This window comes from Bombus bifarius, unplaced genomic scaffold (genome assembly GCF_011952205.1).
Source record: "Bombus bifarius isolate JDL3187 unplaced genomic scaffold, Bbif_JDL3187 scf7180000008047, whole genome shotgun sequence".
NCBI lineage: Eukaryota > Metazoa > Arthropoda > Insecta > Hymenoptera > Apidae > Bombus > Bombus bifarius.
The window spans coordinates 1,676,834-1,797,645 of NW_022884413.1; the positions used below are offsets into that span (position 1 = coordinate 1,676,834).

The 120,812-nt window shown below is 35.3% G+C and overlaps 11 protein-coding genes and 2 long non-coding RNA genes across 25 annotated transcripts; 7 read left to right on the plus strand and 6 right to left on the minus strand.

The window, feature by feature from the left end:
• Positions 1–3,899: 3,899 nt before the first annotated feature.
• LOC117207979 lies at positions 3,900–8,808 on the plus strand. Its single transcript, XM_033448731.1, has 3 exons — positions 3,900–4,059; positions 6,999–7,361; positions 8,077–8,808. The coding sequence occupies exons 1-3, from the start codon at positions 3,999–4,001 to the stop codon at positions 8,379–8,381; spliced, it is 729 nt and encodes a 242-aa protein (XP_033304622.1). The 5' UTR covers positions 3,900–3,998; the 3' UTR covers positions 8,382–8,808.
• Positions 8,809–9,280: 472 nt separating this feature from the next.
• Positions 9,281–15,946, minus strand: LOC117207978 (circadian clock-controlled protein-like). The gene is made up of 3 exons (XM_033448730.1): positions 15,637–15,946; positions 13,617–13,848; positions 9,281–10,070 (listed from the first exon to the last, which is right to left on the minus strand). The coding sequence occupies exons 1-3, from the start codon at positions 15,701–15,703 to the stop codon at positions 9,629–9,631; spliced, it is 741 nt and encodes a 246-aa protein (XP_033304621.1). The 5' UTR covers positions 15,704–15,946; the 3' UTR covers positions 9,281–9,628.
• A 5,291-nt stretch (positions 15,947–21,237) lies between these two features.
• On the minus strand, positions 21,238–28,712 carry LOC117207983 (protein takeout-like). The gene is made up of 4 exons (XM_033448737.1): positions 28,411–28,712; positions 26,568–26,855; positions 23,888–24,037; positions 21,238–23,129 (listed from the first exon to the last, which is right to left on the minus strand). The coding sequence occupies exons 1-4, from the start codon at positions 28,574–28,576 to the stop codon at positions 22,978–22,980; spliced, it is 756 nt and encodes a 251-aa protein (XP_033304628.1). The 5' UTR covers positions 28,577–28,712; the 3' UTR covers positions 21,238–22,977.
• Positions 28,713–30,820: 2,108 nt separating this feature from the next.
• On the minus strand, positions 30,821–36,158 carry LOC117207885. The gene is made up of 4 exons (XM_033448558.1): positions 35,640–36,158; positions 33,356–33,618; positions 32,849–32,960; positions 30,821–32,747 (listed from the first exon to the last, which is right to left on the minus strand). Exons 1-4 carry the CDS (start codon positions 35,710–35,712, stop codon positions 32,455–32,457), a joined length of 741 nt encoding a protein of 246 aa, XP_033304449.1. The 5' UTR covers positions 35,713–36,158; the 3' UTR covers positions 30,821–32,454.
• Positions 36,159–38,836: 2,678 nt separating this feature from the next.
• On the plus strand, positions 38,837–42,489 carry LOC117207883 (protein takeout). Its single transcript, XM_033448556.1, has 5 exons — positions 38,837–38,936; positions 39,958–40,091; positions 41,131–41,303; positions 41,542–41,750; positions 42,038–42,489. The coding sequence occupies exons 1-5, from the start codon at positions 38,858–38,860 to the stop codon at positions 42,187–42,189; spliced, it is 747 nt and encodes a 248-aa protein (XP_033304447.1). The 5' UTR covers positions 38,837–38,857; the 3' UTR covers positions 42,190–42,489.
• A 672-nt stretch (positions 42,490–43,161) lies between these two features.
• LOC117207884 (circadian clock-controlled protein-like) lies at positions 43,162–50,103 on the minus strand. Its single transcript, XM_033448557.1, has 5 exons — positions 49,949–50,103; positions 48,492–48,584; positions 47,893–48,159; positions 47,568–47,726; positions 43,162–43,686 (listed from the first exon to the last, which is right to left on the minus strand). The coding sequence occupies exons 1-5, from the start codon at positions 50,022–50,024 to the stop codon at positions 43,538–43,540; spliced, it is 744 nt and encodes a 247-aa protein (XP_033304448.1). The 5' UTR covers positions 50,025–50,103; the 3' UTR covers positions 43,162–43,537.
• Positions 50,104–53,851: 3,748 nt separating this feature from the next.
• Positions 53,852–55,605, plus strand: LOC117207899 (protein archease-like). The gene is made up of 4 exons (XM_033448605.1): positions 53,852–54,002; positions 54,235–54,259; positions 54,454–54,658; positions 54,907–55,605. Exons 1-4 carry the CDS (start codon positions 53,951–53,953, stop codon positions 55,090–55,092), a joined length of 468 nt encoding a protein of 155 aa, XP_033304496.1. The 5' UTR covers positions 53,852–53,950; the 3' UTR covers positions 55,093–55,605.
• A 177-nt stretch (positions 55,606–55,782) lies between these two features.
• LOC117207894 (transcription factor E2F2) lies at positions 55,783–65,628 on the plus strand. Of its 3 annotated transcripts, none has more exons than XM_033448590.1 (8): positions 55,783–56,069; positions 61,822–61,919; positions 61,999–62,156; positions 62,336–62,477; positions 62,553–62,766; positions 62,847–63,120; positions 63,211–63,571; positions 65,394–65,518. In XM_033448590.1, the coding sequence occupies exons 2-8, from the start codon at positions 61,841–61,843 to the stop codon at positions 65,516–65,518; spliced, it is 1,353 nt and encodes a 450-aa protein (XP_033304481.1). In that variant the 5' UTR covers positions 55,783–56,069; positions 61,822–61,840. The 3 variants fall into 3 exon arrangements, with proteins under 3 accessions (XP_033304481.1, XP_033304479.1, XP_033304480.1); XM_033448588.1 differs by having other exon boundaries at positions 55,789–57,770; positions 65,394–65,628; XM_033448589.1 differs by lacking the exon at positions 55,783–56,069 and adding an exon at positions 60,384–60,777.
• A 5,057-nt stretch (positions 65,629–70,685) lies between these two features.
• LOC117207897 (mortality factor 4-like protein 1) lies at positions 70,686–72,463 on the plus strand. Its single transcript, XM_033448601.1, has 6 exons — positions 70,686–70,903; positions 71,041–71,158; positions 71,228–71,536; positions 71,621–71,833; positions 71,920–72,089; positions 72,174–72,463. The coding sequence occupies exons 1-6, from the start codon at positions 70,876–70,878 to the stop codon at positions 72,344–72,346; spliced, it is 1,011 nt and encodes a 336-aa protein (XP_033304492.1). The 5' UTR covers positions 70,686–70,875; the 3' UTR covers positions 72,347–72,463.
• On the plus strand, positions 72,175–81,644 carry LOC117207895 (serine/threonine-protein phosphatase PP1-beta catalytic subunit). Of its 9 annotated transcripts, none has more exons than XM_033448595.1 (7): positions 72,175–72,346; positions 73,364–73,548; positions 74,076–74,147; positions 76,749–77,236; positions 78,984–79,085; positions 79,181–79,420; positions 79,782–80,104. In XM_033448595.1, exons 2-7 carry the CDS (start codon positions 73,497–73,499, stop codon positions 79,887–79,889), a joined length of 1,062 nt encoding a protein of 353 aa, XP_033304486.1. In that variant the 5' UTR covers positions 72,175–72,346; positions 73,364–73,496; the 3' UTR covers positions 79,890–80,104. The 9 variants fall into 9 exon arrangements, with proteins under 9 accessions (XP_033304486.1, XP_033304487.1, XP_033304489.1 ...); XM_033448596.1 differs by having other exon boundaries at positions 78,987–79,085; XM_033448594.1 differs by lacking the exon at positions 72,175–72,346 and adding an exon at positions 73,725–73,828 and having other exon boundaries at positions 73,532–73,647.
• On the minus strand, positions 73,470–76,007 carry LOC117207900. The gene is made up of 2 exons (XR_004487604.1): positions 75,675–76,007; positions 73,470–75,571 (listed from the first exon to the last, which is right to left on the minus strand). It is a non-coding gene; the product is annotated as an uncharacterized LOC117207900 (long non-coding RNA).
• A 974-nt stretch (positions 81,645–82,618) lies between the features above and the next one.
• LOC117207898 lies at positions 82,619–105,846 on the minus strand. 3 transcript variants are annotated; one of them, XM_033448602.1, is made up of 8 exons: positions 105,626–105,843; positions 96,455–96,591; positions 95,953–96,106; positions 95,406–95,494; positions 87,452–87,595; positions 86,535–86,789; positions 83,945–84,035; positions 82,620–82,908 (listed from the first exon to the last, which is right to left on the minus strand). In XM_033448602.1, exons 2-7 carry the CDS (start codon positions 96,552–96,554, stop codon positions 83,953–83,955), a joined length of 825 nt encoding a protein of 274 aa, XP_033304493.1. In that variant the 5' UTR covers positions 96,555–96,591; positions 105,626–105,843; the 3' UTR covers positions 82,620–82,908; positions 83,945–83,952. The 3 variants fall into 3 exon arrangements, with proteins under 3 accessions (XP_033304495.1, XP_033304493.1, XP_033304494.1); XM_033448603.1 differs by lacking the exon at positions 105,626–105,843 and adding an exon at positions 105,355–105,619; XM_033448604.1 differs by lacking the exon at positions 83,945–84,035 and having other exon boundaries at positions 82,619–82,908; positions 105,626–105,846.
• LOC117207901 lies at positions 88,536–90,058 on the plus strand. Its single transcript, XR_004487605.1, has 2 exons — positions 88,536–88,685; positions 88,837–90,058. It is a non-coding gene; the product is annotated as an uncharacterized LOC117207901 (long non-coding RNA).
• Positions 105,847–120,812: the final 14,966 nt, after the last annotated feature.

Sequence of the window (120,812 nt, forward strand, 5' to 3'; positions counted from 1 at the left end):
TTCTCCATTCAGGAGAACGGAGTTTTTAAGTGTAGATAGTTTGGAGCGTTTGAGAGACGAAAAAATTGAAACGTTTTGGGAGATTTGAAGTAAAAGAACATCGAGGAAAGATATTAAATTAAGAAACGTAGAAATTAGCAGCTCGAAACCTTCGTAGAAGGAGAAGTTGAAATTGAGAGAATTTACGGAATTCTTAAGGTTCTGTGATCGTAGTTTGTTTGTCTCCTCTTGGAAAGGGTTGTTCATGCTTGTAATTGAAAATGGTACTAAAAACACGTGTAAATAAAAAAAAATTATATTCCATATGGGGTACGTTAATCAAAGAAGAAGTTATTACTGAATGGGGAAGAAATACTATCAAAATAAGAATAACAAATTTGCGATACAAATGATTCTGAACGCAGAGAGACGTATGAAACGTTTAACTTTACCTTAAGAATTCATTGTGTAATAACAGACACGAGAATTATAACGTGAAGAATGTACAGTTGCAAGTGTATACGCATTTATTGCAAGAACTAGGAATGTTGTGCGAGAGAAATTGACGAACCGAGTAAAAACTTGTAAACAGTTGTAAATCACGGTAAACGTTACGTCACGCTTTCATTTAGGTTACTTGATTATGTAGTTTTTTGTAGCTCCTTGCTACATCCAGGGATCTAATAAATTAATAAAGAAATGGAAGAGTAAACGGGTGAAAGGAGGAACGGGCATGGCTGATTTACGGGGACGCGAGATTTGAATAATTCTATGGCCCACGTTAGAGATAGAAAATTTATAATAAACATAAAGATACTTGAAGATAATTGTAATTGCAAAACGCGCGATGATTAACTCGTCACATGTTGAATTGTAGATAATACTCGAACTATTAGTACCACGTACATTAATTTTTTAGTCTTTGGCGGAAGAGGAAATACCATATTAATAAAAGTATTCTGAAAAAATGACTCATTTTACGCTTTTCATAAAATAAAAACAATCTTTATTTATTAACACCATTACCATGCCATTAACTATCAAAAATCCCTTAAGAGGGACGGATTAACTTGTCTTCTGTGTCATTGGAAGAAACACAATTGCAAATTTCCAATTATTGTATATTATTAATTATTATATTAAATGAATTTCTTGTGCATATTATCAGATTATTTAAATTGATATCACGTTTTTTAAATTGCACGGGGTTGCAATAACAGTAATACATAGTACCAAGGGCATAACAATTAACAATCGTTACAACAGCCTGTTACTTTTTGCATAACAAATCGAACAATGTCCAAAATTGTTACGTGAACCAGAAAGCCCTACCGTTGTCGTCCACAGATATTGCCATTGATTTAGGATATATTTTGCCACATATCGCTCGGTTAATAACAATTTTTGCGTGTAGGACAATAAGAGTTATGCGGGTAGTTAGTTCGTAGTATTTTAGCTCTTTTTCTCCTCTTAAAAGGAATTCGCCGTTCGATTTCATCTAATTTTAGCTTCTGATTTATCAAAAATCCCGAAACCAAAAAAAAAAAATTCAATTTAACTTCAGCAAAACCCGTAAGCCTAGTTTCCCGAACAAAAAATCGAACGATTCTCATAATTTTTAATACATTTCTTCTTTTCTTATTGTCAGAACCAACGATCAGCTTTAATCGAACGTTTCCATCAATGACGTACACATTTAACTTCAGCAAAACCCGTAAGCCTAGTTTCCCGAACAAAAAATCGAAGGATTCTCATAATTTTTAATACATTTTTTTTTTTTATTGTCAGAACCAACGATCAGCTTTAATCGAACCAGACACGTTTCCATCAATGACGTACACATGCAATTATCTTCGAGTTGTCGACGTTTGAATACTAATCGCGATTCCAAGTAAGTATTCAGTACCACCAACCAAGTAAATATTCAGTTTTACTACCAACCAATCGTTAATAGCTATGCTAATCGATCGAAACGACAAAGTGGTCATGTAAAAAAACGATTGTTCCAAGAGAACGATCCACTGAGATCGTGTGAGTTCGATGTTCTTCCACCATTGCAAATTAGTGTATTCGTGCAGCGGCGAAGGAAGGGGATGAAAGAAGGGAGGAACAGTCGGTCCTGGCGATTTCTGCGGTTTTTACGAGGATCGTTAAGCGACGGCGAAAGTTGCAAAAGCGATCGCCGCGGTACTGGCCCTAAATTCCGCGATCCGTGACAAAATATGCGAGTAAACCCGGTCACTTACCTCGAAGCGTGATCTTAATCATCGTACCACGTTCGTGGAATAATGTTGCAACCCGATCAGGGATTTTATTAGCTGTTTCTCTACCTTTCTCGTTTTCCTCCCTTCTTTCCCTTTTCTTTTTGTTCTTAAGTTGATGAATTTAAGAAACAAGTTTGAGTTTCTCATCGAGTATCCTCTTCGCGATGTTTTCGTGTTTTTACTAGAGGAAGAATCAACTCTTGAGATTTATTAAGAGATTACAACAAATCATCGATTTATGACGGGAATTAGTTATGCGCATAGTTTACTCAGTTTGAATATAATTTGTATGTACGTGAATTTAACTATAGTACCAGATATAGTATCTTATTTACAATTACAACACAATTTACAAAACAAAATCCGCGATCATTTAGTTGCCAATCAAATACTATTTAGATTTTCAAGCGATCTCTTTGTTCCTTATCGTATCGTCTGCGACGATTATGCCCAGCTTCGCGGCTATTTTCATGGTTTCAAAAAGTTCCTTCTGTTCCTCTTCCTTCCCTCTCCACTGTATAAATAATACAAAGAAGTGATTAACGTATTAAAGTAGAATTATAGTAAAAGAATAATTGGGAAATTGTCTCGTGGATCAATGGAGAAGAAAATGTTGTTTCTTTGCTTATACGCGAATGTATGATAAATATCATACATTTCATAAAATATCGTATCTCCCGTATCTTGCGAAATGTCTGAAAATAAACATGTTTGTTCAGCATGAATAAAACATATTAATAATAAGTTTCAAAGAAATAAATTTAGAAAATGAATATGAAACTCGAGGTGTAAAATTAGGATAATGATTAAATCAAGAGACGTTATTTCTTAAAATAAAATATTATATTGCAAAAGATCTGAGGATCGTCCGACAACTACCAATCCATTTCACCCTACTCGCTTGTAGTTTTTCACTTTTTTATCGCGAGAATAACGATAAGAAACTTTTCTTACAAAAAAAGTAGGAAAGAAAGAGTACTAAATACAGTACTTAAAGTACTTAGAAAATAATTATGCTTTCTGTACTAGTGTACGATTAAAAAAACAAGTCATAATTCTTGGTCTGTGAATCGAGAAGTACTTCTGGCTACAAACCATACGCTTTCTCACGTTCTTTTATATTTCCTCCCCTCTTATAATAACCATAACCATATCATAGTTCAATGAAAGATAAGTTCAATAACAATGATAATTTAATTCCTTGTTCTTCTTTGTAAAAATGATATACCTAAAAATCTGTCAAATATTTCCTATTCCGTCGTCTCGGAACAAAAATATTGTAATGTTACGATAACAACAAAATAAATCTAGCACTTACACGCGAACAGATGGAACAAAGAAGAGAAACAAGATGGAAAAAAGAAAGGAATAACGTGAGTCGAAATATCAATTATATAAATATTATATTAAATAGTACTTACACGTAAACACATGGAACAAAGAAGAAAAACAAGATGGAAAAAAGAGGAATAGCGTGAAATATCAATTACATAAATATTTATTATACTCATTAAAATTCTAAATTGAAACGGACTAATTGATAAAACAAACTCAGTGGGGGAAGACTCTTCCTATGTTTTTTTGTAATCACGACTGTCGTGGACTTTGATGATTCAGAACCGTTGTCGATTCAGCATACCCTGAGAGTATATATAAGAGGTTGGCAGACGGCCGAAGATCAGTTCCGATTTCTGCAGAAAAACGGAGATCTGTGATTATTTCCGCTCTTAATATTGAATCTGACAGAACGAAAGAATGTTGTCCAGGTCGCTTCTCTTTCTGACGATTGTTGTTGGATTTATGGCAGCTGAAGTTCGTAAGTAAATTTCAAGTTCGATATGATTTTTTCGTTTTTTTTTTTAAATAAAACAATATATCTCACTTAAACTTCTTATACACTTGAAAGCTTGTTAAATAATATTTTAGATTTCTTTAAAATAAAAATGTATACTTATAAATAAGATTCTAGATTTTTAGACATAAGATTTAGAAAATTATGGTGGTCAGAAAGTTGAAAGAAGGGGAAAGAATAGGATAGCTGAAAGTTGAAAATAAAACGTCAGTTACTTACATATGTGGTGTGTTAATTAATTTACATATATAAATTATATTGTGTATTATATTGTTATATTACTAAATATTAATTGTATAGAATATTCGTATAGATCAAGCAGAATTCATGTATTCCGAGAAGGCAAACGTTAATTTAAATAAACAGACAAATATAGATTGTATAAATATTATTGTAAAAATCATAGCAGTTAATTAAACTACAGTTTACCAATTAATATCGGTGAAAAATTCGCTTATTTGTTATTTTAGAGTTAGTTAGTTTGGGAGTTGTTTCAGATCTCTTCTCGGCTTTCATTTTCCGGTAAACCAGTTAGTAGGAAAAACAGTAAAACTTGAGAAAGCCTTTAATATTTAATTTACTCTTTGATATTGTGATTAATCTTTGATAAAATCTATAATCCTGCATTAGTGTTTATCGAATATTCGATAAATGTGTAATAAGACGTAATGCAGAATAAAGTATCAAATGTCACAATATATAGAAATATATATACGTACACTAAGTATAATTTTACGTTAAATATTGACACTGAAAACTCGCACTGCAACGCGAAACAGACACTTTGAAGCGTTGCTAAAATAATAGACAAACACGTTGTAACTTCCTCTAAATTTAATATTCTTTACTGTGAATTATTTTAGTCAATTCAACGGTAAAACAAATATAATTCCACTGTAACAAATACAACCATGAATCCAACGAAAATACAAGCAACGTTTATCAAAATACAATTTCAAGTGCATAATACGGATAGATACGATTTAGAAGAAATCATTTTATCGTGACTTAAACGCATCGTATCGATAGAGCTAATGAATCAGAATCATGTAACAGGACATAAAATGAAGATAAATAAAAAAATGAGGAAAAGGCTTTTTCATACTGATATTTTAATTAAGCGGTTATAGATGATTAATACACGGATATGTCGAGGATATCCATAAATGAATAAATATCATGGACGACATGAAGGCTGTGCATCGTAACACAGAAGAAAACTTTGCATGCCATACAATTACTATCAATGCTGTCGAAAACCAGGAAGCTCGCAAATCCGATTGCGCATAGAATTTAAAGAATTACAGTTTACAACAGATTGGTAAAATATGTTAAACGTTGAGTGTTGAATATTTATTTGCGTAGGTGAAAACATTTTACGAAATTGTATGTTAACTTAACTTATCTAAGATGATCTAGTCGACTGAAAAGTAGCATTAAAGTGAGAATATTTTACGCAATTTGTACATTACGTTATACACTGTATATTAAATGATGTATTTCACAATTAAATTCATTGCATGAAAATAGAACACCGACATATGTAAGTAGATGTAATAACTTAAATATAAGATATAAATATAAAGAAAAAGGAATGCATCAAACGTATCGGTCTAGAATTTGAAATATCTACATCTCTTTTATCTCCTTTCATCTCTTTACGAAGAATAAAATTTTCCTTATTGAATTGAATATATAACATAAATAAGCTATTACACGTAGCTATCGTCTTAGTCGTAAATGTGAAAATAAAAACTAAAAATCTGAAAAACAGGAAATAAAGTAATCGTTCGTGCCAGCAGAAACATACCCTAGAGGGATCGTTATTTAATCGGTCAGTAACACCTATAAACGAATAACAATTTTATATATGATGTGTTGAATTTTTAAGAAGAACGGTAGTCTATTGAAAAATATTCTTAAGAAAAAGTAAAGAATGAGGAATATCTATCCAAATAGACTAATTATCAGAGTACTTTACGTAATCGACTTGGAATTGCTAATCATTCTGCATTTGTACAACATTTAAAATTAATTTCCTTGCAAAAAAAAAAAAGTAAACGCGTGTGTTCCTGGAAATCTATGTTTCTCCTCCTTCCTGTCCTGCATAAAGTATTTTGATTTTTCTATTCGTCTTTATGATAAAATATTAGGGAAAATGAATTAGGAGAAAACAAAGAAGATTAGAAATAAAAAATATCAAATTGCCAAAAAATTGCGAACGAACTCGTATACTTTAAACTTCAGAGAAATGAAAATACGTAATAAGTAATTTCAAGTAGCAGGATGATAAATTTTTAATTATCGACCCAACCACTTTCTTCACAGAAATAAATATATAATTCTACGGAAAATATACCTTACAAGAAAAGGATTAAGAATAATAATTTTCTTTTACTGCTCTTTCCCCTTAACGGATTTGAGGGATTTCCGTGTCCTTAACAAAATGCCTTACAGTATCCTTAAGTTACCTTATCAACTAACTTATTTTCTTATTATTGAGTTGGCAACTAAGTAATTGCGGATTTTATCAATACCACCTAATGACAAAATCCGCAATCACTTAGTTACCAGCCCAATATTTACCTGGCCAACTATCTTGCTTCCAATCGCTCAGGTTCTACGGACATCGAGTGTTCCCAGGATTTCCATTTCCTCTTACGCTCTAATATCTCGTGCCAACGGTGACTCTGATTATTTCCTTTTCCTTTTGTCACTTCTCATTTTTCGTTTCTTCTTTCTTCTCTGTTTAACAGTATAAAAGAATATAAAATCTTGCAAAGATCGAAATAAGAAGATTCAGGGCCCGATATTACAAAAACGCTAGAATATAATCGTAACTGATGTTTCGAAGAATAAGATTGAAAGATAAATATTGATAAATCTGATAACCATCTTTGCAGCTCCTTACATACATATTTGCGGCATTAAAAATCCGAATCTCGATGACTGCGTCATCAAGAGCGTGGCTGGTATAGCCAAGAAACTGGCCGCTGGTATACCAGAGTTGGATGTTCCACGAACAGACCCAATGGCAATCGGGGACATGACACTTATTGACGTCGAAAACTTTAAGGCCATTGGATCCGACGTAACACTCACTGGCTTATTGACGTATCATATAAATAGTCTGCACTTAGATCTCGAGAAGCGCCAAGTAGACATCGATCTGAATTTGGATGAAGCTAAAATAGATGGCAATTACAATATTAGCGCTAAGATCTTGATCCCTATAAATGGAAGAGGACCTCTCACCTTTACCACAAGTAAGTTAAAGAATTATACGTACGTTTCATCGTATCGTTATGTAATTTTTTTATATTTAGAAAATATTAATTCGTTCGGTCCTTGACTCCTGGCGATGCGCACGAGTCATAAGGCATATTATTATACGAGTATAATTCAAGTAAACTGTAGAATACGTACGAACTTTGTATATACGTCATTTTCAAAATAACAATATCCGCGCGTTAAAAGAAGTATTTCTGGATTCTATTCGTAAAAACTTGTAACGTGTTGTAAGAAACAGCTACAAATTTGGTGTAAGCCAAAGTGAAGTTGAACTTATAAAATTATGGATACGGGTACATTGGCTCGAGAAACTACATATTTGGATACTTGTCATAGAACAATTCTGTACGCATATTGTATGCGCTATATAAATTTCAAGAGGGTTGCTCCATGCCAAACGGGCCACTTAGAGATGAAATATGCTACAGTCCATGTGAAATTAGCCAGAGTTTGAATCTATATTTTATTGATTTCGAATTTGTTTAAGAAATACGAACCTTCGAATTTCGCAACGCTCGCCCATTTTTACAAAGTCGGTTTATAATTGCTTAGATACGATTCTTTCGAGAAAAGATCGGAAGAAATCGACTGTTATCGATCCGCTCTAGCCATTCCCCTCGCCTCACGTTCACCGTCAAAACCGCAACTGAAACATTTTTCCGTAACGATAATTACAAACTCGCTTTACAGATGACGTAAACGTAAAGATAAAATTGTTGTACAACCTGGTCGAACACGCTGGAAAACAGTATGTCTACTTCTCGTCGATGACCACGCACTTGAACGTCAAGGATTATACCATCAAATACGAGCCGGAAAATTTCGACAAAACTCTGCAAGATGCGTTCAAACAGGCGGTTGGCCACAATAATCGGGAAATATTGGAAATGACCAGACCTCATTTGGAGAAAGCCATTTCCCAGAGATGCCTAGAAATATCTAACAAGATCTGCAAGCATTTCTCTTACGACGAACTTTTCCCCGATCGGGAGTAAACGAGATCGTTAAGAGATCGCTGCGAAAATCCCTGTGAAATAAAAGGAAATAGCTGTTGGAACGAAATAAGCGGTTGAGTTACGTTTCCCATGAAATAAACCGTTCGTTATTCGAATATTTTTTTAACCATATATTAGTCACGGCGTTTATCGATGACAAATTTGTCAACATCTTTAGAGCGACTGAAATAACATAAATTTCGCGCATTAAAAAATTGTCAACTATGTGAGTGATTTAAATCACATCTTCGTTATGCTTGTAATTAATTTTCTTTTTATGTATTTTATTGAAATTATCTCCTTGTTAAACGTTCTACGATATTCTGTAAAAAATGTACCCTACACGCTTATTAGTAAAAAATACGCATTTCTGAAGATATTTGATACAATTGTTTATTGTGATAATAAATTGCATAAAATCATTTTATACTTTTGTTTATTATCTTACCAATTTCTTGTATTAATATCGTTCTATGTAATTAACCAAAAACAGATGTAACTGTAAACGTGATGTAAAATTAATTTCTTTATTTGACTCACGCATTGCCCCCTTAAGCATTATACAGATAACTATTTTTTTTTTTTCAAAATTCATCGCAAAGTATTGCAATAATCACAAAACATCGAAGATGGCAACTGAAGAATTACAATATTACAAATGTATTTTTAAATTAATTAAGAAAGAAAATACAAACGATTCCGCAATAATAATTGCAAACGGAAGATAGAAAACTCAATGAAAGAAACTAACATATTAACGCGATTATTACGAACGGTAGCGAAAAAGTATAAGTTCGTCTTATATATTTCGTCACCAGACTGCGAGTATTGATGCATTTACACTAAAAAAACAAAACAAAAAAAAATAGAATTTATGCAGAAATTTGTTCCATCCACACGTTATAAACTACTTATGTACATATACTATTTGGATATTTCATATATTTGCCGTATTACATGTATTCTATGCATATTTTTACATTTTTCAATTTCCCATAAAATGCACAAAAATCCGTAATGTACCCGACACTCGCATTTTTTCATCTTTCAAACGAATAAGTACAATAATCTCCTGCAATCTCGCCAACATAATTCGAAAGCAAAATCATAATTCCAGATTTAAGAATACTAAGAAATCTTCTTTGTCGTTTACTAACATACTTCAATGAATTTCTTTAAAAATGACATAGATCATCTCACTGTGGTCAGTGCTCGATCATTGATTTACGATATTTTTTGGTACGTTTTTACGATTCTGGGAAAAGCATCTCGTAAGTAAACTCTTCCAGGATACCGTTTGTAATCCCTGTGAACGTGTTGGAAATAGCGCTCTCGATAGATGGCTTTATCTCTTTCATAAAGGAGTCGAAGTTGCTGTTGATGGCGGTGTTAACAGCTTCGCCAAGAACTGGATCACCGCCGAACAGATTTCGCAGATTCAGTTTACCACCTCCTACCGAGATTCTGGTCTTAAGTTCGGTCAGTTTCAGATAATTTTCACCGTCGCTTCTCTTTGACACCTGCATCTGCAGTTTCACCAGCGCCTTGCAATTTGTAAAATCGCCAGTCATCGGTCCGCTTCCTCGAATCTGAAGAAGGATTACTCGTCCATCCACGTCGTAATTTCCTTCGATAGAAAGATTTGGAAGGTCTAGCTCGACTACGAAGTTTAGGGTGTCCAAATTGGCTCTGCGGAAAATTGAGTGTATGAAGGATTGAAAGAATACAAGAATTTCTTAAAATTTTAAAGCGTTGAACGTCAACGTGGACTCCGATGAGCCAGGTTGAAAAAGATGCGCGGATACGGTATATACAGGGTGGTTGGTAACTGGTGGTACAAGCGGAAAGGGGGCGATTCTACGCGAAAAAAGAAGTCGAAAATATAGAATAACAATTTTTCGTTCGAGGCTTTGTTTTCGAGAAAATCGACTTTGAATTTTCGGTCGGTACGCGTCCACTTTATCGCGTCTCGTTATAACGGATCTCACTGTAGATCGTTGTCTCGATTGACGTTATTTTTTCAATTTTTTAAATTTTTATTCTATATTTTCGACTTCTTTTTTCGCGTAGAATCCCCCCCCCCCTTTCCGCTTGTACCACCAGTTACTAACCACCCTGTATATTTTGCGAAAATATACGTTACGGTGCAGTATATCTCGATCTATTCCGATATTCTCAGGATAAAATGTATAAAAATCTCGTGGCGATCGAAGAATATTTCCTTTTATAATTTTATATAATTTCCTATGCTCGTAAAGAACTTTTAGTTAAAATAGAAACGATTCTGATTGATAGAAACAAGAAGAATCGTTTGATTAATAAATTACACGTCACTGACATTCATCGTTTCCAAACATACGGTTTCCATCCCTTTTTGCAATTCACCTGTCACGTTCGCCATACAAATTATTTCCAACTAGAGTCACAGCAGTTCGTGTCACGGTCACTCGCGCATATGCGGAATACAAAGAGAGGATCTCTTACTGTTGTTTTATTTATTCGTTTATGAGTCACCCCGTCGGGAATCAATCATCACCAATGAATTGCATCTGATTTTCAAGACTTAAGGACGATAAATAACGAAGTATGAGACGAAACGTCGAAAAAGATATAAACCAGAAAAAGGGGAAATATAAAAAATGTGAAAGATGATTAATACTAGAACTACCATACCAGTCAAATTGATCGGTTTTACAATTTTATTTGAAAATTCCTACTTTATGTTATATCTTTTTTCCGCAATGATGTAACGACTCTCGCAACGATAACTAAAAGAATAATATAATGAATTTTATTTTGTTTTTTATGTATTCAAACTGAAACTAATTTTGTATCAAGACTACTTATACCAATACCAGTGAAAATTACTGGTACTTGTCAAAGTGTAAAAGGTTCCTATAATGTGTTTATCGAACCTCATTTAATCAGTTTCCTCGTTTTCAACAACTTGCCACGCGTTTTTCAAATTTTTACCGCCTATCATTCGATATGATGATATCGGTTATCGGGAAAATTCCGGATCGATCGCTAGATGCTAACACTAAAAATACCACACCAGTCAAATTGGCTGATTTTACAGTTTTATTTGAAAATTCCTACTTTATGTTATATCTTTTTTCCGCAATGATATAACGACTTTCGCGAAGATAACCAAAAGAATAATATAATGAGTTTACCAGTGAAAATTACTGGTACTTGTCAAAGTGTAAAAGGGTCCTGCAATCTGTTCATCGAATCCCAATTAACCAGTTTCCTCGGTTTGTACAATTTGCCACGCGTTTTTCGAATTTTTACTGCGTATAATTCATTATAATTCATTCTTCTATATTTTTAAAAAATTACGATAAATTAGATAATCCCGATACTAAAGAATGGAATTTTTTAGGTTTCCGATTATCCGAATTCTCTGGAACATTTGAAATTAATTCGTTTCTCCTCGAGTCCAAGTTCGTCTTCGCGAACATACTTAACTGCTACGCTATACGACGTCGTCATTTCCGAATGTCATTTCAAGGCAGGTCGTTCATCGCCGAGTTCATAACATGTGTCATTACCCGGTTAATTTGACATAATGACGGAAGCCAAGTTTGTTTTATGAAACCTGCTACGCAATCTTCCTTCATATTCACTGAAACTCGTCTCGAATAATTAACTTACAGTACTGACAGTAGGTAAATCGAATTTTGCAACAACATCATTATTTTCGTAATAAACAAACTTTGTACAGTCTATTGTAAAGGGAAACATAGCAAGTTTCTAGCAATTTTAATTCACAGTCAAAATTCTATTATATACGATACTTGATACTTGTGAAATTTACTGAATACTTGAAATATTAATAACTTCATCTTTACGACGCAGAGGTACAAAAGCTAAAGTGAATTATTTTAATTATTTAAAATTTTAAATAATCGTGATCTTGTCACTTCTCGAACATGAATGCCATGCTATGATAAAAATTGATGATTGATGAATCAACGACACGTTATGGCGTCTAGACACAACGATTCTTTCACTGTTATATAGACACATAGTTCGTAATCAAGATTACAACTCAGACACAACAATGATGCTCGAATCTGACATTTTCCCTGATCCTATCGACTTTCTATTACGCAAACATAATCATATCATAAATCAGTCGCATTTACATAATTCGTAGCGCATTAAATTTTATAATAAACGACGTAACGCGTTACAACTGTAAAAGTGGAAAATTCGTCGATAAAAATTCGCTAGTAATATCTTTACTTATGGAATTTTCTTTAATTCTAATTTTTTTAAAATACGTGTATCAACAATGCCTATACTGTGAATATTTTTATATTTTTACAAACACAGGGAAAGAACCGAAGCTTAAATAGAAAGTCTTCTCGTACAAAACTTATACAGGGTGGTTGGTAATTGGTGGTAGAAGCGGAAAGAGGGTGATTCTACGCGAAAAAAGAAGTCGAAAATATAGAATAAAAATTTTTCCATCGAGACAACGATCTACAGTGAGATCCGTTATAACGAGACGCGATAAAGTGGACGCGTACCGAGCGAAAATTCAAAGTCGATTTTCTCGAAAACAAAGCCTCGAACGAAAAATTGTTATTCTATATTTTCGACTTCTTTTTTCGCGTAGAATCACCCCCTTTCCGCTTGTACCACCAGTTACCAACCACCCTGTATATTTGCGTATTTAAATGTATATCATACGATCTAGTTGTTAAAAGTATTTAAAAATATCACAGCAAAATATAATGTATCTCTCTTTAAGCGTAAAATATCAGACTTGTTAGGACGTATCATCGTATTCTTACAACAATTTAGAATCTAATGACCATTGTATATTGACTGGAAACATAAATAGTTTACGATCGGATATATTCTCAGCCGCTTCGGTTTATCGAAACATCTTGTAATTGCGGGATTCAGTGAGATCGAGAATGAAGCAACAAAGATATTATCAAGATGGGAAATGTTGCAATTATGGCAATTGATAGATCTTTGAACGATATAATATAATCTTGAATTTCCAGAAAAGTTATCGCGTGAACATTCATACCACGCGAACTGCAAACAACACGAAGAACTTCACTATTTAATCTCGTCGAAATAATTCTAACTTCAAATATGTAACTGGTTGGATTAAGAGGAATAAATCGTAATTTTTCAATTTTCTTCCACTTTGAATCTTTCAGATATTACAAATTATGAAAAGTTTCTTTTCTTATTGATTTTGCTACTTACTTCATCTTCAATAACGTGAAGTTACTGGCGCCATGAACGGTGACATTCTTCAGCATCAATTTGATGTTCCCTCCTGACGTGCCTACCAATTCGTCCAATTCCAATGGTTCCAAAGATGGTATTTTATATTCTGGTACTCCAGTCTTCAATTTGGGTTTAAGGCTATTCACACTTGCTTTTATGCAATCGGCCAAGTTCGGATCGTTCTTCTTGCAAACGTGAATGAAATCGGCTGCATGCAATTTAACAAACAAGTATTAATTATTATTTAATCACGAAATCAATATCAATGACGAAACATCTAAATCGATGATTAAATCTAAATGTCGACTGTAATTTTTCATTTTAAAATGTTTCTTCTTCTTCTTCTTGCTACAAAATGGTAGAATGGAAATTAAAATTTAAATGATTTTTATTTAATCGAAGATAAATTCAATAGTAACGTTTTTCCATAAATATGTAAATTACATCGAACATGGGGCGTGAAATGCGACAGTAAGTAGAATATGTTAACAAACAAATGTCAGCTGAAAGAATAAAACGAAAAGATAAAAAAGAAGACTACGAAGAAATATAATCATTTAAAATCTCAGTAATCCCGAAAACATAGCTAGCAATAAATAATTTTTATTTTACGTTTAATTTACAATTGTGAACGATAAATCGGAGAAAAAGCAATTTTACGAAAAATTTCAAAAATGTCTTTAATATTCTTCTAAATCGATAAAAATTGCTGGAATACAATTTCTTTGGATTCAATTACTAGAAAGTTAATTAATATTCAATATTTATATCGTTTTCATAGAATTAAATCATACATCTAGTTATATGCCCATACGTCCAGTTGCTTTTTCTGTAATGCAAATACAAACTCGAGATAAGTTATTATTTATCTTCTGAAATTTTCAAAAGCAACATGACGATGCTAATTACAACTTACAAATGTATGAATTCTTGTCAGGTTTACCTTGTGGTACTTTGTAACAAATTAATGACTAAACACAATCAATGTAAATTACCTGTGACAAAGATTAATAGAAACTTTTCGTTTTAGAAAACTGATTATTCTCAACGCGAGAATTGATTGTAATTTTAATAAATAAATAAAAAAAAAAAAAGAAGAAAACTGATTGATCATAAGTAACTTATGTGATTTAACGTGTTGCATGTATTAAAAATTGTAGAAAATATAGAATAGATAAAAAACAAATATGTTTTCAAATATGAAAATATACAATTAAAAAGACTTGAAAATCAATAATACAATTTTTTTTGTAAATACGGTTCCTATGCATCTCACTTTCGAGAAAAATGCAGCTATTTCTTGTATTATATTGCTCACATACTCGACTAAATTATTAAGATTAGAATGTCCATTGAAATGCGTACGTAGTAGGTGTACATACATACATTAAAATTAATTATGTGATTCATCGACTACGTGCACCCAATGACTAATTACGATTTAAAATAATCTTCCCTATCTGACTTATAATTTGAAAACTACACTGAATCTAAAAGTAAGGTAGCTTCTTAAATAGGAAATGAGATTTGATAATACCACCACGTTAATTTTTAAATGACAGCTTTGTCGTTTTATAAAATTATCGCAAACACATATCTATAATTTGGCAAATCAAATTAAACGTCAAAATTACGCGCGTGTTTCAATTCGTTGCTCCAGACGATACGACACATTTTCGTTTAACAGTTTTCTACAAAACTACAATAGTCACGTAAACGAATTTTCTTGTAGAATAAAATTTCAGACTCGTTCTAAAAACTTATCGATCGCACGTTAAAATATCACGTATGAAAATATTCCAAAATCCACGGTGTATTCCAAAAATATCGTAAATCGATAAATCATCGAAGATCATAAACCTTCGACTATAAATCACCAAAATTCGTGCTACGTTGCACGTAAAATTCGACCAGTAGCCGAACTATAAATGAAAACCTAAGCGATAAAATTAAAAGAGATTGATCGAAAGAATAAAAATTGCAAAGTGTCACTTACGTAGTTCGTGCGCGAAAGTAACGCCAAAAATCGCCACGATCAATCCGGCTAGCACGATTGTCTTCATTTCTTCTTCTTAAAGATTAATTTCTTGGGTCGAAGAAAATTTTGTTAAAGAGTTAAAATAAATATAAAAGTATATCTCGATCGTTGTAACGGAGAATCTCGAATGAGAACGATCGCGAATGAAAGAGCAGGGCTGTTTAGTCACCCACGAATGATCAGATCGTCGGTCTACAAGTGAATAACGCGGAGGTCAGCCTCAAGTCCTTATAGTTCTACCTTTCTCCCCTCTCTGCTGTTATTCGTCGATGATACTTGCTCTAGAGCATCCAGATCAACGTGCTGGAGGACATTACGAATTCTCAACATGTGATCTTGACAAGGCGTGTGTTGCGATATTTTTTATCTTATACACGTTAAAATGTGCATATTCATGCGAGCTATACATTCTACAACTCAATTTATCTTTCCATTAATTACTCGGACGAACTTTAATCCGTTAAAGGTCAGTGTCGTATTAACGCGATTTATTTGCAATTTTTGTTAGTTTATCTACGTTATTTATTACATATGAAATAACACACGCGTATTGTAATAATATACACGTGATATAACTATAATAATATTATATAATAACGACGAAAGAAAAAATTCATAAAATTCTTGAAATTTCCAATTATAATTCGTTCTCGACCAAACTATTTCAATGTTTATCGGAGATTTACGAATTACGAAACATTTACCCTACATTATGCAAGTATGACAGACTAGCTTTATTTTTTTAATCACGGAAATCTATTCTGTTTTTATAGTTTGTAAATTATTTCATTTCCGTTTCCCAATGATGTTGCGTTTCCACGTTATTATGTCTTGTACCTACTACGCCACTACGTGATCGATAATGAACTTCCTGTTGAGCGAATTCGCTTATCCGAACATGAAATTGTATTATTTCAGCGAGAAACGATAGATTGCGGGGGAAGTCAGTGAACCTTAGTTACATAAATTATTTGTCCTTCGTTGACTTTTAAGTAAATGGAATTCTATTACACTGATGTATTAGAAGATTCGTTCGAGATGTACAAGCAGTGTCTAAGAGGAAATTCCAAGATCTAATGGATCCTAGAGTGCTCTAATGCTTGAATTTCTAATACATACGTTTTTAAATTTGACTTTTTCATTTTACTTTGGCGTGTCGAGTACAAGAATTTTATTTCGAGTATCGTACAAATTACAAGAAACATTTAATCGAATGGATCAGTCGTTGAAATTAATGCAGAATATGGTTTAAACGATTATAAAAAAATCTACAACCTTTCAAAATCTGAGCATAATAATGATAATACTTTACTTTGCTTCCATCTCGTTGTTAATTTCATCTATAGTTGTTCACCTTCGTGTTCGCCAACGAACATTTAAAATTTCTGTTTTATTCATAAGATTTTCAATTCACATTTTCATTCGTATAATGATGTTTCCATAGATCTTCCTTACAACGAGTTAACCATACATCTTCATATTTTTTCGATTAATTTCCATCATTATGCAATACAAAAAGAAACAAAACTGTTGGCTCGTGTTGACTCATTCCTGAAAAATGCAACGACACCTAAGGAAAACTTTTTCTCCTATCCAAGATTTTTTCTGTCTTGTCATCATCACCTACAATGTTTTTCAATTTCCATCATAAAAACTGATAAACTATCTCGCCTGCGACGCAATTCGCTACTATTTCAATAAAAACATTGAATAAGTAGGTGGTTAATCGTCATCTTGCACTGTTTAATTACTTAATACCAATATCCATATGCAGTAGGATGATCATATTGTTGTTAAAGCCACTTGCATTAAATGATGATTTCACACTAATTTTCAAATGAAAATCTAGTCGTGCCTAGTTTTTGTTGTTTTTGCAGATTGTAAACATACGTTTGGTAAGATCGTTAGAAAAATGATCTTTTACATGCGCGTTATTTTCTTATCATCACGCTGTGGCTCTAATAATTTGGTGGTTCCCTTATTTTTTTTACAATTACAACAAAAGCTGCTATCACAGACTAAAACCATACTACCATTTCGTGTGTTTCATTCGATATTTTTATAATTTTACTTTCTGATCACGGTGCTATGTTACGTTGTATCCTTTTACGATTTCACCACGTGCGACTGTATTAAGGAAATTTAAGAAAACCGTTTATCAAAATTAAAGGTTTACGAAGATACGATACCGAAGAGAAGAAGAGAATGAAATTATGTATCAATTTCTATAAAAATACGATCAATTACGCTTTCTTGTTCCTACGCGAAAAACGTTATTATTAGCTCAAGTATACAATGCCTGATGTATACCGAATAATTGCACATGCTTATTCATACGTCTTTTTACATTTATAAAAGTTACATTTCCGATCATTAGACTGCGGTCGTTTATGCAAATGCATATTTTTACGAACAAGGATATTTCCGCAGATATATTTCTTTTTTAACTACTGAATATATTACAAGGACGACTGTGTTTTGAATATTTTTTACATTTTTATTTATTTTGTACATCAGATATCTATATATTGCCCATAAATGTTGTAGCATTACATTTCCCATAAATATACATAAAGATACACGATCTACCGATCACCGTGCATTATGCCGACATCAGAAAATCCACTTACGATATAACCATTATCAATTCTTGCATAAATGTAGGATTACAATACAAAACTATATATTTACTCATATCTCGTATCTATCCTACAAGATAATTTGATATTTTCGTAAATAATTTTTAATTATATATTCGTGCATTTTATTCTACATAGGAACAAAATTCTGATTATGCGGAAATACGAAATGACCTCGTAAAGAAAAGTAAAAAGAGAAAGAGAGAGAGAGAGGATAGGATAAAAATAGCCATCCTTCGCCACGGAAAGAAACCTCGCAAATTTACTGTATCGCGTATAATTGGAATGATTTTTACGAAAAACGTGCGTACACGTGGAGTGAACGTGCTCGAAAAGAAGCAAATGTTCGCAGGGAAGCATATGCACGTGATGTATCAAGGTAGAAATAGTATTTTGACCCTGTCCTTCGACGACGTCGTCGAGTATCACGAGCCGGTTGGCCGGTTTTTCGTTTGTCCGCGTCCCTTTCTTGGAAAACAGGCAACGACCAGCAGTCGTTGCTAGAGGAAAGACAATACGCATTTAGAATATTAGTAGATCGAGGTAGCGTAGTCGTGCTTTTTAGCGCGTCCGCCACATTGAAACGCGTCATAGAGATGATTTGTCCATTTTGATTCTTCGAGAGCGTATCTGTTCGATGAAATCAACGCTATGGAGCGACGAAAGGGAAACAATGCTCCGTTATTAGGATCTCTTCATCACGCTGCATATAAACGACCGACAGAGATTTAAATAAGAAGAGAATATCTTCGTATTTAGATTTGCTTGATTTAGGAATTTTTAATGAAATTTTGCTTGAACGTAAAAACATACTGTCCCCTATAGATAAGCAATCATTTAAAAAACATTTCATTTACCAAATTAAAATTTAATCCCGAAAACCTATTTAGAAGTAAAATTTCACTTGAGACTCTTCGCCAAATTAAATATGAATAACAAGATAGGTTGCCAGCTTGCTTGAATTCGTATTTGTGAATAATTAGCAAAAACAGGTTTCTCTCAGAAGTGAATAGCGATTTTTAAAAGAAAAAGAGATTGTAAAAAAAAATAAATCCATTGCTTTAAACATGCCATTAGTGGAGTAGAAGAGTTAAAGAAGAAAACAAATAAATCTAATACATCTTAATTGGACTATTTATGAGTAAACGGTTTAACGTTGAAAGAATTAATTGACAATTTGAAAAATAGAATCGAAATGGAGTTTGTCAAATTTCATTAAAATTTCTTGCCGAATTCTATAAACGTTTGTGAAATATAATTAAATGTAATACAGTTTTGGCAAGGACGCCTATTTTTAACTATTTACTATAACGAGTTATAAAATTTCAGCAAAGATAAACGATTCTCCATTAGTTGTAATCTAACGTTATTTACTCCAAAGAACAAAACTCTCAAAAACGGTATTTTATGTAACGATAATTTATTTCAATTATATTATAATTTAGATTATTAAAAATAACGAACTTATTTCTCTGGATATGTTTTAACGCTTCTTATGTAATATTACACATAAATAATAACAAGCTTACGTATAAATATGAATCAATGTATCGAGCATTCCTTCAGAAAAAATTTCAGCAAAATGTCATGGAAATATCAAAATGATCATAAAGAAAATTACTGTTGAAAAATAAGAAATAAATGGTCGATATTGAGAGAAAAAAAGTTTCGTGTCCCCTACTGTTTAATTTCATTCGTGTTTCTTTCCATTATCATATCCAAAAGCAAATGCCGAAAACGAATACTTTCTCGTTAATTGTAGGATTGCGTTATAAAAATTGCCACCTTCGAATCGTGTTGTTCGAGTTAAACCACAATAAGAACATAAACTCAAGGAGTACCAGTGTCTTTATCTGCTTCTTTAAAAACATGAATTATTGATTACCTTTTTTATAAACGTTGGCAGAAATATTATTTACATGTATTTGTGTGTGTATTAATTTACACGTGAAAATATTCTTACAACTATAGTACTTTTATGCATGTAAATAATTATTTTATGATTAATCGAGGAATACTACAACATCTTAGATTAAGAATACAAATTTTCCTGCATCTTATCTGTTATAACCTGAATAATTCTTGCGTGCGATATATATACCTATGTATATTTTATATATATTTTATGTCGTGTAATTAACAATCACATCCGGTTTGGTACTTTCTCTGTTTACTACATTGGAACGAGTTAAAAAAATCGGAAGTTTAATTTTTCTTCTGGACAAGACCGAAAAAATGATCTGAAGGTAACGAGTTGTTTCAGCGACGAACAATGTCATTTACGATTAAAAATTAACAAATATTATTTTTCACCTTTCTCCGTTCTTTGCAGACGTGATACGTTGCAAAAGTGATACGGTCTTTATTACAAGAAGAGAATATCTTCTATCCTTGTACAACGTACAAATATTATATTTCATATTATAAGAGAAGACATGGAAAGGAAAAACAGTGAAATTAAGTCATCTTCAAACGATCAACCGATCGCATTGTAAGTTTATTTTGTCATTTCGTGCGCATGATTCGATATTAATTAGATCATGTGACCAATCATATTGGTAATTTCATTAATTTTTCTCGTCTGCCATCCGAGGAACAATGACGGGCGTGCATAATCATCTTCACGAAAGGCTCCGGAACTTCGGAACGTCGCAAACGTCGAAATCATTAATTATTCTTCTCGTTTCTTCTATTTTGTATAGTTTCCACGAACTCTATTAAAAGTCACGACACTCGTTCATTGAAATTGATAAATTGCAAGATGACAAATAGACACGCTTGTAACGAGACGTTTCATTGAAGAAATTATTAAATTTAGTGAAGCAAGCAGCGTAATAGTTGTCATTTATCTTTTACCGTGTGTTGCATTAAATTTCTATTCAAATATCATGAATTGTTAATACAATATAATTAGCTTAGTTAAATGGATTGTAAATATTACAAATGCGTGAAATATCATGTAAATGGAAATAGCACGAGTTAAATATCGACTATATACAATTTTAGAATTTAAAACGTTAACTTGGAAAACATTTTCCCATTCTATATTTAAGGCTATTAAATTTTGTACGTATAGTAGCTACGAAAAATAATTACGCGCACCTTTGCTTCTCAATGATGCACTTTTCATCGGGTTTTACATTTCGTTTTCGTAATATTACATTTTTGCACTCGTATGAAAGTTTTACCAAATAATACGAAATTCCATATACCTGGACATAATTAATTAGTACGTAAATATCATAATAAACACAACGACGCGCAAATACCTTTCGCAGACGCTGTGGATTCATCCGTTTGAGTTTGAAAAATGATGACTTTTCGCTTATTTCGTTAACAAACGTGTGTGACAAAAGTGAACGATGCCTTCTCGTATTAAATGTGTAAGTTTGCCGTAATGTTACAAACGATTATTTCTTCAAACTGCCTTCTTCTCTCTAATATTCTATTCGTCGACGTACTGAGAGGATTTTAAGATTGTATACGTTCTAAATACGAAACGTGTACACGTATAGTGAATAATTCATAAATCATAGGATTTTCCTTCGTGGAAATTCCTATTTTAATATGTAATTAGCGATTGCAATTTCGATTCATTTTACACGTGTTATTTGCAATCATACATACATATGTAACGACCATTGCATCATAATTCTTAAATACCAGAAAATAAACTGTTTCTAGCTTCGTATTAATAACATCGTTCGATCTGTTTTTCAGTCTAAAATAGATTTGAAAGCTCATTATAGAATTCGGTAGAAACGAAATAGTTAAAACACATGGGAGAATATAAAACGAATGATAACGCGAAACGTATAACATGAAGCAAGGTATACAAAAATATATTGTGTGAAGCACACGTTATAAACTAAAAAATGAAAACGGAGAAAGCTGCGATCGTTACGAATGCCAATTTACTGGCACGATAAGAATATTAAACGATAATTCAGCTTCCGTCATTCTCATTCTTCAGTTAGTCATAAATAATCGTAACAATGCAATCGATGAACACGCGAATACATAACATAACGTGATTAGTCCAATTCGATGGCATTTAAATTGTTATTGCAAATCATCCATTCCTTAGAACTATCATACATACACTTACATAATGTCTACAACATTTTACATTCGTATAAGTGACATAAATAATGCGAAAGTAAGCTTATCAGGTTGAAATACCTTAAGTTCGAATTACTTCAAGATTCGAAATTATCGCAGCTCGACTAATTTAATCTTATGTTTAATAAAAAACTGTAAAAATTAACTGTATAACTTTAATCTCAGCCACGGTACGTTTTACACCACAATACAGCTGCTTTATAATAATAAATGCAGGACACTATCTTATGAAAATTAGCAATAGACTGGCTTTCAACATTGTGATTCTCAGTCGTCGATTTTAACAAAATACAAATTTAAATACAAATTATATACAAATTAATAAATATTTATAAAACTCAATTTTGCTGCCCATTTCATCCGTTTCCTAGTGGACAAAAAAATCTTCTAAAAAAGAAAAGAACATAAAGATAACATTTTCGTCGTTGTATCTTTCGTATGCATAAACTTCTTATTTTTTAATCGATGCGTCGCAAGATATTTGGTGATCCTTTTTCCTTAAGTGACTATCGACAGATATGATGCAATTTTAATCGATTCAATCGATGATCCACGCATCGTACGGTACCTGAGCAAAGATCCTCTCAACGAAGCTTGTCATTACCTGAACTAATTTCCTCCTTAGATCAGGTTTCATCTCTTTTAACAATTCTTGGCTGTTGGTGTTAATGAAGAGATTTAATGCTGCCACTGAAATAACATAGAGAAAGAAAAACTCTTATTAAACATGATTAAACACGGTAATTAAGATTGTTTGAGATCGACTTTAACGCTCACATCCGATAGAACCAAGATTTTATGTAAGCTTATACGCATAATACCACGATTTTCATGAATGTTTACATGTACATACAGCATGTTATACATACAGCAATTTACTCGTTGATTTCCATCAAAAACTGATTGCTTAGATAGATATTCAGTTGATTTGTAGAAGAAGAACACACCATTAGAAAGACTAAGATAAACTTAAAGTAAATTACTAATAATTATATCATTTGGTGGTGAAGAAGATTCTCCGCTTTTGCCGTTTACGTAACAGTCTCGCTTAGTAGTAGTCGCAAAGAAATAAAATAATGTTTTACTTCTAACGTTTTTCTTATTTTAAATATCATAATTCTATCAAGTAAGACGACTCTGTTGTTGGAAGAGTTCGCTCTTAGAATGAATTTTTGAGAAAATCAAGAATCTTTTAAATATACATAGATATGTACGCTTAATACGCGTATGTCGTTCTTCTAGCAAACTGACTGTAAAGATCTTTATCGATATATTCGTCACCCTTTTTACAAAATTGGCAACGCTATAATCTATTCGATCAAAGGTCGATCAAATTTGAAACGTAGTTTTTACCGAATTAAATTACATTTTGAACAGTTAAATCTTAGTTAAGATTAGTGCATACATTTGCGTGATTTAATCCATTAATTCTGTAGAAAAAAACTTACGAATAATGGCGTTGCTGTCACGAACATTTTCGACGCCCATCTTAATATTCTGCACGCTAAAGTCCATTTTAAGTTGCTGCAACCTTAAATAATTGCGACCTTGAGCAGCGAATGGCTTCGCCCGGATGAATACTTTTGCCTTTACACCTTCTGTAATCATAAAAAGATTTGCTTTTAAATCTAAGTAGATCTTTTTTTTATATACTTGACAGGTAGAATTCTAAGCAATTTTTTTTCCATTAATCACAGAATTTATACGCTTATAAATCCTGCAAAAATTATACTATTTCCCTACCAATAGCAAAAATTTATGTTTGAAGATCTGCACATTGACCAAGAGGTTTGCGCTCTGCGTTGCAAACAGCAAAGTGCAATTATACCAAACTGGTTGCATTCTACAAGGCGAATTAATTAGAGGTCAACGTTACCATTCGCGCGAAGATAAGCTCAGTGTCTCTCACGATGCACACATTGTCCATATCTTTTTACGTTTCTTTAGGTAAACATTTTGTGTCGCATTAAACGAAAAGAACTTATATTTTTCACACTTTTTCAACAATTTATTACCATATTTTCATTGAAAACTATCTCTCAATACTTTGAAATGAACGAATGTATGATAAATTAAAAATGTATATACAGAGTGGTTGGTAATTGGTGGTACAAGCGGAGAGGGGGTGATTCTACGCGAAAAAAGAAGTCGAAAATATAGAATAAAAATTTAAAAAATTAAAAAAATAACGTTAATCGGGACAACGATCTACAGTGAGATCCGTTATAACGAGACGCGATAAAGTGGACGCGTACCGAGCGAAAATTCAAAGTCGATTTTCTCGAAAACAAAGCCTCGAACGAAAAATTTTTATTCTATATTTTCGACTTCTTTTTTCGCGTAGAATCACCCCCTTTCCGCTTGTATCACCAGTTACCAACCACCCTGTATATGTATACAATTCTGAATAATTTTGTTGTATAAATAAATAAATCGACTATAGGATTATTGTATTATTCATATTTGTATCTTACGTATGCCGAATTTTTGAAAGAATTTTTAAATTCTTATGTGAATTAATTTTTCCGAGTAAAAGAATACCAGCCTTTTGTTTTCTCTTCTAAAAACGGGTGTTGTATTACGCAAATGAAGAATCTTTAACATCAGTGTTTATGTACTTTTCCAATTCATTACAGATACTTCATTGCTACTCAATCTTCCGGCACTGGAAGATAATTTTTAGCAAAAGAAAATCTTTTCTAAAAATTTTGTCTGTTAATATGGAACAATGTTATCGTTAAAATTATCGTTTCTATAATTAAATAGACATTGTTGCGAATTCGGCACAGTATTGCCTACGGTACGGAACATAAAAATCAGCTGAAAACAAATTTCCATTACGTCGATGGTGAAAGTTGAGAACGCTAGTGACTTTTACCTTTTCACTTAGCCCACGATGTTCCACCATCGCTGTTTATTTATCTCTTCAATTATAATTGCTCACCGTCACAACCCGCTTCTACTCGCAGCCATCTAATTGATACTTTATCTCATGAGTAACCCATTTGAACTCGAATCATTTCACTCGAAGTATCTATTCTACGGTTCATCGTAGTATTCTACGGCTCTTGCAATTGTAACGTTCGATAGTTTACCAATGTTGGTACGATAGGCAAATTTAACATTTCGATAATTAGATTAACGTTATTTAACCCAGCAATCGAAATTCAATCTTACGTAGAATACAGGAAAATTTACCATCTATACGGTTGCAAATTTCTGATATTGCAATTCTTTACGATAATTCGACTATCGGCAAAGCAAAAGTGTTGGCAATCTTTACGATTCGTCTTAACTACAGCGATCAGGGCCGGCGCAAGGCAGGTTCAACGCGTTTGCCGGAACCCGGCCCCGCGTTTTGAGAGGCAGCGCAATTAAAAAACACCGATTTTGATTAACTTTTTACAGGATAACGATACCATTAACAGATGCAAGACATTTTTTTAGTAGCGACGATTCAGTTTAAAGGAGTGACAAAAATCATGACAGTTTAGTGTAACTCCATAAAGTCCTCGTATCCTGGATTCTACTTTAGATAAAAAGATCCAGGCATTTTCAGAGAAATGTACTATTTTGGGGAAATTAAACTACATCAATGGTTTTTTGCAAAAGTCATACACGATTACAAATTGTCTACTTTCATTGAAGTTTTTGTCCCTTGAAAGCGAATTAAGCATGCGAGAAAATATTATTCGGATTTGTTTAAAAAACTGCTTATAAAAAATATATAATACGTAACAGCATTCGTAAAGAAATAATTGCTCGTTGTAAAATTTAAGTGTAGGATTTGAATGTGTATTCAGGCCCCGCAAACGGGGCCTTTTTTTTTTAATTTTTCCATCGAGACAACGATCTACAGTGAGATCCGTTATAACGAGACGCGATAAAATGCACGCGTACCGAGCGCAAATTCAAAGTCGATTTTCTCGAAAACAAAGTCTCGAACGAAAAATTGTTATTCTATATTTTCGACTTCTTTTTTCGCGTAGAATCACCCCCTTTTCGATTGTACCACCAGTTACCAACCATCCTGTACACTTTATTACCACGTTAATAATCAGTAAATATCACAGATTACCACTACATTCTCCATTGACAATTACGTTAAAAATAATTATCGTTCCTTACCATATTCACCCCAATAGTCACCAGCACCGCTGGCTTTCACCAACAGCAAGGTACCGCTAGACCTGTACTTGGCAGCAGCTCTGATTTTCGGAATGCTGAGGGCTAATTGCAGCTGCACCTCGTCTTCCGATAATCTGGCCCTCAAACCAGTCACTCGTAACGTAGAAACTCCTCTTGCTGTAATGTTCTTAAACTGAGCCCTGTAGCCATCCGGTCCCCCACCAAGTGCGATATGGAGTTCGTCAAGGATAATGGGTTCCACCTCTGGATAGCCCAATTGCGGTAAACCTGAGGTTCGATAATCGCTAAATTAACACGTTCGATCTGTATCAGGCAGTTTGAAGTTAATTTCGTATTTTCTTTGGTTATCGTCGAAATTAGGAAATTTAAATATCGAACGATGCGAAAGAAAATTTTGGGATGGTTGAAAATACTCGAGAAAATTGATGTGTTTCGATTTATATTTAGAGAGATATAAAAGATATCTTTTTTCCATTTCACGTGTTGCAGATGTGAATGAACGTGAATTTTGTGCTTATAATTAAAAGGAACAGCGAAAGGAGGAAAAAGATTAATCGATCGATTGCAGCTCTGTCTACGTTTGTTTATTGTTATATCATTTATCAAGAATAGCGAGAAAAAAATTCTTATAAATGTCAGATAAAGATGAACGCTTCGATGTTAAAAATTCCTGCCATGTTTTATTCAATGTTCTCGAGTAAACCGAGCCTATTCCATCGTACTGCAACGCGTAGTTCTAGTGGAATGTAGGACACTGGGTGACCATTCGAATACACCGTTATAACCTGCTTCTTTGGCGCTCGATGTTTCTTTTTTTCACTCGTTCTCAACGATACCACGTGCTCCCGCAATCTGTAATTCCCGACTTTCGACTTCCGTATTTTTCACCGCATGACACGCGAATCCTACTTTTAGAAAATGGGTCTACGGATCTCGGGCAAGTGTGTAATGCAACTTGGTCACTGCGATCTATCAGGTGTCTTGCGGCGAATGATCGAGAGAAAAGTCACAGATTCCAGATACGAACGAAATTTAGAATTGAATGAAACGATCGAAATAAAATTTTATCGGAGAACGTGTTCTTTCATATTTTCAGAAAAGAGTTTGTTAAGGGTAGGAGAGAACAATTGTTTATTTGCAAATATATTTATAAATATCGGAGAAATTATTTTGATACATTTGGAAAAAGTAAGATACCTTTACGTAAGCGATCATTGTACCTTTTAAAGTCTTATACGTATTAAGCAAGAACTCGACGTATACGAGATTAGTGTATGTTTAAGTAACAATAAATAAAACGGAATAAATCGAAATAAATCGTAAAACGTGTAGACGATTATCGACTTATCAAATAACAGGTAAAATGTCTGAAGATAATTAAACTAAATATTTGTTTAACGATTAAACTTTACAGTTTAGTTCTAGAGTTACGTTAATTCCGCAATTACGTAATTATGCGTAGTAGAATATCGATATTCCCATGAGAGTTTCTACAAGATAGGTACCGTTAGAAGAGGATTTTGATCCCGGCACTCATCCCGAGGTAGTCTCTGTAGCAACACTAAAAAGTGTAAAACACGCGTAACTTTTTCAAAATCCTGCTTTCGCTAAAAATTTACAATCCGAAGGATACTCAACAAGTATAATTTTCCTATCTATTTTAAGATTTCTGCTAACAAACGTTTAATCGATATATTCCGTTAAAAACCTACATACACGCGGATGATAAATATTAACAATATTAAAAATCAGACGTTAATCTAGGTTAAATTAATTATTCCACTAAACTTGGCCAAAAAGTTTAACGCAAATAATTTCTTACCATGCCGGAAGTGTTCGGTGAGAGCATTGGCTGACCTAGCGAGGCAACTCTCGATATTGTAGTCCCTGCTGGAGCAAGGTTCTAAAAACTCTAATCCTCTGTATCTACCGATGGCCTGTACGCCGATCAGCAACGAACACGCGCACACCAACAAGATGCTCTTCATCGTTGTCTTCGGTTTCAGATCGTTGGCTCCTGTATGTCGACGTTCCCCGAACCTTCTCCGTGTCGATCGAATTTCTCCGCGTGGAATGACCGACGGTCAGGGATGCGCCAAGCCTTATAGCACCTTGACATTGCCCCCGCTTTGCCTTCGACGCTTGTACACGAAGAACAAAACAGAATCCAACGATGGATCGAGCACCTCCCTTTTGAAGGACTTTCTTCGATGTCGAAATTAAGCACTGACGAGTTGTTTGTGAATTAAGTTCCGAAAACATTGCGTTACACGGGCTTCGTAGTAGCATAGTTATAGATAAGCAAATCGATTAACTCGACGAAACGAAAGCTAAAGAAAATCGACGAAGCAAAAGATAAAGAAAATCGACGAAATTATATTAGGACAAGCATAGGTCAAGTGCTTTAGCATTGCATATCGTAACATGTTATTTTCTATTAGTATGTAACAGAATATTCTTGTATTTAACGTGGTGTTCGTTTATTTTACTATATTGATATTTGTATACCGATATTGATACCGATACAATAATGTATTTTTCAATGCGCGTAAAACAACGAACGGACTTAACGCAATGGTATAGAAGTTTTTGAAAGAGTTCAGAAATGACACAGTCGAAAGTCGACGTCGGTAAAACAGCGCCGCCGGTAAACGATAGCACCGCTGGGGACTTCAACGCGCGTATAAAGAAGCAACCGTTAGGCTTCGACGATTAGATCGCGGACTAGAATTTTTAAACCTACAATTTTTTTAATTTGTACAATGCTTTTTCTAAACTATTTACGGTTATTTAGAAATTAATTGTAATACGAAAAATTATCCGTTAGAGAAATTAAATTAGCATAGATATAGCGTTTTCTTCTGCAAAGCAAAGTATCCAAATGCATTACAATATTAAGCGTATATTATAAATTAGTATCGTATTAATATATTTATTCCGTTCGAATTTATTTCGATGTTATTTAAAAAGAAAAATTGTAATTGCAAACGATCCTTATTTTACAAAATTATTATAGCCGCGAATGTCGTATATCGATACATGGAAAATAAAAGCTGGTAAAAAGATTTCGTCTTCTTCAGGATTAATTTCGTTCAGGATCGTTACGTTGTATAGAGGTCGATGTTTACAGCGTTTCTCGTGATGGCGTTAGAAAGCGCAAGCTGGTCTCCGAAGAAACAATTCTCATAAATTCGTACTTTCCTCTTTCTTTCTTCTCTGAAAGCATTGCATCGACGCGATCGATACAGAGCACGATACGTGTTAATTATTTTAGTGGCTAACTTTCTCACAGTTTCCATAGTCGCGACTTTCTTCTACGCGTGGAAAACGATAGAGACGAACTGATATACGAAAAGTGGCGCTAATCACCGACATTGTCGAGATTCTTACGAATTTCTAGTTACAACTAGGTATATGGCTTAACAAAATAGATAACAAAGTATCTTGGAAACACGGTTTGTCAATGAACTAATCTTCCCTTGAGAAGCTTGCTGATCTTCGAAGTAAATGGCAATTTTCTACAGAAAGAAATTAATTTACAGAAATTAATTCTCTGGAAGATTGTTATCGTTTCGAGAACTATGATAATAAAGTTTCTGATCCTCTGCGAAGGAATAATTCGTTTTAAAAATAGCTTCAACTTGAAAAATATAACATAACTTTATTAAAATACAATATAACCAACAATATTTGTTTAACATACGTTAAAACACCGAACACATTTATATATTACTAATATATACGGAACACATTTATTATAACGAACGATAAAAGTTTGATCAAGGTACGATGAAAGTAAGCGGATGTGAATGGTAGACGTCAGAGAAGTTGGCGCGTTTAGCGAAGAATGTTAAGCACCGTTAATAAGCACCGTAACTCGTGCTCACGATAGGAATCGATCATGATCGAGCGTTATTAACCGTAATGCTTTCGTACGGTGTTACATTATACGCAAACGCACGAATCTAAAATATTTGAAATCTTAAGGTTAACGATTCGTAATAAAATCGTATTAGAAACATCGATATCTTTTAGAAGCGATACTTTAGCAGCGATATTTTTCAGAAGTTTAATCGCGTTTCCCTGACTATCGTACCTTCTACCCCTATAAGAATCGAAAATTTGAGAGTAGAGTAAAATTACTCGTAATTAATTCTACAAGTAGATAACCAGTGAGATTTCTATGGCTGGAAATAAGAGGAGAACGAAGAATAACAAAATTACATCGAATGTTTCGTTTTTTAAAAAATCAAGTTTTTCCAATTCCAAACATATCGTCGAATTAAAGAACGATTCAACTTTAATCCACGAAGATCGTTCGATAGAAACCGTACAAGATGGTCCATTTATTTTTCGTTACAAAAAAAGACAACGACGTTTCGCAGGGGCATTTTCAAAGTCGGTACCTCTGTTACCTAATGTCTTCCTTTTAACGCAAATTATCGACAGTGTCCGATGAGAGTCGACGCACCATGAGAATGCGAGGTCAGAGACCGTCAGCCTCTCAAGGCGAACAGCTATCCTGACAGAGGAAGAAAGTCTCGTATTCGCTTCGTTACGTTCGTTAGTACGAACGGAAGAAGAGAAGATTCGCGATTTCCGAGAAGCTCTTGAATAATCCTTGAATCGTAATTTGCTATCGTAAAAAGCCAATTGTGTGGTCTTACTCAATGGACATGTCGATAGATACGATCGAAGAATAGAAGTTACGAGTAGAATAGATGTATCGACCGATGGGATTTTTCATTCGATGAATAGCCAATAAAGAGATGAAAATTCAGTTTCTCGTTCGTATGAAACTAACAGGTCTGAATATTTGCATTAGACCGCGAAGAAAATAAAAACACTTGAAAAAGAGGAATAACTAGAATTAATTGCATTATCTGTTGCAAAATTGTCTGACAAAAGATCAGCAGGTGGAGTAACTAAAAATACGTAAGAGACAACCAGGAAATAACTATAAATTTGTGTTTGCTTTTAAAAATTCAATCAGCCCTTTCTACTTCTCTTAAAATCGCTATTTTCTACGTATCAAACGTTTACGGAAACCTATAATTTCCGTATCCTGGTTTTTTATCGGAACGTATAAGTATGTCATTCGTGATTCATTTTGTATGAAGACTTTCTTCAAGAAAATGAAAAAATGTCTCTCCACGTTTAGTTTAGTCCAGAGAATTTGCAGTCTTCTAATTAGAATCTCGCTTTTTACATAATAAACGCATCTCTTCTTATCGATCTCACTTGTATAAGTAATCGATATTCTCCGAATTAAAAAGAATCTAGCTGATTTGTAATTATCTTTCTTTTGCCTCACACATGAGATTCGTATCCTTCTTTTTCACTTATGTTTTATCATTTTCCCCCTTTCCAATTTCTTACAAAACGTGTATAAAATAAAATCAAACGATAAAGAAATATTTCTGGCAAATACCAAAGTGTCGACCAAAAATACAAAATATCCAAAAATACGAAGTACCAAGTGATGCCCAAAAGTATTCACCAGCTTCTTCAATAAAATTATATCGAAATCTGTAAACACGTATGATTCTTTATAAAAGTCTCGTGTAAAATATAATTTTTTCGATCTAAAGTTCAAATGCGTCATAAGTCGCGAAGTAGTTTTGAAATAAAAATAGATAACGTAAACTGCATAATGAACTATTTTTACCAACACATAGAACAGTATAGAGCACATATAGAACAGAAAGAAAATAATTTGGAAGCTACTTAGATAAATTTCTATTCTTCGTATTAAACGAGCCAAAATTAAAAAGTTACAACTTCGATATCACAATCGTCTTTATCTCTCGAAAGTTACATTTTACAAAAGAATTAAACAAAGAATCGTGACACAACCCTCGCAGAGTTATCTCGTAGGTCTCGGTTTGATGATTTTGTCGAAAGGAAAATTACGAAAAGAGCCGTCAAAAATCTCCGTGTACCCTTTCGAAACGAGTTCGTTGATTATACGTCTGGTAAGCACAAATCCAGGCTGCCACGAGCCATTTATTATTTTATCGAGAATATTCTCGAGTATTTTATGACCGGATAGCAAATTTGTGATATGAAGCTTCAAATCCCCGATCTGTTGTACATCCACATCGACTCGAATCTTTTGTCCTGGTTTTCTGGTAACGACGGTCGTTTGAAAGTAATCATCTAAGAACAAGACAGACGAGATAATTTTATATTTTTCGTGCATGTTAAATTACTCTGAAATCGTTCGCAGATAAAAAGGTAATATCGAAACTCTGTCTTACAAAGATCCAACGTGAATTTTCCCTTATTGTTTATACTGGAGCCTAGTGCTGTCCCTTTAAACTCATACCAACCTGACAGGAATTTTGCTGGGAAACTCTGAGTGTACACTATCTAAAAATTAATAGCATTTTTTAATTAATAGTTACTAGTAACTAGTATCGCAGTAAATCTTCGTCTTTCTCTTTGCGATTGTTACGTTAGTATCTATCGTTTGTATTACGAAAGAGATAGACAGTTTCGACGCTGTAAGAGAGGAATCGCGTTGAGACGCACTTTGAACCGATTTTCAGAAACTTTGAAATTTCGTTGCAACGATTTACAGACGGCCAGTGTGTATTTTTATTAGTTCGCAGCTGTAGCAGCGCTGATAGATTGCCTTCGAGTCTTTAAAGACCATTGCAATAAGAAAGATAAAGATCTTATGTTGGAAACATTTCGAAAAAGGGAAAGTTGGAACTACTATGCTTTCTACTACTTGACTTTAGTGCTTAGGCATCTTTGCTTACCTTGTAATTCGGTATGTCACTGACGAATTTCGTCACTTTACTGTTAGTCCATCCACTCTCGGTAACGTTCCTTAGCGTTAAGGTAAAGCCTAATTTGTCATTTCCGCGTGACGCTGATACTTCTTTGGCGAAAAGTGGATCAAAGGTGACTACATTGTATTGGGGAAGGCCAGTTTTGAAGTAAGGTCGAACCGCATTTAACGCTTCTCGTATGCATCCATCGAATCCTGGCACATTTGGATGACAATTCTTGAAATAGTCCTCTAAAAGAAGAAAGTACTGTTAGGACGCTGTAATTGAAGAAATCCATTAAAACTTGCACAGCTGAAATAAACCTCGCGTAGGATTTCGAATTCTTAATAGAAAAAAAAAAAAGAAAAAAATATGAAGCTAGATACGGCGTTTTAGATTACCTGAACTAAAAAGGAGAAGATAAATTGGAAACATGAAAACCATAGAATTATGTTACCATTTTAAGTATACAGTAATCTAGTTCGTAATAGTTTCAACGTGTTTGAACGTGTTTGATGCAACATGCAATTATGAAAATTAGAAGAAAAAAAAGCAGATATAAAGTGTTATCGTGGTATCAATATCGTGCAATATTCTAATTATTATTTCAATAAAAAACAGTAACGCAACAAGATGGGGGGAGGGGGCATTACTGTTGAGAGAATACGAAATTACCATTTAGAAATATGTTAGTGACAGATGTAAATAATTAGTATTATAATTGTAAAATAGGTATTAATCGGCTGTACTCTCCGATACTTTTCTATTTCTTCTGAAAAATAGCAATTCTCTTCTAAACAACGTGAAAATAGATCGAAACACTCCGTACGCTTTATTATTCTTCGAATACCACAAGGAAATTATAATATATATCAAATGCTGTTTTCCTCTTTCGCAACAGACCGTCCGTTCACCCCAATTTCCTTACAATTGTTCCGAATCATTTGAGAAAATTTCACTCGCATCGCCTACGCTTCATTGCATTCCTTAGGGCCCTATCAATATACAGGGTGGTTGGTAACTGGTGGTACAAGCGGAAAGGGGGTGATTCTACGCGAAAAAAGAAGTCGGAAATATAGAATAACAATTTTTCGTTCGAGGCTTTGTTTTCGAAAAAATCGACTTTGAATTTTCGTTCGGTACGCGTGCGGTACGTTATAACGGATCTCACTGTAGATCGTTGTCTCGATAGAAAAATTAGAAAAAAAAATTAAAAAAAAATGTTATTATACTTATCTATAATAAGTATTAACTTATTATAAATAATCAGCCATGTCACCGCGCCACGCCAGAAAAATTACTGAAAATTCTCAACGCGAGAATTGATTGTAATTTTGATAAATAAATTAAAAAAAAAATGTTTACCAACCACTCTGTATATTGTCATTATTTCGAGATTGTCGGCTAAAAGGATCAATATGTATTGTCAATATTTATTGATAAACCACATTTTCATCGAGAACCTTGAAATATCGAGGATATTATCGATCGCCTGAGGACGCCTTAGTTTTCGTCCATAAAACTCGCACTGTTATTAGTTTAATCAATTACTCATTGTTTAATCGCAATAAACTTTCTTATCGATTCGCTAAATACACTAATATTTTGTTCTTATTATCTTTACTTTATAATCTTGTTATTACTTTAATGGAAGCATTGATGATAATAATAGGTTGGCCCATGGTGAAAGTCGTGTTATTCAATATCGTGGTAATATTTTAACGAGGCATTTTTCGAAACCTTCTCTCGCGTAACTCGTCAAGATGTTACGTGAAAACCCGTAAAGAGAAACAACGAACATCGCGAGCAAATAACAATGAAGAATTGCGAAAACTGCATTTACGATTTTACACTTTGCCTGTACGATCTTGGCCAACGTAATTTTACTCGCACTGGCAGAAACATGAATATCATTTCCTTTTCTTTTCTCTACTCATAAGAGAAAAACCAGCAAAATACTACTCAGCCAAATAAGCAACAATATTCCATATATAAAGAACCATCGTGCAAGAAACGAAGCTCTTGTAATCCCAAAAGGAAGACGATAAACTACCGAAAAAAATTAAAGCTACTGCTACTATCGAACCAATCTGCAATTAATTCTTCCAATTATTCCTAGCGATACGATCGATTCTAATCACCAATCGATCCTTCGGTCCATCGAATCCGCGTATCATATCAATACCAATAACAGCACTGTTTCGATTCCAGCTTCGAGAAAACGAAAATGTCTGGATGGAAGAAATTCAACTTTGAAATGCCATTCGCTTACCAAAGTCTGCACTTATCGATGATGCACAAAACAAGGAGATGAATATGACGAAAATCTGGATCGGCGATGACATCTCAACGATCGATAACGTGTTGCTGGTGCAACGCGTTCGCGACCAAACGCACGAAAAATGTAATTCCGAGCAACGCGAACGATGCTTACGCTTTCACTCTCGACCATACATCTGAGAGAAAGGTTAACTGTATTGGGTTTTTGTACTAAGATTTTCGGTCGATCCTACACAATCCAGCGTCGAGAACTGGCACAGTTCGCATTTATCAACGACACCAAGTAATAAAAAATTGAACGATCTTCCACGGTGGAATATTTTACACTGTACTTTCTGCTGCTCTATTTTCTCGCAATCTAGCGAACGTGTATTTTTTTGTTCGTGGATGGTGACATGACTGGTACAATCACAATTTTCTGAAGGATTTTCAACATCCTTGAACGATGGCGTAAATGGAGAGAATTAGATCTAGCGACGAAGAAGGAGTTGTTTTGTAAACAGGCTGCTAGCTAACGTAAGACATCTTTGATATTTAAGACTAAAATTGTCTTCTTATTAAACTTCTAGTGGCGAAGTCGTCGATTTATGCAACGTTTCACGAACTATGCTTCATTTTGAAAGAAGTTCGATTTGAAAGTGAAAAGAACATAGATAAATATATATAGGGACACTTGATCGAAACAAGATTCAATGGAGCTCGTGGTAAATGTTAAGTGCTGTTAACGTGTGACACGCAAGAGTAACAATTTGTGGCAAAACATCTGCGCGAAATGAAAATTTTCTAAATAAAGTTTGAACGTTTCTGGACTGCCCGTTAAGTATTGTAAAAATTTTCTCCGAGATTTCAAATCTGTTTTGCATTCATAATAAAACGTTACTAACACGACTCCAGGGAAACTAGTCACTTTCCTTTATCGATAGTTGTTAATAACGCGCGAATGATCTTTACGTTATTTTCAATTTTCGTTAAGAAAATATTTTATTTAAGGTAACGTTATAAAATGTAAAATATAACGTTAAATACCGTTACTCCTACAAACGATAAACGATATTATCGAAGTAACCGGTATTAGCATTGTGAAATATTCGGTATGTATAAATAGAAAGCGAGAGATTAGAACGAATAAGTATTAATGAGAGATTAGAACGAAGAAATAGGTGCGAGAAACGGCGGATAAATAGTGAGAACGGAATCAAATAGAAAGAACGGATAGACGCGAATAATATTGAGTCTACTAACGCGTGAATGTACGGATGATGTAGAGATTGCAAACTAACTTGATTTTTAATTAATCGCGACTCCTTTTGTATCATACGTGAGAAAATACGTAAGCTCTTTAGTAAGCGAAAGTTCCTTACATAATGTATCCGCGTTATACGAGATGTAGCAACAAAATTTCGAAAATAACCGACTTAAAAAGGATCCTATTTTCGAAATTAAATAAATGTGAGACTATCGCCTTCGAAGTATAACTCTAAAGACTGAATATACGCACCGCAGCGTTAGGTATATTATTTGTAGCATTTGTTGCAACTTACTTTGCGATATCCATTATAATTTTCAATTTTATTTGTATCAGTTTGATACAAATTCGGATTTCGTAAATTCAAAAAGAAAAAGAAAGTTTCTTTTATTAGACGTGATGGAACAGTCTCAAGAGCGAATATGAAGATACTGCAATGATATGGACGATTTTGAACTTGAGAATTCTTTTACAGAAAACGAAATAGTTCTTTTTTATTTAAAGAAGTGTTTTCTTTAAAAAAAAATCGCCTTTAATCGAATTATTTAATGTTAAACGATTTTGAATTTTCCTTGCACCTTCCTGAAGACCACCATGCATACAATCGAGTAAAACCTGACCACGAACGTTCACGGATAATTCGACGTCGTACGTGTGAAAAATTGTTCAAACTTTATAAGACAAAGTATATGACTTTGGACTTGCGATAAAAATAATTTGAATAACAATTTCTAGCTTTCGCTAAAACGTTACTTTTCGTTCGTTCAACATGTACATCTCTTCGCATTCATTGCACATCAAAACAGGAGCGAAATCGAAGGTAAATATACGTTCTTATATGAATCCATACCGAGCGTTCAGTCTACCGAGAATCTGATTACAAAATACAACAAGCATGATTACAAATTAATGCAAATTGTCTGCCAGCATTATCAGGAACGTCATATTATAACAATCAATCTTTCATTCCGTTGTATCATCTTCTATATCAGATACCTGCATTGCATTTAGAAATCCGCGATTTCCATTAATAACTAATTGTAAAGTGAGTTCGTTATGTTAGCTTCTCTTTTCTTGTTACCTTAAGACAAAAGCTTATACAATGGTAAAATCATGCAAAGAAATAATTTTGATAATACGAGGATCGACCACGATCGATTTTAAATTTGAAAATTAAGTACTCGTCCGTAGAAAAGGCACGCGAGACAAAACTAAATTAAACTACTAAACTAAGTAACTAAATTGAGGATAAAACAAAAGTAAATTGGCCGATAATCGAATGTTTCTGTTTTAACCTTAATATCAGCTACGTCCGAATCGATAATAAAAATAACGCCTAAAGAGTTTCGTTCTTCTCACATTTGTAAAATAAATAAAAATTTCGCGAAACTCTGCAAACAACAAACATCGTCAAACAATAATTTAATATTGCAAGAAATCCCAGAGTATCCTCCTACGTAAACGAGTTGAGACGAGGGAAAGCTTAAAAAAAGGGGAAAAAATCAATATCAAGCGCCATTGGTATAAAAATAGAGACGCGTGAACAGGACGCAGTTGGAACATTTCGCGAAGCAACTTTCCAGTCCTGCTGAGAGCGCGGCAAGATTGGAAAAGATCGAAGAGTATCTGGGGTATATACTTTCGACTAGGTCTAACATGGCCTAGCCTAGAGACTCGTCTCTCTTCCCAGACGAAGAAGGCGCAGGTGCATGTTGCACAGCAGTGAAAGTATCCGAGTGCAGTTACGATCTGTCAATGCCCTCTTGCATAGTCGGTAGAAGTCTAGCGGTGCCGTTTGACCAGGACCCGGGATTTTCAGTTCGCTCGTCGAAAGTGTCGGTGTCTGTCAGCAGCTTCTATACCTGGTGAATCCTCTTTGCCGAACGACCGAGCCCACGAAAGCTCTTTAACGACGTTGAAAACCTTTTTCCTCTTTGAAACTCGCGTTGAAAGAAGCTGTCAGGATGAGCACAATGAACATCGTGACGTTGTGTTTTCTACTAGTCGTAACTGGTGTCACCACTCTCTCCATCGACTCGAATCGTGAGTAATTGAGGTTTTTCGACTGCTAGACCTCTTGCACGACAATGGGTTTGCTTGCCGATTCAAGCGAGCTGAAGGTTTAGAGCCAAATTTGTAGAAAACCGAGTGAAAGTCCGATAAGGTAGATGCGATACGGTGCATCGGAGATTTCTTTCAATTACATTCTTGATCAATTTTGGTCGGTTTTGCTAATCGTATCGGCGACGAATCGACGGCAGGTTGATCACTTTCAGGAACTTTAGTTTTTTTAATTTAGGACATCGACGAGGATGGAGCTGATTCTCTGTTCTTTCCTTAAGGTAGAAAACGAATAGGTCGATTTTTGTTTGGCTCTAGAATGGTGGAAGTAATGTATATGTTGCATAAATGCAGTTAAATTGTCGACGAGGATGGACCTTTTCCCTTGTTTTTCTTTTTTACGTAGAAATTCCTATTTTTTAATTTTTTTTTTCTTTTTACATAAAGGTAGGTGGATACTGATGTTTTATTCATAATAGTGGAGTTAAATGTTACAGAAATGCGTGCATGATCGATAACTGTGACGACGGTGGCCTTACCGTTTTAGATAGGAATTTCTACTTTTCTAGCTACGAGTAGGTGGTTGTAGATTTTTGCCGAGGCTAGAGCGATAGAAGTAAACGTTACATAAATGCACTACGCGAAGTAAAGAGGTCACTCGTGCGAATATCCCTCAGAAATTTCATTTGAATTTCACAATGTGCGGTTGAAACTAACAAGTTGCCTGGCAACTATCTTTTCGTGTAAAAGACACGGCGTTTCCGCTTGTTACCGTCTTTGATCGCGAATTGTTAATTTCCCTTTCATTCTCTGATTATAATTATCGATTCAACGAGTTTTTCTAATTTTTTCGTTTTAATCCTCTTTCTTTTTGCGTTCGTTCAATTGCCACAACTCGTTAAAACTTTCTATCAGCAATTTCAAGAAAACTATTTATTCGCACATAAAATATTTCTTATAACTCGTCGATTTAATGGTTTAATGAATTTCTCTTTATTTACAGCCGAATACGTGAAACAGTGTTCGAGAAGCGATCCAAAACTGAAAACATGTTTGATCGATGCGTTACACCATTTGAGACCGTATTTGAGTGTCGGAATACCGGAAATCGAGCTGCCTTCCGTCGAACCATTTCGCGTAAGTTCTCACCGCTTTCAATAGTCTCCTGATACATTAAAAGTTAATGTTTCCTGTTTCGTTAACAGAATCGCGCACAGTGATCCTTCGTTCGGTTCCAATAAGTATTTCAAATTTTATTAGCAACGTCACGTCCAGCCAAATTTCCATGCAAATGTGTCATTAGAATAGTCGTTTTTCGTTAAATTATACCACTTGTAATTTTGATCGCTGTTTGCAATTCAAGTAACAGGTTAAAATCGTGAATTTTGCAGTTTGAAAGAACCTACGAACGAAAAGTATAATACAATTGGGAAACCTTTTAATTAAAAATCTCTCGTATGCTTGGGATTATAATAGTATAGTAAAAAATAACGAATTTTCGATCTTTATACTAATATTATCGATGCATTAGGAAACATTGAAACCTAACGCAAGAGAACTATGCAGCACCGTCTAACGATCAATATTAGAAAATTTTGATATTTTGTTATCAATTGCGTATCGATTAATTCTCTCTGGACATTTTTCAAATCTTTTTTCCATACATTTCTGATGTAAATATTAGGTTGCCCCAAAAGTTTCTAAGGAGGTAGTCCATACACAACATTTTTTGTTTTTTGTTATTTTATTGAATTATGTTTGATCCATTTTATTCTATTGCCACAAAAGGGATCGTACATAAATCCATAAAATGATATAAAATAAAAAATATTGTACATCTATTATTTCGCTTATGAAACGAAAGAAACTATTGGGGCGACCTAATATTTACATCAGACATGCAAATTTTCTCATTTTAGTCAATTACGTTAAGATACTTAGAAATGTATGGAAAAAAGATGTTAAAAATGTCCAGGGACAATTGATCTACAGACTTTTCATGCCAATCTAATACAACTGGAATCAGAGATCAAAGGGATATAAATTCTCATGGTCATGGCTTTCGACTTACAGCAATGAAAATTAAAATATGACAGGGAATTTAGTAAATTTTAATATTCACCCGTTTACTACTGGTTATCCCACGTATCTGCTACGACTCCGCGTATTCTGACAGATGGACGAGCTGACTCTCTCCCTGACAGGTGGTACAAACGGTTACAAGGTTCAACTGCGTGAACTGTTCGTAAAGGGAGCGAGCAACTATACCGTGGAAGACATCAAACTCGGCTCACCCTTCGAAGCCATTGTACGAATGCCAGCCCTCATTTTGGACGCGCATTATTCCAGGTTCACGATCTGCAAACGCTTCTGCTCTATTTAGATTCTGCTCTCTAACCGTTTACTTTATTAACTTCTTCTTACGTTCATACATAAAACATGGTATGGCAATTGTACGTAAGAAAAGACGAAATGGAATATTAACAATTTACATTAAAATGTTCAACGAAATAGAAACAAAAAAAAAAATTTCTTTTAACTTTCAACTTTCAGCGATATTGTCATTCATTTTGGTTTAATATGTCAGTTCAGGAGTGTTAATTATCTTACCAGCCAGTGGCAATGGAACGTTCCACGCTCGGTTTGACGATGTCAGAGCTCTGGTCAAAGGCACCGTTTCGACGAAAGAAAAGGATGGAAAAACGTACCTTAACGTGGATAACCTTGACGTTGTTCTGGAAGTGAAGAATGTGAATATGAGGGTCCGAAAGATTTTTAATAACAATCGAATCCTTAGTAAGTGTCTCGTTGAAAATAGAATGGTTTTATAAATATAGATATTTATATTTTTGTTCCTCTTATATCGTTAGCTCTTAGTCTTCCGTACTACTTAATCATATCCATTTCCCTGAGTTTCTTAAATAACTTGAATTAAATTTTGATACAACGATTTCTAAGAACATCTCCTAGACGGATAACAATTGTAAAACTTTACCTAGAACACTACTAGCAGAATGCTACGTCATGTCGCTAACAACCGATGACTAAAAGTATAATTTGTACAAATTTGACTATGATTACAGCCGAGGCAACCAACCTGTTCCTCCGTGAAAACGGACAGGAAGTTTTAAAAGTGATGGAGCCGCAGTTGAAAAGGAAGCTGTCCGTACTCTTCGCTGGAATCGTTAATCAATTGTTACGTCACGTGCCAGTCGAAGTTTTCCTACTGCCTTGAATTTCGCATTTTTTCTCGGAAAAAGGAAAGATACGATTAAGAAACAAAAAAAAAAAAAAAAAATCTAAGAAAACGACAAATAGTCCAGATTAGTGCGTTTCACCGAGGGTTACGATACAGTAACGAGTAACTTAATAATAACTTCGGGTTAATAACTTCGAGTAGAACAAGATAAACAAGGAACAGTATTGTTACGACGTTTAGTGTAATTCGTTTCAGTGCAACTGATAGTATAAGGTTGAATTTATTGTAGAGAAGGCAACAAAATATATGTATATTGTATATATTTATAAAAGCGTAGGTTTGTTTTTTTATCAACTATTTACCCTTGACCCGATAATATTGTACGCAATGATCACTCATGCAATAAAAATGACAGGAGGAGAATCGTTTTGCAAAGTACAATCGTTTTGTATTACAAGATTTCTATGCTTACAACATTGTGAATACGTTTCTCTATAATTTACATGTACTTTGCATTTTAAAAATACGTAGACGGATGTTTACAAGAATCTGTGCAAATATATCGACTCGAACGTACCTATGCTCTTCGCTTTTTTTTTCTAATTAATTTTGTGATTACGGTATCTTGCACCTGTATTTGAATTTTGATCGCTTAATCCAACGATGAGTGATTAAATAATTCATTATACGAGAGATGTCGAAAAAACAAAAGAATTAACGGTTTGCCATGCTCGACAAATTGAATAAATAAAAATTGTTTAACATAGGTCTGTGAAGTATTGTAACAATTCCAGAATAGCAAACAACTTTTGTAAAGATATTTTTGTGTATTTTTTTAATTTACTCTTAACTTTTTACGAACGTGTACGATCAGCCTTGACACTCTGTAATCTGTTTATAACTTTCTACCAGGCATCTGCCTACTTATCCTGATTGATTAAATTAGTCGAATTAAATTAATTCATCAAACCGAAATGATGAGGAATTATCGAATTAAAGTTACCTCGATTAACACTCGACATCGCGTTTATTTATATCTTACATGATGCTTCATCCAATAACAACACTAGTTAACAATCCATGTGTATAATCACCGCTTTGTTAGCAGCTGTGTCTTCGGTAATTAAAAAAGGATCCTCGAAACCCATACAATTTGTGTATCAAATAAATCTTACAAAATGTCCATAAAATTATTCGTCTTACGTCGTTTATATAATTCAATCAGTTCTGCGTCCCTTTCTCCCATTTCAATCCACGTTTAACTCCATCGAAAAATCTATCCAGGTTCCATTCTTCAATTTTCTTCAAATTTCTTTCTTCCTTCTTAGATCTATGCTTTTTCCTTTTTTTTACAATTATTTTATTGCTATAGTTCTGACGTGACTCAAGGAAACACAGTTGAGAAAGGTATCTTCGAGAAGAAACGATTGGTGAATTCGGTCAGATACGTGTCCCAAGATTCTGTCAATTTTGGCAATATTGCTCGGTATATTAGAGGCCAGTATTCGTTGATGAAGACGAGAGCAGCTCGGTCTGAAAACAGAATTGTTTATTTTGTTATTCGTAATCAAAATAATAACTAAGAAAAATTCGGAATCAAAAAAGTGCACAGAAAGATATTAGGTTAAGTAAAAAGTTCTGAGCGTTTTTCGCTAGATGTCTTTAGTGAGCCATATCTCACGATGTGCACATCGCATCGAGTCATAGTATACACCGATTTCAAGGTGATATTACGCATCAAAAAGGTTCTTTGTCAGTTTTGTGTTCGGTGAAGCCAGTTGTGTGTTACAGCGTTCGAAAATGGAGATAAAAAAAGAGAAAATTCGATACATTCTTCAGTACCACTACGACCAAGGTGAAAAGGCGGAGCAGGCGGCCAAAAAAATTTGTGCTGTTTATGGACCCAGTACAGTATCGAATGCAACAGCAAAGCGGTGGTTCCAACGATTCCGTTCTGGTAATATGGACGTCGAAGATGAGGCACGCTCTGGTAGGCCAATCGTCGAAAATGTGGATAAAATCATGGAAATCGTCGAGTCGGACCGGCATGTGAGCACTTATTCCATTGCCCAGGAACTGAAGATTAGCCAGAAAACCGTTTGGAACCATTTGCATAAGGCTGGTCTCAAGAAGAAGCTCGACGTATGGGTGCCACATGAATTGACGCAAAAGAACCTTTTGGACCGAATTGATGCCTGCGATTCTTTGTTGAGACGTAACGAAATCGACCCATTTTTGAAGCGGATGGTGACTGGCGATGAAAAATGGGTCACATACGAGAACAACAGCCGAAAAAGATCGTGGTCCAATCGCGGTGGGCCGGCCCAAACGATCGCCAAGCGTGGATTAACGGCCAAGAAGGTTTTATTGTGTGTTTGGTGGGATTGGAAGGGAATCATCCATTATGAGCTGCTCCCATCGGGGCAAACACTTAATTCGGACCTCTATTGTCAACAACTGACCAGACTGAAGCAGGCGATCGACCAGAAGCGGCCAGAATTGGCCAATAGGAAAGGTGTTGTGTTCCATCAAGACAACGCCAGGCCGCACACATCTTTAACGACGCGTCAGAAGCTCCGAGAGCTTGGCTGGGAGGTTCTATCGCATCCGCCGTACAGTCCAGACCTGGCACCAAGCGATTATCACCTTTTTAAGTTTTTGCAAAATTTTCTTGATGGTACAAAACTGGCCTCAAGAGAGGCTTGTGAAAATGAGCTGGTCAAGTTTTTTACCAATAGGGACGAGGACTTCTTCAACCGCGGAATTATGAAATTGCCTTCAAAATGGACAAAAGTAATCGAACAAAACGGCGCATATTTAATCTAAATCGAATAATCTTGACTATGTTAATTTCATCGTCGAAATAAAGCGAAAAAGCGCTCAGAACTTTTTACTTCACCTAATATGCTTTGTAATGTATCTTCTTTGTCGAACTTATAAAAATCGTATTATTGCAGCCTTGTTAAAGTTCTTATAGGAATTGTTCTAAATGCCTTATTTTATTTAGCGATTGCTTAAATAGAAACTGAAGATAGTCAAATCTTGTCATGACTCTTTTAGCTGTCTGGACCTACGGAATCCAACTATGGGGAACAGCAAGTAATTCCAACATTAAAATACTTCAATGCTTCCAATCGAAAACGCTAAGATCCATTATAAATGCACCCTGGTATGTCACCAACGAACTAATACATCGCGACCTCGAGATACCAACAGTCAAAGAGGAAATAGCAAACTATAGCGACAGATATAGCAAAAGAGTCGACAAACATCGAAACCCCCTAATCACTGGACTACTCGATACGTCGGACCAGATCCGCTGGCTGAAGAGGCACTACCCGCTAGACCTAAACGCTAGATTCAATTAGTTATCTAAATTAAGTAATATTTACTTATTTATAATACTTACTTATAAATTATACTTATCTATAATAAGTTATTATAAATAATTATAACTTATTATAAATAATTAGCCATGTCACTGCGCCACGCCAGAAAAAATTACTGAAAATTCTCAATGCGAGAATTGATTGTAAATTTTAATAAATAAAAAAAAAATGACTCTTTTGAAGAATAGAATATTGTATCGATTTATACATTATAATCATTTTATAAGAAGCAATTAGAAGCTAACTTTCATGCTGATAAATCTACAACAATTACATAGACAAAGAGGCTAAAGGCTATTCTCTGAAGAAGAAAATTAATCAACAGTCATTGTCAAACGACAAATGTTAAATATAAATGTAGTTACTTGACACAGCCATTAACATGCCATTGTGACATCAATCACATCTCAATCTACATCAGTGATAAGACATTGACCGCCGACCTTCGGACACTTTTGGACACATCACCACCTTATCATCATAGCATACACCAAGGCTGTGACCCACCTTAGTCCACATCAGAGATAGGATATGGACCCCCGACCTTCGGACACTTTTCCACATCATAACCTACACCCAGCCCCTCAACATTCTAAAACCAAAACGTATATAAACCGAGACTTCACCCAGCTCGAGCAGTTCTTGTTCCTCTTCTAGTTACAAATATCCCCTATTCTCCGGTTCGGTGTTATTTTGTAAGTGTTAACATTTATAATAAAGTTTTATAAAGGAAAATAAGTAGTTGGGTTACGACTCAGCCTTCTTACTACCACCCAAGTACCAACTTTACGTGACATCATCATCGGATGAATAAATCGCACTAAACTGCCGCATAAATTCCATTCGCTACCAAAACAAGAATCTCATTGTTTTGAGAAAATACAAAATTATTTAAACAATTACATCGTAATCCAATACACTGTAGCGGCTCGTGGCCGTAGAGAAAGATCCAGAATTGAAGTACATGTGTTGGCCACATGGCCCGTGAAACAACGTCCGACGACAGGACGTCGTAAAAGTATAAATCCTGGGATTTACTAAAAAACCCATGGGCCTTCGAAAAGAAAATTTATCGTTTTATTGCTTTCCATTCCCACCTCGGAAAAAACTCTCTCTTCCGAGGAGACCTTATAAAAGGGAAAACGAGGGAAAGCTAGGGACAATCCATCATAGTCGTTCATTGTCGTTGACGGTAGCTGACGGTAGTCGTTGGTAGTCAATCAGTACGGTTAGTCAATCGGACAGATAGTCACAGCTAATTCGTACCGAGTTTCTATCGATTCTGTATCAAGTCTGTGTCAATTCTGTATCATTCTACCAAATGTCCAAATCGGACAAATTGTGAATGTAAACAACTAAATAAACAAAAAAAATTCTGTATCCTCATCGCTCGAGCTCGATGTGCGTCATGTTACGATCTAAAATGACGCGCATTCGAAATCGAAATAAACATCGTCGAAGTTAAACACCGGAGTACTTTAATAACACCCAACACGCCCTTACTACCTCGACATAAAAGATTAAACAACGATGTAATAACGTAAATATGTGCGCTACAGCGAGACACAAAGCTGTACATTCGATGCTCATCCAAAGTCGATGGTCACGTAACAATCCGACGATATCGTAAGAAAAAGCGAATGAAGTCCGCAGAGGCAAAAGTACTAGAATAAGCAGTAAATAACAGCAAGATATAGCGATTCTATGCTAATTAAGCGGCACAGGATTCTCTTGAAACTCGAGTCCCGGTGTACATGTACTTATGGCAACGTAACATTATGCAATGATGGAATGTCGAGACAACGTCGTTCAACTAATGAAAGTTCCTGTCGATTTAAGGCAGTTACCTTAAGTAAACAGCAAATTGTACCTACCATGGTACTTAGTTCTATTAGTAATCGTGCTTTTTTGTCGCAATCGTATAATGATCGTGTCATCCACATTATTTTCCACAGTATTTTTATTTAACGTAACAAATCAATTTATTCGCTATAATTATTAATAACGATGGTCTAATATACTTACTCAGTTCGTTGTTTCCATTGAAGAGATCACTGAACCAGATCTTCATATCTCCAACTGTAGGCGATAGTTTGAAGTGTTCCACAACCCATATGTCGTTTACTACGTGACCGGAGATGTCCCATGTGACTCTGAGGTCCTCCATGCTAATGTTGAAGAAACCTGTTAGATGCAAATATGAGAAACGTGGTACGAATTATTTTAAATCCTATTGTCTTGTTACGCTGTAAGAAATAGTAACGAAATAGTCGCGTGAAACAGCGTAATTCTGCCTTTATATCGTAAAATCCAAAGAAGATATTAAAGTCTGTTGTATTAATTAGTATACCTTTTCCACCCACTCTAAAAGATGCCAGGTAACCTTCGGCTTTGTAGTTGCCATCGATTAAAATCTTTGGTATCTCAACGTCGATTTCCAAGCGGAAGAGATCGTCTACCATCTCCGGTTTCACAGATAAGAAACGTGCTTTGGCAAGACCGTATGTTCGAATGTCCGTGGCAAGCATTTTTCCACCCTGCTGGCCATTTTCGAATTCCATGGAATGAGACTCGGTGTAATAAGGATCCAAAACGGGTATGTCGAACTCTGGCAATCCTGTTGCGAAGTTTGCAAAAATTAATCGTAACTCGTGAATAAAAAATTAAACGAATCAACCTCTATTATCTTAATGGTATTATATTCGGTAAAAAGCCTAACGTAGTCTTTGAAATTACGCAGCGTTATGTAATCCTTCTCGCTTTAATGCGATCCAAGAGAGAAATGGAAAAATCAATCGTTGCAAGGACGAATTCGAGATAAGTTTAAGCAAAAAAGTACTCGTAATTATTGGATTGTGACGCGTATGAAAACAACTCGATGAATAAATTTATCAATTGATCTACCTTCGTGAAAATGACAGAGATGTAAGCTAGAGATAATTATATTACCTGAAACGAACGTGGGCCATGCTTCTTGTATGGCTAGCCTCAAACAAGATGAAAAGTCATCGGAATCTCTTTTGCAGGTTTTCACGGTTGCAGCTGAGGAATAAAATAAATACAAATTACTCATTGATAGAAAAGACTTGAAATTAAATTAAACGCAATAATGAGAAACAATTTTCGACATATGTAATTTCCAAATAATTGAGATACGTTCTGTTATATTATTGGAAATACGCACTGCCCATCTCCTAATATATTTCAAATTAACTTTAAAATAAAAAAGAATCGCTCGTGTTTAATTTGTTAAATATTATGCCAGAGATTTTTGTAACTATCGAAACATTCTTTTAATGAGACGTAAAACGTTCGACCATTTATCAAATTTTTATTACTAATTTATTATTCCAAGTGTTTAAGCAAAAAGATAAAATTATTTTGCAATCGTCTTTCTGGAAAAATAACATTTACACTAGGGATATCTTGAGAGAGAAAATTTCAACGATTATAAGCAAATATTTAAAGCATCTCCTCCTTAGTACAATGCTCTATAATAAAATTTTATTTCATGAGTTAAACTTACGTATCATGGTCATTTGTAACCATAGTTGCCTAATTAATATGACATTAGTACTCGTTAAACGAAAAACCATTCGTGTTATTCCGCGATTCATAAGGGAAAACGAATAAACACAGTGAACGGCAGTTTTCAGATATCGCTAAAATTCAACTAACTAACACGCTGAAACGACCCACGTTAACTTTCTAACTCACTAGTTCTACGGAACAAACAAAGGAAACTTTTACTTGTAATTCGAGGTAAAAACAAACCTATTTCGCGCGTCGATTATCGCGAATAATTACGATTTTACATCCAATTTATGTAAATTTATATTGCAATGATACATTACACCGAGATATTACACCGTCCAATCCCAAAATTATAACAATTTTCCTATGATAATTTCTTCCTACGTAAATTTTGGACTGGGAAATTTTGTCCACTCGAATGAAGTTTATTTTAATTAGCTCTTAATTAGCGTTAGAAAGAACTATAGTAATAATTGCGAATACGATTTAACTAGCAAGGAAACTTTACGGTATAATCAAGGAATACGGTATAATCAAATAGAATAAAAGCTTTCGGAGAAGGAAAACTTACCCCTACAACCCATCATTACCACTCTCGCGCTTTTACTAGGGCCGTCATCAATCTTCCGAAGAGGAAGCTCGAAACTCTAACTTACCACCCCAACGGAAAAAGAACTAACAGAGAAAATAAAGCGTCTTGAAGCCCAACTTACTTCGGTGTCTTTCACTCGCGCTTCCGCAGAAATCCTGACTACCTCAAACAACCATAATACGCAAACAACCGAATACGAAAATAAACAATGAACCAGAAGTGAGTGAGAATTCTGAATATGATCAGAAGATTAATAGAACGATCCTAAACGTGAACTTACGGAGCTGATAATCCCCAGCGACGATAGCGATAGCGCATAACGCGATGACAACTGCACGAACGGTGTGGAACGACATGGCGTACTTTGGTTAAAAATCTCCCAGCTAGCCTAGCCAATTATAAGCGGTCCGTTTATATAGTTTCCAGCGCCAAGGACTCCAGGCAGAGAGCTACGTTGCAAAATTGCATGTCATTAAAACGCGCCAACACGTGAGAGGCGAGAAGCAGCGCGCTACGCCTGGCCTATGATACACACAAGTGCAACGAAGTAACGATCGGTGTCGCGAATTCCGGAGAACGCGTAAATCCGCTCTTCTTTTGTTGAACACCAGCTACACAGGTAACGTTGTTCTATCGGAGGAGGCTGATCTAGCTTCGACTTTTCTGTCACTACATCGGCATCTCTGGCGTGCCGGCTGGCTTTCGCGATCGATGGTCTGCATAGGCATTCTCAGAACCGCTATCGGAATAATTTCTACGCTTGTTTACCTTCTAGCACTTTTGCTTTGCTGCGATATACTTCTCGAACCACGATGACGAATTATACGGGTACATGCCGATTTTGATGACAGTAGATCTGGGATGTTGGACCATGAAGATGAACGAATTTTTTTTTTATTTATTTACATTTTACAATTTGTCCAGTAGGACATTTGGTAAAATATTATAGAAAGATGAACGAATGATTCGATTAGAAAGTCTATGGAGGGTGAATGGCGGAGAAGTTACGGAGGAAGATTTTAGTATTTTTGGTTTTGCAAGGACTAAATACGATTATTACGGTAGAATTAGATCGCTTTCGACTTTTTATAGAACACTGCAATTATATTGGTAATGAGTCGATAAGCATGGTGTAAGAGATATATTGTATCGCTTATAAGCCAAAGTGTCGAGTTGTTTGCGAAACGAAGTAATACATTTTTGTTAAAAAAAAAAAATAAAGGTACAAAATTTTCACCTCTGTTTTGAGAAGTAAGATATTTATAGGATGACTCCTTAAAACGAAATAGTCATGGAATTCGAACACTTTTATTCGTAAAAATGTAAATGAGATTCATACTATATTCAAAATTGCAGAAACACGAAAACAACTCCTGCTGCATAGTTAAAGTCTGCAAACAGGTATTTGTTTTATCAATGGAAATTAGAAGTTTATGCAACGGTCTAATATTAACCAGATGATAAATATGAAATGAAATCCTACGATATTTTTAATAGAACTTTCTCATGAGCCGTTGAGTGTTATTTATTATAACTTATATAAATAAAAATAAATTATATAAATATTTTTATAAATACGCTTGAAAAAATCTAGGCAGAAATTCGTTTCACTCACTAAATGTTATAACGAGTGTCACGTTTCAAAATTTAGAAAAAATGTATATCTTTTATATACGGATAGTGTATATTTTACATACCTTTGCACTATTTTGTGTAAATATACAAATATCCACAAACCAACGATCAATGGATATAATCTTGTAATTATCACGAGCTGTTTGTTTAATGATAGAACATTATCAAATTTCTTGTTATTACTGCTCTACTATACTTATTCGCTTCCGCATCGAGCAATATCTAGCTCCTTCTATTTCTGATTACTGTCTTAATGCATCGCGTGTGTAACGAATGGACTCTGATGCCACCAATCATTTAATTATCAGATGATGCGACACTGCGTGCAAAATTATAGTGCGATTTCAGGATACCGAGAATCGTAAAAAAAAACGACGAACGCTGACAAAACGGACTTGAACGAGGGTCTATTGCGCTGTCATTGTTTTCTTCAAATTTAAAAGACAATACCTGATTTATCCAATTTTAATTCATATTTTATACCACTGTTAATTGCGTATATACTACTATTATAGTAATATTAATATTATAATATTATGGTATTGTTAATTTCAAATCGATCAAATCATGGATTGTATTTATTAACTGAAGAGTTTCTAATATTGCAGTACGATTGTTATGCATACATTGTTTTTAAACTCTTTTCTTTATTAAGGAACTACTTATACAAGAATTACTGGGAAAATTAATGGCTTTCATCCAATGCGTACCACCCGGTATAATAAAGCAATTGTAAATTAAGCCATAAAGAGAAGAAAGCAACTTTTCGAGCTTTATCGTAGTGCAGAGACTCGTTAAAGTCGCTAGTTTGCACCTGGTACCGTTCCCCGTTAAACGTGAAACTTTATTTCGAGCTATGACCATTAGAGTGCAAGATACATTAATGGCCTACGTCTTAACATGATAAACAGGGTGTTATTAACGGAGCTTGTAATTTATTATTAAAATATATGTACTTGCAGATCGTTTCTTTGAAAACTCGTCTCTCTAGGAAAAGAGATAAACGCTTAAATAGAAGCATCTAATTACATGAATTCTATTTATAAAAATTCTGAGATGCATTAAGCTCGTCCAACATCATCCAACAGAAAATTACCAATAAGAGAGTATACAAGACAATCGATCAAAAAAAGCAGATAACGATAGAGACATGGCCTGTGGTACCAAGATCGCGTATAAATCACATGCGAGCAAATATAGGCACCCATGACCTTGTGACCTTGCAAGTACATACCTGCCACTGGCGGTAGCTAATTGAAAACGATACTGTAAACAAATGACGATAAGATGTTCATATGGAACTGCTATGGTACCGTCTACGCAGTTTTATGTAACAGGGGATTACGAAGAGCTCGAACCAGACGCCCTTGGATCACGTCGCACCGATATGAGAAACTAGTTTTCATCGGGGAGGCGACTGACAAGGAAAAATGCCCAACGAAACTGTACCACATACTTACATGCCCGATCAGCCTATCCGACTCTCATTCGTTTGATCGATAGGATCAATCGACACAGTTAATCGTCGAAGCGGCCCGATGATCGTCGATGAAATCGTTCGATAATTTGTTCGAACATCGGGAAAGCCATCAAATAGATATTTCTGTTGGAATGATTAGATCGATGAATTTATCGGTAGTTTTTAATATATAACGATAATAGTAGACTGCGGACATCTATGCAAAATCATATTTTTGTGAGTACAACTGAAGAAATGGAATCTGTGCGGAAGTTCATCTCATCCAGCAAATATTATAACAAGTACTATACTTTGAATATCTTCGTATGTTCTTGTGTATTATATACTTCCATTTCAGTGCAGTATCGTAAATTTTCGTTACATTGTCTATTTACAATAAAAAAAATCTGAACAAACAAAGTTATATATTATTAGGACAAAATAATTTCAGTTAATATGGAAATAAAAATATAAGAATAGAACAATTTAATTAAAACTTAAGATGCCGCTCCTTTTACATCTTCTCGAAAAATGAGTCAATTGCATCTCGTATTTATTCAGAAGAAAAATATGTAGGTCTGTTGGTTGGCATTTAAAGGCTGGTTATGCGGTTCACCATTCACTGATCGGTGATTGCCGCTATCATGAAAACTAATGCGCACAAATGACACAAATTCGAAATCTACGCTCGATCGCGCGTAGCGTAGTGATTAGTAAATGCTTCGATAAACCCGGCAAGAGAGCAACCGTAAGTGTACTGAAACTAATCTGGAGATATGTAAGCTACTTTTCCATTGAAATTGCAAAAATAAAGATTGGAAAAAGTACACAAAGCTAAACAAACATACTGCGCCTTTAAAAAGATTACACGAACGTTTCAAGATATCATGATTAACTGGAAATACCAATGAAAAAATTGTAATTAATCTTTTCTTTATCCTACTTTGAATGTTGATAAATTTTTATTAATTCAAATTATGTATATACATACGTATGTATATGTACTTTTTCTATGATTGCGTTTACCATTTTTGCTCCATCGGTAATCAAGATCGTGAGCATCCTTTTACGTAACGCCATCTACGTAGTATTATCTCGTACACGCACAACCGGGACTGCCATTGATTAAACCTGTCAGAGAATCAGCTGATCGGTTATTCACGTACGTGAGATCAGCTGTGCGCAATCATGGACACGTTAAGCGAAGAAGATTTTGCGATACCTCCGGCTAAATACGAATGTAAGTACCCAGTATCATACTTTGAGCGTAATAACGCATTAAATTCACGAAGTAAACACTTTCATCGTACTAGAATGATATAACCGGCAGCCGGCGCGCCATTATACCGGCGTCCATTTTGCCACATGTGAACAAGTCGGAATCAAAATTTAGAACATTATTTCACACCTAATTGTACAAGAAATTACATAACAAGACAATTGCAATTATATGCGCGCGTTTTCTGTTTCAGATTTGGACCACACGGCTGATGTGCAGTAAGTATTAAGTTTGTAAATCCTTCGCAATTAAAGCAGATATTTTGTAGAGGTTACTTGCAAAGATAACCTAAAACGAAAAATAGGACAATAATTACTGTTGATACAGAGACAAGTTATATATCGCTACATTGCTTTAACAATATTATATCATTAAAATAAATATATATCGTAATACTCATGACGTATTATAGACTGCACGCATGGGGCAATACCATGGAAGAGGCTTTCGAGCAATGTGCGGTGGCCATGTTTGGGTACATGACGGATTTAGAGCGAGTTCAAATGACACAGTTACATTACGTAGAAGCGGAAGGACACGATATGGAAAGTCTTCTTTTTCATTTCCTCGACGAATTGTTATTCATGTTTAGCGCCGAACCGTTTATCGTTGCGAAGGTATATTGCATTCATTAAACTTTGATTACATCATTATTATAATTAAAATCCCTCCTCGATTACGAAAACGCTTTACTTTGCATTTTTACGTCTCTTTTTACCTTTTATATGATATCATTTATTCGATAGACCATTCCGTTTAATATGTTGTTTAACTATTTATTCAGAGATCGAAATAAAGTACCTTGTTCTTTAAAACGCTGTTTTTTGTGATTTTTTAAAAAAGAAGTATCGCTTTGTGTTGTCAGAAAGTGAAGATTACTAATTTCGACCGCGAGAACTTCAAGATCTCTGCGACGGCGTTAGGAGAAGAGTTCACGATCGGCAAACATACGCAAAACGCCGAGGTGAAAGCGATTACGTACTCAGCGATGCAGATCCTCGATCGTCCTGAATCAGAACGTCCCGAACTTTTCGTGATCGTAGACATATAGCCGTTTCGGGTTCAGTTTGGTGTCTTGTTTGATTTCTTGGCGCCCCCGTATAATTTGGCTCGGGTTAAGGCTTGAGACAGAACAGTATGTAGGAACGTATGAATACAGAAGCAAGAAGGGAGGGTATATACCCTCTCTTACGTCCTACGTAGGGTACGATCCTTTTGTACTTGCGTAGGGTTCAAATAAATACGTTATGAAGAAAACACCGGGCTCCCTTCTTGGCGACCCATAAGTACGTAGTAACATACCATGGAACCCTGCGTTTTGTGGAGGATACCGCTCAAGAACTTTATACCACCAATGTATAACCGTACACAATTTATTTAAATAACGTAAACATTTTGGTTGTTAATTCTTTATATATTGTATCTATATCAACAAATGTTTGATTGTTGTCGAAAGCTGTTAATAGTAACTTATAAATGCCAGACACGTATAACAAGTATTATATAAGAATGTTTATATATTTTTATAAACATATAATAAAGATGTTTTTTATGTTTCGCGTCAGTGAAAATTTTCGTTACTAAAAAATAGAAAGATCGATGCTTGTATTATTACGATAAAATTGTTAGAAGAAAATATGAATTAGAATGTAAGTCATCGACTAACGTTGAGATTCGCCATACGATAGAATAGAATAGAAAATCATAGTTAAGCGTACTTTCGCACGTGCAAAGTGGTACGGCCCTGGCATCCAACACCCCTCCATCGTGAAGGAAGCGACGACCGCCCGCTTAGTTTCGGGCAAGAAACGATAGGCAGTGGGATCCTCCCAATCTTCGGAAGCGCGTGTACTCGAGGGAAGAGAATCAAAAAGCTTCGAAAATTACATAATAGGAGACTGTGTTAATTATTCGTTTGATTCTTGCCCCCTTTCCTTCGCGATAAGGCCCACTGTTAAAGGGACTCACTGCCAACATCAAGCGTGGCCGTTTGTTTCGAAAGCGTACACCCCTAACCATGGCGGACTGGTACGGTAATAATCTATCAAAACGATATATCGTGACGTTTTAAACTGTCAAATACGAATAACCGATACATCAAGCTTGAACGTGTCTCGGGAAAGTCGTGATATAGGGATTTTTCACCTACATGCCGGAGCTTGCGTGGCAGTTTCGAGGAAAACGAGAGGGACAGTTTTGGCGCGTGTGTCTTTTATCTTCATGAAAAGTTCGTGTAACTGGTGTGTCTCTAATTTTCAATCTTCCATTTTTCAATCAACATAAACGACATGCTGTAACGGAAAAGCGTGACATCCTGTACCCATCGTGGGACATCTAACCCTAACGGATATAAACAAACGTTATCACGAATGCTTGAAAGATCATAGCCGTTTAAACAACATCGAGAGGCAAGTAAAAACAAGTGAACCTGTGAATAATTTTCATGAAAAACTGAGGAAAGGTGACACGATCTAGGAACTTTTTTGGATATCTGCTATCGCTGGCGGCGCGGTGGTTACGGACGGAGAAAAGCGAAGTGACGGTTTTGGCGCGCGTACTCGACTCCTGTGTACGACCGGCAGATGGCCGGTGCGCCGGTACGTTATACGCGCGCGTCCACGAACGCACCGACACATGACAGGCGCCTAAGCACGTACTACCACCATGACAGAGACGCGTTCAAGAGCATATCGAGTCAGTGGTAGAAGGCCACTACCACATTGACACTGAGCGTTGGTGAGAGCGCAGTAGAGCGCACGGACACGCGGTTCGGTGTTACTACTACCGGTACAGACGGGTCTATCTGCCTCGTAGCCCGAGCCAGTTGCCAGCGCGCCAGCTAGCCCCGTCCATCCAATCGCCCAGCTCACGAGCCGGCCTCGTGTGCGCGCGCGACACCCCGACAGAAAAGGTTCGTTTTCCTCGCCGGTGGCTCGACCGATCATGTCGAGGCGGGGCTTATCGTGAACTTTAGAGCCTATACATTCCTTGGAAGCTGAAAACACGGCAAACGCACGTACAGTTTCGGCCCTTTACGCACGATTATTTCGGGTCCTCAGTCTACTGCTGCTGCTGCTGCTGCTGGTGCTGGTGCTGGTGCTTGGTTGTCGTTCCTATTGCTGAGATCGGCCCTGCAGAAAATGGATACCGCACCAGTGCGGTAGAGAGACAGAACGAAGCAGATATATAGAAAAACGAGCGTGAAAGAGAAAGAAAGAGAGAGAAAGTGTGTGTGTGAGAAATAAAGGCCACGCAGCTACTACGACTACGACTACGACGAGGACAACGACAACCGTTTACAAGTTGAGAAAGAAGGACAGAGGGAGAGAAAACGAGCGAGGGCGAGAGAATAGTAAATCATATGTACGAAGTCTGTATATAATATACCAAAGCGAAAAAGCAAGAGAAACATTTCGTGCACGGGCTAGCCTCGGAAGACCGGGTTAGGAGAAGCCTCGTCGTCTGGTCGTTTCCCCAGACGAACACGTTTCCTTGTCCTGTCATCGACAGGCCTACAGTGAAAATTGCATCTAGAAATATCGGCAACGCGACGACAACGATCACGACCACGACGGCGACGTATTTGCCTCTATCGAGGAGGCACGGATATGCCTCGCTCGTCGGCGCTGTGACACGCGCCGCGCCGTGTGCTGGCTGAACCTCCCGGAAGAGAGCGTGGGCCTCCGTCTCAAAATACTGTGCAGTTTCTACCGCACGCTCGAGAGCCAAGTAAGTGGAAATAAACACGCGTACAATCAGTTTTTCGATATCCATTTGTTCCGATCGGATGGAAAAAAAGAAATATTCTCTGCCTAGAGGAAATAGTAACAGAGTTGTTTCGAAACATTCATACTCCAAGTCCCCATCCGAAAAGTCGAGCGCGTTTTTCCGTGCGCGTTTCTTTTCTCTATCGCAATTTATCGTGTACGAAAGATGTGCTTACTGGAGCGCATAAACAGAAAGGAAAGAATTAAAAGAAAAAAAGAGAAAAAGGAAAAAAAGAAAAGGAAAGAATGGCCCGTTATTTCGAGCGCAACCGATTTGGTGCGTCGAAAGTCGCTGGCATCTCTCGCGATCAATCGCGAAAGCGTGCACTGATTCTAGGTTTCCTCATGACCGTGCCGGTAGCACGCCTAACTAGGGATACTCTAGTCCCGGCTTGGCTCTTTAAACGGCTCTACGTATTGCGTGCGAATCGTGGCGTTTCTATGTATGTGTATTGAGCAGGAGTAGTGTGTGTGCGCGCGCTCGCATAACCGCGCTCCCTCGTTGTCCGCCCGCTTGCGCTCACTCGCTCGCTCTCGTATGCATGGCCGCTTCGGTGCGTGGCGTGTGGATTTATATCGCGAGTACGCATTACCCGAGTTCAATAAAATCGGTATAAGTTCGTTGCTTTGGTCGTGATCGAACATTTTACGTGGTATCGCAAATACACGAGAATAAGTCGAGCAAAAATGAAAAGAAAACAACCTCTGAACCTTCAATCAACGTTAACAGCTGATCGTGGTCACTCTGTAACGAACGATCTGTAAGACCAGATCCACTGTGATGGATGCACGTTTTTTTCTTTTTGTAAAATGATAAGAGATAGGGAGCGATTATTCGGGTCTCACTGATAGACCCTGCGACCTGTGCGGTTTCCACGAGCGGAAGGACGGAAAAAAAGGAGGACAGTAAGGTTCGTCGCTAACATCTGGGGCCTGAAGCCTCATGCACACAAGGCATGCTTGTACGATTATCCATTTGAAGCTTTTACCATATTTCCCGTCTGTGGTGCATTGCACGTTTTTCATATACAGGACGTTCTATGAATTTGAAAAAAAGAAAGAAAATAGAAAAGAAAAAGTTGAAAAAGAAACTGTTGCATCAAACGAGAGCATTGGATTTATTGCATACCTCCTTAAAGGTCGTTCGTGTGGAACGTTTGTGAACAGACGTTATATCTCGTATTTTAAAGACCTCACTCCTACCAATCGATGGGCTCTAGGCTAGTTCTACATCCAATGCCGTTGACGCAAGTTACACCAGTCTGGTTTTATCTTCGAGATAACATCCTACCAATCAATGCCTCAGCATCGTGCATTGCTCCCAACCTTCGAATGCGCTTTACCATGCTATTGGCCTCACGATCGCTCGTTCTATACGGTGTGGTACGGTGTGTACTTGGCCAAACAGGCGAAAACGAGACAACCACGCAGTTCGACCGGGAGTTTGCTTCTAAAACTGCTTACAACGCAAGGCTGCTGTAACACGACGATCCTGCGGCGCGGCGTGCCTCTTTAAACCACACCCGGAACGCTGCCTCGTGTTCTCGGGACGCTTGCTCTTTTTTTCGAAAATTCTCGTACGCGTCCGCACCGTGGGTCTCTCATTCCGCTCAGGCGCGTAACGAGACTTTTGAAAACGGGGGCCTTAGGAACGATTTTCTCCTGTTTCTCGCGGCTATTTTGTTTTCCTGTGATCTTTGCTTCTAAACGACGAAAAAACGTTGTACCATGTACGATCGGAACAAATGGATAACAAAAGGAAATGACTCTAGGGAATTTTTTCTGAGGCGACGCGTTGGAAATTAGCTTAGAATTCTAATCGACTTTGAAATACTTGCCACAGTTGATAACGCTGAATCACTTGTTTTTAGAAATAGTAATTCGAATGTCACTATTCTAAAAGTAAAATTTATATTATATTATCTTAATTATATTATTATTTTATTAGTTAATCTTTGGAATTAATAATATATACACTATCTGCTTATAGTTGAAACTATTTTAATAGTGATTTTAAACAATAATAGAAAATTATATTGCATATATTTATAATATATAGTTATTTTCTTAATTTGTTTATGAAGTAATTGATCGTCGAAGTTGCTACATCGTCTAACCTTATCGTCTTTATAAACATTACAGGAAGTGGTTCTTAAAAATCTAGGAAAATCAAATACATACAAAAGTCATATAACGAACAATGCCTGTTTTAATTTCTTTTTGTTTTTCCATTCATTTGGTCTCGACCTTTGCAGCTGCTGTACACGTTTAACTTAAAGTACAATACAGAAATTGATCTGTAGGTTTCACCAGATGTTCAGTACTTACAAAATTGTCACCTTGTCGTTTGGTCAACCACTTCCGTTTCGTTGTTCCATGCAACTACTATTTTTATATACTATTATACTATAGATATCTAAACCATTTTATTTCTAAAACATCGTTAATATTTTCTCAAAAAAAGATATTTAGATATAATTCAAATATAATAAATAAAAATATTTTATTTTAAAAGTATCCAAAACAAATAGAAAATGTAGAAATACATTTTAAATATTCTATTAATAGTATAATGATAGAATTCTTTTTATTTGTCTATTTCTTGTTTATCTTTTTGTTTTATTGTAGCATGAAAGTTTGTCATTTCCTTCGCGAAGACAAATGCGAAGTTCTTTGGAATACGAGTTCTATTATTAGGATTTACCAATGTTGCTTGATTCAAGAACAAAAACCTTCTCCCCTATGCTGTCTGTTCTTTGATATGCATCTAAAAAGTCGCTTCTCCTTAAATGTGCTATCGCGACCGAATAAAATACACTCACAAATGGGTGGCACTGACAAAAACTCGAGAATGAAGGGACGACGATCGATAGAAATTTTTATCGGATCCGCACACCTCGCTGTCAATAATTTTCACATATAAATGGTATATTTTTGATAAAGCATATACTGCTGGCAAGGTTAACAAGGTACTAATATCAAGTTATAATGTTACATTTCATATTTTCCTACCAATTTTTCTTCTACTCTTGCAATCATTGTTAACGAACATTCAGTAACAGATACATTCAAAATACACAATACACAATTTTTTTACGACAAACGATATGAAATAAAAAATACATATCCGCCAAAATAGTATACACTTATTAACCTTCATGGACGGTGTGTAGTGTATGACACGTTTTCTAAAAACTTCGACAGTTCGATTTAACCAATCAAAAGTAGGAAAAAATACTTATGAACATTATTGTTAATTATTATTATTGTTAACATTCGTTTCATCATTGATAGATTTGATAAATATATATAATGATATTAAAAAAAATTTTATCAATATTGAATGTAATTAATTTTTTAAACGTACAAAATAAATAGTATTGTTTTTTTAAGCAATATAAGAATATTTCTTAATATTTTGTATTTGCTAATAAATTTATTGTAGTATTTCATATATTCTAGAAGCAAAATGAAACACTTACAATATGTATCTTTCATTGTATTCTCTTAAAAATATACATTATGTTTAGGAATATTTGTATTTTCTTGATAATATCTTTATTGGTATGAATTCAATAACATTATTTCTATGTATTTCTATCGTATGTAGTAATATTTATATATGATGACAGAAATTTCTAAGTAATTACTTTTCCCTATAATTGTCACTGAGATCTAATTTTAATATAAAATAAAAATAGTATTTCATATCAGACGGAGAAAATTTTATTTACGATTTGTTATTACAAACGTACACATCTAATAGGACCAATGTAATACGATATAAAACTTTCTAACATATTATGATATAATCTTGATATGTCTTTTTGTACCCGATTCCTATGAAATATTTGTCTAATATTTGAAATTCTTGACTAAAAGTGTTTAAAGAAGTTATTATTTATTATAACTTTGATATTATCTTTCCCGATCTTACTTATCTTCAATCTTATATAATGAACTTTGTATTCCATAAGCTTATTATTTTATATTTTTATAAATGGCTGTTATAGGTTCTCCTAAACAATAAAGATGCCTCGAGTAAGGAGACAAGTGGTCTTGGAAGATCCTGCCAGGCCTGTCACACCAGACATGGTGGAAACTAAATTATGTATGTATCAATTACTAGTCATTTCATAATTTTCATTTAATTTAGCTACATACTTGGTATACGCATGAATTACTTTTAGTGAAACAAGAGTTTTTGGACGATGGCTCTTTGGACGAAGTTCAAGCACAAAAAGTGGCTGAAGAAACACCAAGTCCTCATCTTCAAGACCATCAATATGGACAAACACCTTGTTATCAAGTAACAAGGAAACCCACACAACCACCACCACGAACTGAAGTAAATAAGGCTATATTTACATACACATAATTTTTAGATCAATCAACATTTCCTGGTAAACATATTAATCAAATATGATATTTTCAATCAACATTGTTTAAAAAAATAATTAAATTCTATGATAGTAAAATCAGTATTGCAACATATTAATATTACTTTGTTTTGTTATGTTTTTATAGCAAATATCAGTTCAAGCAGTGAAACGAAGACTGAATCTGGAAATGGGAACTACCGGTCCTAGCCAATCTGCCTTCAAAGCCCCTAGAGGCAAACGTAGGAGATCTGGATCGAGTTCTCTGGCTGGCCACACTCCTACAAAAAGTAAATTTCCCTTCTTTCACCTAAAATAATATCCTTCACATCTTCGAGGAAAAGAAATGTTATCTTCGTTTGCAGGTAAAACGGTAGAAAGAACGCGGTACGATACATCACTGAGCTTACTTACAAAAAAGTTCATACATTTAGTCGAGAGCAGTCAAGACGGCGTTGTAGATTTGAACGTAGCGTCTGAAAAGTTAGAAGTACAGAAACGTCGTATATACGACATTACGAATGTATTGGAAGGCATAGGTATTTTGGAGAAGAAAAGTAAAAACAATATACAATGGAAGTACGTTATTCATCGTTTATCAAGAATTAAATACCGAATTCTTCTACTCGAATGGTAAATGTAATTATTTTATTTTATAGAGGTGGTCAGTTACCAAACGATAGGAATGATATCGCTGATCTCAGAAGGGAAGTGGCAGATTTAGAAGCTAAGGAAAACACCCTGGATCGATTGATTCACGGCGCAGACAAAAATCTTAGGGAGCTCTGTGCAGACAGACAATACGCTTATGTAACGTATCACGATTTACGTTCTGTCCCAATGTACAAAGACCAGGCTATAATGGCAGTAAAAGCTCCGCCAGAAGCCACACTTCATGTTCCACAACCCATCAATAACCTTGGTCAGCAAAAGGTAGCTATTTTTCTTCATAAAAATCAATCAAAATTAGAACCATCCATATTTTTTTATCACTTATTTATTGTGTTATTTCTACGCTTACAGCTTCAAATGCATATGAGGTCATCTCATGGCGAGATAGAGGTGTTCCTCTGCCCTGATGATCCTACAGTCAAAACGTCCCCCAATCCGGGTTACACGACGACGCAACCTGTGCCTTCGTCAAAAGAATCCGAAATACCTTGTCTGCCTCCTGAACTTCTAACCAATGAAGAAAGCGGAGTTCGGGTTGAACCAGTACCTTCTGTCGAGAGTTCGTTGAATACTCGTTTGTCCACACCGGTTATATCTGCAGTTACCAATTTAGCAGGCATGAGGGACGCACTTTTGTGTGAATCTGATGATTATGGACCAATGGGTGGAGGCAAATTCCAACTCCAAACGGAGGATCAAATTAGCACTTCAGGTAGGATGGCGTATATCTTCAAAACCAGGATTTATTAAGATTTACTTATTATTCTTTATTTTGCCTTCTTTTCTATTTTTCCTAATTTTTTTTTTTTTTTTTTTTTTTAATAAAATTTGTGAATGGTTTTAGATAAACGGAGCTTAAGATTTAATAAAGTAAGGCCAATGCATTCGCATGAATATTAATTTTTATTCTTTTTTATGAAGTTGTATCATGATTATTTATTTTTTTATGCTGCCCTTCTTTGTACACACGCTTTTAAATGTATCGCATATTTTATCACGAATGTTGGGTACAGGGTACTAATAATTGCAAGAAGGTGAATACAACCTTTTTAATGTAAATATGTAAATAAAAATAGTATATATATATATATATATATATCTTGAATACAAGTATTACGCTTGTTTTTATCTTCTTGCAATTACTTTTGAGTTCTTTAAGTTTGTTATCAATGTATATTAACACATTAATTTATAACAATGCTTTAACAATTTAGTGCAAGATTCTAATTAATCTTTTATTAGGCTTTAATTAATTAATATTTCTCTCGTACATTTTTTCAACATTGTTCCCACTCCAGTTCTTATTTCTCTTTCTTTTGTCTTTTTTCTTTCTTTCTTGTTAACACAAATATACTTTTATTTTACTTTATTTTTTAATAAATGCTTTTTACACTGTACTTTTTTGTTTGTATACTTCCGAGATATTTCAAATACGTCTCTTTCTTGCATAAAAGAAATATTTATCATCTTAATATTCAAATTTTATTTAAATGCTTGAAAGAAACGTTATGCATGTCACTGATGAATTTTAGAACATCTCTAATAAAAAAATCTCTTAAAAAAAAAAAGATAGTAAGAGTTGATTTTTCATTATTTATCGAGTTCCATTAACTCGAGCTATCTTTTTTTCCTTGGTCTTCTACCTTTTCAACAATGGAGGATAGCCGTACCCTGATGGAGCTCTGGCTGTGACTTGTGTGTTAACCAAATAAAAGTCACATCACAGGCAGAGTTCTAGTTAGGTAACGGTTTCAAACAGCAAAGCTCGTGTCGCACGAAGGTACGTTTCATGGATAAAATAATTATTGGCTTGTTTGTATTTCAATGCAATTATATATGTGTTCTTTTTCTTCTGGCATTCGCCTCATTATTGAAACAAATTGCTTTTAATCCTTCCACTCTATTTCACAGAATATCTTGCTATTTATCTTGATATTATATTAATACCCAGTACATTGGTAGTTTATTAATAATAATAATCTAAGCAAAAGTAGGCAACCTTTTAAACGACATTAAAAACTAATCACTTTTAATTTTATAATTTTGTAGAAATTTGATTATAGCATGTTTCTGCTTGTAATAAATTAGTCAATAGCAATATATTTATTTATTACTAGGCTGTATAAATAACTCGCGAAATTTTAATATTATTAAAAATAAATAACAAAACCAATCGTAATCACGTAATTTACTTATTACGTGACTATACGTATAAGCGTGATAAAAATATGTACATGAATCTTTGAATATCATCGCGAAACAATTAAATGGACAATAAATTAACATAACGATTTTAACAGTTTAACTGTCGCTAATTAATATTTAATTTAAATAATAAATATTCTTGCTTATTGTGTTCCAAAAATAAATCAAATAAGTTTTAATGTTCAAATGTAACTGGACGTTTTCTCGAGAACGTTCTATGAAACTAAAAGAGATAGAAGTCTTAGGAGAAAGAAAAGAAATGAAAAACGCGAAAATGTTCGATGAGACGGGACAAACCCAGCATTCGCTCTCTCTCTCTTTTGTTGCAGATCTAAGTATTCTTGATTTCGGTGAGCACCTGCTGTCTCTGGAACCGCCTCTTTCCGAAAACGACTATTCGTTCGCGTTAGGCACGGAGGAGGGACTTTCGGATCTCTTTGATTTCAAATTCTAAAGGATATCGTCCTAATCGTCGTCGTCGTGACACGCAATACAAGCAAAGACCCCTGTCTTTTTTGGACTACCACTCTGAGTTCGCCTCCTTAGTATTCGAACGGATAGAGATCACTTGGTTAATCCAATAATACTAGCGCTTTCGTATCGATTGATAATTTTTGTTTTATTAACTTCAAAGGGAACGATCGAACAGAAAACGTAGTAACGTACGAATCATCCATCGGCCCATTATACAAATTGGGATAAAAATAAGGAAAATATAGGAACAGGGATACTCCGACAATTATGTTTCAAACGCGATCAAATTCACGTTACAATGGAAATCGACACGTTGCTCTGACAATTTTTTTTATCAATAATAAATAATTCTGCTTCTTATATAGTTTTTGTAAAGACAAAGAAAGATGGACACGTGTGTAAATATATTAAAAAGTATACAGATAGAACGTGTTATTCGAGTACCGGATAGTATTTTATCAAAGGTGTGTTTCACGGGCGGTGATTCTTCTTTTCTTTTTTTTTTTTTTTAAGCAGTTTCCGCGAGAGATCGACTGCACATAGTTGTTATCACGGTCGGCCCGTAAGTTTCGAAATTCGGCCTGTGCGTGGATAAGAGAAGTATCGAATAAACGGAGATTTGGGTGGGGGAGGGGTGGGGGGAGAAACATATCACGATAATGTTGAACGCGCGCGGTGAACACTTCCAGCTTGATACGGTCGCAGCCGATTGAGTTTATGGGATTAATAAGTTCGTAAAATAGCCCTGGTGGAGTTGAAGCGCCGCTTTCTTGTGCAATGTGTGTACTAATATTGTAAATGATGTAAGAGTATGAAGACTAGTTGTGAAAAAGAACGGTTGATATAGGAGGAAGAAGATATATTTGAAGTTTCAAAGAGAGGAGAGACTGGTACGAACAACTACGATGTTTCCCTTTTTCTTTCGTTTCTTTCTATGGTTAATTAATCGAATTGTATAAAATGAAAAATTATTATTATTAGAATCGATAGCGTATGAAAAGAAGAAGAAGGAAATAGTTTCGATGAAAAAAGATCCCTCCTAGAATAATGTTTCTATCGATATATATATATATATAATTGAAAAGATAAGAGCAACGGATAAAACGTTTTCCGGGCGGTCGCCTTTCTCTTGTCACTTGGACTGACTGATTGTTCTCTTTTTTCTAAATCGTGCGCTTTTACCGCCGAGAGACCGCCGTCCGGAATGGTCGAATTGTAATTATTAAAATATTTGTCGAGGCGATCGATGCGTACAGTAGGCTTTATCGACGAAGAAATCGTTTGTAAAAAGAGAAAATGATGATAAAAAAACGGAGTGTGAGGGAGAGAGAGAAAGAGACGAAGAAGATGAAAAGCGCGAGCGGCTGAAGGCATAGTTTTTATTCTATATACTTTTGTAATCGGTCGAATTTTCCGAATAGAGAGCGACAATTTGTACAGTTTGATGCATGAAGAAAAAAAAAGAAAAGTATATCTATAATAATTGAATTTATCTATCGGTGCGGATGAAGAACATTTTGTGACATGTAAAAAAAAAAAAAAGAAAAAATACACACATAACGAACACGTACATATACGAAACATTATCATCTTACAGTACGATCTCCTAGCGAAAAAAATATTATTCAGTCTGGCTAATAGATCATGATCATCGTGTCGAATCATCGTCGTGTTGGATTAGCTTCTTTGACGATGTCGTAGCGAACACGGAGACGAACTCGAGCGTACGATGGGAAAGAAGGAGCATAGGAAGCAGAGGAAAAATCGTGTAAAAGCAGAAAACCTTAGGGCGTATCGTTGTATGCAAACGCACGTATATTTAATTCGAGTCGTAACGATGAAGAACGTTTAAGATTCTTTTTCAGGATACAGTGTTATTCTGAACCTGATTTATAAGAAAAAAGGGATTTTTCGAAGAGAATTTTGCACCAGTGTCAGCCTTGACTTCTGCCGCGTGAAACGGCGTGGAAAAAAAGAAAGAAAGTTTGAAAGAGTCGGTGTTTCAGTGAAAAATTTGATCAAGTACGAGGGAGGATCAAGATGACGAATATTTGTTCCTTGAGGAAGTCGAGAGCGCATTGGAGGGAATTATCTCAACTGGAAATCTCTTAAGGATGTACCCTAAACGTACAACTTACAATTAGTGTACGTCCAAAGCCATAGTGCCTACACAATAATGATCACACCCTTCTGCAAAAGAACTGTAAATAATTTACATACTATACAAAAATATATGAATATATATATATATTATATATATATACATACACACAGACAGGCAAAATGTAAGAACGTGACGACCCCGATGGACAAAAACGGAAATAATAGAGAAAGAAAAACCGGATGCTGCGGACACCTCATTGCGATTATCACGATATATCGATTAGTTAGTTTTAATTACGATTAATAATTAATTATTGATACATTACACGAGGAAAATGTTAGTTTATAAATTCACTTATTATATATATATTATATATATATATATATGTACGATGTATATGTATATGTAATAAGTACATATGTTTTATAGTCAAGCGAATATTGTGCAGAATAATCGCTGGATTCTGATTACTTGCAAAACTAGGAAACTTATTTTCTCCCTTTTTCCAAAAGCATAGAAACGCGAAATGTTTCTTCTAGCTGTACGTGTATTTATTTCAACGAATAACTCGTAACGAATAGCTCGTTTTTCAGAGCAAAAGAGAAACTATTAAATATAACTTTGCCTCTTGTCGTTTTACCGTCGAATGAAATAAATAAGATGAAAATCCTTGGATAACGTTATTTTGCACAATGTTCGTAGCGCGCAATACCTGTCTGCAACAGAGAGGGTTGTATTAGTTTCGTTTCTCGTTTCTTTTTCTTTCTTTTTTCTTTCTATTCAATTGATGGTATCATGCTTTTCTCATACGCATCGTGCAACAAGAGGGCAAGCAAAAGGGAAAAAAAGAAAAACAAAGGAAAGAAGAAGAAAAAGAAGAAGAAGAAGAAAACGCGAATCAAGAGAGTGCGTGAGCATGTGTGAATGGACGTGATGATCGAATGATGATAATTGATACGAATGTTCGATGGTCGACGGTTCGATTAACGATCCCGACACGCCAGTGAGAAGTTGCGATATTTTCTACCTGAATGTTTGCGGGGATCTCGGCGAAGTCTGAGCGCGTCCGGGATTTTAAGAAGTATAATAATAATGGTTTATTCATATTGTATTTTTTATTCTGTTCGAAGAAGGGCTACGTTGTAAAAAACACATCGATTATAAGAAAAAAAGAAAAAAGAAAAAGGACGAAGCTACGAATAACGTTGTGACGTTTTCAGACTTACCGGGATCTGTTTACAATAACTTATCGCGAAGATGGCAGTCCATCAGTTTTCATTTTTTAAACTCGATTATCCGCGAAAAAAGAAATTTCTGGCTCGCTTCTGGCAGTCTGTCGAATAAGACGCTTCTCGTATTTTACAATCGACAACAGAGCCTTTCCTCAATTCTTTTTTCTTCTCTATTTTCGTTTAGTGGCAGTTTTATGATCTTCACTTAACGCGATCTAACTCGGCCCTAAGCATCGAGAATAAATTATTATTGTTGTTAGCGGCGAGCAACAACGACGATTCGATTATTTAAATTATCAAAGAAAACGTAAAAAAGGGAGTATAATAGAAACGCGTTGCTTTAGATATTCTTGTATAGATATTCTTTTGGAATTCGTTCGATTCTAATTCGTCGATGATTTTTTTCATCGCTATTCGCGTGCACGCATTATATACACGCGAACAAATACACTTTTCTACGAATGTATTTGAGAGACTGTTCAGAAATATTGCTGAAAAAAGTACAGAAATTAATTCTGATCGATTGTCTTAGAAAGAAAAAAAAAAAAAAAAAAAATTGAGCGATGTACGTACCAATACGACGAATGAGAATTTTGTCACATTTTACGGGCATGACCCGTCGAACAGTAAAAACAAGACGAAAAAATGAAGAAGAAGTTACAAAATATAACCTTGTGTAACGTCATAGGGAGATGTGATGTTTTTAATTTTCCACAACCTTTGTGTTTTGCTTATCACGCCTTATTAAACGAAAAATTATGGTTTTCGTTTACCTTGTTATATACATATACAAAGCAGTAAGAGGATGTATTTATTTTTTCGAATCGGCATTTCCGTTGTTCGACGTTAAACACTCGTTGCTCGACTCGATTTTAATTGCTACTCTGTATATAATTTTGCACCGGAAAATTCGTTCGTGAAAGTTGTGTACAAGTTCTAAATGTCTATATCAAAATAACGAATAATGTAGCAGAAGAAATATTTTTATGTACGTTTAATACGTATAACGGTATGAGAAAATAAAGTATCAAAACTTGATTTTGATCATTATCAACGTATTTACGCTTGTTGTACATGCACCATTATGAATCCGCATAAGTAAAGCGATTTATAATTTTACCGCTTAGATCTATGATCTTGATATTTTATTTCGATTATAACTTTGTCAAGGGATAAGAGAAAGAAATTAAAAAGTATATATAAAAACATTAATCGGTGCTTTAATTAAAGAAGAAGTTTACGCATTCACCTTGTTTCAAATGAAGAGCGCATGCGCAATGTTTGCATATTACTACTTATCTTCGCGCTACGGTAAATCGTTCGCCATTCCCGCGTCAGCGCTCGAGGTGTGAACATCGATTGTTTCTTATATATGTTGACGTTTTTTTACATGTATCTTACAATCTTATCTAAGAAAAAAGGAACGAAACTATGAATATAGAGATAAAATTTAGACACAATGTAAATATGCTACTAACATTATTGATTATTTTCATACTTTGTATCGATACATCATAGGTTAGGGTTAAGATAAGCAATACATAGATAACTGTCGTACATTTCACAGATTCTACATTTGGCTTAAAAAAAATATATATAACTGTTGTTATGTCAATTGTTTGTAGCCGATATGCAATACTTATTTTAATATAAAGAAATATATCTAATGTTTTGATGTTTACCTTTATTCATGTTGCACATATCTGAGTCTTGAATTAAATTTAAAACAAATCCGCGTTTCAGGCATGACAAATGCGCAAACGAAATATCACTATCATTGGAACTTTTATCACTGGCATAATCGCTGGTATTGTGAATCAGCCTTTTCATAGGAACATGTAACACAAAGCAAAAGACGCTTTATTCAAAGTTCTGCTTTAAATTGATCAGTGGGAATCAATTGTTTTCCATTGGCGCGAATTATCGGGCAAATTTCGGCGATATTTAAAACTATCGGCTCAAAAACTAACAGTCAAAATAAGCAATTCAAAAGACACGAGCATGCCGCCTAAGTGTAAATTTCAAGAAGGTACTTCACGTTTAATTTTTAATGTATCGAAGGTCCTAACGTATATTTAATGAATTTTTATCAATGAATAATAAATATTTTTTTTATTCAGCTATAATTCTTCACCTTATTTTCAATAAATATCTTCTAATTTGTAGGGGAGAAGGTTCTGTGCTTTCATGGGCCATTAATATATGAAGCAAAATGTCTAAAGTCCTCCATTACTAAAGAAAAGCAAATTAAATATTTCATACATTATGCAGGATGGAATAAGAAGTAAGATTTCGTTTTACATTGTATATTTCTAATAAGATTGAATCATAAATACATTTGTAATATAAACAGTTGGGATGAGTGGGTTCCTGAAAGCCGAGTACTTAAATACAACGAAGCAAATGTACAAAGACAAAGAGAGGTTCAAAGAGCACATTCGAATCAACAATCTGCACAGAAAAATAAAAAGGGTAGTACCTCATCCAAAACTCAAGGACGTAGGAGTGAAGGTGGTCGTGAGAAGGATACTGATAGTAGAGCTAGCACTCCTGTTGCAACAGTTGATAAAGGTGTCAGTCGGTTCAGTAAAAGTACTGGTAGTAGTGTTACGCCATCGTCGTCGCATGATTCCACATCAGATGCACCACGCAAGAAGCGCAGGTTTGTCTCAAAAAGATTTCACCAATTTTTACAAGAAGCTTAACTTTATGTGCCAGATGTATAAAACGAAATACTTTATTGTAGCCGATTAGAGCCATCTGGTGAAACGGAAGAATATCTCACTAAAGTGGAAGTTAAAATTAAGATACCAGAGGAACTAAAGTTTGTACTTATAGATGAATCAGAAGTAATATTGAAATATCATAAATTACCTGCTTTACCTGTGAAAAATACAGTTGACAAAATTTTAGATGATTATGTAGATTCAAAGTCGGTAGGAAAAAATGACTCTGTTAGGTACTTGCATCAGTAGTTTTCATATAAATATCTGTCAGTTTTCTTCGTTTGAAGATAAATAACCTTAAATTCTGAATTATTTTCAGGGAAAGCACATTAGAAATAACTAAAGGTATTCGCGAATATTTCAATATTTCTCTAGGATTGCAATTGTTATATAAGTGGGAACGTCCACAATTTATACAAATTATGAATGATAATCCTGAAACACTGCCCAGTCAACTATATGGTGCATTTCATTTACTACGACTATTTGGTACTATTTTTAAGTATACTTTGTAATAACACTCTTATGTATTTATCATCGAAAATATTGCTATTATGTCAATTATTTTTGCAGTGAGACTTGGAGGAATGTTGTCGTATACTACATTGGATGAAAGAAGCATACAATTGTTACTGTCTCACTTTCATGATTTTTTACAATACTTACAGAAAAATAATGCTGAACTTTTTAATCTTCAACAAGACTATGCAGACTCACCACCTGATTATCACAGGAAATATGCCTAAGTTAGTATAAATGTTTGGATACTTTTAATTAAACCCAGCAATACTACAATATTTTATCTGAGATTATTAATAAGGCAGCTACAATACTTCTTCAAGAAATATATATATGTACATTTACGCGTTGTTAGAAATTATTCAATATAGAAGATAGAATAATATAAGAAAAATTTTAAGGATTGTAAAAGTTGTGTTGAAATATTCTCGAAAATTTTCCGTTGTGTGAATATAGCATTTCGGTTTATTAAGTGCACAAAAAATGTAACATATTTTATAGTACATGAATTAGTTTAGGCTGAAATATTAATATGAATAACATGAATATATATATATATATATATATACATATATGCATATATACATGTATATATACATGTATACACATATATATATATCTCTTTTATTTATTGTAAATATAATGTATTACGATTTTACTATCTAATTACAATTTTATACATGTTTGAAAATACTCAACTCACGAGCGTAGCTTGTGTTTGATTAATACCATTCTAAATGCACGTTTTATCTCTTCTTGCTTTTTTAACAGTCTTCAGGTAAAATTATGTTTAATTACCGAGATTAAAAAATTACGTTATGTATATTTATTATGAATTAAATGTACATAGTAGAAATTTATGTTGTTATGTATAAATATATGATTTTATTTATATGATATGAAATTATGATTTTATCGTATTTTCCAAACAAGATATCAATCATTGACTGCCTATGTAAATTGTAAATTTCAATGATACGATCAAATCATAAACATTCTTACAATATGCAAATTGTTACAATGCATTACATTGCATTCATTTATATAAGAATAGACATTTCGCGTTACATAAGACGTATTATTGTTTGATATACGCATATATAGATATATGTATGCATATATAGATAAACCAAATGCAGTACAGTTGCATTCATCTAAATCCATGTTCATTTTTTCTGGGAAATAATATTTAATGACGATAAAATTAGGTTTTTGCGATGATCATCTTTCTTGTATTTATATAGGACTAAGCAGTCGATAACAGCACATGTATATACACAATGAAAGTCGACGAGAGTAATATATACAGTTAAGTGCGTACACAAACGTATCATCTAGTCTACAAACATCGGGTCAGTCAGTCAGTGGCAAGAAAAAATGGCGGATGTCGAGTTGAACGTCGACAACCTGATACAAAGATTGTTGGAAGGTACGTGATAAAAAGGGAGCCTATGTGAAAATAAAGTGTGAAATTGTTTTCGGTAATATCATCTTCAGTTTGGTGTACAGTTGATTGAAAGTTTTCTCGGTAATACCCAGTGAAAATCGCTCAATGCGAAGTCGCGCCGCGTACATCGAGTATATATGTATACGATTTCTTTCCAGCCAAAGGAAGATTAAATCGTGCGCGATCTACTTTATGACATCCAATATCTGTGTATATTACGAGTCGACGAATGGTTTTCCTCGAGTCTCCTCGTTTGTCGAAAGTTCGTTTCTAATTCGTGGTTTGTAGGATATTAGAGAGAAAAGCACATATATATATATATACATAAAAAAAAAAGAAAAAGATATCGATCTCTTCCAGTTGTTGCAGTCCGTCGTAATTCTTTAGACACGTCAGAGGTCTTTGGATTTATTCCGCACTTTTTCTTTACTTTCTCAGAAGGCAAAACTATTTCCTTTTGTTTGTTCTCTTTTCTCATGCTACATGTCGGAACACTCTTTGCGGTAAAGTATACCACACGCAGAAAGACCAGGTTCAGAAGAAAGCCAGGCTAAAAGATATTTTCTCTCCGGATTTTGCCGGTATGCAACAAGGAAACCACCCCATGTAGATCTTTTTTCCGTTCTTTAGTTGCGCTTTTACCTGCCTCAACGTCGTGCGTGAACGCTCGCCATCGTTTGCTTATGATTTACGATGTAAAATAAAGTAGAAAGCTAGATATACAGCATTGTGGTACCTGCAACATCAAAATTTTCCCAAGATATCATCTTCATTCTCAGTCAACTCAATCATCATATTGATAATGTCCCATTAGCTTCTTTATGGCAAGAAACTATGTGTGAATATGTATGAATTTTCTATTAAAGTAAAGTACGTAAGTAAAATATAACTATATCGTAATGTATCTAATACCTGTTAGAACGCAAAGCTTTTGGGATTGTCTATATAATGAATAAATGCATTAAACTCAAATCACTTTCTTCAAATAATAAGCCATATTTATATAAAGGGTATAATTTGTAATGATCCAATTTGCACGTAAATTATTGCTTGAATGCAGGTTAATTTAAATGCATGTTTCATACGATACTTGTCAGTGTTGTTTTTAGCTTTCATACGAATAGTATGTGTACAATTATTTTCCATCTTCTTTTAGCGAATCGATTACTTTTTTAAGAAAATAGTATCACAATCTTCTTCAAGAACTTACGGCACAATTTGATGTATATTCATGAGTATGTTTTAGTATCAATGTTTATACTACCCTGGCATATGTTTCTTTCAATGTGTTCAGTTAATAAATATACATTACAACACTGACTTTCTTAAGCATATTTGTTGCGAGCCTATTATTTGACGTACATATATTATAAGAAGGCCAAATTGTTTGTTATGTACCAGAAAGATTAATGTATATAACATATGTGTACCATTGCTTAATAAGGAAATTTATTCTTCTGAGAGTTGCAAAAGGAAACTTATTTAATTTGAATGAAGATGTTAATGCTTGGCGAAGAAAAATCATTTTGATCTTTCCTGCGTGCCTACAGTACTATCTTTGTATTTTATCGCGAACAACATTTCCATGAAACGTTTATTACAATATACGAATTGATAACGCTGTTGAAATGAATCGTAATACGTCGCGGCTAAAGAGCAGTTCAAATTATCGCGTGTGTGAGCAAATATAACGATGACGATGACTACAATTTTTTCATCGTACGCCCCGTTTCCATAAATAAACCGAATTATTAATAGACTTTATTTCCGACATTTTGTCATTTTCGAACTCTCTGTTATTCTTCCGCTACAGGAATTCCGTCATTTTTTTTTTTTTCTGTCTCTCCCTTTTCGCCATTAATTATGGTGCCTAGATACTCGTTGATGTGACCTTGCTGATATGCAGTTTTCCAATAACCATCATCGGCCCAGTTTAATCACACCGTGAATTCCTTTATAGCTATAAATAATCCAGTGACACTGATGCAAGGTTCCGAAGAGTAATCTGCGAACGAAATTTCATATTTCTTTGCTCGTTCGTATACGTATACATACGTACAACGTACTCTTGATATACATGCATATACATATTATATTCTATACGTTACTGTAGTCTATATTCATATATCACGATCAGTGGTATCTACACGTGATCACCAACCGGCTTCGAGCTTTTGTTTTCAACTGTTCCGCAAGTTTACGCTCATACGGTATTATTCGAACTCATACAGCCGCTTAATCCCTTCGAAGCATTATAACGACGGTGTACGACAACCATTTGTGTCCCCGAGTATTGCATCAGGAGAACACCTATATCGCATTGCTTGATGTTTTTATGATTAAACCTCTTGCGTTCTTGCGTCTTCAATCTTAACGGAGAAGATCATATATGTATAATACCGTTGCCTGAATGATAATTTTTCATTACATGAATATTTTAATGTAAAAGAAGAAAAACGATACGAGATAGTAAAATCTAGATATTTATTTTTGTTTTGAAGAATCAGCCTTAAAAGTTGTCATCGAAGGAAATCACGTTAACGCTGTCACAGATGAAATTTCATCCCGTGTGCATTTCTCTTTTATTTTAAAAATTGATAATTGATCAAACAAATAAAATTAATATATTCCATTATAGAACTATTTTTTACAAACTTACAATACATTTAATATTACGGTATCAATGGAAAATACTAAGTGCGTAATAAGGTACTCGTACAATTTTATTCTTCGATTAAATATTATAATTGCGTATAAAACGAAATTCACCGATCGAACACGACAAAACAAAACATGCACAGTGTGGAATTTCATTTACGCTAGCGTTTAAGGGATTTAAACACGAAATGTGATATATGAATAACGAACTTTGTCATTCGAGTCGATCGAAAAAAGATTAGCCACCATTAGTCCCGAACGTGTCCAGATTGTATTTATGTAAGCAACAAGAGAAAACCCTACCGAATAGGACGATCCGTGGAATCCGTATAATCGTATTACCCTTGTTTTTCCCCCTTTTGAGAAAAAATCGACTCTCGGCAGTCAGATACCTTCATGCTCCAGCGTAGAGTTATGCTCGATGTACCTGTGACAAAACGACTCTCCGATGTCTCGCGATGCGTCGCCCAACCCCGGGGACAGAGGCAGGAAATCCATTTAAACGTGCGAATTTTTGGGCGCAGTCCGAGGATGCCGGCCAGGAAAGACCGTCTTAATGTCAGAGGGCGAGGTGCGCGGCCTTTGCCTCAAGTCACGGGAGATTTTCCTTCAGCAGCCGATCCTGCTTGAACTGGAGGCGCCGCTTAAGATTTGCGGCGATATTCACGGCCAGTACACCGACTTGTTACGGCTATTCGAATATGGCGGTTTCCCGCCAGAGGCGAACTACTTGTTTCTCGGCGACTACGTAGACAGGGGCAAACAATCGTTGGAAACGATATGCTTGTTGCTCGCTTACAAGATCAAGTACCCGGAAAATTTTTTCTTATTGAGGGGCAACCACGAGTGCGCCAGCATAAACAGGATATACGGGTTCTACGACGAATGTAAGAGAAGATACAACATCAAACTATGGAAAACGTTCACCGATTGCTTCAATTGTCTACCGATCGCTGCGATCATCGACGAGAAAATATTCTGCTGTCATGGCGGCCTCAGTCCAGATCTTCAGGTGATTCGATATCGATCTCTGCAGAAAATTATTTGCGAAATTTTCGAAATTAAATTACCCGGGATTTTTATGTTTTTCCATGTGTACATATCAACGAATATGTTTTTAACGCAGATGATGATTTATTTTGAGGATGATTCTGGGGATAAAAGATCGTGGGATAATTTACAATTTACTTCCTTATTATTCGTTGTTAGACGATATATATTTTTTTCCTTTCTGTAAGTTTTTATAATTTCCTACAACATCGAAAGAATTAGTTTTAGGATTTATGTTGATTCTATAGATATTCCTTCTTCTCTGTGAGTACTTTGACTTTATAGTCATATGACTTTATAGTACTATGACTTTATAGTCATATACTTTTTCGTAACGCTCTATATAGTCTGATATTTATTCGTGTCTATGATTATTGAATTTCTACGTAGTTATTATCTATAGGAATAACAATCGCGAATGGTCAAAGAAATAACAAAGCGAAAGATCGCAAAAAGGTATTTACGCGAGAGATATTTTAAACGTTGGATAAGAGGCAAAATTTTTCAAGCAAGAAGTCATTCCTGTAATGTTGCGTGCGGAAGTGGCGCGTTAAAATCGATACGGCATTAAAGAGCATTTCTTAACAAGCTAAACGGAAAATTTATGAAATACACGTATGTCCATTTGTATAAACGATTAAGCGTCTTAAAGTATAATTCGTAAAATTTCTCGCTACTATCCTCGGATAACTTACATTTATTCGAAAGACGAAATTAACAAACAAATTATAAAATATGTTGGAATTTGCGATGCACTGGGAAATAAAGAAGAATAACTAATATAAATGGAATCTATATTTAAAACAGAATTTTCGATATTATTTTTAGGGCGTTAAGAAGAGTTAAAATTGCGATTGTTAGCACGCAACTGTTGATTGGCTTATACATATAATGAAGCGTGAAATTCGTTGATTTATTTAATCCTGTTGCAGACGAATATATGGTATGAAATTTGTACTCGCCAGGGAGATTTAATATTCGATTTTCATCTAAAAAATAAGACCTATATCGATGAGCGTACTTTAATATTCTACTTCTATAGCTTCTACTATTTAAAAATTAAATTCCATTAACCTTGGCTGAATTTGGAGATAGATCTGGCTCGTGTCCATTGCGTATCCATATTTCTCGAATCTTTCGTCTTTAATTGAAACCTTGTGTAGCATGTTCGTTCACGGAGGAAGATTTATAAAAGAACTGGCCGCTGGAAATATTGATTTTCTATTTATACTCAATGTAAGAAGGAAAATATTAAAAGTTTGATCCCTGTTAGAATGTCAAAAGATTAATATCTTTATAAAATAAACTATCGATCTTTTGTCATTCATAAAAAAAGGTCACTTCTTGAGAAAATTTCTTTCATAAATACATTGCTACTCTGTTTTTGCCGTTCGATATTTTCTTCGATAAAAATTTGTAACAATAAGAATTATCGAAGAATTTTCGAGGAAAGCCTACAAGATAAAATAGCGAATTGTCCTAGCCCTTTTTTAATTATTAGCTACGTTTAAAGAACCTTCTTTTTAATATTTACAAAATACGTGAAAGTTTTATGAAACGATTCTGCTATTTAATAGACCCTTCTTTTCGGAAGGTTTTTCATTTATTACGTAATTAATGTAATTTAATTTCATGTTTAACGATATTTCTATCATAAAATTATCGACTCTCAAAAAATGTACAATAAAAAATATTTATTTACTATCTAGCAGAATATGGAACAAATCAAAAGAATAATGCGTCCGACAGATGTACCTGATACTGGCCTTCTCTGTGACTTGTTATGGTCCGATCCAGATAAAGAAGTCCAGGTATAATGTTTCTTCGTTGTGTAATCATTTATCGTCGATTCTTCCGAAGTAATTCCAAACTAATATATTATGGACTTTTGTCTTCTATGTTTTAGGGATGGGGCGAAAACGATAGAGGTGTATCTTTCACATTTGGACCAGACGTGGTGTCGAAGTTCTTAAATCGTCATGATATGGACTTGATATGTAGAGCACATCAAGTAGTCGAAGACGGTTACGAGTTTTTCGCGAAACGACAATTGGTCACCCTGTTCTCCGCGCCAAATTACTGCGGGGAGTTCGACAATGCCGGAGGAATGATGAGTGTTGACGAAACTTTAATGTGCAGTTTTCAGGTAGGATTTGTGAATATTCCATGATGAAATAGTAATGTTCGCTTAAAGTCCAATAAATTAGGGTACTAGATTGTAATTTATGTTAAAATAAGGAAGAACAAATGAGACTGCATGTAAAAATGCAATCAATTATATATAAAAATGGACGATCTGATCGCCTACCTATCACTCTAGTTTTTGTCAATAAGTTTAGGCCACGCTGAACCTGAGATATTCAGTAGTTGAGAATAATTGCAGTCATTTGAATTTGGGTGAAACATTTGTATTGTATTTTAAGCGAGCGCTACTGCGTTATAATTTGTTGAGCATTGCATGGTGCATTTCGTTCATGTCTTATCTATTATTCATGGTGTACGTGCAGATTTTGAAACCGTCAGAGAAGAAGGCTAAATACCAGTACTTAAGCTTGAATACGGGTCAAGCCACAAGACCATCTACACCACAAAGGAATCCAGCCAAAAAGAAATGACAGCCTTGTACTCGGTTTTTCCTTCATTTAAGGAAGCTCGTCGACAAGGCGACAAAATTTTTATTAAGGCGCGAACATTAAGAGCATAACATTGTATGATATGTTCTATCACTAACTAGCGGTTATGCCAAACAGATGAATAGTAAAAAAGAAAAAAAAAAAAACAGGAAAGAACGGGTGAGACACATAGTGGTATTTGTGATCGTTAAAGACTTTAATAACAAAAGGCAGATTTAATTTCTTTTCTTCGAGTATGATTTAAATATAGCATTTTAAGTAATTATTATTATGTTGACTGATTAGTGATTAAAAGGTAATCGTATATCGATAGAACTCGCCCGAGTGTGCTTGTTACGAAAAGTTTAAAAACAAACAAAAACCAAAAAACAAAAAAAAAAAAAGGACCGTAATTCTGACTTCGCTAATGTTTTTTCGTGAGTATTACTTTTCATATTTTAGCATGAAGACGCCAAGGGAAAGGAGTAAAATTTACCTCTTTCCTGATTTACATCTGATTAAGATAATTAATACGATAATTAAAAATTAATACTTTCTTTTTTCATTGGATTTGGATCAAGGATCACTTCTCTGTTCTCTGGACAATTATGTATCTATATCTTCCAGATCCGAATGATTCTTTTATTGCCATTAACGTTTCAAAGAAATTTCCACATTCTCATTTTGACTATTTATTGCTTCCATGTTCAATGTTCAGTGTAATTATTAGATATTGCTGATTATTCCACTTACTCTTATTGCCATCGCTTTGCAGCTGATTTGATTAGAATTGTTTAATGAAACGCGCTGTATCATGTACATAGATATTCTTTCATTTCGCTCTACGTTTATTTTTCCGTTTCTTATATTTTTCTTCGTTCGCGTTAAGTCGTATTTCTATGTACACACACGATTAAATACTTATTTTAGTTTTCAGTATTCCAAACTATCGACAATATGTTTCAAGGTACGTTGTAGAAATGTTAGATTGTTTATTCTCTATGAACGAAGAATCAGAGAAAAAACAGAGAACCAGTATTTTTAAGATGATGATTTTATGCAGATTATTATTATCGCCTTTATTCGAAGGACATATGCTCGAACGAAACAAATGGGTATTAAAGAAAATTAAAAAGATATTAATTCAGACGTAAAATATAATTATTAACGAGATATATGTATTAGCACTTTGCGTGTAAGAAGAAGAATCTCAGTCGTTGAGAGATTTTTAATCTTGCGATGAAATAGATCGAATACATACGTATTACGTATATTAAAACTGATTTACAGGCTATCAAATCGTCGAAATGCAATTATTATTGGCTGATTAAAAAAAAGCCCTTGGATGATTGCCATTTATAAGAACGTACTATTTCACTTTCAGATGTTTTCGTCGCTTTATTGTTTCGAATGTAACTCGATTACGTAATTAATTGATACGAGGCAATAGGCAGCATTTAGTACTGTACTACCTAATACGTGCTTTGGTAAAATAGTAACATACACCGTATTTCATTTTTGTTCGTACTTCGTGAAACATTTATTCTCTTCGAATTGTTTTAAGGAGAATCCGTTCCTTGCAATTAAGTACGAGTTAATATTTCTGTTATGTTGTGCAATATAAAACGTAGTTCGCATAAATGAAAAGTCTAGAAAGTATCGGAAACGATTTGAATACCAACGTCTATAGGAGATAAGTATCTAAGAATATTTACGAAGAGTACATTAAAATGGAAACAATACACTATTTGAAAAAAATCGAAAAGAAAAAATAAAAAAGATATATATATATACATATATATATAAAAGTAAAATGAAATGTAAGTACATTAGACCGCACCATGTCATCGGAATAACTTACATAGTTCCAGAAACGAACAATCGTAAAACGGTCAAACGTATTATCTGAAAGTGAAATAAATCGGATTCGATGCATTACGTTTAGATAATTAAATAAAAAAAAAAAAAGGACTAGCCAATTTGTTTATACAAATACCAAGTAATTTATGTTCGTTAAAATTGTTATTTATGCAGCGGGGATGAGTTATTGTGAACTTTTTTCTATAATCGTGAGAATTTTAATCGATTTATTATATCGTTATGAATTGTTAAATAGAAGACAAAAAATGAGCATATTTGACGAAGTTGGCGACAGTACATCGTTTTGAATTTACTCTTACTATTTAGATAATTCTTACAGAGGTCATGCGATTTAAAGCAAGCCGACTTAAAAACGGCCGTTTTTCTTCCCTCGTCACGTTCTCCTCCAATGACCCTTTCTTCCTCTATTTCTCCCTCCCAATATAAGTTTAATTGTAAAAGAAGCGGTTGTGATCCCTCGATATGCGTTCTGTCCGAGACCCATAAATTATATACACAGATATTATATTTGTAAAGAGCCGATCGGTCGGGATTCGACGATGCTCTATCAAATACGAGAATAAAGTGTAATTATTAAACACAAGTTGCGCGAACGTACATACATCGGCTACTGTCTATTGTTACACCGATCGAATCCCGGCAGAACAGGCCAATGCAATGGACATCCTAAAGATGTAAAACTTTCAGATAATAAACATGCATATTGTTGTACAAACCTGTTCCTTTGGGTTTGATATTTCGCTTTCAGATTAAACTTCTTTATATAAATACAGATGACGATGCAACAAAGAGGGAGATAGAGATGGAGATAAGTTCACGCATGTAAGATCATAATTTCGTAGAGAAAGAAAATTTAGGCAGTGTTTATTTTATTCGTAGACAGCACGAACGAATAGTACAATAAACCATGGTGATGAGAAACGTTAATAAATAGAACTCCGTGGACGATGATACGTACTGTGAGAAAAAGAATAATCAGGCAAATAGGTATCGAATGGTTGCTTATAGGATACGATGTAAATACTCTTTCACATCTTTTTTTTTTTTGTTAACTTTTTCGAGACTTTATTTGGCTTTTTCCATCGTTTATTTTCGTATCACGCGTTCCATGCGGGGCGGCACAGTCATCAGTAGACGTGAGCTGCAAAAAGATCGATCGATGGATCAGGCACAAATATCTATATCTAGAACAAGGTGTGAACGTTGCTTCGAGAGTTCTAATCGCTTAAATATACGTTATCCGGCATCGAATCTTTTCAAATCCGTGAAAACGTGTAATACGGTGTTTTAGCTAGAACTCTCAAAGCGTAACGCCAGGATAACAGAGTAGGTATATATACACATACACGTACGTAGTAAAAATTAGAGTATCTTTTAACAGGGGAGGGAAAGGAATATCTTTACACGGTAAGAAAAATGTTTTCGACACGGATCGTGTTTCCGGTGTCCGTCGATATCTCGCGGGACATCTAAAGCTGATGTGTTAAAAAATCTGAAATTCTCTGCAAACACAAACTATCGACAAGTCTGTGGAAACGAGTAGCTGTTGAATAATCGTGAACAAAGATCCGTTTATTGTTATTACCTTACTCCGGGAGTTTCTGTTTGCAGGACATGCTTCGATATTCTGTCGATATGTATACAATTGTATATTGATATGCATATTAGTCGAGTGAAATGTACATAGAGGAGCGTATTTCAAATAAAAATAACCTATTAGAGGGGACGTTGTAAATCCAGGCACATAAGTCACGTACAAAATTACAGACAAGATGTGTGACACTGTTTGGCAACAATTCTTCGTTTTCTATAACTTTTTGTTTTTTTAATTGCATGAATTGTTTCGTACTGTAAACATGGTGAGTGATTTTATATGATCTTATGATGACACGGTTAGGTTCGATATATGTATTTCAGTCTCATTCGCTCGAACAGCCCAGGTAACACGAGCTATAATAATGATTCTAAACTTCGTTTAAGACTCGTTTTGTTTTCGTTCGTGTTACGTTTGTTACGTTTAGCTGCGTGTTAATTGATAAATAAACCTCATCGTAGCCAGAAATATGTACAGCAGCATGACGTGATTCGTTCCATCTGATTATTATTTGTTCACAGAATTAACGTGTAAGGATAACAGGATGCAAAACACTTGGCCACATTTTAATCTTATCGCTCACTTTGTTTCTTAATGTGTGGTACGTTTATTATACCACGGGCTGGTAAAGTGAAATCGTGGAACTGGCTTCGAATAATAGTAGTATAAGTCTCCTGAAATACAACAGATATATTCGAGTTGCATATCACTTTCCTTCACTAACAAGTCTTTTCTTCTAGCTGTTTTCTTACTATCGTTCTGTTTTATTTCGTTTCTTTTTTTTTTGTTACTAAATTTTATCCAATACTTTACCCAATTTCTTTTGAATCTTTATACATTATTTTTCACTGAATTTTTGAATACAACCTTCCTTATTGATCTTGTTTACATTATCTTTACGAACGTTTGAAGCGATTAATTAATTAGGATCGATAGTTTTTATACGAATAGATACATATCTTCCACAGAAATAGCGGTCGATCGAGGCTTATGTTCACGTGACAATATAATGTTGAGAAAATCTAGCAAGTGAATGGCTTCGCATCAATGTGAAACCTTCGCGAGGTAAAACAATGCTGCAAAGTCAGCAACAATTGCGCAGTACCATTTCCAGTTTCTGCCAGTGATTTAAGCTAAATTAAATATTCTTATCGTCACACACGTTCCTCATTTCATTGATACACGAGAATAAATATTTGAATTTGATTGCTTTAAATACTCCTTTCGCTAATTTAAATATCGATATTAACAAGCTGGAAAGTATCAAAAAAGAAATTTGGATATTATTAGAAAGTAATTTTGAAAAATTAGTTAAGATCGAATAACAGTTTCTTAGTTCTAAGCTTGTTAAATATTTTCCTATTAAATTTTTTTAATAAAATTTTTTTTTTCAGTAATACGAAGAAGTAGGGCACAGGAATTGAACGAACAAAGAAGATATCGCCTCTTTGATGGCGATATTATTACCCTGACATTTGAATCGTGCGAGTACCGGAAGTATTAGTTTCACCATAACGCTCTTGCCTTTATTATAAAAAGAACAGGCTGTTTATTGACCCGAGCGTCTTGCAATTTAATAACGCGTATATAATTTGCTTTTCTATAAGTAAATTTCAAGTTGTTACAATTTTTTATTAATATTTCTCTCTTTTTCCTAAAAATTACAAAACATAATAAACAGTAAAAAGTCAACTAGAGTATGGATTCCTACTCTGTAACCTAACCTAACATGGATTCCATTGTGTTCATACAATCTATTGTTCTTTAAACCACTTTCAACAAGTTTCTAGTAATAAATCTTTTATGCGATATCGACTGTCCGATTTGCGAAAGCAGCGACAGAGTTGAATAATGGTATTTTAATGGAGTGCAAAGCGAAGATGTAATCATTAAATAATTAACTAGAGTCTGCCAAGAGAAAGGAATATGTACGTATGTACTTGGCTCGAATCCGGAAGTTGGCGTCTGGCACGTGCCGCCATGAATTTTGCCGTTTATCCTTTGATGCAACCGTATCTGTACTCGAGCCAAATGGTAAACAATCGGTCAGATAATGCCAGATGTAATGCCATTTTATAATGTTACGTAACTAAGCACTCGATCGAATGTCGCGGAAAGAAATTTTCACTCGGAATGATTTAAGATTCTGTAAATAATTCAACGTTGATAACACATCGATATCATAAATAATTGATAACTACATCGCGTGTTCCTTTACCGTGAAAAGGTACAGTAACGTGCAAAAATTCGTACACTATTGTTTGAATCTTGTTTCCCTGTTTAAGCTCTGTCGCTTTTGTTTTCTATTGTATTTTCGTTTCAAGCTAAATCCTAACTGTCTAGGAATTTTTGGACAGCCTTGTTTATTTAGATTTTGGTACTTTCCCTCGATTTTGCAATAAACAGGGATACTGCTGAATTTTTAAACCTGTTTAATTTAAGTAGTTTCTTTTTATTCTGCAATTTATTGCATCGTATCTACTAATTAGCGTCTTCAGGCAAATTTCGCTCCAATTGATTTAAATGCAAACTGTCTTTGGAGAGAAAAAAAAGAAAATAATGATATCTTCCTTAACGCGACTCTGATTCAATTAAAAAGAATTCTTAAAATATATTGCGATATCCTAAATTGCTTTCAACTGTTTTTCGCTCTTTGTCTGAGAAAATTTCGTCACTTGTACGAAACAGAAGTCAATTATTACCTACTTATTAAACGTTTATTTCTTTCGACAGAGTGAGGCATCTACCACGTATGAAATGATATAAATCCAATCAAATCGTAACGAAACAGATAGCAAAATAAGAAAGGCAACGAATAATTTAACGTAAAAAAACAATAAAGGAAACAGGAAATATTCAAATAAAGTATCCATAGTACTCGTTGCAGTATTCAGAGAGTGAAACAAATCTCTACATAACTTTCATTCCTTCAATTATGTTCATAAAAATACAAATTTGTATAAACAAGCCCACACTCTAATTATTATCGCTCATAGGATGAAGTTCTCGAATAAGTACTCGAAACAAACGAACTACTTTAATAACCAAGAAGTGTATGAAGCTCTACTAGATCTACACCTGTACTACGGTGTTTTTGCAAATACTTTCTCAGACAAGGAGCGATCGTTTGTTTATGAAAGCATCGCCAGTAAAAAGATAAAGCGATTACGTACCGAAAGGCCTGATTGGATGTCGGCTCCACAGATAGCTACGTTTGACAGGACTAAGGTAACTGTCCCTCAGATAAAACGGGGTAGCTCTGGCAGCATAGTTGGGAATATAGGGAGCAAAGCTTGGGTACCACCATGGGTCTCTGGTGAAGGCACTGATCGGTGCCATTGGTGATGGCTCAAGAAGATCGAACAAAGGCTTCTTGCGTAACAACGAGGGGAAGGATGGTAAGTAATCGTAATCGGTCACCAAGTTACCTGGAATTAAAAATCATATTCGTTCACAGATTCCTCTTGGATTCTCTTTGATGTTTAATATCGTATATTTGCAGTTTGAAATTTTAACGAATCACACTTGCGTTACTCGAATGGAAAATTGCGAAGAAGAAACGTCAGTGTTTTCAATGAAAAAGTAAAAATTGCAATTGAACAGTATGTTTGAGACGTCTCAACGATTTTTCAACTTCAGTTTAGATAGAATCAGTTACTCGGAATTTGAAATAAACGAGACGATCGGAATATGAAAGACAAAAGAGTATGTTTTAGATTTTAGCGGAAAATAATAACTCTTTGTACTTTTAATGTCCGGAGCTATCGCGCTAAATCATGGTCGCGCAATTTCTTAAAATCTTTTCGACATTAGGACGTTTTATTAAAATGCGCACCACTTACAAATCTTCGTATTCAAAGTAACGGTGTTCACGTAAGTGCCCGATAAAATGTCATAAAGAGACAGCAATTTGATACAACAACGACTCGTCGATCTTCTTTAAAATCTTCTTCGCTATTAATCACACTGACAGTAAATTCATTACGTCAAATACACTTATTTTCTTGAGTTCTGAGTTGAGACGCGATGCTCAAAGGAGAAACTCATTTAGAAAAGAGGAAGTGAAAGGCGAGCAACGAGAAGTACTCACCGTGGATATCGAACAATCGTTTCGTACTGAGAGGAGGGCTAATATGCCGAGCCAACAAAGGCGATTTGCTCGGATACAGCCTGTCGATGTCTGCCAAGCGGTTCAGATGATCGGCCCAAGCTTTCTCAGGGTCGAACGGTTTCGCTGTATCGTGATATTTATGGCAATGAAACAAAAATTTGCACAATGTTTCGTGCATTCCTGACGGTCTCTCCCCTCCCGACTCTGAATCTTTTGATACTCGGTCAAAATAATTAATCACAAGCACACCGGTAATTTTATCCGGCATCAACAAGCGTACACGAAATACACGAGAAGTCTTCCGTTTATTATTAGGCTTCGTATATTATTCGCAATCTATAGTTGTAAATTGACAGTGGATATCTTTTCATTATAAATTTAGCTTTTGCATGTATCTAGCGTAGTGGAAAAATTTACTTTTAAAAATAATCATATAGGATTTCTTTCATTCTTCTGACAGAATTTGCTTTTTTTTATTGTTGCGATTTTACAGATTAGAAATTATCATCATTGTTAGAATGTACTCTATACTTTAATATATTTTGCTTCTCTTATATCTTGCGAATTTGTATTATTTTTTTTTTTTTGGTTTTCGTTTATGTAATCTTTTTCTGTCTTTCTTATTTATTTCAACCAGTTTGTAGGGTTCGACCTATACAGGAATGCAATCGATAGAGTTATGCAACATCGAGAATTCAACAAATCGCAGCATTACGTGACCCGAACTTTTAACGCGCGCGACCGTTATACGAGATATTGATTTGTCCCGTGGGTAATCGATGACGAGGCGCGAATTTCTCGACGTTGCATGATCAAATAAACGACAGTGAGGTGACAAGAGCGCTTTTCTTTTTATCGAAAATTTTTCGACGAATCAAGTTTAACGGAGAATTATTCATATCTTATTTCAACGTTTAAGGAGTTATTCATTTTCTTTCCACTTGATTTGTCACGTTACGATGTAAAAAATGCTCTCGTGAACTCAATATGTATATAAAATACGAGCAAAAGGTCGAATCAGATTTATCGTAAATCGAATTCAACTTTTTGTTTTCAGGCTTGCAGATTCCTTCGAGTAAAGAAAGGATACACAGCTAATTAAAAATATTAAGGCGATCCGTACAAAGTAAATATTTAGTTTATTTTCTCGTTGTTAAAGAAGATATCCAAAGGATGGATTTTTCTAAAACACCTTGTACATCTGTGATCAATGGTAATCATTTTTTTGAAGAAGAACTTTCTATACCGGTGTAGAATATTTTTTAACGTTTAATATTTAGCAAATCGGAAGATCATTTTTTTTTTTAATATTGCACAAAACAATTTTTATTTTATCATATTACTGATTGCTTTTTTTTTTATAGACTAGGTATCGAAACAGTTTGATAAAAAGTTAAAATAACGATTAAATTCGTTCGAATCGTTGATCAAACAATGAATGGAATCCATTTTTTTACTCGAGAAGGATTAATATTCCATCGGGAAGGACCGATGATATTCTATAGAAAAAAAAAGAATGAAGAAACGTAGCAAGTCCACATAAACAACATGTCACTAAACTATTGAGAGGCTTGAGATTCATCTTCCCAAATTGTCTTTCTCCGATGAATCGTTCGATGTGTTTATCGTGTGCTACAATCTACGTATGATAAATGACACCTAATGTGAAAAACCGTGCGTACCATCGGTTTGATTTCGTCGCGAATCTGGCCGGAATCTGCCCAACTATTATTTATTTGCGTTTCATTTTCTCTGGTTTAGTACTTTAGCTTTCGGCATCTACATATTCTTTAAAGAAAGATGTTTCTCTTGTTAGTAGCAGCGTTTTTTGTTAATCTTCCAGGCCGCAGTGTCATGCACCGTTGGTACGTGGCTTTAATAAAAGACGCAGTGGTGTTTTAGGAAGAATATAAGAATAGATATAATAATTATTCAAGCGATTTAACTAAATTCCTTTAATTAGCTGCTTGCAGCTAAAAGTGTTACATGTACCAGATGTACATATCGCTGTCGTTTATCTAATACTTGTTTATTGTTAAGCTTCCTTTTAAGATGTTGCAGTAAAATAGTTAAAATAGAGTAAAAAGAATAAAAAATAAATTATACGGGAAAGATCGAGTAACACATAAGTTACATTCAACTCTTTTCATTACCGTATAGTACATTTGACACTTTACCTAAAACACCCTATGCTAAAAAGATAGTAAGAAGCTTAATTAACGCATCGTGTTCCGTTCGCTGCTAATCCGATAAAAACGAATAACTAGGAGGGCAAAAATGCAAGTTAAGGTTCACAAGGGTTTTGTCCCCGTTTTTGGGTGTTCTTCCAAAGCCGTGCGTGTTTCACCTATCCGTAGCAAGCCGTAGATGTATATGATAAAAGCTTATCGAAGCACGATTCTTTCCTTCTAAAAGAGAAAAACGAAACATTCGAGCCGCTCTCACAAAAAAAGAAAAAAAAAAGAAAGAAATGAAATGTAACACGACGCCACGTAACGTGTAAAAAAGTATACTAACCTGGTGGGGGTGAAAAATACCGCCTCAAAAAATCGCATCGTACTCTCCAAAAGCGGAGAGGAAAAAAGAGCGATGAGATATTTTCTAAAAATTTTCTTATCTCATTTTTTACACTGCTCACCGGTCGCTCAATGAATCGCAATACACTTAGAAATTCGCCGCGAAGTACGAGTTATTCCTGTTAATCGTTACGAACTCGTGGCCATCATCAAGACTGCACGAAACACAGGTCTTTTCTACAGGGTTTTTCTACAGAGTTTCTCTACGGAATCTATATCGCTATCTATCTACTGCTACGATTCTACTGGTTCGAAAATTACTTTAATCCGGTTAATCAATGCGTCACTGTCGAAGGAAAGAATTATAATTATATTTGGTTGGTGGAGAAGTAACGAAGAGCAAAGCGATTGGTACACAATTTCATTGTTTTCATAATTTTATTCTATCTGAATTTCTGCTGCGCTCTTTGAATTGTTTTCGATACAAATCCATCGTTAAACAATTCTTTAACTTATTTATATCTTTTCCATCTACGTAATTTTTAGTAAAGGTTAAACGATGCAATGGGATTTATCGTAATATTTAGAATCTGTTACATTATTTATTGTAAAATAGTGACTATTTGAAATTGTTCCTTTTAGTGCTATCAAAGATCAAAGTTACTTTTCCATCAACTCGGTATTATAATTGATAAGCAGGTAAAAGTTTGAGGTTGGGGGGATCGGATTGAGAGAGAAGAAAAAAGTACATGCCATCTCCTGAAAAAGATAGAAATTTTTGGATCTAGCTGAAATTAATTATCGCTTGTTAGTCGGAGGAAAAGAATACTTCGAATACGCGTGCGTAGTAAAGCATATATTAATTGGAGTGTTTGGGTCAATTGCTCCACATCGTCCTTCTATCTCCTATATTCGATTCTTTTCTCCATTTTGTCCTCGTTTATGATAATATAATAATAACGAATATAAAAATTAAGAAATTGAATAACGAATGGAGATAAGTGACGATATTGGATCGAATAGATCAATGGTAAAAAATTAGAACGCGCAAGCGTCGAGAGAAAATTTCCAGCTTTTTCAAGTTTGGCGGCCATATTGAATTTCCTTTTATTCACTCCTTTTGCTTTCCTTTTTTTTCACTTTTCTTCTATTTATAAGTCTCACGACTATTTTTTCTCTGATGAATTCAGCCTTTTACCACAATTATTACGATCGAATCGCCGTCATACGCTCTTCCTTTCTATATTTTTCTTCCGATTACCTATCCAAATCGTTCATTTATTTTTGTTCTTTAATTCATCTCTCGTTCTTTTCGATCCAGATTAGTGTAATCAAACTGCGACCTCCACCTCAGCTGCAAGAGTTAACACGTCCTAAATATCGTTTGCCGTCGTGGACAAAAGCGAAAAGACAAAAAGTTCCTTCGATTATACAGCGAAAAAGGAAAAATCAAAAATGGCGTCGGCGAGGGCAACGCTCCTGGCGAAACGCAACGAAAAATATCGCATTTGAAAAAATATTCGCCCGCGTATAATTAGAAAAATTGTCTCGAAGTAGCATAAAATCGAAAAAATAAAAATATGCCGTATCTTGAAAAGTAAAAAACGATCGCTGAAAAATTATTAGCCAAAAAAACGTTCGTTCGTTGAGTCACTTGAGTTTATTGGAAATTTCATATGCATATACAGTGTGTAGCAGCTTTCTCGTGCTTATTACAAAGCGATTCGTATTCTCGATCCGTCGCATTGGCCACTGTTTCAGGATGGCTTCGATCATATTTCCTTTCCCATGCTTTCGAGAACCGTGGATAGTCGTGACATTCTCTCGACGATCGTCTGAACACATCGATGAAGAAAAATCCAGGCACGTGCGCATGTGTGAAATCGTTGCTTTCGTTTCTTTCTTTCGTTTTCGTGTCGATGAGGGAAATGGGATAAAAATGTGATGCAGGCGTATTATTAGTATGTTAAGTACGCTTTGCATGATTCCAGCTAATTACCATACACAACTGTATACTTGGATCTGATTTTTGTGTACGATTCGTGCTCACCGTACACTATGAACGAAAAGTGCGAAATTGATTTTAGAAGCTCTACCGGGGAAAAATAAAATTATAGAATTATGGAAAATAAGAATTTGGTGAGAATACTTCGTACGTGTAATCAACTTGTTACTTGTTCTTAATTGGTTATTCATCCTAATAAATGAAGGGTCACGCGTAAAAGTAATTTTATATAGGGAATTTTTTTATGAAACAATCGAATGGTAAAGTGTAAAGAATACGCAGGTAAGTACTTTTGGTTGATAGTGTACCACTCGGAACGAAGAAATCACTAGTTTAATCACTTGGAGATATTAATGTAAATTCCAGGATAAGGACGATATTATTTGTGTACCGTTAAGCAAATGTTAAGGGTTACTTCTTAATGTCTCAGCAATTAATATCTTGATCTGTGGCAGTTGCAGTTGTACGAACGCTCGATACACTCGATATTAAAAGTCAAATATTTTTCTATCGCGTCTATTTCTCCTAAGGTGAAGATCATCGATAATAGTCAAAAATAGAACGATAATAAACAAACTTGCAATGTTTAGCAATATCACACTTCACTGTAAGGTTACCAAGCTCGAGATACTAATCGCTAATCACATTTATTGGGAGCGTATCGGGTATAGTTTAGACAGTGAGTAGGTTAGTATCGCGCAAGATGTCAGTATCCTTTCTTCGTATGCAATGACGAAGTCGCACTTTTGTAGTAAGCGTGTTTCGTTGTTTAGTTTCTCTAGTCTGCCAGTGTCGTGCAATTTGTTGTCGCCTAAGGTCGCTCAAATCGACGATGCGATTGAGTAAAAGCCACTTGTTGGGACTAGTGCCTGGAAAGAAATTAGGATCAGAGCTGCATGCGATTCGTTTGTTCCCATTTAACGGGCGGTTGCTTAGCTCGCAGATATTTTCTCGTTTATCTGGACAACGACGAGCAACGTGAATGACGATGATGATGGTGGTTTCGTTTTCTCGGACGACGCAAGAGGCATGGAGAATAAAACGTATGAGCGTGAGAGATCAGTGAGCCGTGTGATCGATGATCGATGATCGATGAACGATGATCCATGATGTCTGGCCACGTTTCTGTCAGTCGTTCGGTCGTTGATCGTCGCCATTTCCATCCATCGACACTTCCATTGTTGACGACATCGAACAACACGAGAGACATCCACCGATTTTTAACGGACAATCGTATTAATGGTATTAATTATATTAATCTAATTGTTAATTCACGGTTTTGTGCTGCTTCGGTCGAGCTTGCTATCGCTTAGTATACGTCGACACTTTCTACGTTTAGTTTGTTTTAATGTCTCCACGCTTTTGTTTAAATTTGTAGTTTTTTCCAAAATAGAGATGGGCATTATGTTTGCTGACTATTTACAGTTTAGTTCATTATCGCTATCGTTACTGAGAATTGTATACGTAGACTATCTGTAGTCTGACGAAAATTAATTAATCGCTCAAGGCCATTCAATAGTAAAACCTCATTATATGTCTAGTTTCTGTCATTGAAAGCAACTATCGTTTGTGCCATGTCACGTTATTACATATTTGTATATTTCGGAATTTTTATTTCGTTCTGATATAGTAGTTATATAGTATAGTTATTCTGTTATAGTATAGCTGCGTAATTATGCGAAAGAAACACGCGTTAGTGCCGACATGTGCTATTTCTGGTGCTGTGAAGCAGCCTTGAGTGGCCAATTAATTTTTGACAGACTATAGCACACCAATTCGTTGGGTAGATGTACTGCTATCTCTTTATTAAAACTGATTATTCACTGATTATTCAATTGCAAACGTATGTATCGTATTATTATTTATTTAGTCACGAAGAGATGCAACAACGCGATTACGTTGGCGATTAAACGTGCGATGCGAAAATTATATCTGTTATATCGATACCACGATCTTCGATCAGATGCTATCTACGATCGAATAGTACGTAAGTCTCTAACAAACATGTCTATCACCACGACCGAGTTAATCATTAATTGGTTACCAAAATCATTTCTAGCCCATCTCTGATGCAAAGATAATTATTGTAATTAATTGAACACCAGCGAACACCAATGGGAGCGTCGGTCATCAGTGGATGTCAAGCTGCTCCTCAGTCACATATAGTCGAACTATTCTTTTACTTTCCTTTTATTAAAAACAGGAAAATCTATTTCAAAAGGCGCAAAAGAAGAAGAAAAATGAATCGTATAATCGCGAGGCAAACAAGTCTTGAGATATATTCAACATAATTATATATATTTTTTTATACGTATGTATAGATGCATGTTTTCGTATAGCGACATTATAAGTATAATAACTTAGATACAAAGTGTACGGAGTAGAGTAAATTAATATTACACATATTATGGCATGGTTCTGTGTACGTGAAGAGAAAAGGTATTCAGACACGGATTGTAGATAAAATATGAACTCGAGGTGAATTAAATACGATTCGAAAAAATTCAAAACACGTACGTGTTCAAAAGTGCATACGCATTTCACACGTCGGATGGGGATGACACATAACAATACAAAGGTATCTTTTTTTCTTTTTTCGAAGGATTGGGAGCATCCCATGTATGTATATTTTCAGTTTCCTTGCTTCGCTTTTTACTCATTTTCACTTCGTTTCTTTTTTTAGTCACGATGGAGTGCAAGCAAAGGTGGAGGGCTCTTTTCATAAGGATACGAGACGGATCCTCCAGGATGGCGTTTCTGGCTTCTGAGAAAGGCCTTGGAGGGAAATATTCGCGGACCGCCAAATATTTACACCTCCGACAAAGTTAATGTGTCTTTACATCCTTCCTTTTCGTTCGTTTATTTACTTTCGACTTTCAAAGTTTTAACTTTTATCTTAACTTATTCGTCTATCCAACAGGCAGAAGCCAAAAGCACCTGGTTACAAATTACTGACAAGAACTTTGACAAGAATTATCAACTAAAGGAAGAAAACTCCGAGAACGAGCGGTTATAATTAATTAATTAATTGGATTCAACGACGATAATGCTTTCGTTCCACATTCTCATGCGTTTCTTCGTTCATTCTCTTTTTCGTTCTCACTCAGGTCTTTTTTGCTTTCATTCGTATCTTTTTGTCGTTTCCGTTTTTTTTTCTTTTTTTTACTTTTTGGCACTAGAATTTTTATAATTATATTTTCTCTCTCGTTCGTAAACGTTCGAGACGCGTGTTTACAACAACGTTTAAACTTTCCAAACTTTTCTTTTCGTTTCGTTTCGCGCTTCTTTTTCTTTCTCGATTCTTTCTGTCTGATCTTTTCTGTGGTTTTTATAATTACTTTTTTGATTTGGTTTTACGACGTCGTTCACTCTCTTTGGTTTGGACTTTTGCTCAGAGTTCTTTAGTACGTACCGGGGATGAAGCGTTCTACAGGTTTGTATTGATGCGGGTAGATCTGCCTCGGTGTGTAACCGTAGATCTCACGGTGGACGGGCAGGTACCTTCAGGGAATAACGTTTACTTTAATAAAAAAAAAGTTTGCTTCGTCTTATTATTTAAGATGATAAATAATATTATTCAAGATAATTATTCGAATAAATTAATCGTTGTAAAGCTATTGCCAGATTGTAAAAACATAGTCGATCATTTTGTCGTTGCTCAAGTGTATATAAGTAATAGAAACACGCAAACATCTTTTACATCGACTCTGAGATTTTGCAACATTTCATAAGGTTATTCTATAAAAATGTTCGTCATTACATTTGACGATGTATTGTGTAGTAGTCTTATTATGAAAAACACGTTAAGATGATCTTTCTTTTATCTTTTATCGCACGAGTGGCTTGCCTACCTAATTAAATTATTTATGTTATCAAAGTTTCAACGAAGTATCTATTCTTAAGCATCGATTGAAATATTGTTAGTTAACGAGTTTCAAAGGTACTCCAAGAAATCTTACCTGTATCCAGGAACGTTGATGCGATCAGCCGCATGGATGGGGGTTTCAAAGATAGACTTTCCAAATGGCCACGAGGTGGATAGCTCAGGATAATCTGAGCGGAAAATGCTGCGAGGTCTGTGCGTGTGTTCAGGGGCTCTCATATCGTCGGTGCCTGTAAACAGTAATAGTTTTATAGGCTGTTCGTTCTTAGCCCCCTGTAAACACCATACCAAAAGTATACATGCTTAAAAAATCTCTCAATTATTACAAAATTTGGAAGTTACGTGATTTCGTTTGGAAAAAAGTGAGAAGGGAACGAGAAGCACGAAAGAAATTAAAAGAACTAAAATTTCGTTCAAAAAGAATTCGATATTATAAAAATTGAATATACATCAAGCTGATAGAGGAGAAACTAACTTTTTTCAGCAACGATCGAGTTTAAATTGAAAGCGAATAAACTTTCAAGTTAAAGTCTGTTCGCGTTAAATTTCTTAATTCCAGGTAATGCATGAAGGAGTACCTTTTAAGGCTCGAACGTAACTCTGCCAGAATTTGGCCTTCCTTGTGATGGGCTCGTTGCGCCCGATCATGTCGAGATTGCTTCTAAAGCGCGCGTCCATTTTGCCGCTCTACTGAACTGCTAACCACACTCGTTCGCTAAAATAAACGAACGTAAATTACTTTTAGCGTTTTTATAATTCAACGCGTGAAGATATCCGATGATCTAATTTGTTCGCGTTAGGGAGGAAAGATCGACGATTTTGATTCAGATTCGATATAGGAATTGCTCTTCGTTGGTATAAATCTTGTATGTTAGCGATAATGCAATTTCTGAAACAGATTAATCGTTAATTGATGTAACACTACGTATTCTTTTGTCAGTTAATCATTTGCGGAATAAAAATGGTTACAATAAATGTCTAAGGTGAGAGAAAAACATTGCGTAAGTGCATGTTAATTATAAAATACGATGTCTTCGATATTTCAAATTTAAGATACTTCAGCGTGCCAAATTTCAAATGTTTAGAATATATAATATTTCTCAATAAGATCGCTAGAAATATCGAAGAGCGATAAACTTAAATAGAAGACTACAATTTCTTAGAAATACAGTTTTCACGGAAATTTGTAAATATAACGGTATGTGTATAATCGATCTTGTAAACAACAAGGAATTTCTAAATTTGAAATACATAAAAAAAAAACAGCGCCGTAAAATATATCTTTTCGCTAAGATTATGTTTACATTAAAATTTCCCTGTTTGGTATCTGGGATAGTATCTAACAAGTACGAGGATAATAATGCCACAAATTTAGGGCTTGTAATGCTAGCAGACAGTAAACGCGCTAAAAATAAGAAACTTATGGACGATAATTTGCAAAGGTGTTTGTTGGCATCCTGTCGCTTTCTAAGTATAGCGGACGCAATTTTTCGCGGTCGATTTCTTCATCATTCTTGTTAAACCAGATTTTATAATTATATATATTTACAACTACTATTTAAAACTGGCAGTAAAAAATAGATTTCATTAACACTTTGTACCATACTACTCGGTATTAACACATAATGCCATCTAGTGCCAAGATTAAAATCACATTAGCGTATTACGTTTTATATTTAATAAAATTTAAAATTTATAAACTTATTTTTTCTTAATTTTATTCTATATAATACATCTGCCAATGTCCAGAAATATATTTTTAAATATAATACCTATATATAATATTACATTAAATATATAGATATACATATCTAGATAGAAACGTTAAACATCAATGAAATGTTTCATTGAATAAAATACGAAAGCTCGAATTTGGTGCTCGTATTTGAAAAGCACGTACTCGTCCTGTTTTCGAATAGCGAATGGTATTACGTGTATTACGATTGGTTGCGGCATTCCTCGGATCAGCCAATCGAGGACTGCGACACAAACAGGAGCATCGGCTTTTCTTTTTGTTGACGCAATGGTGCCGTTAAATTTAGAAACGCGCGCACTTCATACTCGGCCTGGATCATCCGAACGCTTTCGCATGTATTCCTATTTCATTCTCGGCAAGAGCGATCGAAGGTCATCGGAAATAAATTTGGAATACGTGATCTAAATCAACGGTCGTCCATTAATGCCTGATTCTGGCGACCGAGTTAATTTCCTCGTAATTACATAGTTTGGTTAATCACCGAACGTATTTCTGCGTAGTAATCGAATGGAACGTCGAAACTTAATGAATGCTTCTACACTTTGTCGAACCGTTTCCATTAAGAATTACGATCAGGTATTTGGAGAATTATTTATATCTATAGTGACTACAAAAAGTATTTGCACATATTTTTATTTTAGCAGTTTTACGTTTTATTTTCAGAGTATCAAATTTTTGTCGTTGTATCAAAGTATTACTAAATGATACAAAACTTATTGCTATACTTTAGTAATTTTCTATAGTTGGATCTATTTAATTGGTATAAAAAAGATAAATGCTATAATAATTACTAAATAGAATGACATGTAGATACTTTTTTGCTCTCTGTATATATTAGGGAATAACTTTGTATTTGAAAAATTTTGGGATATGGATTTAGATACAAAAAATCTATATAATTGTGTAAAGACGTGAAAATTCTCAGGTAAATTAGCTACTGTGTTATTTGAGTACTATAAGTTGTTTTAGAAACAAATGTTTTATTGCTGTGATTCTTTTCATAATTTAAAGAAGTTGGCGCCACTTATCTTACAATATAATTGTTACCAACCTTAAAGTACGACTCTGTACTTAATGAAATAAATTAATACAAAAAATTGAAAATTTATAATATAATTCTTCTTTCTACCGAAGAGAAGAATTATATAATGCATTTTAGTATCGAATAATAATTTGTGTTATTTGAAAATTTTGAAATTTATGCGTATGAAAATTTGTTTCATAGAAGTTTGCAAGACTGAGTTTGAAAAGTTGCTTGACCCTTCGGCCACAAAAGTAAAGTGCAATTTTTCGTAGTGTGTTAATTAAGTTTTTAACGGTCAAATGGCACAAACCATACGCAAAATCAGTAATATCTATCAAAGGTAATTGTTTTTTAATATACCTGTTGCTCAAGAGATATAAATATAATAAAATTGTAACGAAAATTTCACAGTATGCAATTTTGTTACATTTGAGTAGAAAGTTATCAGTGATGTATATTATACTGTTAAATATTTGCGTATATTTCAATATAAAGCTTTCTAAATGGTAATAACTTTAATATTATTATGAAAATAAGAAAATTAATATGAATTAATGTATATGAAAAGTAGAGACATTTTTCTTTCGAACGAAAGTCGATACCTTGCTTTGTCGTATTTGCACAAACATATATGTGTATATACATAATTAATAGTCATTCAAAATGTTTTATGATGAAAAATTCATCTATGATGTAATTCGGAAAATATCTTAGTATGTATGCATGTACGTATATATGATTCTTTTTCGTAAGATAAAATAGAGCAACGAATAATATTATATCGTACTAACAGGTGTCTCTGCAGGTTGCATCAATGGAGCCAGTGTTGCAGTTTACAGAATGCAATCAAGAAAAGGTATGTGCAATTTCTGTCTTTTGGTAGATTATTATTACATACCACAAATTTGAAGGTACTGCGTGCGTTGAAGCTAATATTTTGTACTTTAATCTTTTGCTTTCACCAGTAAATGAAATAATAGATTGTGAATAATGATAGCTTTCTGATAAAAGTATACAAAAATGAATTATGATTTTCAAATAACCGAAACACGATTTTATTGAACAGTAACGACGTTCATCACTCGACTGCAATTAAAGAAACGCAAGTCATGAACCCAGATAGAAATTTATTTTGCTCTCGAAATGTTCCAATAAGTACTTAAGGTATGTTCTATGGTATTTTTGCATAATATATTTAAATCTCCTATAAATGCACAAACACCTACAATCCAATCATTATATTACAGAACAATCTAGTATCAAATCGATGCTTCTTATCGTACTATACTTTCTATCATCTATGAACGAGTTCGTGGCGAATGGAAAAGGGAAAATAAGAAAAAGCTCGGTGGTCGTGGACGCAGAATGATGCGTCGCGTCGCGTCGTGACGTAAGAGTCCCGGATTCGCGGTCGCTATATTTAGGCTGCCCGGGCCCCGGTCCGTTTTTAGTTGGAAACAGGTGGACATCCAAGCTGTGCGAAGGCAGCATAGTCGACGAGTCTCTGGCTGACTTTGACCGATTTTCGCGAACCCCCCACCCCCCTTCCCCATCGGAATGGGCTCCTTTATGCCCGCGACGACGATAATGACCCATAAAACAACACGTGCCCACCCTTCGGTCCATAAGATTCCATGCGCGGCTAATTAGAGAATTTATTTGCTCAAATCGTTCAAGATCACCTCGACTCATTTAAAAGTTTATTGCTTAAGAGTGTTTCGATAATTTGATAGTTTATATACCTGCAAGGTGGATATCAAGGAAAATTATTATTCTGAGTGAGTTGAAGATGAAGTACCTTGTATTCAGAATTCGCTCGAATTAGTCTCCTGTTTGAGAGGATATCTGATAGTTGGAGAATGTTTCTATATGCAAGAAACGGAGATTTAAAAGAACGATTCTACAGGGTAATTCAGTGATGGCAAATTTTTTAGTTATGTCCAAGATGAAAAGAGTATTATATGGTTCGTAATGTTTGGAATGTTAGCAAGTATGGTAAATAAAAGATATAGCGTTCTAATAATAACGATAGTTTAGGAACGAGCAAGTTTTCTGAGAACTTGTTTGGAATTTCCCAAAGGTTCCCATGTTTCTCGTTTTTCGCGCTAAATCCTTCCAAATAATTTTCATAGTTAAGCTTTTATCATTCTGTTCGTAAAGCTAGTTACCTCTAATTAACTAATAACTCGAACTTTTGTTAAATTCCGGTTATAAATATTAACTAACCAACGAATCGAATTTATCTTTTTATTCTTCAACATAACTTTTGCCCAACTCTTCTATCTAACGAACACGCGTGTAATCTAGATGACTGTTAAAAATAAGCAAGACGGGTTCAAGCAAATCATCCGGGGCGTAGGTCCAAAAACTGAAAATACGTGCCGGCCCACGGTGTGACTTTTCGTTTGCTGGCTTACAACTGCGTTAGGTCCTCACCCAGCGCGTTCCACTTCCGTGCGTCATCGTGGACGCGTAATACACGTTTAAATGACGGCCTTTAGAAATTGAATAATCAGAGACGTATGCCAGACTACCGGCCAAACACGTGGATCAACGTCGATGACAGCTGATAGCGTTAGGTGCCCCGACACCTGTTACTTCTTTGTTTCATTGTTCCCTGCCAGAACGATCGCGTCAGAATGTATCACGGTTAAGAGTGTTCAAGGCTTAACTGTGATCTACGAATTCTCTAGGTAGGTCGCCACTTTTCAATACGTTTCATGAGAATGTCTCGCGTTTCGTATTATCTTCGAATTAGTTTTGTTACAGAATAGATAGATACAGGGTTCGTAATGTCGTAGCTAATTTTAGGCTGTATGTATATTTCGTTGTAAATTTCAATGGAAACATTTAGATAGAACAATGAACCGGTCGTAAAAGAGCGAACAAGCAGTCAGCTATTTTAAGTATCGAGGTATTTATGTCGAACTTACATAGGTCGATTATTGGAAAGTTTAACATCTGTAAATTCGTACTATCAACTAGTGCAATGTCCTATGTCAGGAGATTCGGACAGTCATTAGTCAGACGACGGAATTCTAACACGAAAACAAGTACTTTCTGCGTACTTTATGCAAGTTGAATTTGAAAAATGAAATTCCATCACAGAAGTTAGATTTCACTGTTATTAAACAACAGAAAAATATTTCTAAACAGATTGTAAATAAGATTTTTCATCTTTAAAGCGATATTTAAACTTCATTGTTAAAAATTGTATTCCACCGATATTATTGTAATTCAAGAATTAGAGAAAAATGTTGAGAAAATCTTTCAACGATATTGTACAATTTTAAATGAGAATACCAGCAGGAAGCGAATTTAGCGATCGTAATGGCGTGGTCAGAAATTATGTTCACATTGAAAACTTGCCAAAGAACGAATTTTCTAAGTGTGGCGGTTTCGCGTGATCCGATGAAGGGTAGGCGAGAATGTAACAGAGGAAAAGGAAACTTTCGCACATCGGCCTTCAATGTTGAAACTTTAACTATCAACCGAAGACAGCCAGCTCGACACGTTGCGGTGAAACGCTAGAAACCATTTAACCCAGAAAATATCAAACGTCTGGACGCATCAAAAGTTTCCTCTAACGCTGCTCGAGTTGAGGTTCTTTCGGAGAAGCTCTTTAGAAATCAATAACGTTAGCTCGATGGAGATACCAAACTTTGTCGATTTTCGACGAATAATTAATTGAGAAATCTCATTTAGCTTGAAATTTCTATCGTTGATATATATATATATTTTTTGGTAGAGTATTCGTTTAGCACCTTTAATTTTTATAACGAATTCTCAGTGAAATTTGTAAAAAAAAATAGTGGAGAATATGATGTACTATATAGAAACCTGTATAGAACGTACTAAGTAGATTCAGAGTGCAATTGGTCGGACAAACGAAATCTGGTACTAAAATAAACCATTTTACGTAAAATGATTACAAATACGAAGCAAGTGATAAACACGAAGTAAATTGGAGTTTGCTTATAAATATTGGACCTATCTATGAAACAAATCGAACAAATAGATAAACGTGTTTAATTCTCTTCTTTCAAGACCACGCTCTCCGATATTAAAAAAAAAAAAAAAAAAAATGAACAACATTTCAAGGATGATAGTAACGCAGTATATTTAACCCTCAACTTGTAGGATGAAATTCGTGCTTGTTATATAATCGGCATATTGAAAAAAAAAAAATTTTCGGAATTAAAAAATTCAGACCCGGATACTTATTTATATGTTCTGCAATATAAAATGTACGTTATTCTCTTATGGAGAAAATACTTGTATAGCATATAAACTTTACAACGTATAACGTTGATTATTATAGTCTTCTAACATGTTTAAAAATTTATTCAATTTAAATCGCGCGAATTTAATAAGTATAAGGAGAACAGAGAAACGTAGATGACGGACGATAATTATAATTGTTTTGATTCAGAATTGAAGTTTTGTCACGGCTAGAAAGTCGCCTTTTTGCGGCGTTATATTTAGCCCGATGTGGCCGAAAGTAGTGACGCCTTAATTCGGTCAGACGCGTAGTTTAGCTCGTCAAGCGGCGCGAGGCGCCTCTTGGCACTTGTGACGTATTCTATGATATTAAGAGAATGAGCAATCTGGAGCGTGTCACTTTAGCCGTTTATAATTTTATACGCGTTACATCGTCTCAAAAATTTATGACAGTGTATCGCTACTCGCAACTTCTTTTTCTAACGTCAGCACTGAACAAATTCTTATAATCCTGCACATTTTCTACGTCAATATTCGTTTAAATAACTCGCTTTCCCACTTTCTAACCCTAATATTTCCATTAGCCGTAATCTTCTATGAGAACGAGGTTTAGTCCGACAAAAGGTTTCTAAGCTACTCCGAGTATTCGACTATTTCCTAAAAACAATCGTTGAAAACGTTTCAAAAGCTATCAGAGTGCATGGTAATTTTTATTAACACGTTAACTTCTGTCTGTGAGGAATAGACGACACTCGGAAAGTGGATCAACCGAGACGATGCATACGTTTGCTGGGAGAAAAGTGTTTCGCGTGCTTCGACGCTGTCTTAGAATTTGTAGAAATAGAATTATGCCAAATAGTCGTACTAGAGTACCGAATAGGTTGAAAAATATCGGTTGACGACCAGCTCTCATTCCCACATTTTGTAGAAACCTAATTATCCTTAATTTATTAGACAATCGACGGTGTCAGTTTATGAATATCGATGCTGCGTATAGTAAAGTACTAAAATCCTATTTATCTCAACTTCATTTAATAGAAGGAAATTTCGGTCAGTATAATGAACGTCTGTTATTCAAATGGACAATACGAACGATATTTTATGAATATTATATGGAATTCTAATTGTATGATCTGTTTGTTCCTGCAAGGATCAAATTTGCTAAATTTTGCACTTTTACCGCAACGTATATATATTAGAAAAAAAAAAAGAGTTTCGCGTTTTAACCGCAGAAAGGGAGCGGCTATAACAGACACGTCGGACTTGGCGGCGTCCCGCGGATATTTTTATCCCGACAGGCACGCCGCGGCGCGTTACATAACTGCCAAACAAATCGCTGCCAATTATTATAAACAATTCCGTCGGTTGTATGATTGGCACACGCGTACGAGAAACCTCGAGCATCGATGTCTGTGCCTTGTACGTTACCACTACATTTTGAGAAGCACGCGGCAGCAAACGATCGGTCTGCCTCGAATTGGTATGCGATAGCAGAGAAACCGAGACGCGAGTCGCGCCAACTATTGCAAACGTGCTTCCACGAAATTAGAACTTTGATTCGGGACGGTGGTGTTCGCGACTGTATCTTTACGACTCGTTCGATCGATCGATCGTTGAACGCACTGAGTCATTTATATTATCTAAATCTATCGAATCGATTTATAGACTCGTACAATGAAACATTCGTTGTAATATCACTGTTTTTCTTTCTTCGGGACTTGCGATATAGTATTACTTATATATCGTAGTATTCCTTTTTTGTTTCTTAAAGATCGACGATGAAATATGTTTTACATATTTTCTTTTGTTATTAAATCACGCGCAAACATATATTGTTATAATACTATAGATACGATTATTACTACATATAGATTGGTACAAACATCGTCATGCATGGTATTATCATTGTAAAACATCAGGCGTAAACAGACAGATAGATCATTTTTTCTATTGTCAATGAGACTTCAACGATCATTCGTAAAAATGTGATTTCGTTCATTTCTTTGTTCTCTTAATAGAAATTGAAATTAGAAATTTATCGACGTAATAAAATGGTCCAATGATTCGATCGTTTCTGTCTCGTAAGATTAATCACCACTGTGTACATCAATTTGTCCACAGTGTAATTAGTTCCTCTCGTTCTCGTGGGTTAGTAACATCAATTAGTCTTAAAAAGCACACGTACCAGTGTGAACGAAACGAACCAGTGATACAATCTAAAGTTATTTGCAGACTCGCGTTTAAGTGTACTAGAACAGCGCAGTCTAGGTTAATGGAAGAGCGAATTCCTACTAAATATACGCAGAAGGACAAGCGCAGGCAGGCCCACGTCCAGTCAGGCGTTCTCTCCTATTTTTCGCCCTGTTTTACACTGGCGCGCACACACGGACGAGAATCCTCGATCTTTCCTCTTCCAGCGAATCGTTCCTCTTGGTATCGTCCTCGATCGGTTCAGCCAGATAGAGTGTCGCACTCACGATTTATCTATCTCTTTCCCACCCTTAACGTCCAGATCTTTGTCTCTTTCTCTCTCGAACCAATGAAATAAGTGGTCGCGCGATCGTTTAAAATCCTCGAGCAAAGTCAACTTGTTCTCGTTTTCTTTTCTTTCTCCCGGCAAGCCGAGAACGAAGAATCGAAGTAGAAGAGAAGGAAGAAAAAGAAAGTGGAACAAAAAAAAAGTTGGCGAATAAACTCGACTATGTCGACCGGTGTGCGGTGGTCGATTGGAAATTAGCCCTTTTTTACCTAAGTATTTCGGACGACCGTTCGGTTCGAGGATTGGACCTTAGACTGGGCGGCTGCCGCCAAAAATGTAGACTAGTATACCGAGCGTCGGTACGGTGGCGCCGACCTGTCGGCGAGTTTCCGTGGCTCGCCACGCGACATTTATGGCTCAACCCCCGCCAACGTTACGCGATTGGTCGATCGGTCGACCCGCGACCGTATCGAAACTTCCTCTTCGTCCTCTTCGTCCGTCTACTAAGCCTTTCCTTCGCTTGTTTCTACCGCGGATCGCCTCCTCACGGTCGTTGTTCGCCCACGCGTTTCTCTTTTTCTTTCTTTCCAATCTACGAATATCTGAATGCTTTTAGCTTTTGATATGTATCAAAGATGTATTAATCAATACGTATCGATCGATGGTGTTTGGCTTCTCTTTAAGGATTATTATTAAAGAAATATAACGACGTACGTGTAGACGTTTATTCGAACGGCTTTATCTTCGACTGCTATATATATATGCCGATACACGAACTAGCCGACTGATTGATTTTAATAGTTGTAAACAAGTGGCGAGAATTTATGAGGGAACATTTAAACGCAATTTGCACACGGTTGGTTTGGTTAGGCAGTTCGAAGAATACGCTTTCGTATAGCAAGTACATACGTTGTTTCTGTCATCGTTCTGCGTAATGCTTTCAGGTTCCAACACACGGAATGTAAAATGTTTAGAGATTAATACGTGTTAACTATAGAGCTAGAGGGTAAGGAAACGCACGTGGATGCAGAGCTTGTTATTAATACATCGTTGGCGCTATTACACTTGACACGGTATCAATCATGATATCGGTATGAAATTAATTAAAAACGTTCAAATCGATAAATATAATGCTATAAATACGATGCTGTTTCGTTTACAATGCTATAAGATCAAGTCTTATACTGTGAATATAATTGTTTGGAAAATTATAGTTATTTTTTAATAGGTAATAATGTAATCATTTACTTTTCCATCTGATTCTTCGTCACTGGCAGACTATTTACAATTAATAAAGAATATAATACAGTTCGTATCGTTAAACAAACGATTATATTCTTAAACCTAAATAATCTAATTGAATCTAATAGCGTTAAAGAATAACTAATTCACTAAAAATTATCTGAATAATATTAATAAATATTATTCTCAGAATATGACCTAATCTATATCTTACACATAGAATGACATCGTATTTATGTTAATCGATCATGAGACTGAACGTAAATAATAATATAGATTGTGCGATAAACAAAATGACATCATATTCGCGGTAACAGATCATGAGACATTCTAATCATAAATAATCGTCTGAGCATTTGATCGTGAGTCGTCGTCTAATTAGACGATGATCAATTTTACACCACCAATATACGCTAATGACAAAAATCACTAATATCTCGTTACCATATTAAGAAAACGTTTGTAGCGATACAATATTCTACCCTTATCCCTTAACTATACATTCATATTTTTCTTTTTTATTTAATATTTCACATTCACAGTTTGTCCAATTTGGACATTTGGTAGATTTTTTTAGCTGTTTGATTATCACGTGGGTGGCTACCCCCAGCGGGGTACCATCTTCGTGTTTGTTATGTTATATCCTTTATGAGATCTGCTGGGTGTTTCCTTTTTAGTCTTCTTTCTATGCTTGATGTGTTGTATACGTTCATATGAACGAATTTAGTGTATAATATCTTTAACTTGCACAAACCTAAATAATCCAAAGAAAATTACAAATCCGCGCTACGTTTCAAGTACCTAGAAGCGCTGTTTGCAGCTTCTTATTATACAGGGTGGTTGGTAACTGGTGGTACAAGCGAAAAGGGGGTGATTCTACGCGAAAAAAGAAGTCGAAAATGTAGAATAACAATTTTTCGTTCGAGGCTTTGTTTTCGAGAAAATCGACTTTGAATTTTCGCTCGGTACGCGTCCACTTTATCGCGTCTCGTTATAACGGATCTCACCGTAGATCGTTGCCTCGATGGAAAAATTTAAAAAAAGAAAGAAAAATTTGTGTTCTATATTTTCGACTTCTTTTTTCGCGTAGAATCACCCCCTTTCCGTTTGTACCACCAGTTACCAACCACCCTGTATTTGACGATCTTTACCTATTAATTTATTGCTTCTCAGAAAACTATCGTCAATCGTCTAGAAATTATACGATTAATGGCTCTTTTGTTGAAATTTTCGTGGAAATGTCGAAAGTGATCGATTCAGAAATGCGATTTTGTAACACTCGATTTCTGCAATTTGACAGTCTTTGTATTTCAAGAGCTGGCTACCGTTTAGCTATTCTTTCTCGTTTTCGAGCAAACCGACCACGTTAAACTCAATCATACCTACCTGCTGACAAGCGTCAAGCCAAATTGACATTGGCAATACTCGATACTCGGGTGCTCGATGCGAGGCCTTCTCCAAGGCTGCAGTCACGTGTATATTTGTCGTGAAAATGTCATTGCTCGTGTGCTCGTCCGTAAATATATTGCGAGATACGTAACGATGCGTTAGAACACGATCTTCAAACATATTCGTGAGTTTCCTTGGATAAAAACGTAATCAGCCCGCTCTCGACCTGTTTCCATTTAAATGGCTTTCTGATTCTTGATCCTCTCTGTCCTGTTTCGCGTTGATTTTACAATTTGTACAGTCGAACCGATCGATATCTATAGGTCAGATATTCGTGAATTTGTGGTATCTTTCGGTTCCTCTTTCCTGGAACGTTTTCGATTTAGAAACGCGTGTTTAGTTTAGTACAAAGGACCATTGTCATGTTTGACAACGCTGGTCTTGACTATGGTTTGTTTAAAGATAACCATAGCGTTAAGCGTGGAATTTTAAGGGAATTCCTTACTTACTTGATAATTGTATCAAATATCAAACAGAATGGGTAAAAATAAATAGAAATTCGAGAAGGAGGGATATTGGAAGAAACGGGTAGGAAAAATTATTGATCAAGCTTTATGATGTCACTCGTGACCTTTGATCTTCGTTCACGAAGAAAATGTTTAGTCATCTTCACCTCCGTTCGATTTTCCGGAAACTCTTCGAGATATCTTTGTCCAATTTCGCAATTGGAATTCGATTACGGTTGAAGGATCGCATAGTCTGAGATGAGAATAATCAAGTACCGCGATCAGTTACAGTCGTATTTCCTTGTTTTCCATTCTACGTTCACCTTCCGTGGCAAATCTCCTTAATCCTGTCTGAAATTAATCGTCTGCCATTGTGAAGGATTTATCAAATCGAAACTAGGGGCGAGCAATCGACCAACGGATTTATCCTCAACACCGGTGCAAATACATCTGTTTAAATACGTCCTAGTGACGTTCGGACGTTCTTTAAATCGTATCTCGCTGGACACGAAAATACGATCGCGTGATGAATGCGATGACGCCATTGTAAGCGCGTTCTCACCAGTGAAAATAGGAGGCAAATAGCGGAATTTTCCTGTTCCATAGTTGCGGTAACTGTTCCCGACAGCAATTTTACAATTTACAATTTACAATTGCGTTCGATGCATCGTAAATTTGCCATAAGGCGGTTTAATTTAAAGGGGACATCGGATTTTTACGATTTTAGGAGATTCGAGGAAGCGAACTTAAAGCGATGTTAAAAGAAAGAATTTTATAGTTTACGGTGTTGCTCATCAGCTATTTCGAAACATATGATATAGCTTAGACTAAACTATGGACAATTATCCTGAAACATACAGTTTAAATTGGAGTAGCGTTTCTGATGTTAACAAATATTCAACAGAAGAGATTTTCGGACTCTAACTCGTAAGAAGGATGGAAGAAAGCTGATCTTTCAGATTTGGCACTCTTCGGTCATTCGCGGCGACCTCCTAGCACGTATATACCGGGTACTCTAAATGTAACTTTATTTTTGTTGCCTGTACCGATCGACCCAGCGATACAGATTCGAACGAAGCGTATTTATTTCCAATTCGGCCACGGCCAGACTGGCCTGCGTGATGTTGATAGACCCCCATGACGCGTTTCTACCGTTACACGTCAGTGAATGCCTTCCCAATTAATCGTCGTACTTATTTGTAAAAGATTTATTACTCTCTTATTGTAGGAATTTTTATCGAATTTAGATTTAAAAATGTGATTGCTATTTCGTTGAATTTTATATCTTTCTTTGCATCTATAATAGCTTGTTATGGAACTTGCTATAGTTATCGATCGAAATCTAGAATCTCCTATGGTGCGACAAAATATTCATTTCGTCGACACGATTATTCGCAACGTTATTAACATTTGGTTTAGCACGCAAGCAACGTTTCGTAGTAGCATTAACGTTTAGGATAATTTTCGTATCGTCTGTAAAATAACGTTTTTACCTGTATCAGAGATATCTTAACATGCTACTCGTTAGAAATTTTCTTCTGTTCGACGAAGAATGCAACAACCTTTAGTTACAACGAAATTATACAAAGAGCGATAAGCTCTGCTGGTTTCGTCAAGAGGTAAATTACAGTAGCCATTTTAAATTGCACAATAGACAAAGATTTCCTGTTGGCACAGTAGTATTACATACCGGTTACTGGTACACGGTAATATAGCAGAAGAAGGACGATTGCGAAAGTTAGAATTTAGAAAACTATGACAATATAGTTTTAACAATGTAGTCGTTGCACGTACAACGATCAATTATTAAATATAATTGTTAAAAACTAGTCTAATCGTCAGTTGATTTTTGACCTGCAATGTATCGAAAGAAAAAGACGATCGATTCTTGTTCGTAAAGTATCGAATAGTACGAGAAAAGTTATCTTTGATCGATAATTAAGTAGTAGGAAATTGAGGTTTATGTTTATGAGACATGCGAAAATGCAATGGAAAGCTTAGCATATTCTCTGTTTCCGGTTCCTGTAGCTTTAATTTCTATCGCGTGACTACAGAAAATCCTCTTGAAAACTGGTGAGAGGCTAAGGGATGGTAAAGGGTGGTTGCAAGATTAACTTAAACCACGAAATGATTCAAAGAGGATGTAAAAACCTAAATATCGTTTGCTTACTGAGATTTATTCAATTTTTAAACTAGACAAATTCCTTGGATACATTTACAGGATAATTAGTCCTTGACAGGTGGAGATTAGAATAGTCTATATGTCAAATTCAATGGAGTTTTTTTGATTCTTCGTTACGTTTGCTTCTCGATGAAGTAAGCACGAACTCTTCGTATATTTTCATAGGTAATAATATACGATCGATCAACGATTTGGAAAATTTTGGAAGTTTCGTTAAAAGATTTGCGTTTAGAAATTTGACGAATTTCAACTTTTCTTCTAATGTTCTAAATCGATCGCCGGTCGTGAATTGTTATGGAAACGTAAATTCCGTTATATATTTATCCGTTCGTTTGAAAATGATTTTGAAATCCGTAAAATTTCAAAGTACGAGTTTCTTGAGAAATGTTGGAGAAAGGAATTTCTACCCTTCATCGTTGATCAGCGAATTCTCAATTTCTCTCTTTTCTATATCTATTTACAACAATCCATTTCAATTTCTTGACAAAATCACAGACGAGTGGAATCATAAACGTTAAGCCTAATTCTCACTGCTTGACCTAATTCCCAGCTCACGTTTCAAATTTAGACGTCCACGTTTCGCAGCACCCACATCCTTGTCATTATGTACAGGGTGAACATTTCGTTCGATCCGTTAATAACTCGGGGCTTTTAATATTCTTTCACCTTGCGATTTGTCCTTCTCTCGTTCTGTAGCATTTTAAACACGTCCTTTCCTCGCTTTTCTTTTTGCACCTAAAATAATTTCACTTTCACCACCCTGAATAACGAGGATGTGTATTCATTCTTATTTTTCATCATCGACGATATTTATGTCGAGTGTAATGGCTAGAGAAACGATCGAAAATAATTATTCGCTAATCGTAAGATAATTTACACTTTACCCTGTTTCTCTTCGTTAATACATTTGATTTGATAGCTTTTCTCTAAACGATACTCTCGGAGTTGTACTCTTCATCCTTTTAAAAGTTGTATTATAAAAACACTTGTCCATGCGTGTATTAAATAGTTAGAAATTAATAAGATCTAATAATGGAATGCAAACGACACAGTTTAACTTGTCCGGTAGAGAAAGAAAACAATCTCGAGTTTCAGTTTTCGTCACTTTGCTCGGTTAGATACAGAAGAGAAGATGATTTTTTTCAAATGATACTTTCGGAGTTATACCCTTCATCCTTTTAAAAGTTGCATTATGAGAACACTTGTATAATTTGTCCGGTAGAGGAAGAAAACAATCTCAAGTTTCAATTTTCGTCACTTTGCTCGGTTAGATACAGAAGAGAAGATGATTTTTTTCAAATGATATTTTCGGAGTTGTACTCTTCATCCTTTTAAAAGTTGTATTATGAAAACACTTGTCCATGCGTGTATTAAATAGTTAGAAATTAATAAGATTTAATAATGGAATGCAAATGACACAGTTTAACTTGTCCGGTAAAGAAAGAAAACAATCTCGAGTTTCAGTTTTCATCACTTTGCTCGGTTAGATACAGAAGAGAAGACCATTTTTTCTAAACGACTCTTTCAGAGTTATACCCTTCATCCTTTTAAAAGTTGCATTATGAAAACACTTGTATAATTTGTCCGGTAGAGGAAGAAAACAATCTCGAGTTTCAATTTTCGTCACTTTGCTCGGTTAGATACAGAAGAGAAGACGATTTTTTCTAAATGATACAATACTTTCGAAGTTGTACTTTTCACTCTTTTAAAAGTTGTATTGTAAAAACACTTGTCCATGCGTGTATTAAATAGTTAGAAATTAATAAGATTTAATAATAGAATGCAAATGACACAGTTTAACTTCTCCGGTAGAGAAAGAAAACAATCTCGAGTTTCAGTTTTCGTCACTTTGCTCGGTTAGATACAGAAGAGAAGATGATTTTTTTCAAATGATACTTCCGGAGTTGTACTCTTCATCCTTTTAAAAGTTGTATTATGAAAACACTTATATAATTTGTCCGGTAGAGGAAGAAAACAATCTCAAGTTTCAGTTTTCATCACTTTGCTCGGTTAGATACAGAAGAGAAGATGATTTTTTTCAAATGATACTTCCGGAGTTGTACTCTTCATCCTTTTAAAAGTTGCATTATGAAAACACTTGTATAATTTGTCCGGTAGAGAAAGAAAACAATCTCGAGTTTCAATTTTCGTCACTTTGCTCGGTTAGATACAGAAGAGAAGACGATTTTTTCTAAATGATACAATACTTTCGAAGTTGTACTTTTCACTCTTTTAAAAGTTGTATTGTAAAAACACTTGTCCATGCGTGTATTAAATAGTTAGAAATTAATAAGATTTAATAATGGAATGCAAATGACACAGTTTAACTTGTCCGGTAGAGAAAGAAAACAATCTCGAGTTTCAGTTTTCATCACTTTGCTCGGTTAGATACAGAAGAGAAGACCATTTTTTCTAAACGACTCTTTCAGAGTTATACCCTTCATCCTTTTAAAAGTTGCATTATGAAAACACTTGTATAATTTGTCCGGTAGAGGAAGAAAACAATCTCGAGTTTCAGTTTTCGTCACTTTGCTCGGTTAGATACAGAAGAGAAGATGATTTTTTTCAAATGATATTTTCGGAGTTGTACTCTTCATCCTTTTAAAAGTTGCATTATGAAAACACTTGTATAATTTGCCTGGTAGAGGAAGAAAACAATCTCAAGTTTCAATTTTCATCACTTTGCTCGGTTAGATACAGAAGAGAAGACGATTTTTTCTAAATGATACAATACTTTCGAAGTTGTACTTTTCACTCTTTTAAAAGTTGTATTGTAAAAACACTTGTCCATGCGTGTATTAAATAGTTAGAAATTAATAAGATTTAATAATGGAATGCAAACGACACAGTTTAACTTGTCCGGTAGAGAAAGAAAACAATCTCAAGTTTCAATTTTCGTCACGTTGCTCGGTTAGATACAGAAGAAAAGACAAATATAATTCCATGATTTATATATAGATAACCCTGAAATATTTCAAGGTCTCTTAACCTCGCAGTAGAGTTAGCTAATTTCCACGTTTCGACTATCTTAAAAGTTTCAGAACGCTTTGTCGTTTATCATCATACGTCGCAGCAAAGGGTGTTCACAAATGAAATTATTAACCGTAAGATACAAGTTTATAGAGGAATATTTAGCAAACAACAGATTTCACCTTGTCAAAGATCAAGGCGCAGTGGTAAAAGTTAAAAATCACCTCTAGGGATTCGCCGCGTGGGTGTCGTCGAATTGCGAAAATCATTGAATGAGACGGTTAGTTAAAATTGTACTCATGACGAAGGTGTTCGCATCGCGGATCGTGCAGTCGTTCCTTGTGCATTGCAATAAAACAAACACGCTGTGCATAGTGTCCGTGTTACGTGTCCGCCAACGCGTCTAATTTTACCTATGCCCCTATCCTGGAATCAATTCCCACTATGGTAAATCGTACAAATACTTGTACGATACTTCTATGATGTCACTACTGAGTCATTTACGTAAAATTATCTTGCGATTCTTCTATGCTGTTTCACATAGATCCAATTTAATCCAAATTTATCCAATATAATTATAACGATCTTATCTCATTGCAATGAGAAGTCTAACGAAATTTCAAAGTGTTCTACACGACGTATACGAAATAAACGTAAAACTGTTCCATAGTATTGGCGTTGAAATTTCACGTTAATGCTAATACGTTAGTGGAACGTTAAGTATCAAATATCGAGACGCCTCTCCTCCGCGTCTCCTGTTCTCCATCGTGGTATTTGTTCTCCAAAAGGCAGGAAGTTTTCGCGGAGAAGGTCGAAATGCGTGAAAATCAATATAAGGCGCGACGCTTAGCCCGTAAAGCCCGTCGGAGGACGCTGATCCCCGGCTAAATTGAAACTTATGAGTTTTCCAAGCGGCGAGCCCTCGGGATTCCTCTTCTTGCCTTTCGTCCGCCATTCTTCTTCGCCGTTAAGGAGACCTCGTCTCCTTGGTAACTGATACGCCTTATTAGCTGTTCTCCTCACCTTACGAGTCTCAGGAGGATCATGCGCCCACCGGTCTCTGCTCACCGGTCCTGACTTTCTTGCGCAGTAACCCACCTCGTTCTTTCCGCTTCTATGCCATCCTCGAAACCTTCTCTGCCATCAGCTATTACACACGTTCCCCGCTCTCGTGGTCCTCCAGGTACATTTAAACGTGTTTCACATTTCTCGTTTTCTAGCGTTTAGAGGGTAGGTTGATGGAACAAAGCACGATCCTATTATGTTGTTAGTTGATGTTCACTACGGTAAGAATCGTTGCTACAAATACGAAATTTTACGTTTTTATCAAACTTTATTCTCCAGCAATTTCATGTATACATTTGGATCAAAGGGTGGTAATTGGTTTCTGAATATTTACGTCGAGCTGCAGTGGCTGTCTTGTAGAAGATATTTCGTTTTCTTCTTTCTTCCTTCCGTTGGAGAGGGAAGAACACTGTGGAATATTTCGCTCGGTTCGCAAAAATATTTCGAAGCTATAAAGCGCGCGTTTGATATTTGAAATCTCCAGAGTTTATTCGTTCTTAGTAAAAAAAAAAATTGCAAAAGTTGTTTCCTTGATTCTTAATTACTACTTTCGATAAGTTACCAGCGTGCATAAAATTGTGGTTCATTCAAAAATATTTAAGCGATTTGGGTGGGCTACCGGTTGGGTTTACACGCTCATTCATACAAATTTTGTGGCCACGGGCCATTGTAAGGTGGCGTCGGGCACCCTGTGCAACCTATGCCCAGCTACAATGGACGATTCACGAAAAGTACAAATATTTTGGGTAGATACGATTTCACGCGACAACGCCCCCCTTTGCTAACGTTCGCCGTGTGTTCTCTCCCGAACGCGTTTCTATAACGTGGCCCTATAACGTTTACAATCGCAGCTGGAAAAATTCGTCTTCGAGAAAGAATCCTCCTCTGTCCGCTTTTAACAGTGAAATTACACGATCATTTAAAGATCGAAGGAAATTTTCTTTCGATACGCGACGACGAAAAAATCGGCTTTTCGAGGAAACACATATTACAAGGAGAAATTTGTGTTCTTTATTTAGAAAATGAGCAATGTCTTGCACAAATAATCCTTTGCGCTAAAATCACTAAAATTTATGTACAGAAAAATTCCTTTTCTTTAGAAATTCCGACCGAACATGTCGCGAATTTCATGCAACTACTTTTTATCGTTAATTTCTACGCAAGAAATAATTGCAATTGCAATTTGTCGATTCGTAACATAAAATCCAACGACGAAAGGTGTCTTCGATAGCGCAAAGATCTTTCCAAAATAGAGGAAATTTCTTCAGTACGATTTTAGACCAGCTGGTCGTCTTGATCGTCATAAACCAGAATTTGTCAGCGTTCCCATTGCCGTGAGACCTTCGCAGCAGTCGAGTCAACTTTGGAACCAACAGCGATTTCCGAAATTTCACGCCCATTACCATTGTCAATGGGCAGATGCCGAGTGACAAAAGGGCGCGAGTCACTCGCACCTTTCCACGCATTTTTCTAAACCGACCTTAATACGTTCGACACTTCGAACGAAGGTGTTTCCCCGAGGACGCCTCTATCTATTCAAAAGTCGGTGCATGATCTATTTCTAAGAGCGTTCTGCGCTTGGTAATTCTATTCGTGCGTTCGCGAATAGCGCCAAATGTTACGATTTTCAAACACCATCTATCGTAACGACGCCTGAAATTTTACGTTGTCCAGAAGTCGGTTATCGGTTTGGGATGATTTTATGAAAGAAAGCGCTATAGAGAGGAATTTCCATGAAAATGGTCTACAAATTTATCGCCTATCTCGCGACTACGTTTTCCTCCTCGGAGGTTGAACCATCCGCACTTTTCTCTATTAAAGATTTACGTGTCAGCCTTTTCGACAATTCTAGACGGTGGTACCAGGCGTCCTAATCGACGGTGGTCGATTTAAAAAAGGTCCTCGTTAAGCACCCATTGTCCCTTCTCACCCTCTCTCGCGTACCATTTTCATCGAGCGTTTAATTAAACCTCATCAATCTTTATTAGGTGGAGTCAAGGCTTCTCATATCGACAACGGCGTGATTTCGTGACGTTAACCAGGAACCCCATGGAGGTCATCTCCCTACCATACACCGGCCATGAATACGTTTATGGGGTTGGTTGGAGGGTGAAGCCCTGACAAGCGTTCGAAACTCGCTAAGACAATATCCGCTTTATCTTTCTCTTTCCTTCTGTCCTTCTCGCTCGCCCTTCTCGTTTCAGGTATACGTGTCTTCCGAGGATTATCCTGCCGACCGTAGTTGCCTACATTATTTGACGACATTATTCCGCTCCGGAATATAGCCGAAAACCATGCCCCACGTATATTTGCGTTTATGCTTATGACTTCACTTTCGATTTTCGCATATAATAGTTGGCTAATTCCTGTACTAAGTATTTATTCGCACTGGAACACAAGTTTCATTAGCGTTAACCCCTTGCCATACCATTTAACTCGGAAGAATCCGGGCTGAAACGAATGATCAGGAAACGGAGACAGAGTGTCGGAACTTGAACACGATATCGTGCAACTGAGATAGCCGCGCCTGTGTTTAGAAAAGAGACAGCGTTCGATACATTCGTATTTGGCCCGAGATTTTAAGACTACGAGCGAGACTCGTGATATTCACGTTTGACGTGAAATTAGACTACGAGCCTGACTCGTGATATTCGGGTTTGGCTCGAAACTCTCATCGCGACTCAGACTCGTAAAAGTGTGGCAAGAGGTTAAATATTCCATTACCTGTGAAATTTTTCTACAGATATTTCTTATTCCTTGGAAACGAAGTTTAAAGGAATTAATCTGGTTCAGAAGAAATATTTTAGAAACGTTTCCGTGTTCGTATAATGCTTTCCTATATTGACCGTAATAGCGATAGGTTTACTGCGTTCTTATCGTTCGAGACACGTTTCGTTCGCTTTATTGAACGATCTTGTAAACAGATTCTAACTGTCAACGATATATTTGGCTTAATACCCCTTCAACCCTCCTTTCGCGTCTCGTTTATGGCTTCCCTTGATTTTCCTATCGACGTCGTCTCGTATTATTTCAGATGACTGTGTACAACACGGTTAATCGATGAGCCAGACCTTTAACCCGTAGCCTACACACGCGGGTTTAGTACTTTCGCTTTCCAATCGACGAATATGTGGGAAACGCGTTAACTCTGACAAATCTCTAGCAAAATTCCTCGCGTTCTTAATTAAAATTTGCATGAAAGGGAGGAAATCCTGAGAATAATTAGCTTTCCATCAATACTATGTTATTTCTTTGTTATAGAATTTTTGCAAAACTTGCCACGATACGTTCGTACGAGAATAACGATATTTAAACGCACTACGAATCAACTAATTTTCATCCTCTAAGAATACTTTCGCGAAACGGAATAAATTTCCTTTGAAAAAGATTTTTAATAAAGATTCTCGTTCGAAAAAACTCCGAAATATCGTACGACTTCGTGGTCGTATCTACGCGTAACATAACATCCAGCAAAGCAAATTTTCGTCAGGATATTAAGCCCGCGTTAACCAATAAAGATTCGATCCTGCCACGTACAAACGTATTTGCGTGTGTAGCCACACGCATTCAGTTCTCCTATTCATATGTTAATGCTGATCGTCCAACATCACCGCGACGAGTCTAATATCGACTAACGTAATCCAGGCTCAAGGCTTCTAAGCCCCAATCTATACAAGCCTCCTCTTTCTCTCTCTCTCTCTCTCTCTCTCTCTCTCTCTCTCTCTCTCTCTCTCCCTACCTCTCTGTTTCGCCCTTTTTTCGGCGCAGCCACGGGTCTCGCCTCTATGACAAGTATATTACCCGCTGCGTTTATATCAATTAGCCTGTGACGTTTCGGGGGTGTGCTCACCCTGTGAGCACGACGTTACAAGGGTGGTCGAACTGGCTTCTACGGAGAACACACCTTTTCTATTTACATAGCGGAATGAAGTTACCAAAAAATTCGCCAATATCTCCACCGATATTCTTCCATGTTCCTTTTTTTATTCTTATAGCGTAGCTTTTTTTAGTCTCTAAAAAATTTGGAACCAGAGAAATTGCGTTTATTGCTCGGATTTTCGCTTTGACCGTCTTCCAGCCATCGATCGGACGCTCTAAAAAATTCTACGATATTTATGTTACATCGCGAGGAAAGCGAGTCGTCTCACTCGCACTCGAATCGCCATTCTCTTTGACAAGATAATTTCTTCGTTTGGCGATTTTTTTACGCGTTATTTTATTTCAGCCAGAGGCGAACGATCGCAGTCGATCATGATAAATACCCAAATCATCGAACAAACGTTTAAAGATGAAACTCGTTCGTCCCTCGAGGCACGCACACACACGCCACAATGACCGCTGTCATCTATAGCGGTGAACAAATTTCGTGAATACTCGTGGACCATCGATCTCTCGTTCGAAAAGCGGAAAATAGGGGGCTAAAGGGGGGCAAGAATAGAAAAAAAGCAGAAATGGAGAGCACACGAGATCGAGAGAGGTGACGGAAGCACGGGACACGCCTCGTCGGTGCACACGGCTCGTCCTTTTTTCTCTCTGTCGAGTCGTAGAAATCTGTACCCTTCGCAGGGTCCTCCTCTTTCTGCCCCTCGCCAGGTTTTACCATTACGACACCCTTAAATGGATTTAAACGATCGCGGCAACGACAATGCGGACGACACGCAACCGGCCTTGCAACGCACTCACCAGCTGGCCAAAAGATTTCTGATTTATCGTCCCGACCGACTTTTGCCCCCTTCGAAACGTTTGACGAGACAGGGAAGAGGGTTGGTGAGGGAGAAAGTGGAGGAACCTTGGCCTAGGTACACAGCATCTTCGTGGAGAGGTACGCTTGGCATTTTGTACGAATTTTAAGATCGGAATCGACGCAAGGATATTGGCTCGAAAATGGAGTATTGTAAATTGATACACGAAAGGAAGGTGTTTTTAATATGGTGGAAGGTTTGGAGAAATTTAGCGAAGGAAATATGACGTTGATTTTATGTTTTACGATCCATGTACGTACATTTTGCATTTATTTTAAAACTTGGCTTCTCAATTATTTTTTTAAATCAAGCGTAGAAATAAATTTACCGAGTTTAGTAAATTTATTACTTTTTACCTGGATCGTCTGGTCCAAGGGATATTCCATATTTATATTTAAAATCTCGCAAATAAATTGAATCGCGTTAACGGCTTAAACTTCTTTTGAAAGAACTTCCATTCTTGTCGAAGACAATTTCAGATATTTCACTCAACGAATGATCGTACCACGCGGTAAAGACGTTGACAAGGATGTGAAAATCTTTTGGAATTTCGAAGATAACGCAGCCTTTATCGCTGTAACCGAAATACTTCTTCGTTTAAAGCTGTTCTTACTTTTTGTCCCTCCGAAATTGTCTCAGTTATTGTCCAAGGGGAGATATCAATAAAGTCCAATACGACTTTGGGGCTGATTGCGAGGGGTGCACTTTTCCAAATGAAAACATAAAACCAGTTGTTGTCAATTTGCTGCTTGGTCGACTACATGATTCTATGGTACCGAGAAAATTAAGCTCGAATCGTATGAAAATCATGGTGAACCACTGTCGAAATGGCCTTTAAACTCGCCTTCTTTAAAATCGCCTAATAGTTTCGTCGTGTTAGTATGTTCGCATAGGGTAGGTTGGCCATGGCCATCGATATAAACGCCGTACAATAAACGTTACAAACGCGGTATCGTTCAAATTTTCCTATCAGTATCGCATATTTATATTAATATTTCGACTTTTTTTCATTTACAATTGTCGATGTAACTATCTCAAGAGAATCTCTACATCTTTATTTATGTATATCCGTGACCTGAAGATCGCTATTACGCGGAAAATAGAATTTAACGAAACAAAAATATTCTAAATAAGGAGAGGTGCATATTATTGTACCCTCGAATATACATTATGTTTTGAGTTACAAGGTCCAGGAACAAAGACACTAATAAATAGATCTCTATTTATGTTTCTTGTAGCCTTTAGCTAAAGCTTAAATTTTTTGGTAATGTCCTTTTGTTATAAATATATGAACGTGCTCTCTGTTTTTCCATTGTATTGTAACATTAGGAGAGTAAGGATCTGGATCAGCATGTACTTA

What these genes read in the sequence shown, in the direction of transcription:
- LOC117207979 (XM_033448731.1), top strand. Translation starts at nt 3,999, where the DNA reads ATGTTGTCCAGGTCGCTTCTCTTTCTGACGATTGTTGTTGGATTTATG. An exon ending in ATTTATGGCAGCTGAAGTTC is followed by an intron (nt 4,060 to 6,998) that starts GTAAGTAAATTT and finishes CCATCTTTGCAG; the next exon opens with CTCCTTACATACATATTTGC. An exon ending in ACCTCTCACCTTTACCACAA is followed by an intron (nt 7,362 to 8,076) that starts GTAAGTTAAAGA and finishes CTCGCTTTACAG; the next exon opens with ATGACGTAAACGTAAAGATA.
- LOC117207978 (XM_033448730.1), bottom strand. Translation starts at nt 15,703, where the DNA reads ATGAAGACAATCGTGCTAGCCGGATTGATCGTGGCGATTTTTGGCGTT. An exon ending in TACTTTCGCGCACGAACTAC is followed by an intron (nt 13,849 to 15,636) that starts GTAAGTGACACT and finishes AATTGCATGCAG; the next exon opens with CCGATTTCATTCACGTTTGC. An exon ending in TTCACGTTATTGAAGATGAA is followed by an intron (nt 10,071 to 13,616) that starts GTAAGTAGCAAA and finishes AATTTTCCGCAG; the next exon opens with AGCCAATTTGGACACCCTAA.
- LOC117207983 (XM_033448737.1), bottom strand. Translation starts at nt 28,576, where the DNA reads ATGAAGAGCATCTTGTTGGTGTGCGCGTGTTCGTTGCTGATCGGCGTA. An exon ending in CACCGAACACTTCCGGCATG is followed by an intron (nt 26,856 to 28,410) that starts GTAAGAAATTAT and finishes ATCGAACCTCAG; the next exon opens with GTTTACCGCAATTGGGCTAT. An exon ending in TGACAGCAACGCCATTATTC is followed by an intron (nt 23,130 to 23,887) that starts GTAAGTTTTTTT and finishes ATGTTATTTCAG; the next exon opens with TGGCAGCATTAAATCTCTTC.
- LOC117207885 (XM_033448558.1), bottom strand. Translation starts at nt 35,712, where the DNA reads ATGTCATCGCCGATCCAGATTTTCGTCATATTCATCTCCTTGTTTTGT. An exon ending in ATCGATAAGTGCAGACTTTG is followed by an intron (nt 33,619 to 35,639) that starts GTAAGCGAATGG and finishes TTCTTCTTTTAG; the next exon opens with AGGACTATTTCAAGAATTGT. An exon ending in AAAATTCACGTTGGATCTTT is followed by an intron (nt 32,748 to 32,848) that starts GTAAGACAGAGT and finishes TCTTGTTCTTAG; the next exon opens with ATGATTACTTTCAAACGACC.
- LOC117207883 (XM_033448556.1), top strand. Translation starts at nt 38,858, where the DNA reads ATGAGCACAATGAACATCGTGACGTTGTGTTTTCTACTAGTCGTAACT. An exon ending in TCTCTCCATCGACTCGAATC is followed by an intron (nt 38,937 to 39,957) that starts GTGAGTAATTGA and finishes CTTTATTTACAG; the next exon opens with CCGAATACGTGAAACAGTGT. An exon ending in TAATAACAATCGAATCCTTA is followed by an intron (nt 41,751 to 42,037) that starts GTAAGTGTCTCG and finishes CTATGATTACAG; the next exon opens with CCGAGGCAACCAACCTGTTC.
- LOC117207884 (XM_033448557.1), bottom strand. Translation starts at nt 50,024, where the DNA reads ATGTCGTTCCACACCGTTCGTGCAGTTGTCATCGCGTTATGCGCTATC. An exon ending in ATGGCCCACGTTCGTTTCAG is followed by an intron (nt 48,160 to 48,491) that starts GTAATATAATTA and finishes ACTTCGCAACAG; the next exon opens with GATTGCCAGAGTTCGACATA. An exon ending in TTTTAGAGTGGGTGGAAAAG is followed by an intron (nt 47,727 to 47,892) that starts GTATACTAATTA and finishes TGCATCTAACAG; the next exon opens with GTTTCTTCAACATTAGCATG.
- LOC117207899 (XM_033448605.1), top strand. Translation starts at nt 53,951, where the DNA reads ATGGACACGTTAAGCGAAGAAGATTTTGCGATACCTCCGGCTAAATAC. An exon ending in ACCTCCGGCTAAATACGAAT is followed by an intron (nt 54,003 to 54,234) that starts GTAAGTACCCAG and finishes TTTCTGTTTCAG; the next exon opens with ATTTGGACCACACGGCTGAT. An exon ending in AACCGTTTATCGTTGCGAAG is followed by an intron (nt 54,659 to 54,906) that starts GTATATTGCATT and finishes TTGTGTTGTCAG; the next exon opens with AAAGTGAAGATTACTAATTT.
- LOC117207894 (XM_033448590.1), top strand. Translation starts at nt 61,841, where the DNA reads ATGCCTCGAGTAAGGAGACAAGTGGTCTTGGAAGATCCTGCCAGGCCT. An exon ending in TGGCCACACTCCTACAAAAA is followed by an intron (nt 62,478 to 62,552) that starts GTAAATTTCCCT and finishes CTTCGTTTGCAG; the next exon opens with GTAAAACGGTAGAAAGAACG. An exon ending in AAAAACAATATACAATGGAA is followed by an intron (nt 62,767 to 62,846) that starts GTACGTTATTCA and finishes TTTATTTTATAG; the next exon opens with AGGTGGTCAGTTACCAAACG.
- LOC117207897 (XM_033448601.1), top strand. Translation starts at nt 70,876, where the DNA reads ATGCCGCCTAAGTGTAAATTTCAAGAAG. An exon ending in TAAGTGTAAATTTCAAGAAG is followed by an intron (nt 70,904 to 71,040) that starts GTACTTCACGTT and finishes TCTAATTTGTAG; the next exon opens with GGGAGAAGGTTCTGTGCTTT. An exon ending in GCACCACGCAAGAAGCGCAG is followed by an intron (nt 71,537 to 71,620) that starts GTTTGTCTCAAA and finishes ACTTTATTGTAG; the next exon opens with CCGATTAGAGCCATCTGGTG.
- LOC117207895 (XM_033448591.1), top strand. Translation starts at nt 73,672, where the DNA reads ATGCGAAGTCGCGCCGCGTACATCGAGTATATATGTATACGATTTCTT. An exon ending in TTTCTCTCCGGATTTTGCCG is followed by an intron (nt 74,148 to 76,748) that starts GTATGCAACAAG and finishes TTTTGGGCGCAG; the next exon opens with TCCGAGGATGCCGGCCAGGA. An exon ending in GCCTCAGTCCAGATCTTCAG is followed by an intron (nt 77,237 to 78,983) that starts GTGATTCGATAT and finishes TTTACTATCTAG; the next exon opens with CAGAATATGGAACAAATCAA.
- LOC117207898 (XM_033448602.1), bottom strand. Translation starts at nt 96,554, where the DNA reads ATGGACGCGCGCTTTAGAAGCAATCTCGACATGATCGGGCGCAACGAG. An exon ending in TGTAGAACGCTTCATCCCCG is followed by an intron (nt 87,596 to 95,405) that starts GTACGTACTAAA and finishes ATCACGATACAG; the next exon opens with CGAAACCGTTCGACCCTGAG. An exon ending in ACGATTGTTCGATATCCACG is followed by an intron (nt 86,790 to 87,451) that starts GTGAGTACTTCT and finishes TTTTAATTCCAG; the next exon opens with GTAACTTGGTGACCGATTAC.